The sequence below is a fragment of the Emys orbicularis genome, chromosome 3 (genome assembly GCF_028017835.1).
Source record: "Emys orbicularis isolate rEmyOrb1 chromosome 3, rEmyOrb1.hap1, whole genome shotgun sequence".
Lineage (NCBI taxonomy): Eukaryota > Metazoa > Chordata > Testudines > Emydidae > Emys > Emys orbicularis.
The window spans coordinates 135,371,676-135,515,854 of NC_088685.1; the positions used below are offsets into that span (position 1 = coordinate 135,371,676).

Here is a 144,179-nt window from a genome sequence, read left to right on the forward strand (position 1 = left end):
GGCACTGCAAAACTGAAGCATCAGTAAGTATTTCTTATTAAAAGTGTTTATGAGAACAAAGGACAGGAGTGTTGAATCTATTTTTCCCTTTCCGTTGTGACTGTAAATCTAATGGTACGTCTGTTTTTATCAGCAACTGCTGGTGTGGTGGCCCTGAGGGATGCCCCCCTCCACTCCTGCGGAACACCTGACCATGAGGAGGAAGATGAAGACGAGGGAATACATGTTCAATGATATCCTGCAAGCCAATGCTGCATCTGACCATGAACAAAGATTGGAGGGCCACTATGACTGACAGCATGGAGAACAACAGAGGACAGGAGAAAGGCCCAAGAGTCCCAGAAGGACAAAGAGAGGGAAATGCACCAAGATATAATGTGTTGTCTTCTTTGGCAGCAAACCCAAATGCTGCAGACCCTGGTTGATTTATAGGTCCAAAAATCCCAGACTCCCCACCCTTTGCAATCTTTGGAGATCTCCACAGTCAACCGTCCATACAACCCCCAACATACCACATGGCATCAACGCTCTCATCCTCACCCTTACTGCTGCATGCTGGGGAACAGCAAAGAAAACCACAGCTTCACATACACTGATATGTGAGAACCATGGCTGGTATATTTGTAGCCACAACGGACTACATTTGTGCACTAAAATGAATAGAAAGGTTTGCTGCCCTTCCAACTTTAAAGTTCAACACCATTAATTTATGTTAAAAATTTGTATTGCATTGCCTGTGGTTTTTTTCCAGTTTTTCTGCACTGTTTTTCCTTACTCAGAGTTCAAATTTGAGAGAATCAAATTATCTTCATTAGTTCACAATATATATTGCAGAATGCATAGCAGTAGTCAAAGTAAATAGTAATTGTAAATGTACAGCAAGCACCACATAATTCATAGCTTCTGAAAAACACCCAGTCATATTGAAAAATGCATAGCAAGCACTTCACAATTCTTCTGCTGGAGCTGCGGGGGGGATTGAAAGGGCTCGGGGCTCCCCGCAGCCACGGGAGCTCCGGGCCTTTTGAATCCCCTCCCCAGCCTGGCTGCCAGGCTGGGGCCGGGATTTAAAGGGCCCAGAGCTCCTGCCGCTGCGGGGAGCCCCGAGCCCTTTAAATCCCGGCCCCAGCCCAGACACCGGAGCTGCGGGCGGGATTCAAAGGGCTCTGGGCTGCATGCTGCGGCGGGGAGCTCTGAGCCCTTTAAATCCTGGCCCAAGCCCGGCCGCCGGAGCTGCGGGCGGGATTCAAAGGGCTCTGGGCTCCCCACAGCGGAAGCTGGTGCGGTCCGGCACGGTGTACTGGCTCTTGCCGGTATGCCGGACCGGCTTACTTTCACCTCTGCAGCTAACAGCCATTCCACCTGTGCCCTCCACTATGGCAGCAGCTTTCCTTCCTACCCCTCCACCCCCAATATCATGAAGGACACAATAGGCAGGTAGAACCATTGGAATATTTTTCTCACTGAAACCCAATCTAGTGAATGAATACTACACCAGCACCCCTTCAGTCATTTTGCATCTGCTGAGCTGGTAGTTAAATCTTTCCTTGGTATTGTCAAGATGGCCAGTGTAGAGCTTCATGAGCCAGGAGTTGGCTGGATCCTGCAGAATTACTACTGGCATTTCAATATCACCAATGGTAACCTACCTGTTGGGAAAAAAGGTCCCCGCATATTCCCAAAAGTCACAGTCCTGCGTAGCAGAATGCAATTAATGGCCCTACACACCTGCATGACAATGGCCCTGTGATGGGACATCCACCCCACATTGGGAGAGAAGGCGTTAATAGAGCCCAGGGGGGAGGCTGCATGGGGAGAAGCCAATAGGAGAGGGGCTGCAAGGAACAGCCAATCAAGGCCCAGCAGGTCCATATAAAAGGAAGTTGCAGGGCAGAGTAGTTCAGGAGGGCTGATAAAGCTATAAGCACCTTTGACTGAGCAGTGACTGGATCTTGGGACTGAGCAGCTGAATGCCCTGAGCTGAGGGCAAAGAAGGTGCTGGAGCCATGGGGAAATGGCCCAGGAAAATAGAGCAGCATTAACCGAGGTTACAGAGGAGCAGCAGGAGGCTGCTATTTACAGGGTCCCTGGGTTGGAGCCCAGAGTAGTGGGCGGGCCTGGGTCCCCCCCACTCGCCACTGGTGAAGTGGCAGGACTGTTGGTGACAGAGATCCTCCCCCCGGAACAGGGAAAAACAGATGACAATCTAGTTGGAGGGCTGAATCGAGAAGAGGACACTGCGGTTCTGGGAGCTGAGAGAGGAGCCGTAGGTGGGCGCAGAGAGAGTGCCAGTGTGAAGACCGTGGATGTAGGTGTCTGCCTCAAGCTAATCCCCACCATGACCAGAAGGAGGAGCCAGTCAGGCGATGAGGGCTGCACCCCGTGACTGGCCCTCATTGTGGATTTTCCAACTCCAAAACGATTTTCCACTGATGGTGTCAACCCAGTGTTGCAAGGTTACAGAGTGCAATCACCACTCATTTCTCCAATGTTAATGCAGCTCTCATTCTCCTGTCTCTGCACCAGAGGGCTGGGAGGAGCTTGGCACACGGATACAGGAATGAGGCCTTTTGCATCTGAAAGTTCTGCAGCTCATCATCCCAAACCTGCATTACAATGTGATCCCACCAGTAAGTACTCGTTTCCTGGTCCCAGAAGCAGCTGCTCTGCTAACACCAGCAACAACCTTGAATTCTTTTTATGTTCTGTCCCACAGCAAACTGTCCTCCGAGTAACTGTCATGTCCCCTGCTGTTGCTGTGCTTCCTGAAAATCTGCAAATACAGGAGACTTGTATGTCCTATATTTGCAATGTGTGCAAGAATAGTGCAGAGCCCTGTGGACTCCATGCTTCTGAAAGAGATGGCAGAGACAGAAAAGTGATATACAGGTTTGTGGGGTTTTGGTGTTTTGTTTTTTTAAAGGCACAAAAAGTATAGGACATGGATGGCATAATAAGGTGGAGAATGTTGGATGCTGGGAACTTGACCACTAGCTCCCAGAGATCCCCAGGCAAGACATTTCTACCCCACTCCACATTGTGAAAATTTCCCAAGAGACACTGCGCCGGATAGCGGCACGTGCACACTGGGATACTTGCCCAAGGTGCCCCGCACTTTGCATTGACACAAGCACTCCTGAGTGTGTGCAGTATCAATGCAAGCAGAAAAGCATGTATATGCACAAGCGACATACTTTGGCAGCTGTATGCCAAATTTAACTTGCACTGACCAAAGTTTGTAGCATAGACGTGGTCTCAATATTTGACAATGAACCTTCCTGGCCGCAGTGGATTGGAAGGCTGAGCTTAGTGAAAAACACCAACAGGGAACATTTTGGTCACAAACACTAGCAGGTAATGCTATTCCATTCCACATGAGTTCCAGGAAGAGCATTGACTGCTTCAGGTACAGTACTTAACAAATCGACACCATGCTTGACTAAAAGCCTCCCCCATTTTCTCCCAATGTTTGAGTGAGTGTTGGGAGAGGATATCTGTCTGATGGCCCCCCTCTCCTCCGTTTCCCTCCACACAAGTCCCAGAGGATAAACAATAGATCACTCCTTCTGGATGTGGGAATAGGGGATATAGATGAAGGAGGAGAACTCCCCAGAGCGTCCTCTGAGAAGTCTGCCTCTCACAGCTGGGGATGGAGTTATAATCAGACAGTTGTTTGTGGACTGCCAGTACAAAGAAAATAGAAAAAAGTCTGCAAAGAGAAAAGGAGAGATCTTAACAGTTTAGCAATGAAAACTTAATTGTACCAGATCAGAGAATTTTCCCATTCTACTTGTAGCTATAAAAGTAGAGGCACTATACTACTTATCTACATGCTTGCCCCTACCAGATTCACTGAGCACCTACACAACCCAATACAATGCAATAAAGACAAAGACCCTCAAAGGACATTCTTAAACAGTTAGGGTTGATAGGTTGCTATGGTTGATAAAAAGCTAACAAATGGCAACTGTACCCTAATAAAGGGCCTAAGATCCCCCACCCCTACCTCCCAAAGGTTTGTTCCTGTAGATAGTAGCAAAAACTGAAGGCAGATTATAGGTTGAACTGGCATGCTATGAAGAATTATTCAAGTTGCAGCCTTGCCCATCACCATATGTTATGGAGAAGATCACAAGAGTAAGAAAGCTTGTGGAGACCGAACATCCTTTATGGTATGCAGGTTTTACATATACATATAAATCTTTTGAGGTTTGAGATTATCTTTGTTGCTACATTTGAAATAGTTACCGTCGCAATTTCAGACCATATCTTTCCGATACTTGTGACCGATTTTGCTTTATATGTTGATTTCACATTTTGTGAAAGATTCAGTGAAACTGAACCTAAACAAGTTTTTTTTTTTTAAGTAAGAAGTTTAGCAATAAATACCTGAAATTAGCAAAATAATTGCCCAGAACTCAAAAAATTTGGAAAAAGTTTGTTTTGGAAATTACAAGTGAAACATTGACACAAATAACTGATTAGATACCAAATTACAACAGCTAGCAAAAGCTATAAAAAGGAGGGACAACAACAAAACAAGACAGTTGGGATCATCATAGCATTTGTGATATTACAAATTTGGGTTTGAATGTGACAGATTCATTCCAGGAAGATGACATCTCAACTGATGGCAGTCTGAGTGACCAAACAAACCCCTCGCAAATGAAAAAACGTCAAGACTTTATGGGTCACCCACAGAATTGTGCAAGTCACTGACAGATAGTGCCCATATGAAAGAACATTCAATAGAATCCTGAAATTAGATTGACTTCTTCAATTTCTTTCTCAATACTTGTATTATCCTGTGTAAAAGTGTGTAGGTCACCACTGGAAAGAATCAATTATTGATTCACTGCATTATGCAACAGTGATAAGAAGAATAAGACAATTTACCTATAAAAATTTAATATGATGCAGAAACTCATTAAAATAAATAGAGTTGATTTCCTCCAGGGCAGGAATGGCATTGATAATATATGATGACTGGCTAATGTTCTCCACTATTCAAAGTTAAACCTTATAGTATGCTTAAATGCAGAAGAGATTTTCAGCCAGGTTGAGTGGAAGTACTTCTGAAACACTACTTGGAATGGGCTTTAGCAAGATCTTGTACAGATGCCCTAAATGTTAGAAAACTAAACAGAGCCTGCAGATAATGTCTGAAAAGAAAGAAGTGTCAGGGTACCCATGCTTTGCCTTATTTAATATTTTAGTTGAACCCATTAGTATGCCTGATCCAGCCATTCCCTCCCTGAAATACATGGAGCATCTAGTGTAAGGTACAGAGCCTCTCATCTCTAGATACCCAAAATCACATTTAGTTTTTTCTTTTAGATGCCACAAAACCCATTCCAGATTCTACCACACAACACACACTTAGAGTACGTCTACACTACCCGCCGTATCGGCGTATCGGCGGGAGCGATTGATCCAGCAGGGATCGATTTATCACGTCTAGTCTAGACGCGATAAATCAACCCCCCAAGCGCTCCCCCGTCGACTCCTGTACTCCACCACCATGAGAGGCGCAGGCGGAGTCGACGGGGGAGCGGCAGCAGTCAACTCACCGCAGCGAAGACACCGCAGTAAGTAGGTCTAAGTATGCCGACTTCAGCTACATTATTCATGTAGCTGAAGTTGCGTAACTTAGATTGATCCCTCCCTAGTGTAGACCAGGCCTTACTGTAAAGCTGTAGAAGAATCTAACAGTCATGAGCATGACATCACACCCCAAAACTAAGACATTTTTGTAGTCTTAAGACATTGACATACACCTTATAATACCATCCAGAAATTGCCCAGAAACCCACTTAATGTTTGATTTCCCCCCTCAAATAAAAGCTAAATTGAAATCTTTCCTTGCCACTCACACCAAGCAATTTCTCTCCCCCTTCTACAGTCCCCAGACTCCACCAACTTCTCTCCCCTTCCCTCCCCATACTGCTAGCAGCATGATAGTGTTTTTCTTACTCCTGATCCATTCCACTGTCTAGTGCTCTGTTCATTCTGGCCAATACAGCATGATCATGTAGAGCAAGTAAAAGGCAGGAGTGACACATGCAAAGTGCAAGCAGAATTGGGAGGAGGTGGGGGGAAGGGACATTCTATTTACAGCCTTATCTAAACTAGCAGGGGTGGTACTCCCTCATCCCTCCCCCATCTAGATAGCTCAATCAAGCTAGCTTGTCTCAGTTGAAAACCCTACTTAACAGTTAAAATGTTCAGCTAGATTTTAGCAGCTTGAGTTAAGATGGTAGCTCAATTGATGGGGAAGGGGGAAGTGCCTTTTTTCTTAGAGACAAAGCTGGGGAGCTAGGGTTGCCAACTTTCTAATTGCACAAAACTGAACACCCTCGCCCCGCCCCCCCTCACCCACTTTCACTGGGCTGAGGCATGGGGTTGAGATGCGGGAGGGCTCCAGCTGGGGTTCCAGGGTGGGGCCAGAAATGAGAGGTTCAGAGTGTGGGAGGGAGCTTCGGGCTGGGGCAGGGGGTTGGGGTGCAGGCTCCGGGAGGGAGTTTGGGTGTGGGAGGGGATTCTGATCTGGAGCATGGGGTTTGGGCTCCGGCCGGGCAGGCCTAACCTCAGGCGGCTCCCGGTCGATGGCGCAGCTCCCTGCCTGCCATGGCTCCGTACTGCTCCTGGAAGCAGCTGCCATGTCCAGCCCCTAGGCAGAAGCACAGCAGGCGCCGTCTCCCGGTTCCTGGCCAATAGGAGCTGTGGGGGCAGCACACGGACCTTCCCTGATCACGCCTGTGCCTAGGGGCTGCAGGGACATGCTGGTCACTTCCAGGAGCTGCGTGGAGCCAGGGCAGATAGGGAGCCTGCCTTAGCCCCGCTGACCGGACTTTTAATGGCCCGGTCAATGCGTCTGACCGGAGCCACCAGAGTCCCTCTTTGACCAGGTGTTCCAGTCGAAAACCAGACACCTGGCAACCCTATGGGGAGCGAGGCCTGGAGGAATGAAGGCTTGAAACACATAACCCAACTAAAAATAATAAGCAGACCACCATATTTGTTCAATAATTACAGTCGGGGCAACAGTCTTGAGCAGGTGAGACTTAGAGTATATGTTGGTGTGACTGAGTTTTTGATAATTGAGAGAGGAGGACCCACCATAAAGGATATTAGAGACAGAGAACTTAGAAGAGTGAAATAATTTAAATACTGAGGATCACTGGTTGCAAACAATGATGCCCTCCTGAGCGATGCCCAGCATCATATCAAAGATGTTTGGTACAAATGGCAGGAGCTGACCCCAATTCACTGTGATAAAAAGATGCCAATAAAGTTAGAGTGTATAAAACTGTAATTATACCCATCCTAAAATACAGGACAGACTTTGCCAGCCACAAGAAAAGAAATTAGTATGATTTCCACTATGAAAATAAAGCTATTGAGATGGTCAAATTGTTGGATGCTCCATGATAGAAAATGAAATGAGGTTGTAAGGGGCCTAAAGCAGGTTGCCCCAAATGAAGAAAAGTTGAGGGAGACTAGGCTATGTTAGTGTGGACATGCCCAGCAGAGACGGCAAAAATTATATGGGTAGGATGGCCCTTGCAATGATCATGGATGGAAGACAAGTGGAGAGGTCAAAGATTCAGTACATGGACTGGATATTAGCGGATCTTAGAGAGGCCAATTTTCACAACAGCAAGGCGTACAATCATGATTTTTGTAAGGAGGCTATAAAAGTTGACAACCCTTAATAGGGTTTAAAGAAAGATTACGAAAAAAAAGAAGCTGGTTTATTATTTAGAAGAAAACAGACAATATTCTGTGAACCTTGTGTCCTTTTGATATCCGCTTTCTTCTCACATGTGCAACTATAGCTTTTTAGTAAGCATTTCCTCTGCAATCATGCTGTTTTTAAATTCACACATTGAGTAGTGTTTAATTTTCCCCCCAATTCAGAATTTGCTTTTTGAAATGAACAGTTTGAGTTGACTGACGTGTATTCGAGTGAAAATCCACTAAAAGTCATCATTGTGCCAATAATTTTATTTTTTGAAAAATATTTTTTCTTGTAATTGAGTTAGCACAGTAGAGACTTTCAGAAGTACTTCATCCATGGCTGTGCCATTTAACTTTCCATTATAAAAAAGTAAATTAGGAATCAAACATCTAGGTTTAGCAGCTTTTTTTAATAACATAAAAACAAAGTTAAGTGACAGAGTCAGATAAACTCCCAATTAAAGGCAAAGTAGTCTCCCTCTTCTCTAATCACCACGACAGATTCAAGGGGTGGGAGGAAGCAGCCTGCTATAATCCCTGGGCGTTTTGACTCACTTTGGATGTAATAGCCAAAATGCAGGAATGAAAGGTTGACTGTAACCTTAAGGATGAGAATGTAAATTTAGGAGTCAGGAATATTCAAAAGTGAAGTTTTCCAAAGAAACATTAACTCTTCCCTATAATCCTATTGCACATCCAGCAGAACCTCACCTCACTCACACCAATAACTGGGAACTGCATGTTACTGATGTGAAGCTTAAAACTAGAAGGCTTAAAAGGAAAGTAGGCTCTCTGCTTCCCCTGTAGGTGAAAAGGGAAACTAGGTTTGTCATCTTAATTTACATAAATTATAATTCTCCTGCAATGCATTTCAGTATAGTGTTTTGTTGTACTGTTAAGAGTTAAAATATCATTTCCAAAAATAAAACATAAGTAAATGTTTTTATGAAAAGAGGAGACACTGAAAGGTATAACCTGGGTAAAGCGGGTCACCTTGAGCTAACAGATAGACTTTGTTGGGTTGGGAATTCAAATTTGACAAGAAGTCTCACGAAGTTCTGTTGAATAAAGCAAGAGGTCTGTCCAAAGGTCCTGCTTTGCTGTTCACCACCAAGTAATTCTGAACCCCATATGGAGCTTACTCTGAGGAACTGGACAAATGGTGGTGGTGAGGAAAGGTGGACAGAAAGTGGTGGTGGACAGGTCACCAGCAATAAACAAAAATTCACGGAAGCCCGTGACCCTGTCCCTGACTTTCACTAAAAATATCCCTGACAAAATGGGTAGGGAGAAGGGTTCAGTACCCACTGCTCCTGGAGCTCTGAGGCCCCCCGCTGCCACAACTGTGAGTGGGAGCTCAGGGGTTCCCTTGCTGCCCCTGAGCAGCTGTGGGGGAGAGGGGTGCCGCCCACCGTAGCTGGGAGCTCCAGGGTCCCCTGCCTGCCTGTGGCAGCTGGGAGCTGCAGGGTTCCCCCACTGGGGCAGGGCTGGGAGCTGCAGGCAGCTGGGAGCTCCTGGGACCCCTGCTGCCCGGCAGCAACCAGCTTTGGGGTGGCCTGCCGCCAGCAGCGACTGAGAGCTGCAGGGCCCCGCTGGCTGACAGCTCCAGCCCTGGGCAGAAAATATCACGGAGGTCGCTCAAAGTAGGGTGACCAGATGTCCCGATTTTATAGGGACGGTCCCAATATTTGGGGCTTTGTCTTATATAGGTGCCTATTACCCCCCACTCCTGTCCCGATAGTTCACCCTTGCTGTCTGGTCACCCTAGCTGGAAGTCATGGATTCCGTGACCTCTGACACATAATCCTAGCCTGAATTATTAGTGGTTGCCTGAGCCTCACATTAAACATCTAGTATGTGCATGTTGGCTCATATAGCTTCCCTAAAACTTCAACAAGATACCATCACCCTTAAAAGGCCACTGGTTGGAGGTCTACAATGGATGAAAATAACCCGCTACACACAAGGCTGACAATGGTTCCAATAGGTGCAATAAGCAATGCACATTTCCCCACATGAAGATCTGCACACTTCCAGAAGAAAAGACACACCTGATGTTCCTGTTGACTTGCCATGACCGACTTTGTGACATCCTGTTGCAAAGGTTCTTCATGCATTCATGTCCAGTGCCAATCTCAGATGAACGACCTCACAGAGCGGCAGCTGCTATGGCCTCACAGAGTGGTGGGCTGATGAACTTCAGAAGTCCTAACTTACAGCCACCTTTTTGCAACCTGTGATGCAGATCCTGGACTAGGCTTAACAGGTTGCTAAACTGAGTGGCAAGAGAGGCTTTCACAATGCAAAAATTTGGCTTAGCCCAATCTTCACAGTGTGACTGCAGGACTGCGATGGAGATGATCAAACATATGGTGGAGGAGTACACAATTAGAAGAGTGGAAATTGGACTGCAACACTTGCTACTCTCAATGTTGCAGCAGTTAGATGACAGAACAATCTAGATATTACTCCTGGGGGGATTCTGTGGGACTGCGCACCCGCAGAAAACAGCCCCCGCCCCGCAGATTTCCTGCTTTTCCCGGCAGAAAATGGCAGACCCCCCCCCACACCAAGCCCCATCTCCCCACACCCAGATCCCCCCTGCTGAGCCCAACCACCATCATCTGGATCCCCTGCAGAGTCCCATTGCCCCTTCACCCGGAACCGCCCCCCCCCACACACACAAGCGCCCCTGTGCATCCAGATCTCCCACTGAGCTGCCTGCACCCAGATTGCCCCACACAGAAACCTCTCACCCCACACCTGGATCCCCCACACACACTAAGCCACTCCACACTTGGATCCTGCTGGGCTGGCACAGAGGGGCAGGGCTCCGGGGTGTTTCTGGGAAAGACCCTGCCCTTGCACTGTGTTAGGGTCAGGTGCAGCCTCACTGCCGAGTCCCTGTACCGGGGGGAAGAGGGGACTTCAGGGTGATCTCCCACCTCAATGCAGCCAGTGGCCTGTGCTCCCCACTGCCAGAACCACATTTATTTATTGACAAACAAACTTTGCAGAATTTTGCAGAATTTTAAAATATTGTGCACACAATTTTTAATTTTCTGGCGCAAAATTCCCTCAGGAGTAAGATATGGACTTGTGACACATATGAAAGAAGGGTACAGCCAAATCCATCCACAGAGAGAAATAGTTTTATAAAAGGATAAAATAAATTCAGATGAACACGTCTATAGTATTCAGTACAATAACAACCTCTAAACAGAAAGGAATTTGATTACCTTTACATGTCTACTTAACAATTACTTACTCCACCTTCAAAGCAAAACAAAAATGGGGGAGGGGGGAAAGAGAAGATAACCAGATCGCTCAGGAAACTCGTTCTCTGTCAGACAAAAGGTATTGTATAGTACAAGGCACCACAATGCTAGTCAAGGAGAGGTAGCAATTTTCACCTCTAGATTATCTGTTTGAATCCAGCCCTGGTCCATGACTGAAAGTTACACTTTTGGCTTGTATGCAGTATGTTTTATCATCATTTTCCCCAGAGGATAAGCATCCACATCACAACTAGTTTAAATAAAAAAAGATGCAATGAGTATATAGCACTAAATTCCATCTTAGGCAAGATGGAAAAGATGTCAACACTACATTGACAGACAAAAATATTCATTTCAAGTAAGGATACAAAGTAAAAACATACTACAGCTGGATATCAACTGAAATTCCTGTTTGATTCAATTATCAAATCCACAAATTGTAAGATTTGGTATAGCAACTGCCACAAGCAAGAGTAAATCTAATTTCATGAGATTTACACTTTCAGCAACACAAATGTAAAGCCTCAGGACTATCTATAAACACATAAAAATAATCAGTGTTTTCAAGCAAGATGGGACATTTTTAAATTAGTGTTTTAGGCAAAGCTACAATTTCTCCAGAATTTTATTTTGTTTGTTTATTTTTGGTGGGGGATAATATGGTTATGCACAAGGTGCAAAGATGTAAATTTTATAATCTATAATTGTTTCAACAAGAAAAATGTTGTTTTCATCAGATTATCAACCTGTAAAAGCCAAAAAAAAACTAACCCATCTTGAAACTTTAATGATGTGACAGGAAAGTCTTCTGGATACCTGCAATGTAGTTTTAGTGAAATTTGTTTGTGTGTTTTTTTAAATACACCACTTCAACTGAATTTAAAAAAATGTGACCATGACCATATATGCAAGTGCTACTTAAGGGCTTTCCTGGTGAGCAAGATATGACATAATATGAAGGACAGTATGAATTAGTCTACATGTTCTCAGATTCTGGTTGATAGCAATCAGTGAAGCACTTGGTGGTGGTCCATGGAGAAATGGCTGGTTACATGGATGTGGTTTCCCTGCCTTGTTTCCTGTTGCTAAATTGCATATAAAAGACAGCTAAAGTACGTTTAATTCTTTTCTGATATTTTTCCACATAAGCAATTGCTGTAATGGTCACCAGAATGTTATGGCAACTGCACAGTTGTTAGTGGGAGAGAAAGTGGTCGGTCCATGAGAACCTCTATTAAATTGAGGTTCACACAATAAAAAGTTTGACAACTTCTGACCTTCCCGCATACTTAATGTAGTGAAATTAGTAAGCTGGAATACTGACATTGTTGAGTACAGTCACAGAGGAAAGAAAAAAGGAAGAAGAGGTGAGAAGCATTATCATGGGTCTGGTTTTCAAAGATGAGTGGACACAACTATTTATGGAAATACTCTGTTTTCAACTTTTCACACACAGCCATGGTATTTTCACATGCACTTGGCAAATTAGTTGCCTCACTGGTCATTTGTGCATGCAAATATTTAATTTGCATAAACCCACCCTTGAAAGGATCTTTTGTGCTTGCTGATTTTGTAAATACTGTACTATACGAGAAAAAAGAAAAGAAGGTAGCAGCAAAATGCCAAATAAAAAGATACAAGAACATAGAAACTGCAGTACATATCTGCTACAAATCGCTAGGATGGAAGGAAAGCATGAATGAAAAAACTGCTGGACTATTAAGGAGTTTGAAATGATCGGATATTGATCTCATGGAGAATTTTAGCTACCTGAATGCCAGTTGGCTGGCAAATATAGTTAAACACAGATCAAAGTGATTCCTAAATGAAGATAGAGGACAACTTTATGATCCACCAAAATCAATAAAAGCATTGCTATCAAATCCTCTTTGTCTTCCTGTAAAATAAATACTATTTTACTCAAACTCATTCTATACCTTCTCACACAAATTTCTCACCCCCATAATCATACTCACAAATTCATATGAAATTAAAACAATCATCTTAACTGTACTTGTTTGGCACTGTACATATTATGACCACATACAGAGAACTACCTTTCTGGTAATTTTAGTTTCATGTAAGTAACTAACTGGTATAAACAGGCATTATGCATTTGGTATAGAACAGAATACAAATTCTTAAAAAACGTAAAGCATCTAATTTCCAACTGGCAACACTATCATTAGTGAATAGCTTATGATTGAACATTTACTGCATAATATATTTGTGTGGATGACATAACTAAATACATCGAGCAGGAATACCTAGTGTTTTCACTCTAGCTCTCCAATGTCAGATTAAGCAAATTGACACAATCCAGACCTTAAATCAATTCTTGCCTTCCCTTAACCCATCCCACAAATGCCACACTGTCAAACTTCAAACATTTTGCTTTGGGTTTCAGAATGGAAGAGATCAGAGTAATAATGACAATACCACTGAGAAAATAGGACTTGGATTTGTAAATACAATGGGTTGTTTTGCATTAGTCTAATGAACAAAATTATTCTCACACTGGGTGTGAATTCATCATCAATTAGAATTTTTACATGACAAACCCAGACCATCCTGCTCAATCCAAATCACAGCTGGCAATCCTCACAGCACCAATGTGGCAAAGCAGCCACTCACTCTTTTAAACAGTTCCCTCCATTGATATAGAAAAACAGTCAGGACAATAATAAGCTGTTGTCCTGACAACCTCACAAAGCAAAGACTAGGTTTACTTTACTCCAGCAGAACAGCAAGGATAACCTCTTCACCTTAAGCTGCTCCTAATTCTTCAAGAACAGCTAGCCATTACAATAAGCAAAAACAAGTATAACAAAATATGCATACGTATTTAATCTTCACTATGGAGTCATGCTAATATTTCAATGAGATTTTGAGCATAAAATTAAGAGCATTTAAAATAGTTGCTTCCAGTGTTAAGAATTGAGAAGATACCTGGGGGTGTGGGTATTGTTTGCTTCAGGTGACTTATAAAACGAACCAATAGTTCATGCTGAACTAGAAGCTACAAATAAATTCAACCGGGGGGAGGGAGGGAAGAAGAGACAGGAGCAGAAGGGAATAAATAGCTTTCAGAGCTCAGAAACAAAAAAAAAGTAATTGAAATCTTCTTTCACAGAGCTCTCTCTGCAGATTTAAAAAAAAAAAAAAAAAAAGACTGAATTTTTTAGTAATAGAATTTTGCCAGCTACTCTAAGCAGTGTGTTAATTGCAGCGTTCCCTTTTAATCCTTCTTCTGAGAGAAAAAAGATACCATAAATATTTAAACAAAGTGTACATTTAAACTATAAAAGCTGTATTCTGGCTTTGCTTCTCTTCTATTCTGCTACTCTGCTTTCATATCCTGTAACAATTGAGCTAGAGAGTTGACTATGCTGAACTTGAAATCCCATACGAACCAGATCCAGCATTAAGGAATTAGAGATGGGTCAGAGTTGGCCCCTCAACCTATTGCACGTAAAATCAAAGCTTGATCCCCCCCAAAAAATAAAAAGCTACCTATGAAACCATCTATAGAAGGGCTCAAGAACACCTATTAGGCTACACAAACATTTTTAATTTCATATAATATTGTTACTCCATCCCTCAAAGTGCATTCAAAGTAGATTTTGTTGCAATAATTATGCAATCTCAGCCATTACGTTTTATTAACAAAACAGATATCAATTCTGTAACTTTAAACACAGACCCTGTCTAGTTTAAAGTAAAGATCAATAAAGTGAACATAGATTGGAAAAATGAAATATGAATTAAAATTTACACTTCATATCTTCCTAAGTGAACTTTAAGTACTCTAATGCATTCGTAACTTCTTTTCATGTAATTCAGAGCCATTATGAAAGATGGAGAGCCATCGGAGTCCACAGGCATTGCCCTGGTGAGAAACCCAGAATTTGAATGGGAAGCTAGAGGAGGGGATACTAAGATCTGTTCTGGAATCTGCACAGAGACTCCATTTTTCATATCAGTTTCTGCATACTAGGGGTGAAAACTTAACCCTGTCAGAGACGATAACAAAACTCCTATTGACTTTAATTGGGCCAGGATTTCAACGTAAGCGTCTGAAATTTGAAGAGCCTTCCTCTGACTGCTAAACAGTGAGAAAGATATTCTCAACCCCTCACCCATCTTGAGCCTCCCTGGTTACTGCTGGGGAGTAGCCTACCTCTCCTCAGCCTCTTTTCCTCAGAAACAGCCACACTGTCTTCCTACACTACTGCTCAGCTTTCTCGAGCAGGGGTAGGGTGTAGTTGCAATAATTTGTCAGTTTCACTGTGCCCACAGGATCCTCAATAACAGTAGCGAAGCAAATGCCTTGTTTTGTTTCAGGCAGCAGCTACTGCTCCTAAAACCTATGAACAGCACCAGTTACTGGATCTGTCTGTCTGCAGATTCAGGAAGACAAGAGAGCATCTGTTCACATTTATTGCAAGTTTGGAAAATTGTCTTTATAGTCAAAGTTTAGAAACTTTATTTTGAAATGGAACCTCTAATTATGTAGAAAATGATTATTTCACACACACTAGGGAAACTCACTACTCACGATCTCCAAGTGGATTTTCTAAATGCTGCTGTAATTATACTTGTAAATAAGTTAATGATCTGAACAGTAAGTTCTACATAGCTTCTAATAAGAATTTTAAACACAAAACTATAACATTAACATGACATCTTTTCTGCTATCAACTCAAAAACTAAGAGTCCCACTAAATTTAAGCTTCCCACTCTTCTCAACTCATTCAATTGTTCCTAGATATGGCTGAAAATCTGGTCATTGCTCTACAGATAGAAGTATCACGGGATAAAGTCTCCAGTCTTCACCAATTTGCTTTTGTTGTATATGTCTGAACTTTAGCATCACTGTAATAAAGTGAACTGAACGTTAATAATCTTAAAAGAGAGAGAGAGAGAGAGAGAGAGAGAGAGAGAGAGAGAGAGAGAGAGAGAGAGAGACTTGTACTTCATTCAGGTTCAAAAGTTTCTTGAAAATCCAAATTACGTACTTCACTATCAAAATAACCATTATGCATCAGGGCTATCTGATTTTTTTTTTTTTTGCCAGATACACTCTTAATGCATCTTTTGTTAGAGAAAATAGCATTTTAATATAAAAAAATCCTTTCCAAGTAACAAACAATTATTGTATTAATCAGAGCTCAAAACTAAAAAGTATACTCATTCATTCATCATATAAACAGACTGAGTTAGCAAAGAGCCTTTCTCTGATGTCTCCCACAAAACACAGGTGAAATAAATGGACTGGAGAAAGAACAAGCATCACTAAACTCAACTGCCCAGCCTGCTCAGATTACAAGAAGAGATTCCCCTCAAAAATGGCCATTTTTAAAATTTATTTAGCTTTTACTTTTTTTAAGATTGCAAAAATGAATGGTTTTCAGAAGTGAAATACAAATTAAACTATATGACATACTAGAAGTACAATACTGCATCCTAAACAATAAAAATAGCAATCATCTACCTTTTAGTTCACTGATTCACAATCCAATTTGTCCAATCACCTGTCACGTCTGGTCATAAAACATAACATAAAAAGTATAGAATTTTAAACTGCAAAGCAAACCACACTGATACAGAGCAGCAGTCTTCAAAACAAGGTTTCATTTCTAGCTGACAATATTGCTACTGTTGGGAAGCTTGAATGACTAATGTGAGAAACTAGATAAGCAGAAGCCCCACCCTCTTTCCATAGTCACTATATCGATAGTGTGCATCTTGTATTTTTACATTGATTACACGGCAGCTCTCACTCATTGTTACAACACTCCATTCACTCATCTGTAAGAGACATGAAGCTACATCCTATTCTCCAACAACACAAGACAATCAAAATCCCAGTCTGAGCAAATGAAAATTATTTACTTACTGCCTGCAGGACAAACTGCTGATCTGCACTTAAAAATCCTGGGTGCAATGAGTGACTGATGTGTCCAATGTAAAGCTGAAAATGAAAACTGGCTTCCTGCCTCAGTTCACTTGTAAATGTCAAACAGCAAAAGAGATTTATGATTTTGCCTGTTTTGACCACATCTTTGCTTAATTCCTCTTCTAGCTCTCCTTATTCACAATTGTGAATCATACTGCACACTGATAGTAATTAATGGCTACCCAAAAAAATGAGTGTCATATTTGTGTCAGACAATCAACACTGAAATTCAGGTTCTCCTTGGACAGAAGCCTTTAAGAATGTCCTTGCTTGAGCAGATGTTAATGCCAGTAATGTAGGCTTCAGCTTTTGGTTTAGTCTAGATTTCATGTCAGAGTTTTAATATAAACGTTTTTTACTGATCAAAAATGTCATTAGTTAAGTGGTCCTGTACCCTGACACACAGGTATTCCTTGATGCTTTATGACCTGTCAAATCAACCTACTGGATGTGCAAAAACCAAGACAATGGATTCAGAGACCTCTCTGTGCTCATGCTTTATATGAACATTACATAAATTATAAATCAACTGTTGTGGAGTCTCAGTAATGTTAAATGTCCAAAATGCATTACAACCCTTAATGATTTAAACATTTTTTGCATAAATAAAAAAACATTTCAAAGTGGTTTTAAAATTCAAATCTTCCAGAGATACTATTATAATAAGCAATATGTGGCCCAATGCTGCATTCCACTGAACACTATAGGAGTTTTGGACATAAAATACAGGATTGGGGCCATGATTATTCCTAAACCCAGCAAACTCTGATGTACTGTGCTACTAAACTCAGGGTTGAAGTGTACCATGGCATCTCTAAAAGCATCTGCAGAATTTAGGAGAGGTTTGCTGTTTTCCCCACGAATGTTAGTACAACACAGTCCTAAAATAAGTAAATAAAGAAAGACTATCAAACTATCAGAGGAAATGATAACTTAGAATGGGTTGTTTGTAAATAAAAAACAACCTGCTTCATTATAATGAACCCCATACTTGGACTTCTCAAACTTCCAAATCAATCTAAATAGCTATCTGCTATAAAAATACCCTAAATATTTTTCTGAACATCTGATTTTGTCTTAGAACTAAAAGATTTACTTTAAATGTTAGTAATAATGTGCATGTAGAATGACTTCTGTCAACAGTCAGATACTGATCAAAACAATAAATTGTAAATGAGTAAACTTTAAATTCTGTTTAGGTCTAATCAGTGCATAACTGATTGTGAAGGCATCTTAGAATTTGTAGAAAAACAGAGATACATAAATTAGGCAGCAGACAGAACCGTTCCCTGTTTTCTGATATAAGAAAGCCACCTAGTGTTAGCATTTAGAAATGAAAATTGCACACAAAAGACTCAAGAAAAGAATTCACATGAGCAATTCTTATCAACTTTGCAAGGGTCTTCAGCATCATTAGCAACAAAAATAAAGTTTTAGCCACAAGAAGAAAGGCTGAGTTATAACATTCTAAGTACCAATGTTTTGAAGTTATCCTACAACAAATATTAATAGCTTACTGATCCACTTAGTATGTTAATACACACATCTGATAATAGTCAACTTTAGAGCCGTCTTTTGTCAAGATTAGGCTAAAGCTAGCTGCATACTAATATTGACTAATACCTCCGAAGCAAAAGGCTATGTTATCATACAGTAACTGCAACATTAAAATAAGTAAACACAAAGTAGCTCTCTCCTGTGTTTCAGGGAATGAACCAGACCGATACTTTAACATAAAAAAAAGTTTGAAAATGGATCACGGGGTACACATCAGAGAGTACTGTATAATAGAAATAAGAAAGAGAGTAAAAGATAGTTTTTGAAAAAAAATATAGGGTCCTCGATATAAAATAAACAAACATCAAATGGTCTGTGAAATCGGACCAGTTCAATCTGTGAAAGTGTGTGTATCCCTCTGCTAATCCTAAATCTACACTGGTGTCTCTTCCATGATCGCTCCCTAAAAATAACCCACAGATGCCCTATAACAATAAACTTTTTTAAAGCTGCTTTTCAAGACCAACACAGCTTGACAGACCTGTTTAAAAAAAAAAATCAGCGCCTCGAGGCGACCGACCCCCCATGGAAATGATTTACGCAGCTCTTTTTAAAAGCCTGGTGCAGCAGCGGCACGCCAGGTGTAGCGCCGAGAAGGGGGTGCCCCATTGCGCCGCGGGGGTGGGGGGCTCGGGGAGATTCCCCCCACCCCGCCTCCTCCGGGGAGTCTGTCCACGGACCCCCCGCGGCAGGCACCACGGCTGCTCTGGGGCTGGCGAGACGGCGACTCACATCCCCGCCCTCCCCAGACTGGGGTGTCCCCTGCAGACCCCCCCCCCCGAGCCTGGGCTCGCTCCCATCCCTCCAAACCCCCCCCCCCGAACCCGGGGCTCCCCCTTCACTCCACCCCGCAAAGTGACCCCCCCTTCCAAGCCCGCTTCGCTCGCCCGCCCCCCAGGAGACCCGCCGCACCCCCGGACACGGCTCCTTACCTGGTACGCGCCGCCAGCCGAGCGCTGCTGCGGGATCCCCGCCCCCGAGCCGTGTCCCCCGCCCGGCTCCCCGGGACGCTCCGGGCTGGGCAGGGGCGGCCGGGGCTGCGGAGCGACTCGCTCTCTCGCGCCCGCTGCCCGGCGTAGTTGCCGGCGCTGGGTCTCGAGTCCGTCTCTCAGCTGCCGCCGGACGGGGAAGGGAGGGGGAGCGAGACTCCCGCCCTCCCGCACGCACCCCGCCCCTGGCCACGCCTCCCTACCCTCCCATTGGCTCCACCGGCTCAAGCCCACCCCTTGGAAGAATCTTAACTCTCGATTGGGGACTCGCCCTGTCTCTCAAGGAGCAATGCCACGCCCACGCCGTCTGGAGGCCCCGCTCCCTGCGGGTGGGTGGGTGATAGTTTGCTGTTTACCCTCCGGCTCCTGGGCTCCGCGTTCTGGAACGTCCTGGGGGGAACGTGTGGGGCTCGCGCTGCGCGGGGAGCAGCGGCTGCAAGAGCAGGTGGTGCTGCACCGCGGGGGGGGGGGGGGGGGTGCATAGGGCCCGGACCGCTGTGTGATGGGCGCGGGCTGCACCTCCTGCTCCCAAAGAAAACTTCGGAAAAACTCCTTATCCGCATCAGACAATGAGGGATCGGGCCCTCCTCTCGCACTAACTAAGCTAGAAGCCAGGCTGCGCCCTTCGCAGCAAGGCTGTACACATTCACGTCAACAGTCAGTAATCATTGTCTTCGTTTTCAAGACCCTGGACAACTCCGCCCAGACCCACACATCTCTGATCTCATTCATTGCTGGGTTTTGTCCGTTTCGCCTCAGTGCCCACTCCATGTCCTCCCTCTCCTATTTCTGTGCCTTAAGCACAGCGCAACCTTCCAAACTCTGCGCTAGACCCCCACCCGCCCCTCGTTCAAATCCTTCCTAAAATCTCTTTTCTTCTTGGAGCCCCACAGGAACTGAATTAGTAGCCATTTTAAAGTATACAATCATTATTAATAAACATTCATAACACACATGCAAGTGAGAAGTACACGAGATCCCACTGAGCTAGGATGGTGTAGCACTTCAAGGCTCTCTTTTTGCATTGTCCAGCTTTGTTATTTTTCCACAGTTACTGTTATTCTTATATATAGTTTGATAGGATTGTTTTGAAATCAGTAAATATACTTATAATAAATAAATACACACTAAATTATTTCTTCTGAATTACCCTCTGTATTGTGCCTTCTGTATGCCACTCTTTTAAATAGTAAACTGGGGCAGAGAATGTCTTCATCCTGTCTATGACAGCAATGAACATACTGTCTTTACTTAACAAATAAGCCACAACTATTTATCCAAATTTCCCCTGCCTCCACAAACTTCAGGGTGTTGTAATAAGTGTTGCAAACATCTGGTTTTGGCTTTGAAAAAGTCATCAGTCTGTCTCCATTTGTATTAAGGCCAGTTCTGATAGGGGGCCCACCTCACCAAGGCGAGGTTGCAGAATAAATGTTAATTTTCATGCCCTCATCCTGACAGTTGAAATAGTGTTTCCTTGTCCACTACTCCAAATTATGAAGAGGACTGCAACATACTTTAAAATGAAAGCCCACTCCTATGTAAGCCTATAGAAATAAACCTATGGTACTGCTTTTTTCCTATTGTTATGTAACTTTCTGGTTGTACCAGTTTGCTCAGCTCTTGTGAATAGGCAGCATATTGACATTTACAAGAATTGTGCTGTCTTGTAAATTTCACTTTACTGCCTATTCTTTCTATAGAAACAGAGCAGAAAGACACAGTGGAGAGGAAATGCCATATGGATGCCCAGGATCCAAAACACACATGCTAGATAAAATGCTAGATCAAATTTTAGATGCTCACTTTAACTGTTCCTTTTATATACATTTTAAATCAGAAACATACACTACCCTCTATAGAATTCAGAGACTCCATATTTACCTACAGAAGAAACCATTATATATCATGATTTACTCCAAGGTGCAGATAAACATATCTATTATTTAATATTTGGATTAATTTTAAATGTTATTTTTAACCAAAATGACTCTTAGACGATAGCTGATTTGTGCATTAAGGCAAGGGGACAGGCACCGTTTTGGTGCCATGAAACTTCAGAGAGAAATACAGCCAGTAAAACAAGGTATTTCTCCATAATGAGCATTTGATAAATATTCTTGGTGGAAAGTTAATTCCTCTAAAACCCGGGCTAGTTCAGGAAAACTCACCTCAAGAGAAAGAGTCTGAACCCAGAGAATACAGTTAGGTTTAAGTGTACGATAAAGCATATATTATAAAGCCTGGCTTTTGCTATTATTTCTTATTCTTATTATTTCTTCTTATTGCCCGGTCTCTTTATTGTAGCGCTCTCGCTGCTTGTTCCTCTAAATCTTTCTCAGGAAACCAGGTGCCTCTCCTCTTAGAGTTCAAGCTTCTTGCTACAGCTATTCAGTTTTTTCACATTCTGACTCTTGCTGTCTCTCTACTTCTCTGCATCTGATGAGAAGTTCTCTCACCAAAAGGGTTGCTCCCCACTCCCCAGTCCTTCCTAGAATCCTTCAATAAGCAGATCCCCAATGCTCTTCTTAATTATTCCTCCCCTTTTTCTCTTTTCTCTTCTTCCCCTCCCCACCCCAAAAATCACAGGTTATGCCTGTTGGTCCTGCTGGCTGAGGGTTGAAAGCTTCTCTCTACATGATTGTCCCTGAGTTGACAAGTGTATGTTCGTATTAAGTGATGCAAAAAACTCTTGGTCAAATTCTATTCTCAGTTACATCCAGGCAACCCTGTAACTGACAGCAGAATTTGACCAAGAATTACCAGTCTGGGAACAAGAGAGTAAAAGTCTTGTGTATCTTTAACAATTATACGCCTTATTCAGGAATGTGCTTTTACTACTAATCACCACTAGGTGTCCTCTATCATTTACACAGTTACACAGCTGCGGCCTCAAAAGACACAATACTAACTTCTAGCAGGCTCTCTACAGGACTAATTCAGTCTTACTTGCATTCAGTCAAATGAGTAACAAGTTACTATTGTCGCATTTCTGCTGCCTATCACATCTCAATATGGCTAAACTGTTCTTTTACAAACTTGACTTTACATGTGAAATATTTTTGATCTGATATATTGATACACTGACATAGCGTAACAAATAGCACTATTGCATCTTGCACGCTGAAAACACTTGGCATCTGCTTGTTGATTGTTTAAGATTTATATAATAAAGTGCTCTTGATGCAGATCGAGTTTCTCCACCATATGTACTCTTTCACCTATCTTGACAAAGGAAAAAAATGCCAAGGAAAACTGACTGAAAGGTCTAGATGTACTGTACGTTTCGGGGCACCTTTGTATCATCCACAGACATGCTAATAAATCCCTGTAAGGATATTCTTTATGCCTCTACAGAGATCCCATTAACTCCTTCCTGCACTTAGGGTGAAATTCACCCCTCTGCAGAGAGCCAGTGCAAGGCCCACACACCACTTAACACTTACTTAATAAGGTTTAAATTGGACTTGTGAGGTACATAGACCTCGTGTTGGTGCTCCGCACTGGGGTGAATTTCACCTTTAACGAACAGCCCTGATAATGCAACGCACGTGGTTAAAAAATATATTTGTCATTTGAGTTAATGAAGTGAGTGTGCTACATTAGCAGGCATACAACACACAATATGCTTAGACTGAATTCCTAAAATTATATATTACCTATAACTTGACAAGACCCAATAAGCTGCTGTTGTCATACAGACATGTGTGATGCCAGAACAGTCTGAAGTCATGCTCTGATCATTATTTATTTATTTTTAGGCAGTGTAGTTCTCTTCCAGTGTCACTCCATTTGCTTGCAAGACTACCATCTGTGCACTCTCAGGGACATGACAGGAGAGAAACAAAGAAAAGGAGACGGAATACAGGTACAGAGAGGTAAACAGGAGCTTTTGCATTAAGCAAGGTTGGTTCAGGTATCTGGAATGCAGGAAGAATAGGAAGAGGATGAATCCCTTGTCCTAGCAAAACTAAAACAGAAATTGAAAATGTAATGAAAAAGGGATGGAAAGATGGGAGGATGTTGAATTTCCTTTGACATTCAAATACCTCCAGATTGTATCAATTTTTCTAGAATTTTCTGGTGGAGGGCACCCCTTCTCCTATATATTTGAGATTTAAAACCTACAGCAAATCAACTTTATCGCCACTGTATCTTTTCTTCAAATGTCCATTCCTTATTTAAATTCAAATCAGTTGCAATGCTGTCTAACCCAAACTACCCACATTTGGAGTTGGATTTCAGAAACTGCTAACACATAGGTTCAAAAATCTCATACAGGTCGGTTGTTTCCATTGACTTAATTGGTAAATGGACTTCTCAGTTCATGTATCTAGAAATAGATCTGTTGGCATGCCAGGCAAAAGGAGGAGTGGCTGGAGGCCGTGCAGTGAGGCATGTTTGGCTGACATGAGTGTGTGAACAGGGTAAATGAAGAAAGGATTTGTTTGTTTCCTTGATCCTGAGATCCTCCCTAGAATCCAGGTGAAGCAGGGGTAAGTAAATAAGTACTGACTGCAAGATCAGACAGTTTATACAGAGAGTCATATCATTCGCAAATATTTTCTCTGATATTGTTCAGTATTTTCTTAAATACTCACCCAGGATGAAATTCACACAGGTGCAGAGGTCTCACACAAGGCCTAGACCCTTCCAAGGGGTTGTGTAGGGGAAAGCTGTGGGCAGAGTGAGTTTGCAAAATGGCTTCCACACCTCCTTTGCACCATAGGGCTCCAGCATAGCATGATGCAAAGTCAACAGGAGGGTAGATCAGGAAAAGGAGCCAAAGAATCCATTATTCTATAGAACCAGTGACCCTAAGATCCCACAAAACAGTTTGCATCCACTATTCCAGCCCTTAAGAGTGGTAACTTACCTCACATTGGGACTGAGGAGTGGATTTTACTCACTCAAACCCCATGCATTTCAACAATATGAAGACCTTTTATTTGAGCCATGTGGGGGAAACCAATTTCCCATAATCCATAAAATGTCTATTTTACACATTGCTATTAAAATACAAAAACAATTTACCACAATGCTAATATTACATCCCAGTGGCTTTCCTAAACCACAACTTACTAAGTGTAACAAACTTTGCTCTACATCCCCTGAAACGGACTTGGAAAGCCCAGCTGTAGGAAAACAGTATTTGTTTTCATTAGTGATATCCTTCAAATGAACCTCATATTAACTGAAGGGACATACAATGTTTCATCTCATTTCCCTTAGTTTACTTACTATTGCCTCCCTTTTCTGTGGTTTACCAGCAGGAAACCACTAGAGGGGACATATCCAGATAAGACTAGACAACATACAATTATCATCTTTACTCTAACCAAGCTGACATTCTCCAGTCGTTCTGTGAAACTCTGAAATGAGAATCACAGCTGTTCCAGCTTCAATTCACGTGGGGAAGAAAGCAATCTTGTTTAATTCCACACCCAACCACCAGTTATGTTCCTTGTGACAACGTGCAACACAATAAAAATTGGGTTTCTTCACTGATGAGCAATTCAGACAATACGTTGGATTCACCCCAGTTTATGCTGATCAAAACCAGGGCCCAGAGCTCCTGGCAGTGGAAAGATCTTCAGGGGAGAAATTATGGACCTGCAAGGCAGCTGCAACCTCCCCTCTGCTTGAGGGCCCTGTGGATGCCAGCAGAGCATGAAACATGGACTGTGATAGCAAGGAAGGGGATGTGACTGGATCAGCAGGGATATGCCGTGATTCAGCACTTCTCCACTGCAGCCTATACCAGCAGGTTTCCTATGGGGCCCCCACTGCACACTAAAGCTATCCTCTCCTGGCATAAACCTTGAAGGAGGCAGCAGAAGCAGCACGAAACACCTTCTGTTCTCACCAGGGTGAATGCCTGAAGAGCACAGCTGATCTAACTGTAACGTGGATATACAGTGCTACCAAATCAGAATTCTCCACACACTTAACTCTGCTGCTAGTGTTGAAAACCCATTTTGCATTCACTTTGCACCACTCTGGATGACTATACAAGGTGCAAGTCCATGGAAAATCAGGCCCTCATGTATTTAAAATTTACAGTCATGTTAGATGACATGTCATTTTTCATGTGAATAGGGGTGTAGATGTCCATATCCTGGCCAAATTCGAACACAGGAAAATTACACCCAAACTTGCCCAAAATCCTCTATTGCATCAACTGGATTCAATGTTCTTCTGCTGTTCCTACTACGATCCATTGTGCAGTATTAGTGTGCAACACTGTGGCTGCATTTCAGTAGTTATTGAAATGATACCTCTAATCCCTTACCTACCTCACAGAGAGAGAGAGAGAGAGAGAGAGAAGCTTAATTGACAGGCCCAATTCTTTGCATGAGTTAGGCTGGCAGAAACTTGGCTATGGGCAGTGGCAGACATTTCAGCCTGAGAGGGAATCATAGCAGTGCAAGCCAACTACAACACCCTGGTCTGTTGGGGGACCTGGAGGGAGCTGGCATTGTCCAGAAAATGGATGAGGTCAGCCATGGAGAGGATAAGCCCAGGGCATCCAGGAGATGGACTGACTCAGCACATCTCCCTGACAACCGCTGCTGGCAGGGCTCTTACTGAATTCCAGACAGAACATAAAGTTGCTTCCACCCCAATCCCCACCTCTCCTAGCATAGAATTCCATGAGGCAGCTGCAGTTGTACTATCCTATCCCCTTCCTTTGGGGGAATCCCTTTTGGGTGCAGCTGTACCCATGTAAGGAGGGGAGTGCAAGTGGTACCCCAATGAATCTGTGGACTGAATTGAGCCCAGTGTTTTTTTAATGCTTTGACATTGTAGATTGAAAGATGCTATAGAAGAGTTAAATGTGTAGTTATTATTATTACTATTACCATAGCCCATAGGCACTCCAGTAAAGGACCAGAACCCCACTGTGCTAGGCACTGCACAAAGAACAAAAAGATGTTCTCTGTCCCCAAAGAGTTTATAATCTAAGTATATGGCAAGAGACAACAGGTGGATACAGACAGACAGGGAAGCACAAGGGAACAATGAAGCAATAATGGTCACATGACAGGCAGTGTTTCAGCACATCAGCAGCCTAACCATTCTCAAGTTTTTTGTAGGCATCATAGCAAATGAGAATTTTAAGGAGGCATTGGAGGGAGGATAATGTTTACAGGGAACTCCTCCCAAGCATGTGGGGCAGCATGGGAGAAAGCATGAAGGGGCATGTTTGAAAATTTAACAGGTGAGCGATGGAGGCTGACATGGGCTGATCAGAGGTGGGAGTCAACACTTTAGTAGTGAATGAGAGATGATTGGTAGGGCCTTCAAGGTTGTGAAGGGCTTTGAAAGTAAAAACAGGTATCTTGCATTTGATCCGATAGAGAAAGGGAAGGCAGTGAAAGGACGCAAAGAGAGGAGGTGACACGGCCAAAGTGATGGGCTAAGAAAATGATCTTTGCAGCAGCAATATTAATGGACATGAGTCGGGCATTTATCAAGGCCGGAGAGAAGGATGTTGCAGTAATCAAGACATGAGAAGATGAAAGCCTGGATGAGAGTTTAGCTGTGTAGATGGATAGGAAAGGCTGCATCTTAGAGATGTTATGCAAAGTGTGTAATGTAGTTAGTTCCTGTCATCATCATTATACTTGAGTTCCAACTTCCAACCTAATCCCTCCTCTTTATTTTTTCAGTTGCTAATAATTTTCACAAATTCCTTTTGAACTGACATTTTCCAGATTTAGTCTTAGCCTAAAATCATTTTGAAAGATGTAGCAAGATAAACTGAATTATTCAAGTGTGAAAAAATACTTTTGCCTTATGTTCCAATCACAACATTTGCACTTGGCTACCTCAAAAAAAATGGCTGAAATTAAAAACTTAAAACTTATTTATTTTGTAGCCCTCATTATCTCTTGAAAAAAAATCAAACCTAGTTGGAAGAAAATTGTTCAGAAATTTTAAAGATATGAAAGTTCAAAGTTGGCAATTTCACACATGTACATTAGAACTTTTTAATGTATTTTTAAAGCATTTTCAGGAGACATAACTGGGTGAATACATTTTGAAATAATTTTTTAAAATGTTTATATATATTCAAATCAAGTAGATGCTCCTACAACTACAGAAGCATGAAGAGCAGAAGACTGCATGAAATCCACTAGAGCCCTTGCTATGCCAATCCAATTTACCCAGGGGAGAATTTAGATAGTACAGTGAGGGGAACTATAGAAAATCCTAAAATAGATCATTGTTAAGGATACCGTAGTTAAAGACACATTTGTTAAGAACTTTTCAACTTCGAACAACAGAATTAAAGGGGATAATAACCGATATGCTATACATTTCCCCAAGTGACTTGTATTTGGAGTTAATCTGTTAATCCACCAGTGGATGTTCAAAAATCTCATACAGGTCACTCTCTCATATTCAGCCTATATCTGCTGAAACAAATTTGTTGTGGTTGAAATTCACCCCTGTGTAGGTGGTCCATACAAGGTTCAATGCACCAATTAAGCCCCTCTACAATCCTTATAGTTGGGATTAAGTGGGGCACATACGATGATCCTCGTATGGATCATCTACACAAGGAATGAATTTCATTCTGTTAGGGTTCAATTTGGCAGATTTAAATGTAACTTTGTTGAGTGATCTTGAATCTGTGCCTCAACCCAATCTGTGTACTTCTTCTCTAGTTGTCTGAGATGTTATCCTAGCTCAAACCCATTTCCGTCTGTTTTCTATACCTATCTGCCTCTCTGCAGCATTGGCTTCTGAGCTTTACAATCAGAAAACATTTGTTCCCTCTGGACTTCACACAACATAGGAATACTAAAGCCCAAATATTTATCTTTCAGAGTGATGCCAGAGACAACATGTACTCTGATGTATCCACTGAAACTCTAGTGAGGAAGCACCTGCTTCTGTGTGCTGAAAATCGTTAGAGAGGAGGGTAACCCGGAAATTGAATTCTTAAATGTTTTCAAGGGCTAGACACACCTTTTATCAATGTGTTATGTCTCCTGGTACTTTATAATTGCTGCATCTTGGCTGCCAGTTGTGGGTGTCATTTCACAACAAGTTCTCTCTTCTATCTAGTTCTCTAATCCACGACCCTGTTTTCCCTTTTGCACGCCATGCTAAAGTGATATGACTGTTGCTGGAAACAAAGGGTTTCTGACTCATCCATCACCTGAGACATTTAACAGTTTAATGGGTTTTATTTTTCTGCTGAGACTGTTCACCCAGTGCCCTGACTAGTATTACAACACTACCTTTACCTAACTTTTGACCCGCCAATAAAAATCAATGAATTTGTTCAGTGTTTCAGAAATTACCAGATCATAAATATCATTCCAGAAACTCTAGGCTTTTTTAACCGTTAGATGTAAATGATTTGCGCCAAACTCTGAAGTCCTTGGACATTAGTCTTTCTTATACTAAGGCTCTTTACAATGTTATTTGTAAACAAGACTCAGACACCTTGACTGCAATGGGAGTTTTGCTAGAGTAAAACTTGAGTAAAGACCTCAGGATCATTGCATCATTAGTAAGTTTCACTGTTACCTCATCATCTGCTCCTTCTCACCACTTCTGTTTGTCTCGTCCCTCTGTTGTGTCTTGACATAAGATTGTCAACTCTCCAGAGCAGGGTGAATACCCACTTCGTCAGACGCACCCACAATTCACCCACGAAAGTTTATGCTCCAATACATATGTTAGTCTTAAAGGTGCCACAGGACTCTGTTGCTTTTTATAGTAAAAGACTGGCCCTGCCCCCAACGTTTTTACAATTTTAGTTTAAGACAAGATGCAAATGAGCATGGGAAAGAGGTTAGTATAAGTGAATATTCAAAAATGTACACTGGAGATAGATATTGGGCTTGATTCACCTCATGGGTGATGGAGAATGCTCTCTCACTCGCACACACACACCCCAGAAGGGGAGAGCAGCTTTAAGGCCTTATGGAGAAAGTTAGAAATTTAGGAACTCAGCTGACAGAGGCTGTTTGGGAGATACACCAAATTATCATTCCCCCCAGCTACACACTGTTGACTATGCCCTCAGCAGAGTAAGGGTTATGAACCCTTTGCACTGCTGCATCCCCACTCCATATAGGCTTTCTGCTGCCAGTGGGATGATCAGATTTTCAATGAGTTAAAAATCAAGGCAGTAGCCATAGAAGGATATATTTCAGAAGGTGGTTTTATGTGCTTAACCAGCTGGTGTCAGTTTCAAAGCTCAGCTGACTAGTAGTCGGGCCCTCTCAGAAGTCCAGAGAGGCCCAGGCCACTTCCAGTTTTTGAGGTCCCTACCCATAATAAAAATAAAAAATGACAACACATGAAAACAAAAGAAGGCACCAAAAAAAGAGTGAGACATAATTTGAATATTTTTTTATTTAACAACTGCTTTTCTGGTCCAATAGGGATGCGCATAAAAACAAGTTTCAAAACTATCAAATGCCAAAAAATTAACAAGTGTCTAAATTTGAAGCCCCCTTTGAACTTGAGGCCCAGGCCAAATGGCCCTCCTGGCTCCCCTTCTGATTGGCCCTGCTAGTAGCTCCTTCAGGTGGCCAGAGTCTGCAAAGCAATGGGATAACTGAAAGAAAATGCTGTTTTGTGGAAAACTCAGTGATGGGCCCCGAAAATGGACATTTCTGGTTTTCAGGGGCATATGGTCACCATAGGTTGGGGGCACAGCCTGAGTTCCACTGGCACTCAGAGATTGAACTGGGCCCACTAATTTCAGTTATGGTTGTAGCCGGGGGTTCTTTTTAAACCTATAGAAAAGAAAACAAACAATCACTGTATTTATTTATTTAACCTTTTGTGTTGCTGGAAATCTTCAACCATCAGATCTTCAGTTATCTTTCCTCCTCTTCTTTGTTCTGTCTCTCTTTTTATATTCTCATTCCATTTCATTTTTTAAATGTTATTTACCTGTAATTGAAAAAAAAAAAACCACCTAAAGTGTTAACAGAAGATCTGGCACTGCCCCATAAACTCACACTATGGCCTGATCCAAAGCTCGCTGAAGACAATGGGAATATTTCCATTGACTTCAATGGGCTTTGGATCAGACCCTTACAGCAGAAATCCATTACCCAGAAAGGGAGAGGAAGCTAAGGTAAACAGCTTCCAGAATCTTTCAAAAACAACAGAACATTCATTTGATTCTTTTTTCTTTTTACTGTATTTAAACCAATACTGTTCTCAACTCTTTCTTTCTAATTTGTGTGTGTACATTTTCCTTTCTTTTCCATGCTTTACACCTCATATGCAGAAGAAAGGAAAATGAGAAATGCATCCATTAAACAAGCCAACAGACGAGAATGTTCATGATAGCTTTTATCCATATTGTTGAGTGGCTGAAAATAAAGAAGTCATCCTTTGACTTATAGGCCAACAAAGTACAGAGTTGTGTGGGACTGACTGCCAGAGAGTTTTCCACAAATTCAGTAAATAGGTTGGTCAACTTCAGATTAGTCTCTTAATTTCTGTTCCTTTTGAGAGGTTAATATTTCCATAGACCTCACGTCACAAATTTTTTGAACGAGAATGATAGTGCTGGGGGGGGGGGGGGGGGAATCTCTTTTTCTGGCTTACATTATTTCCAACACAAATGTTAAAATAAGATTTTGGCTACTCAAACATTTCTACCTCAGTACAGTGCAATATTCCGTCTCTTACCTGTCAAAACAATGTCACACGGCCATGTGTGTTGTAAAACTACAAATTAGCTGTTGTTTCTGCACAGGGCCTTTCACCTTTTCTCCACACATGAACTCCCACTCCCTCTTTGCACACAGCCCTGGTTGTGAATTGACCCAGGCCTAGCCTCTCACTGTCCAAATTATCAAGCTCTACGTGTTTTGAGTTACACTTGAAATATGACAACTGGGAGACCAATTGTGAATGAGTGAATTATGCTAATTGGCAAAGGAATAAAGGCTATTTAAAAAAAAAAGAGTAAAATGCATCTTCTATAGGTATTTATGTTGACTGCTGCAGGTTCATTTTAATTATTTCTAATACTTCATAAAGTACTGTAGCATAGGAAGACATGGTAACATGAGACTACACTGCTATTAAATCAGTGCCGAGTAGTAAAGAAAGTTCACCTTCTTTGTGCAGATTATACAATGGGGGCTCAATCCTGCAAGGTGCTGAGCACTCCAGCCCTGATCCAGCAAAGCACCCTGTCAAGGTTCCTTCCCCACTCTGAACTTTAGGGTACAGATGTGGGGACCTGCATGAGAACCTCTAAGCTTAACTACCAGCTTAGATCTGGTTTTGCTGCCACCACTCCCAAGTACTAACTCCCTTCCCTGGGTAGCCTTGAGAGACTTCTTCACCAATTTCCTGGTGAACACCAATCCAAACCCTTGGATCTTAACACAAGGAGAATTTAACCACCCCCCCTCCTTTCCCCCACCAATTCCTGGTGAGTCCAGATCCAATCCCCTTGGATCTTAACACAAGAAAAAATCAATCAGGTTCTTAAAAAGAAGGCTTTTAATTAAAGAAAGAAAGGTAAAAATCATCTCTGTAAAATCAGGATGGAAAATAACTTTACAGGGTAATCAGATTCAAAGAGCCCAGAGGAACCCCCTCTAGCCTTAGGTTCAAAGTTACAGCAAACAGAGGTAAACCCTCTAGCAAAAGGAACATTTACAAGTTGAGAAAACAAAGACAAAACTAACACGCCTTGCCTGGCTGTTACTTACAAGTTTGAAATATGAGAGACTTGTTCAGAAAGATTTGGAGAGCATGAATTGATGTCTGGTCCCTCTTAGTCCCAAGAGCGAACAACCCCCAAAACAAAGAGCACAAACAAAAGCCTTCCCCTCACCAAGATTTGAAAGTATCTTGTCCCCTTATTGTCCTTTGGGCCAGGTGTCAGCCAGGTTACCCAAGCTTCTTAACCCTTTACAGGTAAAAGAATTTTGGTGTCTCTGGCCAGGAGGGATTTTATAGTATTGGACACAGGAGGGCTGTTACCCTTCCCTTTATAGTTATGACGCACCCAAATACCTGTTTAAGAGCAAGCACACAATTAGTCTTATTGAAGTCAATGTGACCATTCATGTGCCTAAATGCTTTGCTGGATCAAGGCCAAGTGCTCAGCACTTTGCAGAATCAAGTCCTAGGTGCACAAGGAGGCAAAGTTACAAGGAGCTTTTCCTACTTGGACAACCCATGCAGGAACCAGACACCCTTGCAGTCCCTGCTAGTGCTCTCGAGGGCAAAAGCCATTCCAAAAGGGGCAGTATAGTGGTGGTGACGTACAGGGGTAAAAGTAACTTAAAGGTCTTACCGGTATGCCCGAGTCCTGAGCGGGGGTGTGGCCTCACCGGAAGAGGCGTGGTCTCAACCGGAAGAGGCGGGGCCTTTAAATCACCCCAGAACGACCAGCTGCAGAGGCGGCTGGGAGCCCCAGGGCTCAGGGGCGAATTAAAGGGCCCGGGGCTCCGGCTGCCGCGGAGCTCTGGGCCCTTTAAATCACCGCAGGAGCCCGGCTGCCAGAGCTCCGGCGGGGATTTAAAGGGCCCGGGGCTCCCCGCAGCGGCAGAAGCACCAGGCCCTTTAAATCCCCGCCTGAGCCCGGCTGCCAGAGCTCCAGCGGCGCTTTAAAGCAGTGGTCTCCAAACTTTTTTGATCAAGCACCCCATCAGTAAAAAATTTTTGAGCACGCACCCCCTGCTGCGCCGAAGCAAAAAAAAAAAAAAAGCGCTCCTCCTCCCGCGCACCCCCAAGGATTCTCTTGCGCACCCCACTTTGGAGACCACTGCTTTAAAGGGCCTGGGGCTCCCCGCAGCGACTGGAGCCCTGGGCCCTTTAAATCACCGCCGCGGAAGCTGGTCCAGTCCGGCACGGCGTACTGGCTCTTGCCAGTACACCTGACCGGACCGGCTTACTTTCACCTCTGGTGACGTGGCTCCATCTCACCCTACATTGACCAGTAGAGATGGAGAGAAAGTGGAGAGAGCACATTACACCCTTTTAAGGGGTGATACAGTGAGCTCTTTCCTCTATGTGCTGGGGAGCTCTTGGAGGCATTCTTCTTTCTGGTGCTCCCGCTGGGGAAGTGGGGCTTTAATGAACCCCTAATGCAGGATAGTACTTAATTGTCACAATCTGACCCTGGATATGTGGATTACTGAGATTCTACTCTATTCAAACAGAGAGCTACAAAATACACTCCTCCTCCCCGCCCCTTGCAATATAACAGCAATTTCATATCTGGCATTGCTGCTTTTGAATTGAGCTTGTAGGCTTATTTGGCCCAATCCTGCTTCCGATGAAAACAACAGCAAAGCTCCCAGCAATTTATGGGAGCAGGATCAAGCCCAGAATAGGGATAACTTTTTAAAATCTCAAATGACACCAAAATGCCACTTTTAATTTAAACAGCACAGTCTCCTCTTAAAAGGCTGCATGCACATTTTGCCTTAAGTCAAACCCCAAGAGATATTGTGACCAACAGACTTTACACATGAGCTGTCCAGACACTGTAGTTAGGTTAAAATGAGCTTGCAGTGGAGGAAAGCTGCCTATGTAAGGATATTTCTCAGTTCTTTAGCTTTGAAATCAGGAACGTTACTAAAAAAAAATAAAAAAAAGTATAAAGACCCAAAATAGGAGACACTCTCTGTGGAGACAGGAACTTTAAAAAGTACCTAAGAAGCTGTATCATTGATTATGAATATAAATATTCAGCTCTTTATTTCTATGGCCCTAAGCACCTAATATCTGAGTGCATTCATAGATGTGTTCTTACAACCTCCCTGGGAGGTGGGGGCGGGGAGGATTACATGATCTCTGTTTTACAGATGGAGGACTGAGGCCAAGGCAATTAAGTGACTTGCCCAGTCACCCAGGAAGTCTGTGGCTGGGCCAAGAATTGAACCCAGGTCTCCTGTCCCATGCCAGTCTATTTCCTCTTCTCAAAGTCCAGTGTAATATAGGAAGAGTGAATGCACAGGTGCTACTAATTACACAGCATAGTCTCTAAGCGGCTGGAAAAGATGAATCCTAACATAACAAAAAGCATGCTTCAGTGCACTATTTCCTAGTGGCTTTTAGTGGGAGAAATGTAGAAAATATTGGCCGATATTCAGGGACACACTGGGTACATCTACACCGGAATGGTGGGGCTGCTGTGGAGAAGGCTCTCTCTCCAAAAATGTCAAGGTTATAGGAAGAGTCCAAAAGGAGTGCTAGATGAATGAAAGTACCAGGGAAGGGAGAAAATAAAAAAAGGTACAAGAGTTAGCCTGGAACACGTTTATATAGGGCCCAGTTGTGATGATCTGATTCATGCTGAATAGTACTTTGCACCATGTGGAGTAAGTTACTACTAAGGCCTGGTCCACACTAACCCCCCACTTCGAACTAAGGTACGCAAATTCAGCTACGTTAATAACGTAGCTGAATTCGAAGTACCTTAGTTCGAACTTACTGCGGGTCCAGACGCGACAGGCAGGCTCCCCCGTCGATGCCGCGTACTCCTCTCGCCGAGCTGGAGTACCGGCGTCGACGGCAAGCACTTCCGGGATCGATCCCAGAAGATTGATTGCTTACGGCCGGACCAGGAAGTAAGTGTAGACCTGCCCTAAGTCTGAGTAAGAATACCAGACTCTGGCCCCCAGAGTTTTAAAAGCAAGGAAGGCAATTTCTGGAAGTGTCCACTGAAATGAATGAATCAATAAAGCTCTCTTAGGATGGGGCGATGGATCACTCTACTTAGTATATGTAAGGTGGGTGATACTTTGGGAATTTGCTGGTAATTTTCAGTGATGAATATCCGAGCAATTAACGAATATGCTTCAGAAGCAATGCTTGAATTGGGAAAGAAAAGAGATTGTGTGTTACCCATGCCCTCAAAATGGCACCCATGCCCCCCAATGATAGTAAGCCCCGGTTTAACTTACTGTACTCCCACACATGCAGTTCAAGTGCTGGACAGAAGAAAGAAAAGGTTGAGAAAACAACTGGGGACAGTCTTCAGCCTGAAAACCTTCTGAAGCAAAGGATGGGATGACACAGATGTCTGGACATCTGGTACCTTGTATCTGACAGTTCTTCTGGTTTAAACAATCTCTGTTCAATGAATTCTCAAAAGTTGAATCAAGCCCTTTAGCAACTCTATCACATGCTTTTGAATTTTGATTGAACAGTGATTCTTTTGCCCCAAGGTTGCAAAGGCTAGAGAAGGAGTATGCACTAAAACAAAGTATAGAGGACATTTGGGGGGGGGGAGGGGAGAGAGAGAGAGACTCATAAGGCATCAAGGATTGAACACTATGAAAACATTGTCATTTCAGCAGCTTTCATTAAGGAATGTATTTTCTTCAGTAGCACGCTCACAAGGAATTCTATTTTGTCCAGTTTTTATGGTACATGGTATAGTTTAGCAAACTAATTTCTACTCTTTTTTCTGAATAAATGTATGGCTGGTTGTGAGTGGATAGGTGTGTATGTATATATATTCATTACTGTTTCTTGTTTGTCTTGAAAATTCCGGTAGGAGGGACCACCCAGTTAACATATTACAAAGACAAGCCTCAAACCTGTGGACTGAGGTTCAAAAGGACTGCTTGAATGAGGGTACTTTGCTTCAGTGTGCTTTAGATTGGGGGAGTGGATGCAAAGATCTTCTTTGCCCAGTGTTCATATGCAGGAGGAACCATAATTTGACAGTCTATTCTCCCTCAGTGCACGGGGAGTGGGGTCAGTAATGCCGCTGGTAGCATTGAAAGGCCCAGAAGGCTGCTCAACTGATGCCACAGAAAAGATGTTGAGAACTTTTGTGGGCATGGGAAGAACCAAACCACCTCAGGATACCAGCTAGATTTACAAAGCCAGTGGAAAATGCAGCAAGTATTGCTAAAATAGTTGGGAATGCTGACTGAGACTGAGGGGAATGCCTTGAGAGAGGACACTGGAAAATTATTGACAGAGGCCTGCCCTGACTCTCCTATCATGCTTATTATGCACCAGTGTAGCTCTGTTGAATGCAATGGATATGCTTCTGATTCACACCAATGTAAGAGAACGATCAGGCCCTGAAGGTCTGAGTTTGGATTTGGTGTAGCTCCTCATTTATGTATGTGTACTGGGATCAGACTCAGAGGCCCCAGGAGTCTTGATTCTCCATCGCCTGCTTTGATGACTAACTGGACCCAATTCTCAGTTACTCGGGTCCTGAATTTGGGGCAGGAATGAGAGGGGCGGGCAAAGGTGGCTTTAAGCCACCTTTGTGATCCCTCTATGCTGGGCTCACTCAGGGGCCCGCCTGACCTCTGGTATAAGTTAGAGCAGCCTTAGGTCTGTTCTCATTTACACTTTGCTTCCAAGCCCCCTTCTGGGTCTTGCACAGAATAGCTGTAGCGCAGTGCATTCCTGCTACACCCCCGCAGCATCCTGGCACAAACCCGACTCCAGGGGCTAGCAGCAGGGCAGGTACAGAGCCCATGTACCAACTGGGAAGACTCCTTGCTCAGGGTAGGGTTGCCAATTCTGACTGAAGCTATTCCGGGAGATATTTTTTTTTTTTTTTTTTTTTTTACATGATGTAATGTCATTTTCTTAAAATATCCTATTAAATTTCCTGGATTGCTTTCAATAGTCACTGGGAGATCAAAGCCAATTCCGGGAGACTCCAGGCCAATCCTGGAGGGTTGGCAACCCTAGCTCAGGGAGAATTCTCTTGTGGCTGTCAGAGTGGTATAAAACGCAAATGAGGGTCAGGCCTTCCTTGTGACAAATTTAAAAAGTAGGCCACATTCCTAATAATCAGATAGTAGTATATAAAGTTCATTAATGAATCAAGAAAAATTACCTGTGGTACCAGTTAGTAACTGCAAAGGGCATACCTGTCTCTAGTAGTATGTTGGGGTTCTTTTGCATGTTGAAAATCCTTGAATGATGGGACAGACACCCCTGGGAAGAAGATGATGGACAAAGTTGGGAGGAAAAAGCCAGGCAGAGGATTCATTCCAGTGACTGAGGATCTATTCCTTTTTTACACCCAACACTGCACAGAATCAACTCATCATTATAGAAGGAGATTGGTTTTGTCTCCTGTTGAAAAGTATTTAGGCTGAAGTGTGCATTCTTTATTCTCCAAAATGCAGGCAACTTCACAAGAGGACTGAATAACACAAATTATTTTTATGATGGGGAGTCCATTTATAGAGCTCAGAACTAGTGAGATTGTTGATTCTTATTGATCAGCTTCTTGATGGTGTTAAAACAACTGTGTGTTAATTAGTGCCCTATATCTATTAACAAATGATTTTCCTCCATATATTCCCCACCTCCGATGCCCATCAGTAAGGAGATTTCTTCTGCTTCCCAATATGTGTCCTGTTATCTTCCATAGCTCAGTCTCCTCCCCCCACCCACCCACCCACATCATATTCTTCTGTCTTTGCAGTGGAATCCATGGGGATTCACAATACAGGGGAACAGTACAGGGCAGTTTCCCTGTGCCATTGTGCTTTGACTCTACTGCAAAATGAAACGTACTAACATTCAACATGTTTCATTTTGACCTCCGTTGTGCATATGGCACAGCAGACTGCAGCAAGCATGGGAAGAAGAGACAATGACACGTGAGGTAGAAGAGTCAATAGGGAAAATATGGGAGGGGAGAGAGAAGAGGCAATGCTTTGCTCAGCCAAGGTTTGATAATTGCATGCTTGGATCTATAGTCTCCTTGGGTCACATCTCCATATTAAAAATGACTGCCGCTCCATTTTAGATAACTTAGGTATTCCTGGCAGCTTACCAATGAAGCCTTTGGTTGGGCAATGTTTGGACAGCCCCTTCTTTCATGGTACTTGCTAGGAATATTCATTCCATATCCCATGAGTAACACTTTCTACCATCTCTGCCTGGCTAGGAAATGCCATCCCATCCTCATGGACAAAGACCTGCCATCAGTTACTTATGCCTTCATCTCCTCTTCGCTGGAAATAAGGCATCAGTTTTTCATGGTGAGAGTAATTAACCATTGGAACAATTTATCAAGGGTTGTAGTGAGTCTCCATCACTGACTATTTTAAAATCAAGACTGGGTGTTTTTCTAAAAGATATGGTCTAGGAATTATTTTGGGGAAGTCCTGTGGCCTGTACTATGCCTGGGGTCAGACTAGATGATTGTGATGTTCCCTTCTGACCTTGAAATCTATGAATCTATGATTACACCAAATGCAATATACCTGGGCATGAAGCCTTTGGCACTTAGGAAGCTCCAGCTAGTTATGATTGCTACAGCAACACAGGGTTACCACGGACATGTCACGCTTGTCCTCTACTCTCCATGACCTGTGCCCAGGGTATCTAAAAGATCATCTATTACTCTGGGATGAAGACCATGATTGACAAATATGCTTCTCTGGCCCAATGGAACTCTCAACAATAAGAGTAAAGCTTGTTTGTGCGGGAGACAGAACTTTCTCTGGGGTGGTTCAGAACTGTGGAATGAACTCCCCTAAGAACTAAGGGCCATTCACAATCCTTACCAGTTTCTCCTAGAAATGCCAGGTGCATTTCTTTGACCATGCCTTCTCTAACAAACACACAGCAACAGGTATATTTATATTAACATAAAATAACAAACCCTACCAAAACAAGACATTCCACTGCACATGCTTCACCCTCTGGGGAGAGGCTGAAAAAACAAACAACCCATAACAGATGTGTTGTCATGTTGCTTAATGCACTACCGGAAGATGCTGAGATGCTACGGTGATGAGGGTGGTATAAAAACCTGTGTAGAACAGAATAGAATCCTGAGCTGAAATCCCAGTGAACTCCATTAGAATCTTTAAACTTGTCTCTGCTGGTTTCAGTTGATGGACCATTAGTTCAAAGAGCCAGTAGACCAAAAGTGCTGTTGCCTAGTTTCAAACCTAGTGAGCCAATCTAAACCAGTTTAATATTTTAAAATGTAATTTCCTCAAGGAATATCATATGAGCTGCCTTAGCCCTCTGTCTCCCTGCCCACACTTCCACATTAAATAACACCTATACCTAACGCAGCTTTTAACACAAACCAGCACACATTGAATGTGTCTGCTACAGATAGCCAGGATTTTCTTTTCAAATGTAAGAGGCTGGAAAATCCCATGCATTCTTTATTTTTTGCATTGTAGGCACATCCTGAGGCAAACACCACAACAAAAGGACTTCCAAGAGCCAGCTGTTACCCTGGAGGACATGAAAAGGAAGTGTTAACAGCACCAATATAGAAGTGTCAATGTCATCATAATCATTGTGTTACCAGTCAGATTCTGACTCTTCCATTAAGATAAGCATCACAACTGTGAAATCCAAGACTTTGCAATTCACTTCTCTTGAGAAAACAGATTTGTTCAGATAGTCAGAAGATCATTTGAAATTTGCAAATACATTTCAGATGACATTTTTTTTGAAGAAAAAAAAAAATCTATGCATGGGAGTCATTTCAATACTAACCAGGATTCAATTATAGGGAATATCAAACATGATATTCTAAAGATGATCTGTTCCCATTGAAGCAAAGTTCTTTGCACATAGGTGTACAACAAGAGAATGCCTCATCTAATGCATGTGGCAGGTGTTTCCACTAGAGCTGTCCGGAGACCAGCAATTCCATTTCATGAAGACTTTGTTTTTGTTCCGATGTAGGATGAAAACCAAACCTTTCAAAAGTTTTTGCAAAATTGAATATTGTTTAAATGTCCATTTTTGGAACAAAAAGGTCAGCTTTTCAACTCTGGTCTCTCTCTGTCTCAATCAGTAGTGACTGTAGCAACTTGCATAGAACTTGATGAGAGGAGCACAGGTTGTAAGAGGGAAGAGTTGGGAGGATACACCAATAAGTCAGTCTGTTTGCTTTGTTTCTTGGTGGCGGTGTTTTGTTTTCCATTACTTACACTCTCTTCCTTACTGAGAGTTATTGGCTGCTATGTTTCATGTACCACATACTGGGTAATATGAAAGGACCCCATGTTTCTAAAACTAAGCTGTCTCTTTAGTAAGAGAACTGTTTATACAGATGCTGCAATTGCAGCTAATATTTGCATAACATTGCATGGGCAAACAGACTGACTTCCTGGTGCCTCCTCCAAACTCTTTCCTCCTGCAACCTGTGCTCCTCCCTCCAAGTTCCATGCATCTTGCTAGAAATCAGAGAGCCCTAGATTTCAGAATTTTTCCCATTGAAAAGTTTGTCAACTTTTGAAACATTTCAGCTTCAACAAAACAAATTTAGTTAAAACTACCCTTAACAGAACATTTTTCTACCAGCTCCAGATTCAACAGTTATTCACGTAGCTGAAGTTGCATAACTTAGATCGATCCCCCCCTTATAGTGTAGACCAGGCCTTAGTATCTGAGTGCCTCACAAGCATTCCTGAAGTTATTCTCACAACACCTCACTAAACTAGGGAAATATTACAGGAGGGGAACTGACACACAGAGAAACTAAATGACTTGTCCAAGGTCAGGTGGGAAGTTTGTGGCAGAGCCAAAAATTAACTCCTGAATCCCAGGCTAGAGTCTTAACCACAAGAGTTGTGATAAACAATGGGGGCAACAAATTAGACATCATTCAGCCAGTCAGATGCTGAATGATATCTGTCAGAGAAAATACAGAAGGAGTGGATGGCTCAGTGAATTATTAATGGGCTAATAATCCTTTCACCTCTAGATTCAAATCAGTAGAGATAGTTGTGACCCACAGAGTACCTCAATGCCAACTTACAAAGAGCACACCATACCATAACTCTCATCAGTCCTGACACATTCATTGCCCCAACACATTGTTGTCATATGCTGTATCTAAAAGGTGTCATGTGAAGTATCATATGCCAACTGGTAATGTGCTGATCATTAATATTATTGTGTGATGTTTGTATGGGCAGTGTATAAAGAATTATAGATGTGTGATGGAAATATATTCTTAAAAGGTGATTTGCAAGTAATAGATAAGCCCAGCCTGTCCTAGACAAAGGAATGTTGTTTTGCCTGTTTTTCCGTGTCTCCAATGTAAATTGAGTTAAGTATTATTACCTTAGAGGACAATGAAAAGTACATCTACATATATGGTAAACAAAGCCATCAAGCTAAACGAGCAGGGTTAAAGACCGCTTAATGAACAGGACAGGGATGGAGCCTGCACCTCCAGGAAGCCTTCCTTGCTCTTGAAACAGAGACAATAGACTTTGGGAAATATAAGCAAAGGCAGAAAGCCATTTTGGCATCCATCATCTAGGGGACAAAGAAGGAGCAGTGCCTTTTGAGCTCATGAAAAGGGAATCCTCTTGGCCTGAAAACCAAGAGTATCTGGAACTGACTACAGGTGAGATACCTGCTTAGACAAAGATTATAACTTGCTGAAGTTAAGTTTTAGTCACTAGAAAGCGTGTGTGGTCATGTTTTACTTGTAACCATAGCTTTGTTTTCTATTCTTACTTTTATCACTTAAATCTGTCCTTTGTTAATAAAATTATTCTTGTTTTATTACAAAACCATTTCAGTGCTGTGTATTAAACTGAAGAGTGAGGTCATCCATTAAACTAACAGGCTGATGTATGTTCTGTCTCTTTGAAAGCAGGAAACTTAACTTCTGTGAGCATCCAGTGAGAGGGACTGGACACTGCAGGGGAGACTGTATTGGGGAAATGGGGCTGGAAGAGCTGTTGGTGGCACCCTGCAGGTGGAAGCCAGAGTGAGGTCATTGTGCTGTGAGCAGGCTGCTGGTTTCAGGGCTCTGAGCCAAAGCTGCACAACACAGAAGTACCCAGGGTTACATGGCAGGTGGCGATAGAACACCTTATTGGTATGGGTGAACCCCCAAAGCATCACAGTACTGATTAAACCTTTTACCACCAGAGCTCTGCAAGAAATGAATTGATAGTCTCAGCCCAATACCTAGTGGATAAGTGTTCACAATGCAAAAGTGCAAAAGCTACCACCACAACTGGCATTAGTTGGCAGTCTCAAACGACAGGCCAATGATTGAACAGACATGGAGAATGAACTATTCTCATGCCCTAAGGTGGTCACCAGAAGAATTGAGGGACACTTGGTAGGACAGGGCATGAAAGTTTGCAGTACTGTTGCTTGGGCCATGCCTATTCTGTGGTTAAATGAAGGATTTCAATATCCTGGACTGCCAAGCGCAAGCACTACATTCATCATCAACAATTAAAAAAAAATGAACCTCTTTAAAATTGAGAGAGTAGAATAGATCAGCAACATCCGTTGTAAAATTTACAGACCTGGTAAGTTTCCCAAGAGGATTGCAAGTAATGGTAGTTTGGCATAAATACCATCAATTTCTTTAAAATCATTTGAACACAGTCAAAACCGCCCTGGCCCCAAGAATATTGCTGTCTGTATTTCTGTATGTAGACTATGCAAGTAAGGTGGACAGATTTGTGTCGTCTTCCTCATTTAAAAAATAGGCAACCAACTACTCACAATCTTCACTGGATTAGATTGTACCAAAACCTGAACCTAAATCTTGGCTCTTCCGTTGATTTTTGCTCCCACTTGCCACATCTTTCCCTTCCTAAACTCATGACTTGGCTTCCTATTCCCTTCTTGTCTCCCTTCTGTCTCCCTTGCCTCCTGAACTCTGATCTCATTAAAGATGCTTAGAATAGACAACAGCTGTAGTGGACAAAATAAGCTTTGACCAATCAATCCATTCCAAATGGCCATGTATTAAAAAGACAATAATGGTTGACTTCTATTCTACTGGGTAAGAGTGAAAAGTCTTTAGCTTTAAATCAGATAAAGGCCAAAACCTACTCCATTTGTTCAGATGAAACATTATTATTTGTATTTTGTTAGTATGTACAGTTTGCAACCAGAGATCAGAGTCACTTTGTGCTAGGTACTGTACACTACACACATAATGTAGTGACAATATCTGTATGAAAGAATTTACAATCTAAGTATAAGGGTACGTCTATACTTACCCGCTGGTTCGGCGGCAAGCAGTCGATCTTCTGGGATCGATTTATTGCGTCTTGTCTAGACGCGATAAATCGATCCCGGAAGTGCTCACCGTCGACGCCGGTAATCCTGCTCCGCGAGAGGAGTAGGCGGAGTCGATGGGGGAGTCTGCCTGCCGCGTGTGGACCCGCAGTAAGTACCTTTAAGTTCGAACTAAGATACTTCGACTTCAGCTACGTTATTCACGTAGCTGAAGTTGCGTATCTTAGTTCGAACTGGGGGCTTAGTGTGGACTAGCCCTAAGATGACAGACCACAGGTGGACACAATGAACAAGTAACAGTGAGTCAGTTATGACCAGGTGTAATAAGCATTGATTACAGCCTGGCTATTGACTTCAATGGCTATTTGAGTAAAGAGCAGGATTTGACTCAGAGGGCCAAATCCTCAGCTGGTGGACATGAGCCTTGCTTCACTGAAGTCAACAGAGCTATGCTGATTTACACCAGCTGAAGATTTGGCCTTATCTTTTGATATTGTCACAAATCCTGTTGCCACGTCCAGGTGCTATTTGATCTTTTCCACCTACGGTCAAATTTCTCACCTATTGCTCTCGTGCTTGCAGTATTGTAGAAGAACATCAAAAAAGATTATGAGGACTGTGTTGCAGTAGTGCCAAAAGGCCCCCATTGGAATCCGGATCCCATTGTGCTGGGGGCTGTACAAACATACAGGAACAGGGAACATGTTCTGAAAAGCTTACAATCTAATTTGACTATTGAGAAATCATGGGGCTCACTCTAATGAGGGAACTTGGAAATATTCCCATTATTTGTTTGAACTTTAAACCATCATTCTGCTTGACAAAATGGAGAGGAGAAAGGAACATTGCCAGCTCTTTAATAGCAATCACCTGGATTCTCCCAGAAAGCAGGTCCTTAGATCCCAACTCAAGATGCTGAGTAATGCAACCTGGAAAAAAAATTCCTCCTCCCTCCAGAATTGTCTCTTCAACTTCTTTTAAAATACACACTAATAAGATAATGATTATAATGGGTTCATTTATGAAAAATGTACTTTCCTCATTGAAGTAGCTGCAAATGGAAAGCCTAATTGCCCTTAAACACAAGGACATGAGCTCACATAAGAACGTTTAGCAACCTCCTTAAGACTCACTGGCCTCATCTCCACCTAGTTCTGAAAATTCAGCTTCATTAACGTGACTCTTGCTACTTAGAGTGGTGAAAGTATTAGCTCTGTTTTGGTACAATCATGACACTGGCTATGCATCTAGAAAGGTGAGTAAGAGGGCATAAGACGCCCCTTCATAGGCAACTAATATGACAGGTAGCAGTCTGGGGGGAGCATAGAGGGACTACTCTCTCCCCTCTCACCCACCAGCTGGGCAGGAACAGGGAGTGGTCAGAGTGTTGGTTGGCTCCATTCCTTCTTCTCCCTCCACCCTCCAACATGCCAGCCAGCACTGATGAGCCAGAACAAAGGGCGAAGCAAAGCAAGGTAGGAACCAGTGACCAGATTGTGATTCTCAAGTTCTTGGCAAAGCCACAACTGAGCCCTTTAGAATACAAAGAAATACCGTGTACAACCTGTTATTGTTTGGTTATATTATTATCATTATTTATTGTTTGCATTGCACTAGCTCCAAATAAAATCAAGACCCCATTATACTAGGCACTGTACAAACAGTCCCTGCCTTGAAGGGTTAATGATCTAAACAGGCAAAGGGAAGGTGGGGAAACAAAAAGCACAGAGAGGTGAAGTGATTTTGCCCAAGGTTACACAGCTGGTTTGTAGCAGAGCCAGGATTAGACCCCCAGTCTCCTGATTCACAGGCCAGTGCCCTATCCACTAGATCACACTGCCTGCTATGGCTACATGGTGCACACTAAAGTACATGAATGGCATAAACCATTTCTTGCCTAAAAAGATAATTCTTTAATGTGCTTTCCAGGTAATAGAATGCTATCAACTACTTCTGTTGCTCAGGCCATCAAGCAATTGAACGAGGAGCTGATTTTCCTGCATTTAATTTTACATGTCCATGAAGTATGATTTATATTGAGAGGGAACAATAAGTCCATTAAGGACAAGAATAATTGAACACAAGGGCAATGAAGAGGAATGATGTCAACTCTCCCATTGATAGAGTGATTGTTCTCTTCTTAAAATACTTATCACTAACATATGATTTATGGGCTGAGACAGAATAATAAAACTAAGGGGTCAATGAGACAGGAAAATCACAGCTATTAAAAAGAGGAAGACGACCTTCAGGGTCTTTATTTTAGCCTTAATGCCCCAAAGCATTGAATATTAATAAACAACAACAACAATACTTGCTTTCATTTCCAAAGGGATTTGCATGATTGATGAATTAATCTTCAATCACCCTCAGAGAAAACAACAATGACAATGTAACAGAGTTACAGAGGAGGCTTTGGAAGTTTGGCCCTAATGTCTCCCAATTTCAGTAGTTGGTGCTACAAAGAAGTTTTGTTTGGCGTTATTTAAAAAAAAAAAAAACAACCTCTGGTAAGAGTTTAAGGTTATTCTGTCTGTGCTACAATATTTGTATTTGTTTGACAACTTGACAGGGTTTGGGCTAAAGTGCTTTATTTCTCTGCTTGTTTAAACATTTGTACAATTTAAGTATAAATGAATTAAGCCCTGATTCATTAAAGTATTTAAGCACCTGCCTAACTTTAAGCATGTGAAATGTCCCGTTGCCTTCAATTTAGGCATGTGCTTCAATACCTCTCTCAGATGGAGCATTCTCGGTGCATGTCAAGGATGGAGGAAACACAGTAGAAATGCAGCAAGAGGATTAGACAAAGAATTTGAGGAGACTAACAGCCAATCAAAATCACCATTTGAGTACTACATCATTTGCATTCAGGGATTATGAAATATCTCTGGTTTCAGGCTGAGGGGTAAATCCTGGAATATTTTAAATTCAGACAGACTAAGACTGTAGGAGCTGTGAAGGAAACTGAAGAAACTCTTAAGATGCTAAGGGCTAGAACATTTAAATTTGGATTGTGCCCTGAAAAGGGCCTCAGGGAAATTAAAAACAGATCTGACATCTAGCTAATCTATCAATCCATCTATTCTTGGGTTTTTAAGGTGTCTGTCCTTGTGGCATCTAAACACGCAAAACTATGATGACAGAGTTGGAACTATATGTGTGACAAGCAGAAATCCTGCTATTTATTACACCTGCACAAGACCAGGTATATTCCAAATCAACTGGATTACAAATAATTTAATCAGGAATTCAGTAAATGCAAAGCATTAATCTTACTTTCAACTATTTTACAACTATTCAAGTTTATTAATAAAGTGCTGCATTTCCTTGCGTGGATATTTTGCTTTTAACTAACAAAAGAATAAAGTATGGACCAGCCAGACAATTTGAGGCCTATGCACCAAGTCCCATTCAAGCCCTCAAGTTGACATAAATCTTGTGCTGGCCTTATGCACAGGGATCTATTTTACCCATAATGCCTTTTATTCAAACAACTCAAAGTGCTTTACAAACATTAGTCAACCATCGTAACTTCCTTCAGAAGTACGGTCTTCATTTCCTAGATGAGGCACCTGAGGTACGTGCCCACAGAAAAATCAGTGGCTGGACAGGGATTAGAACCCAGGAGTTTGTTCTTTCCAGTGCTGTGCTTAGGGTATAGCTGTCATGTTGAGAAAAGTAAGACCCCACTCCTTCAAAGATGTATAGAGCTGCCACTGCTGCTTAATTTTATTTATTTATTTATTTATTTATTTTTACACACTCTGAGCCAGCCCATTGAAGACCATGGGCCTACTCCTAGTGCCTAACATTAAGCACATGCATAAATCTTTGCAGAATTGGGTCCTAAGAGCAGGGCCGGCTCCAGGCACCAGCTTAACAAGCAGGTGCTTGGGGCGGCCAAGGGAGAGGGGTGGCACCTGCGGCAATTCGGGGGCGGCAGGTCCCTCACTCCCTCTAGGAGCGAAGGACCTGCCACTGAACCGCCACCGCCGATCGCGGCTTTTTTTTTTTTTTTTGCTTGGGGCGGCAGAAATGCTGGAGCCGGCCCTGCCTAAGGGTTCAATCCTACCAGGTGCTGGGCACTCTGTCCCTAATCTATCAATCAATTGAACTACTAATGTTCTTAAAATTAAGCACATGCTTAAGTACTTTGGAGGTGCTCAGCATTACGCAAGGTCAAGTTCTGAAAGAGTGGTAATTTACCATTCTTATTAATGAACTCTTTTATGCTTGTTAATGAAGTAATATGCTTTTGTCTGATTTGTGACTTGCTACTTTGATTTTCTTTACCTGTCTGTTTCAATTTTGAAGCAAAAGGAAGGGAGACAAATTTTACTGGACTTGCTTTTATGTAAAACTGTTAGTGTTGGCTACTTTATAGCTGGTTCATGGTGGGGGTGGGATAAAGGTATTTTTACACATTTAACTATATACATTTAGTTTTATTGCATAGGAAATTTGGGTCATGTAGAAAAATGATGAATGTTTATACACTTATTTTGTTTTTTGCAAGAATGCTAGATGCCCTAAAGCCACATAAAAGCCAAATTATTTCTATTGTGTATTCGAAATATACAGTTTCATTCTGACTGGCAGAATGAAGAGAAGTTATGACAATGCTAAAATCAATTTTGGCCCAACATTCAGATATAGCAGAAGTAAAACCTTTTAAAAAACCTTCATCCAGTAGAAACGTTTGGGAGTATTTTTTATTATAAGCAAAATATTTTAAAGGAAGAAAGAAATTCTCCTACAATATTTGTGTCTCAAACAGTGCAGCAGCATCCTGATGCACAAGAACCTCAACATGAAATTGCCTACATATTGACTAGTTTATTTCCATGATCCAAACTGCATGCGAACTGCAAATATAAATAAGTAAAGAAGTTATAAATGGGTGAAAATAATTAACTATGCATTATGTTCTTTACCAATTTACTATACATGCACTCTGGATGCAGTTATTGAGATATGTGCCATCTTAGCTTGTAAAATCTAATGAGTTCAAAGGCTAAGTAGGTTTGGTTGAATTAGTGCTCTGTTGGGGTCTCCAGAAAAAAACATGGGGCTACATAAAAATGGGATGCTGACCTTGTAGCACTTTTGCCTGTACACCACTCTCTCCACTTGGTATATGGGAGCACAATGCTGTTGGAGATGCTGGATTTCAGAATGGATATAAACCCAAAATCCACCATTTGTCATTTAAAACCCCATGACAGTTCCAAGTTTTAGCTCTAGCTTCATTGCTAAATTCTACTGACCTAAGTTCTCCATTTGCTTTAGCTGGATAAGTTGCTGTTCTTTACTTTCTGTTCCTTCTCTGTTGCATACAGCTGGTCAGGAAATGTTTTATTTAGCTCATGGAAAATTTTGACAATTTTTAAAAAAAAATTCCTTTAATCAAATTGTCCATTGGAAAAATCCTATTATTTGTTCAAAAACCAAAAACTGATTTATTTATGCCAAAAAAGCTGGAAAAGTGTGTGTGTGTGTGTGTTTCTGACAAAAAAATGAAAATTCACTTTGTGAAAATTCTCATTTAATTGAAAACCCTATTTTTTAAATCAAAAAAAGTTTCAATGGAAACATTTTGACCAGCCCTCCTGTTGCATGGTATTGCTGGAACTCAGGCGTTGCTGTGTCCCACTCCAAATGGGGCTGCATTTTGGGTAGTTGATGAAGCCAACCCTCTGTGTGTGTGTGTGTATGTATGTATCACTTGTAATTCAGTAAAGTGCTTTGAGCGTTGATAAAGATATTAAAATCAATAAATAAATGCGATCATAATTAAACACTGATCCAATACAAATACTAAGAACACTGTGCTCTGAGTTACAGTAATTTGATTATTTTAATGTAATTAAAACAATGGAATACAGTCTGTCCTTTAGACAGTAACATTATCCTGCTCCAGAAGGAAAATCAAAACAGTAACAGTAAAATGAATATAATAATGGATTTAATAGTAAAATGGATCTTGAACAGCAATATTCTTTCCCATGGAAACTTACGTTGCAGAAGGATTACATCAAGAGTTTCGTATTTTCAAAAATTATGTTCCAATTCTTCACTAAAATTATTGCTTTACATATCATTATGAAGTGTGCTTCAAACAGGAGCTAAACCTTTCCATAAGCCTTTAAATGACACAAGTTTAGGTTAAAATGAATTCCTAAATCTTCCAGATGTCTAATTTTCCCGCAGTCTATTCAGGTATATCATCTTGCATCCTGCAGATATTCTACATAACTCAGATCCATGTTAATCCTAGGTACACCGTTATATGGAAGCAGATTTTGCAGGACTGTTAAAAGACAAAAGGTCAAATGTGGAATTTCCTGTAAGACTATATAAGGCACCAGCCATATGAAGTCTTATGTGATGATTTTATGCTGTATTGTATTCTACCAAGTGGGGAAAAACACGGAGAACTGGAAATGTCGTGTCCCTTTTGGGCTGATTGCAACATTACTGGGAGCTCCTTGAATTAATTCAGTTTTGTTGAATGTGTATAGCTTAAATGGGTATCTGTCCCACACTGACTCTGGGCTCAATACTGCCTGCAAGGGGCTGAGTACCTCCTACCAAGACTTAACAGACCTGGCTTCTATTCCTGGCTTAGCCACTGCCCTACTGGGTGACCTTGGGCAAAATCACTTCACCTCCCCTTACTTAGTTTCCTCATCTGTAAAATGAAATAATGATACTGACCTCTTTTGTAAAGCACGTTGAGATCTATGGATGAAAATGGCTACATAATAAATTATTTATTAAACTCCCATTGATCTCTCAGGATCCCTCACAAGCTGTCCCTATTACACCTAAAGTATTGGCCCTGTGGGGAGGAAAGATGGCTCAGTGGTTGGGGCACTGGCCTGGGATGTAGGAGACCCAGATTCAATTGTCTATTCAGATATGGTCTTCCTGTGTGACCCTGGGCAAGTCACTTGGCCTCTCTATGCCTCAGTTCTCTGTCAGGGGTCCTGGAGAAGTGACTGGCACCATAGGGATAAACTGCCCATTGAAACATCATTAATGATACCCCTATGATTATGCTGGTCACAGGATACAGATAGATAGATAGATAGATAGATAGATAGATAGATAGATAGATAGATAGATAGATAGATAGATAGATAGATAGATAGATAGATAGTCCCACCATGCACTGGTCCAAGTGCAAAACATGAGATGGATTCTTCTTGTTCTAAAGTCCTGGCTCAGGATCTGCAGGGGAACCTTTCTAGAAAATTACACTTTGCTCCTCTTACATCTTTGCCTTCTGGTAAACTCTACTAAGTGACATCTGAACTGTGCAACACCAAGGATTGTAATGTATATCCTAGTACAGCTTCCAATATATGTTGAGAGCAGCAGACAAGGCTTTATTTAGTCATATGGACTGTGAACAGACCAAAAGAGAATTTCAGAGAACACTTCTACTCTCATAGACTCATAGACTCATAGACTTTAAGGTCAGAAGGGACCAATATGGTCATCTAGTCTGACCTCCCGCATGATGCAGGCCACAAAAGCTGACCCACCCACAACAGAATATTCCAGCCTGCGAGCCCTGCCCTATGCTGCGGAGGAAGGCGAAAAACCTCCAGGGCCTCTGCCAATCTACCCTGGAGGAAAATTCCTTCCCGACCCCAAATATGGCGATCAGCAGTACCCCGAGCATACAGGCAAGATTCTACAGCCGGATCCTCATTTTACCCGCGATGGCACGTTAATGCCTAATTGACTAAAATCACGTTATCCCTTCAAACCATTCCCTCCATAAACTTATCAAGCCTAATCTTGAAGTCAGAAAGGTCTTTCGCCTCCACCGTTTCCCTCGGAAGGCTGTTCCAAAATTTCACCCCTCTGACGGTTAGAAACCTTCTTCTAATTTCAAGCCTAAACTTCCCCACGGCCAGTTTATATCCATTCGTTCTCGTGTCCACATTACTACTGAGCTGAAATAATTCCTCTCCCTCCTTGGTATTAATCCCTTTGATATATTTAAAGATAGCAATCATATCCCCCCTCAGCCTTCTTTTGGTTAGGCTAAACAAACCGAGCTCCTCGAGTCTCCTTTCATAGGAAAGGTTTTCCATTCCTCGGATCATCCTAGTGGCCCTTCTCTGTACCCGTTCCAGTTTGAGTTCATCCTTTTTAAACATAGGAGACCAGAACTGCACACAGTACTCCAAATGAGGTCTCACCAGCGCCTTGTATAACGGAAGCAGCACCTCCCTGTCCCTACTAGAAATACCTCGCCTGACGCATCCCAAAATCGCATTAGCTTTTTTCACAGCCACGTCACATTGCCGACTCATAGTCATCCTACGATCAACCAGGACTCCGAGGTCCTTCTCCTCCTCCGTCACTTCCAACCTATGCGTCCCTAACTTATAACTAAAATTCTTATTAGTCATCCCTAAATGCATCACCTTACACTTCTCACTATTAAATCTCATCCTATTAATTTTACTCCAATTTACAAGGTCATCCAAGTCTCCCTGCAGAATATCCCTATCCTTCTCCGAATTGGCAATACCTCCCAACTTTGTGTCATCCGCAAACTTTATCAGCCCACTCCTACATTCGGTTCCGAGGTCAGTAACGAATAGATTGAATAAAATCGGACCCAAAACCGAACCTTGAGGAACCCCACTGGTGACCTCCGTCCAACCCGACAGTTCACCTTTCAGTACTACCCGTTGCAGTCTCCCCTTTAACCAGTTTTTTATCCACCTCTGGAATTTAATATCGATCCCCATCTTTTCCAATTTAACCAATAATTCCTCGTGCGGGACAGTATCAAACGCTTTACTAAAATCGAGGTAAATTAGATCCACCGCATTTCCTTTATCTAGAAGGTCTGTTACTTTCTCAAAGAAGGAGATCAAGTTGGTTTGGCACGATCTGCCTTTCGTAAACCCATGTTGTAATTTGTCCCAATTGCCATTCACCTCAAGGTCCTTAACTACTTTTTCCTTCAAAATTTTTTCCAAGACCTTGCATACTACAGAAGTTAAACTAACAGGTCTGTAATTACCCGGGTCACTTTTTTTCCCCTTCTTAAAAATAGGAACCACATTAGCTATTTTCCAGTCCATCGGTACCACCCCCGAGTTTACAGATTTATTAAAAATTATCGCCAAGGGGCTTGCAATTTCTCGCGCCAGCTCCTTCAATATTCTAGGATGGAGATCATCCGGTCCGCCCGATTTAGTCCCATTTAGCTGGTCAAGTTTGGCTTCCACCTCTGATACTGTAATGTCAATCGCCCCTCCTTTATTCCCCTCTGTCCCGCTCCCTCTATTCCTAAACCCTTCATTAGCCTTATTAAATACTGACGCAAAATATTCATTTAGATATTGTGCCATGCCTAGATTATCCTTAATCTCCACTCCATTTACATGCTTCAGCGGTCCCACTTCCTCTTTCTTTGTTTTCTTCCTATTTATATGGCTATAAAACCTCTTACTATTGGATTTAATTCCCCTCGCGAGGTCCAACTCTACACGGCTTTTGGCCTTTCTCACCGCATCCCTACATGCTCTGACCTCAATAAGGTAGGTTTCCTTACCGATCTGCCCCCTCTTCCATTCTTTGTACGCTTTCTGTTTTTTCTTAATCGCCCCTTTGAGACGCCCGCTCATCCAGCTAGGTCTAATTCTCCTGCCTACTAACCGTTTCCCCTTTCTAGGGATACAGGCCTCGGACAGCTCGTGCAACTTCAGCTTGAAATAATCCCAGGCCTCATCTGCCTTTAGCTCTCTAAGTATGTTAGCCCAATCCATTTCCCTAAGTAGATGCCTTAATTTATAAAAGTTGCCCTTTTTGAAATCGTAAACCTTAGTCACAGTTTTATTTCTGTTAATCCTTACATTTAGTTTAAACCGAATTAGCTCATGGTCACTCGAGCCAAGGTTGTCCCCTACTATCATTTCCTCAACTAGGTCCTCACTACTCACCAGCACCAAATCTAAAATGGCATCCCCCCTCGTCGGTTCAGCTACTACTTGCTGAAGGAATTCATCTGCTAGCACGTCTAGGAACATCTGAGCCCTATTATTGTTACTAGCATTTGTTCCCCAATCTATGTCTGGGAAGTTAAAGTCCCCCATGATCACACAGCTCTTATTAGTTTTTACTTCCTTAAAAACATTAAATAGTTCTCTGTCCGCATCCAGGCTAGATCCCGGCGGTCTATAGCACACCCCAAGCAGTATCTCAGGGGAGGCTCTAGTAGTTCTTTTACCCAGTGTAATCATTGCCCAGACAGACTCTGTCTTATCCATTCCATCACTTATTATTTCTTTACATTTTAGTTCATTATTCACATACAGTGCCACACCCCCACCTTTACCTTTTTTCCGGTCATTCCTAAACAGCACATACCCTTCGATACCTGTACTCCAGTCATGACTACAGTTCCACCAGGTTTCGGTTATTCCTACGATATCAGGTTTCATTTCTTGGACCAGGAGCTCCAGTTCCTCCATTTTGTTACCTAGGCTTCTCGCATTGGTGTATAAACATCTTACCGTATGCTGTCTGTCCTTTCTCCCATTAGTTATGCACTTTGGTACGGACCCCCTAGTGTCCATCTGCCCCCTCCTTCTAATGTCCAATTCCCTACCCCTATCTATATCTGTGCTTATCTCTTCACCCTCATTTTCAGTGTTGGAATCTGGCGTGGAGATTAACTGGACATCTCCCAACCGTCTCCCCCAAGTTCCTAGTTTAAAGCCCTTTTGATGAGATGAGCCAGCCTTCCTCCCAGAAGTCTATTTCCTTCCCTACTCAGGTGAAGTCCATCCCGCGAGAACAGCTGTCTGTCCCCGAACGCCTCCCAGTGGCCATACATCCCAAAGCCCTCCTTGTAGCACCACTCCCTCAGCCAGCTATTTATCCTCACAATTCTGTCTGCCCTTTGCTGTCCTTCTCTAGGAACAGGCAGAATCCCACTGAAGATAATCTGAGCCTCAACTTCCTTAAGCGTCTTCCCCAGCCTGGCATAATCTCCCTTGATTCTCTCTAGCGAGAACCTAGCCGTGTCATTCGTTCCTACGTGAAGGACGATCAAGGGGTTCTTACCTGCTCCCTTTAGGATCCTTTTCAACCGCAGGTCCACATCCCGTATCTTAGCGCCCGGCAGACAGCACACCCTTCTGTTTTCTGGGTCCGCCCTGGTTACAGGCCTGTCTAACCTCCTCAGTAAGGAGTCCCCAATCACATACACCTGCCTTTGCCTAGGGGCAGCGCAATCTACCAGTCTATCCCCTGTTCCCTGCGGCCGTAAGTCCTGTCTGTCTCCATTTACCCTTATAGTCCCCCTATTGCCACCCTGTATCCTCCCGGGGCTGAGTATTGATGCTGTCTCCATCAACTCCTCCCCCCTGTCTATTGGACTAGCTGCCCTTCTTTTCTTCCTCTGCCTCCCACCATCAGTTACCACCTGCTGCGTCCCCTCCTCGTTAGTCAAACACCCAAACCTGTTCCTGAGTTCTATTTCCCCCTCACTAGCCCTCCTTTTCCTTGGCCTGTTTCTCACGGTCACATGCTTCCACTGCTCTTGTTCTCCCCCCGACATTCCCCCCTCACAGACCATAGCCCCCGCTTCCACCTGCACCCCCGAGCATTCCCCTTCAGTTACCCCTTGCCTTTGCTCCATTAGCTGTTCAAACCCCCTTCTAAACTCTACCAGGGTCTCTACCTGCATCTCCAACCCCCGAACCTTTTCCTCTAACAGAGCAAGTAGGCGGCATTTCATACAAACATACCTCTGATCCGTTGCACCTGCTAGGACTATATACATACCACAGCTGCTACATGCTTTCATCTGCGTTGTGTCCCCTGCTGCTTGGCTCATGGCTGCCATGGTCTCTGCCTGCAGCCTCTGAGGGAACAAAGCACACCGACCGCCGCGCCCTCCTGCCACCTCCCCCTGTAAACTCCCACTTAAACTCCCCTGTTTGCCGACCGCTGCTCGCTGCTAGCTGCTCGCTGCCTGGCTGGGAGGCCTCTTTTATAGGTCCCCTAATCAGCCAGGCTCCGCCCCCTAATCAGGGCTCGGGGCTCAGCACACTGCCCCTACAGGCCTCTACACATACAAGCACCACAAAGACAGACGCAAGTACAGATACCTTCTCCTCCAATGAGACTCACTCCCACTTAAACTCCCCTGTTAGCCGCCCTGTTTGCCGCTAGATCACATTTCCCTTCCCCTTTCCCCATTCTCATGAACCCTTCCTCAGCTTGATTTTCAGGCCCTCCACACTTCATCAGGGCCGGCTCCAGGCACCAGCTGAGCAAGCAGGTGCTTGGGGCGGCCAAAGGGAAGGGGCGGCACATCGGGCTCTTCGGCGGCAATTTGGCGGAGGGTCCCTCAGTCCCTCTTGGAGGGAAGGACCTGCCGCCAAATTGCCGCCGAAGAAGAAAGCGGCGCGGTGGAGCTGCCGCGGATCGTGATCGCGGCTTTTTTTTTTTTCCCCCCGCTGCTTGGGGCGGCAAAAACCCTGGAGCCGGCCCTGCACTTCATCACTCAGTGTCCACACCCCTGACAACATACAACCATCAAAACTGGTGAGGCCCCCTTCTATTTTGATCTGTTTTAAACCTGGATTAAAACCCTGCTCTTTTTGGCCAATATACAACACTCCTGCCCAGGGCCGGTTCCAGGGTTTTTGCCGCCCCAAGCGGTGAAAAAAAAAAAAAAGCTGCAATCGCGATCCGCGGCAGCTCCACCGTGCCGCTTTCTTCTTCAGCGGCAATTCGGCGGCAGGTCCTTCCCTCCGAGAGGGACCGAAGGACCCTCCACCGAATTGCCGCCGAAGAGCCCGACGTGCCACCCTTTCCCCTTGGCCGCCCCAAGCACCTGCTTGCTCAGCTGGTGCCTGGAGCCGGCCCTGCTCCTGCCCCTCTGAAATGTAAGGCAGATCAAAGTTTGTGTGTAGGTTTGGAGAAACGAACACCATAACTGAAATGAAAGTGCAGTATTAGTTTTCACTCCTATCCTTTATGCTCATTGTTGGTCATCAACGATAACTAATAGGCTTATTTAATCTTTCATTTAGCATATGTTGGATGATGAGTAGAAGGTGTGGGTGAACTCCTTAGGATAAAATAGTAACTGATAAAATAGTAACCTCCAAGCCAAACTCAAAGCAAATTTTTTCTTTTGAAATTTGGAGAGAGTTGGTTGACTTTTTTGGTTTTTCACATGACTCTGCACTTCCTTTTTTCCAGTTGAGACCAGTATCAGCATGGCTGAATTACTGTGGGAAAGGTTGTTCTTGTGGTTCTTCTGGCAGAACTAGATGCAGGAAGTATCTGAAATCTCATGAGACAGTCTGATATAATGGGATTTTCAACTACATTGTCTAGACACAGGAGCTTTGGGTAGTTTAACCAACCTTCCAAACTGTTAGCATTTTTGTCAGTCTCTAATAAATATACAAAATAAGATATATAGGTAATGGCAACATAGGAATCCTTAGGGCCAGATCCTGGCCCCCATTATGGCTGCTTTGCATTGATCTAGTGGATTAAAGCAACAGTAATGCTGGGTTTAATCACTCACTGGAGTATTTCTCCTGCATAGCTTCCTGACACGGTAGATGTGACAAGGAGAATGGGGGAAGTGGCTGGGGTCCCCTTTGCTCCACAGATACCCAGCTGCTGGAACTGTCCACCAGGGATATAGGTAATTGAGATTGCTCTAAATTTTGCTGGGGACTGTCTTAGTCCTGGTTAACCCCAATATCAAGGGGCATGAAGGTGACTAAAAGCCATCTTGACCCTGTCCTTTCCTGAGCTATGCTGAGCTCAGCTCAGACAGAGCCGCCCGGGACAGACCCTTATTGGCGAATTGCAGACTGGTTCCTGTCTAGATTTATTTTCATAGAATTAATTTCCTTTTAGTTCCCTAATATGAAGTAATCAGTAACACTAATCAATGGAGGTGCAGCAGTGCTTCCTATCACTGACATTTTACTCATTGTTATTGGCTAAATAATGTTTTAAAATTATATAATTGAACCAGTTACAAACTAACAGGTCTACTGTATTTCTGTCAACTGCTGTTTCACTTTTTAATATTTTCTCTCTCTGATATATCTATATCTATATCTTCCAAGAAACTCAGAAGTTTTAAGCACAAGGAGAACATTCTGGAAGCAATAACAAAGGCAATAAAAGCCTTATTCATGGGATTCCAATAGCTGATGTGGAACTAACAGAAGAACATTGGTTCTTTACACAAATACTGAACAAGACTATAGTCTGTCTAGGTCAATCCAGTTCAAGATCAGTGTCAAAAGATGATCAGGCTAAATGAATTATGATCACACTGCATAGAAAGAAAGAGAGAGAAGGGGTAAAACATGAACATGGTTCAAATAATAAACAGGCCAATGTCCATATTGTGAACACTGACCTCAAAAGCATACTTTGTTCTTAAAGGCAAGGGGAGATCTGGAAGGCAATGGCTCGCTTCATGGAGGCAGACAATTAAGCCATAGAAGAGTTGTTGTACATTTGATATTTCATTTAAAATATCATTTATCAAATACCTCCTTCACTTTTTAATGAAGAATCAGTGGAAGACCAGCTCCAAAGAACCAGCTGTTATGCATAATATTTCAGTTTCCTCTAGCTGAAAATATGGATGAATTTCCCAGTAGTATGTGCATTAATTTCCCTGGGTATCCAGAGATGAAAAATCATGCACGGCAACTATTTTTTCCAGTGTTATATTTCCTAAGGTCATTCTTTAAAAAGCATCTTTTTCCTCTGCATTTATCATTTTTCACCTTGGGGAATATGAAAGAGATAGAGGGGTATGTGTGTGTGTGTGCGGGGGGGGGGGGGGTGTGCATTGCAAGTGTGGTTAGAAGTGAATCACCCTTTTGATATAGTAAATTAAAATAAGAATAAAAATTAAAAAAAACCATGAAAAATATCCCAACCAACCAAGTCAGTAAAAACTTCTAAACAATAGCAGACAAAGGTGGTCAAAATTGTCCTTTCAATTACACTAATATAGATCCGGAATAATGCCACTGGACTTCAGTAGAATTAGTCTAGATTTACACCCCTGTAAAGGAGAGCAGGCTTTGATTCAAAACAAAGTTAAACGAAACTAAAGGCAGTAAAGGTATGACTAAAGTGATGAACATACAGGAATACACTTTAGAGGCAAGACAATCTAAGTACTAAAAGTTTATCAGTAGTAATCAGCCAGTGGTGGAGGTTATGTAACAATTTAAAGTTTTTAAGACCATGGACTCAATCCCCAGCTGATGTAAATTAGTAGAGTTCCATTCACTTCAATGAAACTACACTGACTTACCCAAGCTGAAAGTCTGGCCAGCATTGCTGTTCTCTAAGCAAAGTAGAAAAGTCAACCAAATTACTAATGGCAGGCAAACCTCATAATATTGTAAAGACGCATGCGTCTGCCGAAGTGGGTATTCACCCACGAAAGCTTATGCTCCAATACATCTGTTAGTCTATAAGGTGCCACAGGACTCTGTCACTTTTTACAGATCCAGACTAACATGGCTACCCCTCTGCTACTCATAATATTGGTATTCCTTTTGACCTAAACAGCTAGTCAAAGTTTGGGGCCTTGTGGGTTTTTTCCACATTGAGGAGAAACTGATGATAGACAGGTATTTTCTTTGATGCAATCTTATTTACAAATATTATACATAAAGTCCTGTTTGCCTGAACACAGTAAGAGTCACACAACAGGAGACAGCTGCTGTTCCCATACCTGCCTTTCCAACCATCATTCTGTGTCAAAGAAGTTTCCTCTCTTAGCTTTCTTAGCCACATTATTTACCAGTAACGTTCTGTTATGGTCTGCTTGGCTTTCTGGCCACTTGTGTCTCTCTCTGGCTTAACTCCTCCTCTCACGCATACATAGACAAAAACTGTTTCACCAATCAAAGCACTAATTTGCTATCAGTCCCCTGGGAAAACCCTTTGGTTTAGCTTCTGCTTGAGCTTTTCCAGTGCCTGTGCTACTGCTATTATTTCAGCCACTTGGTTATTTATCTTGGTTTAGCAGATAAAATAAAAAAAGAACAAGTTAAAAATCACTTAGAAAAGTTAGATGCCTGCAAGTCACCAGGGCCTGATGAAATGCATCCTAGAATACTCAAGGAGCTAATAGAGGAGGTATCTGAGCCTCTAGCTATTATCTTTGGAAAATCATGGGAGACGGGAGAGATTCCAGAAGACTGGAAAAGGGCAAATATAGTGCCCATCTATAAAAAGGGAAATAAAAACAACCCAGGAAACTACAGACCAGTTAGTTTAACTTCTGTGCCAGGGAAGATAATGGAGCAAGTAATTAAGGAAATCATCTGCAAACACTTGGAAGGTGGTAAGGTGATAGGGAACAGCCAGCATGGATTTGTAAAGAACAAATCATGTCAAACCAATCTGATAGCTTTCTTTGATAGGATAACGAGTCTTGTGGATAAGGGAGAAGCTGTGGATGTGGTATACCTAGACTTTAGTAAGGCATTTGATACGGTCTCGCATGATATTCTTATCGACAAACTAGGCAAATACAATTTAGATGGGGCTACTATAAGGTGGGTGCATAACTGGCTGGATAACCGTACTCAGAGAGTTGTTATTAATGGTTCCCAATCCTGCTGGAAAGGCATAACGAGTGGGGTTCCGCAGGGGTCTGTTTTGGGACCGGCTCTGTTCAATATCTTCATTAACGACTTAGATATTGGCATAGAAAGTACGCTTATTAAGTTGGCGGATGATACCAAACTGGGAGGGATTGCAACTGCTTTGGAGGACAGGGTCATAATTCAAAATGATCTGGACAAATTGGAGAAATGGTCTGAGTTAAACAGGATGAAGTTTAACAAAGACAAATGCAAAGTGCTCCACTTAGGAAGAAAAAATCAGTTTCACACATACAGAATGGGAAGAGACTGTCTAGGAAGGAGTACGGCAGAAAGGGATCTAGGGGTTATAGTGGACCACAAGCTAAATATGAGTCAACAGTGTGATGCTGTTGCAAAAAAAGCAAACATGATTCTGGGATGTATTAACAGGTGTGTTGTGAGCAAGACACGAGAAGTCATTCTTCCACTCTACTCTGCTCTGGTTAGGCCTCAGCTGGAGTATTGTGTCCAGTTCTGGGCACCGCATTTCAAGAAAGATGTGGAGAAATTGGAAAGGGTCCAGAGAAGAGCAACAAGAATGATTAAAGGTCTTGAGAACATGACCTATGAAGGAAGGCTGAAAGAATTGGGTTTGTTTAGTTTGGAAAAGAGAAGACTGAGAGGGGACATGATAGCAGTTTTCAGGTATCTAAAAGGGTGTCATAAGGAGGAGGGAGAAAACTTGTTCACCTTAACCTCTGAGGATAGAACACGAAGCAATGGGCTTAAACTGCAGCAAGGGAGGTCTAGGTTGGACATTAGGAAAAAGTTCCTAACTGTCAGGGTGGTTAAACACTGGAATAAATTGCCTAGGGAGGTTGTGGAATCTCCACCTCTGGAGATATTTAAGAGTAGGTTAGATAAATGTCTATCAGGGATGGTCTAGACAGTATTTGGCCCTGCCATGCGGGCAGGGGACTGGACTCGATGACCTCTCGAGGTCCCTTCCAGTCCTAGAATCTATGAATCTATGAATCTATAATAGCTTCTTTATATGTATCCTGAATGGGAGGCAATGGTTGCGCCTGACACATAACAACAAGGTTTAACCCAACCCACAATAGCACTCTAGATGTTTATCCAAGAAAAGCCTCTAATATTCAGTAGCTCATTCAAACCCTTCTGGTCTGTAAAATTGGACGGGTGATCTCACAAGAACAAGCTCGCTCATGGTGTTACAGTATTTCTGTTCCCAGTATCTGCCAAAACCTGGATGTCCAGGCACACAGATTAGCCCGTTGGTGATACCCCAAAATGAGACAAAAGCATATAGGTACCAGTAGTTAGTTTGCAGATTCATCATTTACTGCATTCCTTGGACACAACTATAATCTCCCTAGGTTCAGACACCACACACAAGTTAACTAAATTGAATCATACCCTTAGGGAGCTCTAATCACTTAGAGTCTAAGGTGCTCAGTTAATATAGTAATTAGCAGTATGAAATGAGGAAGGCAGACTTCACATGCGTGCACACACACGTCTGCTCATTCCGTCTGGCAGCCATCTCCAGACTCTTTCCCAAAGTACAAAGATATATGAAAATTAACACAATGGCCAAGATTCTGGGTTGTGCCCGAGCTATGCTCTGTGTAGTTCAGGAGCAGGTCTTGGCAGTGGCCATCATTCCTCATTGTACATTAGCGCACACTCAGGTGAATCCTTAGGGAGCGGATCCTTGAGCTTTATTTCCATAGGGAACCCATGGAAGCAGAATTATTCCATGTAAGTCAACAGGAATTTTGCCTTTAACTTCTGTTGGCCAATGAGGAATAAAACTGACAGACTGTGTGACATTCTGGTCACTTTTCTGGCAATGTGCAACCCTCAGAAAAAATCAGCAACAATAATTTTAGCCAATTACAAGATAATGGGGGTAAGCAAAGGCAGCCCAGCCACACAATAAGACCTACCTTGATTCAAGAATGACCTTGGGATTCTTGTTGCTGAGTCAAGGGTGAGAGAGCACATTGCTTTGGTAATGGGTTTCTTATCTGATGATGGGTATGAGCAACAATATTTTTGCAGCAGCCCCAGTGACTCATCCAGGGAGTAGCTGCAGTAGCATTTGCCTGGTAGTGAACACTCATATTTAGTCGGGGGAGGGGGAAGGGAGAAATGAGCCCATTCCAGAAGAATGAAGTAATGATATAACAACAAAAATAATTCACCTTTACACAGTGCCTTTCATCATGAAGGATCCCTTGACAGTCCAGTCTATATTCAGATTGAGAGAGAGAGCATGCGCGCGCGCGAGAGAGAGAGCAAGCAGAAGCCACCTCAGCAGGGCAATGTGACAGCCATTCCGCACCAGCAGTGCTACACAATGGTGTTTAAGAAGGGAAGTAAAGAACCGCTTCTCCAACTGAATACACAGAAACAGGATACCATGCAGTGAATAATGCTCAGGATATATTTGTGATTATGTACCTCTGCAATCAGGAGTCTCTCATTCTTCTTGCACTCCCCCAGAATTGGGAAACTAGAACAATGCTTTGTGCTAGCTAACTGGGTTTTCTTTAACAAACATAAAGTACTAAAAAATGGAAGTATGTTAGGGAGAAGAGAAATAAGGCAGACAATTTGTTGTGAAATTATATCTGCCGTGTATGGGCATGGTGGAGCCATTTTCTCCTTCTATCAAACCTGCATAGGCAGCCGCAAAGCTGCAGTCTGGACTCCCAAAGCACAAGGACATCAGCTAATTCTGCCACCGATGCTGCCTGCTCAGAAGGGCCAGGCTGGGACTGAACCAACTAGCATTGGCAGGGCAAAAACCTGCTACATTTGTAGTAGTGAGGTCTTCTGCTTAGTGTGCTCTCTCCAGCTGCCCAGAGGCATTATGTCTTACACAGCCATAATGAGCCAGCTCCTTAGCTGATGTCAATAGTCATCTAGTTCCACTGAAGCCAATGGACTTGTGCCAAATTACCCAGATGATGATGTGGCCCTATGTCATAAGAACAGCCATACTAGGTCAAACCAATGGTCCATCTAGTGCACTAGCCTGTCTTCCACCAGCAGACAACGCCAGATGCTTCAGAGGGCATGAACAGAACAAGACAGTTTATTAAGTGATTGATCCCCGTTGTGCACTCCCAGCATCTGGCTGTCAGAGGTTTCTGGACACCCAGAGCATGGGATTGCATACCTGACCAGCTTGGCTAATAGCCATTGATGGACCTATCCTCCATTAACTTAGGTAATTTTTTTTAACCCAGTTATACTTTTGGCCTTCACAACATCCCCTGGCAATGATTTCCACAGGTTGACTGTGCATTGTGTAAATAATTACTTTCTTTTGGTTTTTTTTAAGCCTGCTGCCTATTAATTTCATTGGGTGATCCCTGGTTCTTGTGTTATACGAGGGGTAAATAACACTTCCTTCTTCACTTTCTCCACACCATTCACGATTTTATAGACCTCTATCATATCCTCTCCCCACCCCCCGCACAGACTCAGTCATCTCTTTTCTAAGCCTAACAATCCCAGTCTTTTAAATCTCTCCTCATATGGAAGCTGCTCCATACCCCTAATCATTTTTGTTGCCCTTTTCTGTACCTTTTCCAATTCTAATATATCTTTGTTACCTTTTTAGATGGGGTGACCAGAACTGCATGCATTATTCAAAGTGTGGGGATACCATGGATTTATATAGTGCCAGTGTATTTTCTGTCTTGTTTTCTATCCCATTCCTAATGACTCCTAACATTCCATTAGATTTTCTGACTGCCACTGCACATTGAGTGGATGTTTTCAGAGAACTATCCACAATGACTCCAAGATCTCTTTCTTGAGTGGTAACAGCTAATTTAGACCCCATCATTTTGTATGTATAGTTGGTTATGTTTTTCAATGTGCATTGCTTTGCATTTATTAACATTGAATTTCATCTGCCATCTTGTTGCCCAGTCACCCAGTTTTGTGAGATCCCTTTTCAACTCTTCACGGCACTGCACTCCCGGTGACGGACAGCTGAGCTGGTTGGCAATTTTTCAATGAAACATTTTCTTCATCAGAAAATGCTGATTCATCTAAACTTTTGTGGAGGAGGGCAGGCAGCGAGTGAGCAAGAAACCCTCACTACAGAATAGCCAATAGCTTGGTGGCTAGGCTGCTCCCATGAAAAGTGGGAGACCTAGGTTCAAATCCTGATCTGCATAGGCACATTCCACATGCCTTCACCACCAGACTATATAGAGAAAATGACTAACCTATTTTCTGGGGATTTGAAGCTGGGTATCCCATAGCCCAGATGATGTCTTAACCACTAGGGTGCCTGTCTTCATCAAGAGGTTTCATCATAGGTGCCAACTCTGAAAAGAAATAGTGGGTGCTCAGCACTCACTGGCAGCCTCCCCAATCAGCTCTTCCTCCTCCCGCTACAGCCGCCCCGCCAATCAGGTCCTCCCCCTCCTTCCCAGCACCTCCTGCCGACCACAATCAGCTGTTCAGTGGCATGCAGGAGGCACTGGGGGGGGAGGAATGGGGACAAGAAGAGATAGGGCAGGGGGCGGGAAGGGGCAGGAAGAGCAGGGGCAGGGTTGGAGCATGGATGGGAAGATGAGGGGCAGGGGTGGGGTATTGGGGGAGCAGTGGAGTGGGGGCAGGGCCTGGGGTCAAGCACCCCCTGGGAACTGGGGAAGTCAGCGCCTCTGGGTCTCATGCAGAATGAAAAAATGTCAAAACTGCAAATTTTTTCATGAAACAAAATTCTTGTTTTCCAGCCAGTCCCCTATATGAACACACAGCAAAAAGATGGTCAGTGCCCAAAAGACTGTACAATGGAGGGTGATGACAAGACACCACAGGTGGATGAGACTAACAAACAAATAGAGGTGGGGGTGATAAGTTAATAATAATAATACTGATATCCCTTTTTGACCTGGGAAGTTAGTAAAAATTTGGGACCATGGTAATGTTTCCCAGTTGGAAGTAAAAATAGATGGAGTCGGATATTGTCTTTGATGAAATCTTGTTTATTTACAAGGAATGTACAAAGTCCTGCTTCTACAAATACAGGAGGAACCTAAGCTAAAGGAGCAGTTTTCTAGGCACCCAAGCTTCTTACACTTAAGCTTCAGTCTAAGAAGCTTAAACTCCTTAAGCTTACACGCCCAACGTTCTTTCAGCCAGCATCCCCTACCCAGAACCTTTCTGGATGCTTCTCCCAGGGTCACACCATGCTTATGGGCTGCTGCTTCGCTTTCTCGCTCTGCTCTCAGTCTTTTGCCTGCACCCCAGCGTGTCTTTTTCCACACATTCCCACTCACCCCGTCGTAATACCCACTTAATGCCCCGCCCACAAGGTGCTAGATCCTGGGCAGACTCTGTTAAGCCTTGTTTGGGGCACATCAACCACATCAAGCTTAAGTGAAGGGCACATTCACACAGTTTCAATGAGGTTTTAACTCAACCCATAATGAGGTTTAACCCAGCTCATAACAATACAAGCATGTTTGCATGTAGACTAACTATATGCACAAGGTAGCTTACCATGGGCCTAGCAGTTATTTTTCATGATATGTTACTTATTTAGAATGTGACAACAAAATGCATGTTTATGTATAAGAGTTAATTATGCCAATGATAAGGAACTCAAGATGTTAATGACCCAGTTTGCACTTAGGCTTGATTTTGTTTTAATTTGATTCATTGACTTGGCATTAATACGAGTTCCAGTGTGACTAAGGCAAACTCTGTTGTACATATGATGGATCTCTTCAGACTGAACCACCCAAAGGAACTCAATAGCCTTTGTAAGGAAGGTCATGTCTTAAAGCATTTGCTCGCTTGTAATCATGTCAGAGTCAATAAATATTTATATCTATGTCCGCTAGCTGTAACAGTACAGGTGGTTTTAATTAAGGAGGAAAGGATTCAGGATCAAGAAAGGAAGGGGAGATCGCAGCTTTGGCCTTCACTGGTGGAATACATTTTATTGACACAGGCTAGCATATATCGTTGCCTGTCATGCTGCATGGGAATGTCTTTTCTTAGTTCCTTTATAAAGAAAATTATTCTATTGTTACTTACATGGCACCATGAATTAATGATAAACCTAGGACTCAATTTCAGCCACCTTCAAAGACAAATTTGCGAAATTTGCAGAATTACATGTCAATTCATACTTTGGGATGCTTTTGACGCCACCAAGATGGCTCATAAGCTTCACTTCTTCTGCCAAAAACAAGACCAAGATAAGTGGCAGACTAAATTGGAAACTCAGCATAGACAGCTCGAGGCTCAGTATAAATGCTTCTGACATTCCCACACATATGCTGAATTACTTGCAGTTAGTCTCTGGCTTTCAGAATTGGCACAAGAACAGACAGAGCTCATGCTCCTTCTGGCCCAAAAGAAACTTTACAGAGTAGAAAATGAAGCATGTAAATTATTAATCCCTGGATCTGGGCAATTAGAGGGTTAGTGGATTCATACAAGCAATTTCAACAATCAACAGAATGCTGTAGTATGCTCACAGCTTTCTGTATCTCACTGGACCAATCAGCACTTAATGACAGAGAGACAAAATATGCTGACTGAAATCCAGCCCTCCCAAATCACATTAGAGGAGCCTTTGAACTGGATTTTATTATTCTTTTGCCAATGTTGTGTGGAGGTCATAGGGAATCTGACCTTTGTGGGAAATTAGTGGAATTGAGAGACTTGTGGCTGAATGAACATTCTTCAGGCAAAAATTTGGTTGAGTGTTTGATTTTCACCTGACTTCAAATCATTCAGAGTGATCACAAGATAAATGGTTTCACTGTTTTAACTGTGACAGTAAAATAATAGTGACTTTTAGGCAACTTTTTGCAATAAGTTTGGAAGTCCTTCTTGCACACATTTTCCTTAATTCGGGATAGCTTAAGATCTAGAAGTTTATGTTGGAAAACAAAAATCCAAAAACCAACCAGCAGAATTTGCATTAGTTAGATTTGAAATTCCTGCTAGTACATTTAACTAGAAAACACTAAGGCTAGGTCTACACTACCCGCCTGAATCGGCGGGTAGAAATCGATCTCTCGGGGATCGAATTATTGTGTCTTGTCGGGACGCGACAATCGATCCCCGAATCGACGCTCTTACTCCACCGGCGGAGGTAGGAGTAAGCGCCGTCGACTGGGAGCCGCAGAGGTCGATTTTGCCGCCGTCCTCACAGCGGGGTAAGTCGGCTCCGATACGTCGAATTCAGCTACGCTATTCGCGTAGCTGAATTTGCGTATCTTAAATTGACACCACCACCCCCCCGTAGTGAAGACCTGCCCCAAGTCAAGTGGCAGTGGATTAGCAGTGACAGGTGCACTACACATAGAGCAGTTCAAGTACTGAAAACATTGGGCCTGATTCTTTTTGGCCTGTACCTCAAGTAGACATTTACATCAATACAAAGTGAGTGTGTGAAAACAATACAAATGGGAGTAAAACACTAACATTCTGATAGGGTAGTTTCACGCCCAATTTGCACTGATATAAATAACTACATGAAGTGCAGGGCAATGGGAAAAAATCAGGCCCATTGTGTGAATGAACACTCATTTGAAACAGCTGTTTAGTTTGACCATATTTATATCCCTCATCATTTGCTATTCACAATCACTCAAATGAGATTTTGTTCATACTAATGTTAGGGGAACTGTTGTGGGTTCCACAAACACTCCAATTCTGACACAAAAAAGATTAGGCACAATATCTGAGGGCAGATCCTCAAGGTGGCTTGAACTCATAGCTCCATCAGTAAGGCAATTTAAGCCAGCTGAGAATCTGTCCTCTGCTACTGTTCATTCTTTTCTCATTCTCCTGTTTAAAAAGCATCAGCCATCAAATCAGGAAGCAGAAATAATACTATGCGCCATAGACAAGCAACCCCACACCATGCATAGTCAAAGTGAACAGTTTGGCCACCACAGATTGAAGTTTTCAGACATACATTAATCAGTAAATATATGTGAATAGCAGAAACATTAGCAAGAATCCTGGCTGAGTCATGAACAGGAAAAGAGAAAGAACATTCTCCAGATTATTTATTCACAGTTAACAATTTGTCCCGTTCTAGTTACAAATATTGGAATGCTCTCCTAGCAGAACTATTGGTTATATTTCTTTCCTGGCTGCTATATGTATGACTAGAAGATTAAATATATAACTAGTTGATCAGAGGCTATAGCAATGGAACTGTAGAACATTTTACTTAAATGCAATTATACCGTTAAAATAATACCTAGCACTTTTCATCAGTAGCTCTCAAAGCACTTTCCAAAGGAGGTCAGTATCATTATCCCCATTATAGATGGGGAAACAGATACAAAAGGATAGGTAAATGTCATCTCAGGGCGTGATGCAGAGATGCAGTTATCTATGGTGTCTAGAAATGGTTTCTTGGAGCAGCTGGTCCTAGAACCCACAAGGGAAGAGGCAATTCTTGATTTAATCCTAAATGGAGCACAAGATCTAGTGCAAGAAATTATAGCTGAACTGCTTGGTAATAGTGACCATAATGTAATTACATTTAACATCCTTCTAGGGAGGAAAATACCAAAAAACAACAAAATCCACCATGATAACTTTAAAAAGGGGAACAATACAAAATGAGGATGCTTGTTAAACAGAAATTAAAAAGACCTGTCATCAGGGTTAAATGCCTTTAAGCAGCATGGGGACTATTTAAAAACACCATAATAGAGGCTCTGCCTGCCCGCCTAGCCAGTGGGATGGCTTAAAGTTAACGGCTAAAACAACAAGAGTAAATGGGTCTTAGTTCCCTGCATGTCAAACCATTCTTCGGTGGTGGAGTGGAAATTGAGTGATGAGAAGTTGCTAAAAATGTCAGGTGCTAGGCCAACATGGAAAAGGACAACCCTCGCTGTGTGTACTTACAATTGTAGGTCGCTGGCGAGGGAGGAAATGTTAAACCATCTGATGGAGGAGAAGAAAAGGATAAGATGCGATATCCTTGGTATCTGTGAAACCCGACGAAAGAAGGAGTTGGAAGTCAACTGGAAGGATGGAAGCTCTGTGAGGCTCGGAAAAGGAGATGGCGCTAGAAACGTTGGAGGAGTTGGATTTATCGTTAGTGAGGATTGGGTTTCAAAAGTCATATCATGCCAGCTAATATCATCACGTATTGGTGTGCTGCATCTTCAGATGGAGTCAAAAAGCTATCCCCAAGGTCATCCAGGCCTACATTCCCACAAGTGCAAGTGAGGACGAAGAAGTGGAAGAATTCTACCAAGGGCTTGAAAGAGCCCTCGCGCAAAAGTCCACTTACACTGTCACGATGGGAGATTTCAACTCTAAGGTCGGGCGAGGGAAAGCTGGCGAAAAGTTCATAGGGAGATACGGCAGTGGCGAAAGAAATGAAAGAGGAGAAAGGCTGGTAACGATGGCAGAAACGAAAGAACTGTACGTGGCAAACACCTGGTACAAAAAGAAGATTGCAAAAAGATGGATGTGGATCACGCCAAATGCGAAGAGTAAGAATGAAATTTACTATATTTTAGTCAATAAAAGGCACATGGTTCAAGACGTCTCTGTGGTGCAGCCCTTCAACACCGGCAGTGACCATCACCTGCTTAGAGCGAAGTTGATTTTTGACGAAGTAGTGGAAAAGAAAGCTTTACAGATGGCAAACAGGAAACAGCGCCCAAAGATATTCGATGAAGCAAAGCTGAAGAAAGCGATTTCTGGGTTTGACTGGAGCCAGATGGAAAAGTGTGATGAGGACTATAGTATCTTTGATGACAAGCTGAGACGTTGCATAAAAGCAGATGAAATTGAAAAGATGAAGAAGGCAAAGGGAAGAATCTCGAACGAAACAAAAAGCTTAGAGAAGCGGAGAAATATGAAAAGGAGCTCGGATAACAACCTCGAGTACTCCATTCTGTGCAAAAACGGCAAAAACTGAAGGATGACTTTGAGAACTTCCGGAAAGAAAAGCTCCTTAAACCAGCTGAATCACGCAAGAGCCTCAGGACATACAAGCGGGAATTGGCGCAGTATAGATTGAGTGTAACAGCATTGAAGAACAAGGATGGAGAGACAGTAATTGACAGAGCAGGGATGGAGGAGGTCTGCAAGGACTTCTATACAGAACTGTTCAAATCAAGAATCAACATCCCTCTCCCAACGCTCCAAGAGTCAGAAGAATGTGTCCCCCGCAATAATCATCAGCGAAGTCCAAAGCGCACTACACCAGATGAAGAAGGGAAAAGCTCCAGGCAAAGATGGAACAACATCAGAAAGGATTTCCGCAGGAGGCGAAAAACTTTGGAAGGCCCTCGCTTTAAGATTCAGTCGATATCTCGAAGAAGAAAAAATACCATCAAGCTGGAAGGAGTCGAACACCATCTTGCTGTACGGGGGTGGGGGGAGGAGAAAGAAAAAAGAAACCAAGAAAAATCTTAAGAATTATCGCCCTATATGCCTGCTCTCTCATATCTATAAACTCTTTACAAAGGTGATAACGAACTGACTCTTGCAGAGTCTGGATGAACAACAGCCGAGAGAGCAGGCAGGATTTCGAAGAAATTTCAGCACGATTGGCCATATATTTACCCTTAGCCAGCTTCTAGAAAGAGTGAGGGAATACAAACTCCCACTGTGCGTTGCTTTCGTCAACTATGAAAAGGCCTTCAATAGCATCGAGTTCAACGCAATATTAAAGATGCTCGCAGAGCAGGGCATTAATACGCAGTACATCAGTTTGTTGAAGGAAGCGAATAGTGGATGTACAACAGACATTACTCTCCTTGAAACTCCCCTCCGCATCCCAATCGAGAAAGTTGTAAAGCAAGGAGATACGATTTCACCAAAACTATTTACTGCCTGCCTTGAAATGGTTATGAACAAGATCAATTGGAGGAGTGGTGTTAATATAAATGGAGAACGATTATCTCATCTCAGATTCGCGGACGACTTCGTACTAATTGCCGAAAGCACCAACCAACCGCAGAGCATGCTACAAAGACTCGACAAGAAAAGCAGTCAGGTAGGTCTGAAAATGAACCATTGCAAAACGAAATACATGCGATCAGACGTCTTAAGAAAAGCCTGAATAACGATAACAGGAGAAGAAATTGAAGAAGTGGAACAGTACATATATTTGGGCCAAGAAGTTAATATGCGCCAAGACATGAACGGAGAACTCTCGAAGGATTCGGGCAGGAGGTGTGCGTTTAATTCCATCAAGGACGCCCTCAAAGGAAAAATCGACAAGACCACACATACAAATATCTTCAATTCAACAGTGCTGCCAGCCATGCTGTATGGAAGTGAAACCTGGGCACTGACGAAGAGAGAAGAACAGCGGCTGTCGGTAGCTGAAAGGGCAATGGAACGAGCTATGTTGGGAATTTCCCTTCTGGATCATATCCCAAATGAAATGATTAGAGAACGCAGCGGTGTGAAAGATATTGTCATGGAAAGCAGATAATAAGATGTGATGGGCAGGCCACATAGCACGGTTCACGGACAATAGGTGGACCGCAATCATTACTGAGTGGTACCCGCGAGAACAGAAAAGACCACCTGGTCGGCCTCCAAGAAGATGGGAAGATGACATTGTTAAATGTTTCGGATAAACATGGAGAAGAAAGGCAAGAATGCAAGAAGAATGGTGGATGTGTTGTGATCGGCGCAGTCTTAACGACAGCTGAAGACCGATCGATCCAGGTGATCCAGGTGAATAAAGGCTCAGACTAAACATATACTCCAAAGACAATAAGAGGACCAAAATAATTCCACAATAGCTAAACAGCAGAGTAATGGAGGCCATAAGAGGAAAAAAAGGCACCCTTTAAAAATTTGGAAGTCAAACCCTAATGAGGAAAATAGCCTGCCAGAGTTTGTGCTTCTTCCTAAGTGTCAAAGTATAGTAAGGAAGGCCAAGAAAGAACTTGGGAAGCAACTTGCTAAAGATGCAAAAAACTAACAGAGAATTTTAGTTAAATACATTAGAAAGAGAAAACCTGCCAAACAGTGGGCCCACTAGGTGACCAAGGTGCTAAATGAGCACTCAAGGAAGACAAGGCTAAATGAATTCTTTGCATCTGTCTTTACTGCAGAGGATGTGGGGAAGCTACCCACATCAGAACTATTCTTTTAAAGTAACAGAACTGAGGAAATGTCCCACACTGATGTGTTAATAGAAGAGGTTTTAGAACAAATTGATATATTAAACAATAATAAGTCACCAGGACCAGATCATAGAATCATAGAATCATAGAATATCAGGGTTGGAAGGGACCTCAGGAGGTCATCTAGTCCAACCCCCTGCTCAAAGCAGGACCAATTCCCAACTAAATCATCCCAGACAGGGCTTTGTCAAGCCGGGCCTTAAAAACCTCCAAGGAAGGAGACTCCACCACCTCCCTAGGTAACGCATTCCAGTGCTTCACCACCCTCCTAGTGAAATAGTGTTTCCTAATATCCAACCTAGACCTCCCCCACTGCAACTTGAGACCATTGCTCCTTGTTCTGTCATCTGCCACCACTGAAAACAGCCGAGCTCCATCCTCTTTGGAACCCCCCCTCAGGTAGTTGAAATCAGCTATCAAATCCCCGCTCATTCTTCTCTTCTGGAGACTAAACAATCCCAGTTCCCTCAGCCTCTCCTCATAAGTCATGTGCTCCAGACCCATAATCATTTTTGTTGCCCTCCGCTGGACTCTTTCCAATTTTTCCACATCCTTCTTGTAGTGTGGGGCCCAAAACTGGATACAGTACTCCAGATGAGGCCTCACCAATGTCGAATAAAGGGGAACGATCACGTTCCTCGATCTGCTGGCAATGCCCCTACTTATACAGCCCAAAATGCCGTTAGCCTTCTTGGCAACAAGAGCACACTGTTGACTCATATCCAGCTTCTCGTCCACTGTGACCCCTAGGTCCTTTTCTGCAGAACTGCTACCTAGCCATTCGGTCCCTAGTCTGTAGCAGTGCATGGGATTCTTCCGTCCTAAGTGCAGGACTCTGCACTTGTCCTTGTTGAACCTCATCAGGTTTTTTTTGGCCCAATCCTCTAATTTGTCTAGGTCCCTCTGTATCTGATCCCTACCCTCTAGTGTATCTACCACGCCTCCCAGTTTATTGTCATCTGCAAACTTGCTGAGAGTGCAGTCCACACCATCCTCCAGATCATTAATAAAGATATTAAACAAAACCGGCCTCAGGACCGACCCTTGGGGCACTCCGCTTGAAACCAGCTGCCAACTACCACCCAAGTGTTCTGAAGGAATGAAAATATAAAAGTTGCAGAACTACTAACTGTAGTACACCTCTACCCCAATATAACGCTGTCCTCAGGAGCCAAAAAATCTTACCACGTTATAGGTGAAACTGCGTTATATCGAACTTGCTTTGATCCGCCGGAGTGCGCAGCCCCGCCCCCCCAGAGCGCTGCTTTACCACGTTATATCCGAATTTGGATTATATCGGGTCGCGTTATATCGGGGTAGAGGTGTATGTAAGTGATATCTGAAATCAGCCTCTGTACCAAATGACTGGAGGACAGCTAATATAATGGCGATTTTTAAAAAGAGCTCCAGAGGCAATCTTGGCAATTACAGTCTAGTAAGCCTAACTTCAATACCAGATGATTTGGTAGAATAAAGAACAGAATTATCAGACACAGAGGAACACAATATGTTGGGAGAAGGGTCAACACAGCTTTTGTAAATGGAAGTCATGCCTGACTTCTTTCTTGAATTCTTTGGGGGTGTCAACAAGCATGTGGATAAGGGTGATCCAATAGACACAGTGGATTTTCAGAAAGCCTTTGCAAGGTCCCTCAAAGGCTCTTAAGGAAACTAAGTAGTCATGGGATAACAGGGAAGGTCCTCTCATGGATCAGGACCTGGTTAAAAGATTGGAAACAAAGGGTAGGAGTAAATGGTCAGTATTCACAATGGAAAGAGGTAAACAGTGGGGTCCCTGAAGGATCTGCACTGGGGCCTGAGCTGTTCAACATATTCATTAATGATCTGGAGAAGAGAGTGAACAGTGAAGTAGCAAAGTTTGCAGATGTTACAAAATTGTTCAAGATAGTTAAGTCCAAAGCTGACTGTGAAGAGTTACAAAGAGACCTCACAAAAACAGGTGACTAAGCAATAAAGTGGCAAAGGAAATTCAACACTCATGACTGCAAAATAATTCACATCAGAAAAAATAATCCCAACTACACATATAAAATGATGAATTCTACATTAGCTGTTAACACTCAAAGAGATCTTGAAATCTCGGTAGATAGTTCTCTGAAAAACAGCTCAGTGTGCAGAAGCAGTCAGAAAGTCTAACAGAATGTTAGAAACTATTAGGAAAGGAATGGAAAATAAGACAGAAAATATCATAATTACTGTGAAAGTCCAGTGACAGGGGCTAGACATGACAGAGAGATGCTCCCAAGTGTTTGGGGGCTAACGTACACCAGTTGTTACCTGCAAACCAGAGTAAAGGCTGGCAGAGTTTCTGAGGCGACTGTTTGGTAGCTAACAGACTACAGCAACAGAGAGCTGACACCCAGTTTAGCACCAGCAAGTCTCTCTCGCTGAGGCAGAGGGGTAATAAGGTGACTCACAGTCATGGGTCCCCTGAGAAAGTGTCATGAATGTGAGTATTACATGTTGCTATTTAAAGCCACAGAAACTAACAGCATTTGTTTTTAAGAGTGCTGTTAATTGTAATGGATAAAGGAGAGCAGAACACTGTAAATCAAAGCACCGAAGTGCTATTGTACAATCTGTGCTGGTGTGTCACCATAATTTCTACACTAGAGACCAAGATAGGTCAGACTTATTTACCTCTAGACAGTGGTTTTAGGCTAAATCCACAAACACGCCTCCCTTAGGTGAGGGTGCTCAACTGGAAAGTGGAAGACCTGGGTTCAAGTCCCTGCTCCAAATCCAGCAGTGGTAGGATTTGAACTCATGTCTCTTGCATCCCAACTGAGTAGCCTACCCATTAAGCTTGATGCTCTTTCTGTCCTGACCTTCTTGCCCCTAGCTAGGAGCATCCAGTAGACATGCTTTGAGAACACATACAGGAACAGGCTCTGCAGGTTAGCAAAGCAGGGAATGCCTAGTTTGACATCGCACTTCAGGGCTGCTAGGCCTTTGGTTTCAGTGAGGGCTCTGAGCAGCTCATTAGCTGTGGGGTGGCATCAGTACTTGGGTGGTTTTGTGCATGCCCAAGGAAACATAGCTGTCTTAGGGACTTAGGTGCCCATAGCCTTTGTCGGTGGTTTTGGGACTACCCATGGTGCCTAAATGTTGGATTTAGATAGCTAAAGAGACAGTTAGGTGCCTCAGTACCTTTGTGAATCTAGCCCATCGTGTATGCTGCAAAACCCACAAGTTTGTAAAGATGAATCTGTTGCAGTGCTGACTTGCTGCTGGAGAGGCACTTATGTCTGAATAACAAATGGCATAACACTCACCTAATTCCTGACTTGTTGAGTGTGTGGGTCAATGTTGCCAATTCCAAAGCAGTTAAAACTTCTCAATAGCCAAAATGCAATGGGGAAGTGAAAAAGCCAAACACCACCCCTCCCCCCTCCTGACACAGCAGAGGCTCAGTGAAACAGACAATGCAGAAAGATATACAGCATTTCTTCTATATGCCACAGAGATCAGAGAGAGGCTTGAATGGTTAACCCTATGCAATATAGTCCAGGAAAAGTATTAACAGAAGCCACAGTTCACTTCTTAGAAGTGGCTGCAACAAACATGATGACAGAAGTTAACACCACTTTGCAATTAAGTAGCATATTTTATCTGGAAATCTTGAAGTACCTAACACAAAAAGTTGTTACTCACCATTTTACAGATGGGGAAGCTGAAGTACAGAAAGTTTAGATACTTCACCCACTGTTACACAGTGAATCTATGGCAAAACCAGCTGTTTGTCAGAGGGTGAAGATGGATGGCAGGATTACCTGTTAGGTTCACTCCTTCTGGAGCACCTGGCATTGGTCACTGTCAGCAGACAGGATACTGGGCTAGATGGACCTTTGGTCTGACCCAGTATGGTCGTTCTTATGTTCTACTTGCTCATCTCAGTCTTGCATGGTGGGTTTTTCCCCAAAGGTTCCTCTCATCTTGGCCCCCAATCTCTGGCCCGGGGAAATTTATAGGTGACAACTGACTACCTCCTGCTTTCACCAGCCTGATTTGGCTCAACCAGGGAACTCTCACTACTCCCTCCTTCAGGGGCATCCCCTCCCTGCAGCTCTCAGTCTAGCTCGGCTCTTTCTCTGAGCTCTCAGGACTCTCTTTCCCTCTAAGACTTATGAACAGTTCTTTACAGCTCCCAGGGCAGCCCCACCCTCCTCATTATACCACATTAGGGCACACCTGACCTGGAAAAGGAGTGCTGAGTCCAATTTCACTTAAGAAGCTAGCTACGCTGTTACAGGGGGGAAAGCTGAGATGAACTCTTTCAACTTTCTCATTTCAGTAATGCCAAATGGTTCATTCTGATAAGGTAAAACTATTTCACTCTTACTTTAGCATTTTGATCAATTCCATCTAGACTTATATTTAATATTTTACATGACATTGTATTTAATATTATACTGTTTCTGCATTATCCAAGAAAACGTTCTGATGTTTTCACATTGAATTTTTAGAATTTCCATTCCTTGAGAAATTTTGACTTTTCATTCCAATTTGGAACACAAACAAATTTCACAAATAGAAATTCCATGTTCAGACCAGGTCTCTGTATTAATGCGGGCATTGTGGCTTTATATTTCAGTCTGATTGTGACCCTTTTTTCTGCCTAGTAAATAAATAATGTCTCTTCCGACTGCTCAGTTAGAGCATGTTGCAGGAAGTGTGCTCCTGTGGGGAGTTCTCTTTTATGGCCATGACATATTTCCTCCTAAAATTTAGCTTATTGAATTTCTCTTTGATTTCCTTTGCTGACTGGGCTTGTCAGAAAGAAACATGTAGCTTAATATCTCTAAGGCAATAAGAACCTTCACAAAGTTGAGGAAGCAGTACTAACTAAGGTCATTCTGGAGAGAAAGGGTGGAGGAATCCCCTTCTGACTTTTCCCTCTTTAACTGGAAACTTTTGAATGTGAAGGATTGTATTTTTCTTTTAATGCTTCCATATTCTCCTCCCGCGCACCCCTGCAAAAAAAAAAAAAAAAAAAGTATTCTGCAGAATAGTGTAGTATTTCTTCATTTTTAAGGGTTGATCCACACAATAGGTTACCCAGATTGGTTGGAGTTTGGGCTCTCTTATAAATCTCAACACAAGACAAAGGGTTTGATCTCACTTACACCAGTTTTAGTCCTCATTTACACCAGTGTATATGGAAGAAGATCCATAAGACACAAACTCTGATAGAACTGGAGGTTGTTCCATTACTTTGACCCACTTCCTGGATTTATAATGTATTGGTGTTCCCTCCCCAACATATCCAAATATCTTCAAAGGTTCTTTAAACTGGCAACAGTGGGGAAAGGATCTGATTAGCATCACTTACAACAGTAAAGGGGAAAATCGCAAAGAATCCCAACCAGCTGAAGAAGATGGCTATCATTAAGGTTTATCATATGAAGGTTTTGTTGAAGAACCACAATAGGTATGTTTGCGCCATCTGAAATAGAAACACCATAAGAAGGGCGATTGATCTATGTGATATTCATGATTATGTTAAATCTTCCCTTCCTTCCCCCCAGCAAAAACAAAAGAAAAAGAAAAAATGTTCAATGGAAATCCCTAGTAAAGAGGGATCGTAGGGCTGCCCCATTTTCCTGGAGCATTAACTTCATGACCAAATTAATGGACCATTGGGCCATAGAGATTTTATTAAGCCGCAAATGTCTCTCAGTGAAATGTCTATTGTTTAAGTCTATGCCGCTATATTCAAAAATAACCAGGGCTGGCTTTTGGTTAACAATGCTAAACGGTGAGGCTCATAAGGGTAGGCTGGGAATTTGGGCACCTAATTCTCTTTGGCTCTTTTGAAAACCCCAGCTGTAGCATATACACATATTGATAGGTATTGATTGATCTGTGTTGTGTGCTCTAGAAATATTTATCACTATAGCCAAATGTTAGGGATAAGTTTACCTCAGAATGTTAGTTTTAGCTTCCAGTTTTAGCTTAGATAGACATCCAGAATACACTTGTCATATCTGCAGCTTATCCAAACTTTCAGTGGGCACCATGGCTCCCTTTCCAATACAGCCTTCTCCTTCCCCACTTAACAAATATTTCCTCTTATCTAATGCGCCCTTCTGAGGAGGAGGGAGAAGGCCCACCTGCAGTCAGCTACAGGGACCTTCCTGATGTGCTTACTAATTCTCTCAGTTCTTCACAGGGATGACTGAAGCTCCCCACCTCTAGACCCACTCCCCCATGTCCAGTTTGGGGGCATACAGCAGGCTTTCTCTCCCCTTTTCAAGGGGAAACTACTCATAGACTCATAGACTCATAGACTTTAAGGTCAGAAGGGACCAATATGGTCATCTAGTCTGACCTCCCGCATGATGCAGGCCACAAAAGCTGACTCACCCACAACAGAATCTTCCAGCCTGCGACCCCTGCCCTATGCTGCGGAGGAAGGCGAAAAACCTCCAGGGCCTCTGCCAATTTACCCTGGAGGAAAATTCCTTCCCGACCCCAAATATGGCGATCAGCAGAACCCCGAGCATACAGGCAAGATTCTACAGCCGGACTCTCATTTTACCCGCGATGGCCCGTTAATGCCTATTTGACTAAAATCACATTATCCCATCAAACCATTCCCTCCATAAACTTATCAAGCCTAATCTTGAAGCCAGAGAGGTCCTTTGCCCCCACCGTTTCCCTCGGAAGGCTGTTCCAAAATTTTACCCCTCTGACGGTTAGAAACCTTCGTCTAATTTCAAGCCTAAACTTCCCCAAGCTTACTTCCTAAGCCATTGGGGTCATGTAATCACTATAGTAAAATGGTGATCTCACCTCCTTCACTCAGGTAGTCCCCTCATGTGAATACATTCAAGTATTTAAGACCCCTCCTCAATCCCTTCCTCTACACAGAAATGTATTTCCATGTTCTGGTCCCCTTCACCTCCCAGGTTCATGAAGTATGGTGGATAGGTTTCCCCCACCACCCCATGCCTTTCAAGTTGATATACTCACATGCCTGAAATCCAGTGATGATGGCAACCATGAAGACTGGAGAGATGCTGCAGTAGGTTATCCAGAAGAACACATTCTGGAGGGGAAAATTAAGTGAGAGCAAACAGAGTCTGTTAATAACACATTTGCTGCTTTCCACTGCAGAGCTGTCAAGGTGCAAAACTTAAGATGTGCATGACTTGACAAGCCTATAAAGCACTTGCAATTAGGATGGGTAGGTTTCGCACCAGGAAGAGGATCAAAAAGACCAGAGGAACAGCCATCTGAAAAGGGAAGTAGGAGGCTCTTGTCACAGAAAGCAATTGGAGGGGTTTGGCTGGCTAAAAGGGGGCCAGGGCACTTGTAGCAAGGGCAGCAAGAGGTGTTGGGTAAGAGAGGGAGCGGTGAAGAGTGTTTTCCCCTTCATCATGTGCACATTTTGGTTTGTTATTTTAGAATTGCTGGAATTGAATTTTGTTCCGTATTTTTAGCTATTTAGGGACAGATTCTGATACCCTCCTGGTAACTTTTCTGGCTGATCGAGGGATGGCAGGGATGAGCTTTGAAAGGAATCCTGGGCCTGATTCTTATCTCACTAACAAGTATAAAGCAGGAGTGACTCCATCAAAGTCAACAGAGTTACACCAGTTTTGAACCAGTGTAAGTGAGGTGAGACTCAAGCCTCCTTGTCTCCACTGCTTCCCATTCTGTGGGTGTGAGATAGATAAGATTGCCATTCTCCGGGGCTTCTGTACTGCACTGTAGAGTGCTAGGCATCACTACGCTGCTCATAATAAAAGGCCACCGTTATCTCCAAGTGTTTGGTTACCAATGGACACCTGACATAAAGTGGTTGGTTTGTTTGTTTTTTAAATCTCCTTTCTGACCACCCCTTCTTGAATATCATTGGAGCAGATAATTCAACTTTTTATATTTGCACTTTAGTTTTTATTTTAATTTATACTGCACAGGCTGGTGAAAATATATCCTGCTTTGTGGAAAACAAACCACAAAAGACTATCTGTTGGTTTTATCTGTGTAATAATGGAAGCATATTGTCAGGAAAATGAGAATGGTAGATGTATAGACAGGAGGACTTCCTACGGAAATGGTGAGTTATTTTACTATAGGAGGAAAGGAAGTGAATGTAGTAAATTACAATGATGCAGTAAGTCTGATAGACACTGAACAAAACTGACTTGACTCTGTTTTCACTTACGCTGGTGTAATCTCATCGACTGCAATGGAGTTACTCCGGATCTACACTGGTATAGATGAGCTCTGAACTGGACCTTTTACATTAGTGTGATTAAAATTCTAGTCACCTAGTCTACTCTAGCTCAAGACTTGCATATAAGGGTTAATGAAACAGACTGGAGTTGTACAGAAGAGGTTTATCATAATAAAACGGTTACTGTACATGGATTCATAAAAAAATATGAAATCACAGTTTTTGATGAGATTAGGATTTTAACTGAAATATTCTTTAATTTGCAAGGAATTTGGGGATAGTTTTAAAAAATTTATGAAGAAAGTACAGTTATGAGCCTGATTCTCCACTCCCTTGTGCCTTTATGCAGTCATCTACACCTGCACATAGTAGGTGTAGAAGTGTTACCAAATCCTATTTCTCTATTAGTTTATGCACAGGTTAGTTCTCCACATCCGCTTGACACTTGTTTTGCACAGGTATAAATGACAACACAAGGTGAATCAGGCCCTGTGTCTGTTTATTCTACATACTCCTCAATAATGATGCCATAAAATACTTTTATAAATGAAAGAAAACTTCCCCTGTCTTCACACAGAGTGTATTTCCTCTGTAACAGGAAGAGTTCTGACCACGCAGTTGGGAATACACCAACTCAATCCCACAATAAGGTGTAGAATAGGAGGTGGGAGTAAACTTCTGTTCAAAGGATTATTAAATCAAAAGAGAAATGTTTATTTAAAAAGCATAACAGCATGTATCTAAAACTCTATAAATTGGAACTACTGAGTGCAGACTGATGAGCAAAACCAGAGCAATCATGTACACTGTCTAAGCTTTCAGAAGACAGGTAGACATTTTACCTTTGAAAAGGCATAAGTGATGCAGCGGTTTAATCCATTTGCCCTTCTGTTCTCAGAAGCAGAGTCTGCTTCTGGCATAGTATCACAGGTAGCATCTGTTTTGCGTTCATATCAATCTTGAGTGGTCATCTGTCAGCATTTAAGCCACCACAAATTCAGCAGCATTGGAAATCACTCTTGGGAAAATCCCAGGACTGGAACAGCAGCAATGCTGCTGGCCTGGATTAAGAGAAACTGACATCTCTTTGTAAGGAAGCTCACATGGAGCCATATGTATTGCATGCTTGTCTTAAGTCAGTGCAACCAAATCTTTACGCAGACTGCAAAAGTTACCAAACAGAACCAAGAAACCAAACTAAGAGCCAATTCCTGGCCTCGTGTACAAGGCAGCAAGAGGCAGAGTAGGCCGGAAATAAACCATCGATTCACAGGTCAACCATTCCTGAGTCAGCCTGGTGCACACAGGAAGTGAGGACACAGTGTCTGTTCTGCAATAGCTTAATGTGGACAGTTTCCCGTCCTGCCCAACCAATTCTCTGCAGCACCTGTAGGGTGACCAGATGTCCCAATTTTATAGGGACAGTCCTGATATTTGGGGCTTTTTCTTATATAGGCTCCTATTATCCCCCACCACCATCCCGATTTTTCACACTTGCTGTCTGGTCACCCTAAGCACCTGAGTAGCAGATTTGGAGATTACTGACGTTGCTGTACGTCTGCATAAGGTTGCCCTCTAATTTTGTCAGTATTAACAATATTTTCACACATGGGAAGTATGAAAGCGGCAAATGAGCCAGAGTTTCAGTGTCTGCTGTGCGCGCTGTGTTTAGTAAGCTCTCGGGTGAAAGGATGGTTGGAGAAAAGGCCCAGCACGTATTAACTGCAGGAATGCCAAACTCAACCTGACCTGCTCAGTCTTCTGGCAACAATTCGGCCAAAGATAGGCAGCTAACTAGGTGCCTAAATATGAATTTAAGTGCCTAAATTCAGGTATCCAGGTTTGAACATTTTGGCCCTTATTCACAGTGGCCATACTCATAGATTTAACACATGGATGGGCACAGTTACTCCCGTATTAATAGTGAGATGCCTTTCTTTACAGTATTCATTCCTGTGAATGCTTCATTTGTATCACCCTTTATTTGCATATAACGAGTGATGATGGAAATATGTTTAGTTTTTCTTCTCATGAAAATAGCTAAGTAAGCTACATTCCTATAATCTGTGCAATATATAGAGAACACATGTTGGATCACTCTGATTCAGAACTGTGCAGACTAACAATTGGGATTAACCAATCACATATCAGCTTCCTCTGCTCCAAATCTCATCACTTAGGAAACAGTAAAGCACCTTTGTTTTAAATGCCCTTTTCCTCACTCTGATTGCACTGAGGATGTTGCACAGCAGCTTTGTGCTGGGTTGGGTTCCTGTTAGGAGTTTCTCCAGGTAATGTACCCAAGCGGTAATTCTTGGAGACAGTCCCTAACTTTCACCTACTCTCTTCAAAATTCACCTCCATCTGAAACATAATATCCAACTAGAACTAATTATAGGGCTAGGTCATGAGAGGGTTTATCCTTGTTTCAGTGGCATTTCTGTCCCCCTGGAAATAACTATTCACTTTCCATACATTTCTTATTCTTGAGCAAATGGATTGCACATATGGTACATGCAAAATACTTGATGATAAATAAGGGAGAAGACAATTGCATGATTCAGAATCAATCTTAACATGAATCCACTCAAATTCTAAATATTTGGATTCACTGATTCTTGATATAAAAAGAAAAGGAAATACTAGATAACCTTGTTTAATATGTCAAACATTCAGAACTTGCATTGTAAATACAATATATTGTTGCCCCTTGGGCCCAAGTAGTTAGCCAAACTTCAGGGCCTTAGAGGACTGTTTCTGTTAGGATGAGACACAGTTCTATGAATCAGATATATTCTGGGTTCAATCTTGTTTATTTACAAAAATGTATACAGTCTTGTTTCCTTGAACACAGAAGAAACAAACAGCAAGCAGTTTGTTGCTTAGAAATCCCAAAGTCTGCCACACCAGCAAGCACTGTGCCCAAGAAACCTTGCCCCTCTGCTTCCTCTGAAGATCACACTCAACTCCTTCTCTTGGCCTCCTTTCTCCAACACGCATAGGCCAATGGGAGCTGCGGGGGCGGCACCTGCAGATGGGGCAGCGCACAGAGCCACCTGGCCACGCCTCCACGAAGGAGCCGGAGGGAGCACATGCTGCTGCTGCTTCTGGGAGCTGCTTGAGGTAAGCGCTGCACGGAACCTGAACACACACACACACACACACACACGCACACACACCCTGTGCCCCACTCCCCAGCCCCGGCCCTGATCCCCCTCCCACCCTCCAAAACCCTTGGTCCCAGCCCGGAGCACCCTCCTACACCCCAAACCCTTCATCCCCAACCCCACCCCAGAGCCTGCACACCCATCTGGAGCCCAACCCACTCTCCAGCCTGGAGCCCCCTCCTGCACCCTAAGCCCCTCATTTCTGGTCCCACCACAGAACCCGCACCACCAGCCCAGAGCCCATACCCCTTCCCACACCCCAACCCTCTGCCTCAGCCTGGAACCCCCTCCCGCTCCCCGCTAATATCAGTTACTAAGTCTGGTAATCTTGTCAAGTGTCCATCACTTAACATGGTGGTGCTGACCACTGCAATGGTAGTTTAATGTCTCCATTCTCTGATATGGGCCAGGCTACCTGCATTGACTACAGCTCCCATGATTCACCATGGTCTCCTCTCTGGTTGAACTGTTGCACTGCATTATGGTAGTTTAATGGCTGCAGTGCATCATGGAAGATGTAGTCCAGCTAGGGACCTCAACCAAGAGAGGAAAGTAGGGGCATGAGACACTGAGGAGACTCAGGTGAATACAAATTAAGTGTCAAACCAAATAAAAACTAAACCTTTCAAATCAGTTAGACAAATCAATGCACCATGTCAAAATAAAATATTCTGGCATTTCCAAATTGAAATTTTTCTAAACTTTCCTTACAGAGAAAAATTCAGTATTTTGACTTTTTGTCCCTAGTCAGGATGAAAAATTTAGAAATACCAGAATTTCCTGTGGCATAAAAATTCTGATTTCTGACCTCTGCCAGTAGAAGTCTAGTAGGTTTCCTCAGTTCTACTGCTTTTATGCCTTTTGTACATATGGGGGAGGCAAGTTGGGTTGTTTGCGACAAAATTTGTTCCTCAGAGCTATCATTTCTATCTGTCTGCAGACTCAAGACCTGGATCACAGTACTTCACTGCTTCTCATTCAGAAGCACCTCTCCACAATCTGGAGGGAATGTAAGTTACATTTAGCAGAAAATACTGACATCCACAGAAAGACTATGTAAATCCGTGGTGAAGGACAGAATTTTTCTGCGATCTGTATTTCTAGTAGGTAAAATCATAGCTCACTTCTCCGCGTCAAATTAAATCCAGGGTGAATAATAATCTTGCTCACAGCAGGAGTGAAATTTGCATTATAATATTCCCAAAACCACTTTTTTTTTGCTTATTACATTTCTAAAAAACAGGATTTCTCCTCATGTAAGCAATTCCCCAAAGAACAGATGTTTATAATAGAAGTGACTGTGAGTGGTTGATGATTTTTGTGTTATTTCAATAAATAATGTGAATCACCTACCAATGTCTCAGTTTTGTTTAATTATTAAACAGTACAGCCTTTCTTCTGATTTCTGAAACTGTGTGAATAGAATTGTTTCTTTACATTGGTTTTTCAGGAGACCTTGGCATATTACCAGAACACCACAATGTAATATACACAGGTGGTACATGAGTTTACAGTGTGTGCTGCATATGCTATTAAAGGTATCAAATATTTATGCAGATGTATGGCAGTGTTGGATTTGCTGTAAGTGCATTGTAGAAGAAGTAAAATATGAGTCTAGAATAAAACACTTTTCACTATAAAAAGACTGATCATACTTTCACAGGTGGTAGTTGCTGGGAACTTTGCTCAAGTTTGAGTAATACTAGACATTGTCCTTTTCTTGATGTCATAAGTAAAATGGTATCAAAAAAGAAAATAAAGTGAGCAGATTCCAGATTTTTTTTCACTCAACTCTTTCCTTACTAGATATATTGTAAATAATTATTTTTTAAATTACGTTGGCCAATTTTTTCTTCCACTTTCTCTTTGTTGTAATTTGCTACAGCAATTACATCAATTGAGAATATTGCCCCAGCTTCTTACAGGTCCATCTGTCTGGCAGGAAAGCAATACTTTTTTCCATAGGAAGCACAGCCAGCCTTAAATGTTTTTTTGCATGACCTGCAAAACTTTTTACACTATCAGCACCTCCAGCATAAAGTGTAAAGAGGTGGGGGAATGCCAATTTGCTAGCAGCATTTTGTGGCAAGTAGCCCTGGCAAAAGAGTTATATAAAGGGTCAGATTTATACAAGTTCATGGCCTCCATCCAAACCAGCGGTGGTTGGGAAACAGAATTCAGAACTCACCATGAAGTCCTGGTGATTATCACAGCTTAGCTGAGTGGGGACTCAAACACACCTTGTGAGCGTTGAGCTGCTTATTCATTGGAATGAATAGATGTCTGGCTGGGTGGCCTCTGTGGCGTATACTCCAGGGAAGTCCATCTAATGTGGGAGAGGGGAGTAGGGCAAGTCATCCCCCCCAGATGTAACTTGCAAAGACTAACTGACTTCAAACAGCAATTAGTGCAATAAATGTGTGGGCTAACCTAGAATTTCTCTTTCAAAGTACATTGTGTGCTTTTTCCTTCTACTATGCCTAGAAATGTGGATTTGTTATTGTCATTTGAGATTAGGGTGACCAAATGTCCCGATTTTATAGGGACAGTCCCGATTTTGGGGTCTTTTTCTTATATAGGCTTCTATTACCCCCCACCCCCATCCCGATTTTTCACACTTGCTGTCTGGTCACCCTATTTGAGATGTATCTTTACAAATTCTATTTATTCCCATTAAAGGCAATGGCAGTTTTGTATAGAATCCAGTGGGTGCAGGGTCAGCCTATAGCCTAGGAAAGGGTCCTACACTTGTCTGACTTTGTCTAGTTTAATGTGTTGTCAGATTTCTCCATGCATGGGATGTTTCCTATAGATTTGAATCATTTTTCATGTCCATTCTGCTCTTGTCTTTGCTGTGTTTGAGAATTAAGTATTAAGCTATGATTTTCAATTTTTTTTTTTTGTGAAGACTTCTATTTTTTTGGGTGCTCTGCATGTTTAATTGACCCTTCCATTCTCCTCCTCCTCACTTTTCACTCAGCAAATCTCTAGGCCTTATATCAAGGCCCGTTCAGCTTTCCCTGATGGAAAAAGGGGGAAATCTCCTCTATTCCCCCTTTCTGTGAAGGAGAGCTGGATGGGACTCTCTTCATAGTTCATTAGACCTGCTGATTAATTGGCCAGAGGGAACACTGTTGAGCAACACACTCCTAGGGCCAGCTCTGGCATAACTCCACTGGAATTACACCTCTGACCTCCTTATACATGGATTGAATTTGGCCTTCTCACTGTTTTTATTGGGCCAGGGACTGAGAGGAAGAACTAGAAATGCTATATATATTGTTTGAAAGATACAACACTCCACAAGGTATTTAGAAAGTGTTTAGAGTCAAAGAGTTTAAGGCCAGAAGGGGAAAATCAGATCTAGTCCAACCTCCTGTATGTCACAGGCCACTAACACACCAGCCATCCACATATTAAATCCAACAACAGGAATGAGACCAAGGCATTACAGCCCTCAGGAGACTAACCTATTTCTCTTCAGGAAGCTGCTCAGTATCAGTCTGAACCCAGCTCCCACTCTTGTTGCTGCAGCTGCCACCAGCTCTTAACTATTTCTTACTACTTACTACTAGGAAAATAAAAACACATGCAACCTTCGTAACATCCTAATGCATATTTTAATATTGCTCCTCGGGTGGCTTTAAATTATACAGTAATCTTGCTGGCATTTTTCTACACGCTTTCCCCACAGGAGTATACATTTTACAGGGCTGAAACAGGACACAGGCTGCAGGAATCACAAATCTGAATAATTTTTGCAATTGCATGTGTGTGTCTTATACAATGTATTACATCGCTAGCTGTAAAAATTAAGTGACATTTGCATTCATTAACTATACATGAAATCTAATTCTCTTAAGTCCAGCAGCATTAGGTCTGTCTGTTGCTGCTGATGTTGCAGCGTAAGGACATTATATCTTCTGTGCACATTCTGTTTCATGACCTAATAAAGCCAGGAATTAGATCCTGGCTTGATGCCTTTGGAAATCCAGCTCAGTGAGCATACAACATGAACGCTGTGGATGTAAATTATTTATATTCATCATTGTCCAAAATATTAATTTACCAAAAATGGTTTAAAAGATTAAGCAAACTGTGGGCATGGTGCCCACAGTCGAACTGATTTAAGAGACCTTTCCAAATCACATTTATTATCTTCCAGCTGTGTTACAGATACCATACAGAAGGATTGTTAACATTTCATCAAGTCTATTTGCAGAATCAAAGACTTACTATTACATTTCATGGTATGTACTGAAAACTTATGATCTCCTATACCATGACCCCAGAAAATAATGGGCTTAACTTAATTTTTGTAAAGATGTATTTTTATGGCTTTTAGCCGATGTGTTAGAGAACAAATAATTATACATTTAAGACAAAAAATACTGCCCACTTATATAGCTTGTTTCACAGAAGAGCAGCTCAATGCATTCTACAAACATAGGCCCTGCCCCTACAAATAGATCTATGCAGGCAGTCCCCTTGTGTCTACATGGAGCCTCACTGAAGTCAATATGGCCATGCATTATGATTTCATTAAATACATCTAGTCTCTCAGTGGCGTAAAAGGCTATTTTTCAAGGACTGAAACTTCACCACTGTACCTATTCCATTGCTTTGGCGGATCACATCTACTCTGAAACATCTATCTAATGTATTTCAATGGCAGGTGTCTCCTTCACAGCTAAAAGCCAACTATTGCATGAACTATGCTTTCCCTTTTGTATTCTAGAATGTGGTGAATAGAACTCATTAATGAAATTCATTGTAGCGTCATCTTTCTCGCCAAGCTACATCATCACTCCCCAGAAACCTACAGGATCAACCTTCATTATTTCCCCCCTTGGTCTCTTTTGGAAGATAATTGTGCTGACAAGTCATTACTCTGCTAGCAACACAGACAGTAAACCCTCAGCTATATTTATTTCTTATGAATCTGTGTTACTTTGCAGGCGGTAACTTTACATCTCTCTATTTTATTTATGAGTAAACACAGACCACTTAGGTCTCTGGAACAAAAATGTGCCCCAGAGATGTGTGGGCCGCAAATTATTCAGGCTGCTGAGAATCTGAATTTTAAAAAGATGCATAAAGTCAAACTCAGGTCATATTTGGAAGAAGTTAGAGATTCACATTTAATGAGGTTTGAAAAAGTTATATTTCATTTTGTTTGTTTAATAGGTTCCCCCCCCCCCCAGTTTCTGACGGGAACCAGAAACACCAAACACTGTGAGAAAAGCTTTTCTTAAGGCATTTCCCACCAGAAAGTGAGTGAAATCTCACAAGTGTCTGTTCTGGAGACATTTACAATCCAAGGTGTGGTTCCTGAACCCTGGTTTCGGCTGCTTTGCACTGAGGTAGCACAAAGCAGCCAGAAAGCCACCCTAAAGGGGAAGCTGAGAATTGCTGCCATCACAGCTAGTCCTTGCATGCTGTGCCATCTGTCAACACCCTCCTTAGTAAAGCTGGCTGAGAATTTTCTATGAGAATTGCCCTTTTTGCAAAAATTGACGTTTTCTGCAGGAAAATTTCAATTTTGAAAAAAAAAATATCCAATTTTCTATTGGGAAACATTGCCATGATGGATTCCTGGCTACCCCTCCCCCCAAAGGCTTTTGTCAATCTCACTTTCTGCCTGCAGGGAGAAAGTGAAATTGATAAGAGCTTTCCAGGTAGGCCAGAAGGTTCTATTTTGGTTCTCCCAAAACTGATTTTTTTTTCTGGAAATTCCTTCCTGTGAAACATCTTTGTGTTTTTGAATTTTCAGCCAGACTTGGATGGGAAAAATATTCAAAAATGGGAATTTTGGGCAGGAATGGATTTTCATTTTCCAGTCAGCTCTATTCCTCAGCACAGATGGCATTGTCAGGAGTAAGGACGAGAGCATGCCAAGGAAGAATAGGGCGTGTGGTGGAGCACACAGCACTCAGCCAGAAATTTAGCTGCCGTACACAGCGTAATTTCCAGTGGCATTGGAACTGCTGTAAATGACAACACAGGCCATTTTAGCTCCCTGGCAGCCCAGAAGGAGCAGAAAGGTGATGCCTATTCTACCTACCTCCTGCTGTACCAAGTGTGAATTAAGTGCAACTGAAGAATGAACTCCAACCATTAGATCTTGTACGTCCTTCATATGTGTAGCTCCCATTAAAATCAAGGCTCACACTGCAGGATTGTGCTGCGGTTTTGCACATTTAACAGGCATCATAAGTCAGGAGTGAAGCCATTGACTGCAATGGAATTACACTAGAGTAGTATGGTGTAATTGAAAGGAGAATCATGCCCAAGAGGTTTGCATAAGCCTCAGGTGCCCATCCAAACTTTCAGGTTCTTCTCTTAATGGAACCTTTCACAGTTCTCCTGTGTCTAATAATTTATTATTGTTAGAATTATTATGGCACCTCTAGGTCCGCCTGAGATCACGGCCCCATTGTATTAAGCATTCTACAAACACAAAGGGTATGTCTACACTACGGGATTAATCCGAATTTATATAATTCGAATTTAGGAAACCGATTTTATAAATTCGAATGTATTCGGCCACACTAGGCACCATTAATTCGGTGGTGTGCGTCCAAGCTACCGTAGTAGCATCGATTTCCAGAGCGTTGCATTGTGGGTAGCCAATAACATTGAATTGCCAATAACATCGAATTGCGGCCACACTAACCTTAATTCGGATTAACAATACCGATTTTGACGCTACTCCTCTCGTCGAGGAGGAGTACAGAAATCGAATTAAAGGGCTCTTTAATTCGAATTAAATGGCTTCGTTGTGTGGACGGGTCAAGCGTTAATTCGAATTAAAGCAGCTAAATCCGAATTAAAGTCGTAGTGTAGACCAGGCCATAGTGAGAAACAGTCCCCACCCTGAAGAGTTTACAGTTTACATAGACATGATTGATAAAGGGTGGTAGGAAAAGTATTATCATCCCCACTTTGCAAATGGGACACTGAGGCACAGAGAGATTATTAATAAAGACTTTTCCCTCTTGACATTATTCTTAGAAACAAGAAAAAATAGTATTGAAAATGCTCAAATTATCTAAATGCCTAATACAGTAGTATATATTGCTTCTCGGTGGCGGTCTAACATGCAATAGATAACAGGCAACATTTAACGAACAGAGCTATTTTCACTTTGGAAACTCACAATCCATTTGGATAGTTCGCAATACTGAAGTCCAACAGGAAGTCCACATTGCTGCAGAACTCTAGTAATGCTACAGTGTGATAATGGGCAGTAGTGGGTTATAGATTACTGATTTGCTGCCCCACATTGTTATTTATTGTATAGGACGGGTATAAAGGTTATAACATAATGGATGTACTTCACTAGGTTGCCTGATCAACATTGTTGCCTTAGAGCATTTTTAGCTTGTGAGAATCCCTGATTCTTCTATAAGTAGAAGGTCATAACCATCACTGAAGTACATTTATCTCTGTGTCCCTAGTGCTGCTGCTGCAGATGCTCACAAACTCCAGAATTCAAACAAAGCAAAGTGTAACTCTTCTATCTGGTACTTGGGAGAGTGACAAGGATCCCATTAAACTGACACAGTAACATGCCCTTCTTTGTACTTTAAGAGTATTTCCTAACTAATTAAACACACTGACTTTAGCCTGCTGCTTGTAAGCATTGTGTAACAGGACAATAAAATACAGGCGGCCATGTAAGCAGTGCCATACCCAAGGCTGTTTCAGGTCCTGACCTCAGGGCATAATTCTATTGGTTAAACAAAAAACTCATGAGTAACATCAAAACAAAGCAATTTCCCTGCCTAGTCCACAGAGACTTTTCCCTGGCCTCTGTCACAGGTGGAAGGAGGACACACTCCTCCCTTAAATCCCTGCCTAGGTCATGTGATGGGTGGGTAGCCCTTCTGTAACATACAGCGTGGCAGAGACTGTAGGGTTATGGCTAAATATATGCTTTACTGTGCCCCTGGCTTAGTCTGTGTTTACTGTCCCTTATTATTGGGGGGGATAGTCAGTGGTTTGAGCATTGGCCTGCTAAACCCAGCCTTGTGAGCTCAATCCTGGAGGGGACCATTTAGGGATCTGGGGATTGGTCCTGCTTTGAGCAGGGGGTTGGACTAGATGACCTCCTGAGGTCCCTTCCAACCCTGATATTCTATGATTCTATTGTAATTCTATCTAGATTCTTGTATGGCATCCATTGCCATGATATCTGAAATAATGGTCACCAGAGCAGTCCCCTGGGTAGGGCAAATCAGGGTGACCGCCCCAGGCCCCACGCTTTGGGGGCCCCACACATCAATAAAATTGGGACTGCCCCGATATTTAGCCCTTTGTCCTGCATCCCGACCGATGTACGATTGGGACACCATTTGTCCCAATATTCAGGTGAGGAGGCGGGCGGGGAGGTGAGGTGGGAGGCAGGCAGGTGAGTGGGGTGAGGAGGCAAACGGGGCGGCAAGCAGCAAGGAGGCGAGCTGCAGGTGGGCAGGCCGGAGGGCGGTGAGAAGGCAGGTGGGCGGGCTGGCGGACGGCAAGAAGGAGAGCAGAGGGCGTGGGGGTGAGGAGGTGAGTGGTGGCCGTGCCGGGAAAACAGCTAGGAGACTAGCGGGGAGGTTGATTTGTCCCAGGCCCCGCACCTCCATAGGGACGGCCCTGATGGTCACGACCAATAATCATCCTGCTTTTCTTTTTCGCTTGTTAAATTCCCTTACAGAAGCATGGCCCTCTTGTTTTGTTATAACCTCGCTTGACTCTATGTCCATATGCTGAGGGAGGGAGCACAAATTAGTCATGCCAGGCTGTGACAGCCAAGAAAGGGTTAAAGAATGTTCTCTGACACTATAAGAAATGTCACGACAGCAGATGGTACTGTTAGTGCACGAGACAAGACTGTCTTGGGTAAAACCATTTTGCCTGGAACTGTTGGAATTATTTGTATTCTCAGTCTGACAAACAACTGGGAGAAAAGATTTGTTAAAAATTCAGTACAACTTCCCTTTCAATTAACTGAAAAAGCTCCCACTCCAGCTCTCTGGTTCTCTGAGCAGCTCTCCTGTGAAATGAGGGGAGACAAGACTAGATACTCCTCATGTAAAAAGCAACCTTTCTTTTAAAAAAGAAATAAAGGAAGAAAGGGGAAGAAGTACACTCTCTGGCCTTATTCACTATGAAGAAGCTGAACCAACCCTTTTATTTTGCAGGTGACTGGGGAAATTCCATAGCCTGTGTTATGTAGGAGATCAGACTAGATATCATAATGGACCCTTCCAACCTTAAAAATCTGTGAACTTTTAATCAGCAGATACAGCAATACCGCCAAGCTTCTCCTTGTTCCTCGACCAGCCACAAGCCATTCTCCCCATCAGTAATCTTAATTTTTCAAAAGGCAATGCACACCATGGCCCAAATTCTCCTTAGGGTAACTCCATTGTTTGAAATGAAACTGCAGGGGTTAATTTGATACAATTTCTTTTGTTTGTCATGCTGGAATAAGCAAGTGCAATTTAGTTGGCTTCTGTGGAGTTGCAACCACTTACAACGGATATGGATTTGGCCCAATTTAACAAGGAAATCAGTGCCACCGCAAAGACACATAACAGGCTGCATCTCAGTATCTAAACATGTGGCTAGCATGATTATGTTTCCATATACATAGCCACTCAAGCGTGTGATGTATAATGCTTACATCAGCATGACAAGAATCCACAGTCCATCCTGTGTTATGACTTTACAGTGCATATGAGGCAATATATATTGGGAGTTTTCTAGCAGACTGCCTGTTCTAAGTTTGGGGACTTTGATTTAAAAACTACCTGATCCTCTTTACACTTGCCTATAAAGGACTGAGTCTTCTGTGATGTCAAAAATTGAATTTTCAAATGACTTCGGGGGGGATGAGGGGGAGGGGATAGCTGTAAGGTACACACACCAAAGTATTGGGATAATTTTGATAAGTTTAAAGGTTGAAAATTTTGGGAACTTCTCCTAATCAAACCAGAAACATTTTCCCCCAACTAGCAGTAATTTTAAAGGAATTAATCCCACACCAAATTTTATTCACCATAGTTATTGAGCTATACATTAGCTGTAGTATTTCAGTGAGCTGCCCATGTGGGAAATTTATATTTATTTCTATCTGGTATTAATATTATAAATGTGCCCAGAGACCAAGGTTATGGGCAACAAAAACAGGTCTTTGAAATTAGTTAATTTATTTCATCCTCCCCTTTTGTGTATGTTTATTGCATACATTACGAACATTTCAAATGTTACTTATTCAGGTCTCACTGAGATGACAGGACTATGCTTACAGCTTTCCTCTGCAGTGTTATTAAAGTGTACCAGAGAGTACCAGCACACGAGTACCAGAATATACACCTGATTGTGACCAGTTTTCCAGAGGTGCAACTCCAATGACTTCAGTGGATTTCTTTTGATTGGAGATGGTCAAAAAATGAGGGGGGGGGTTGCATTCCCCCCACACACAAACACACATTCATTTCAGTAGAAATTTTCTGATCAGTTCTTTTATCCTGTCCCTGTTTTCACTTTATCATGGGTTAACTGGGGCCGTCATGCAGCCAGCTATTATTTCATGTAACCAATAATAAAACGTGCCATCTGGATCACTGCACACATATATACCAACAACTGGGCACAATTGAGAAGTCTTTGGTTCTGCTAGTTCAGATATGCAACAGCAATAAAGCCCAACCACCATGTCAAGATAACTCCCAGGGCTGGAGAGGGGGAGGAGGACACAGGAGATTCCAGTTTTGCAAACAAGAAACAGTTTTGTTTCCGCTCTGTGTCACTACAAATGCATCACACATACATCGGAGTGAATCCAGGCATAGCAACTACACACAGGCTAGAAGCGTCTAGTCTGCGTGCCCCCAAATGACAGCAGGAGCGGCTTAAAGGTGGGTGAGGGGAGAGCACTTGGCACCTGTGGGCGCTTAAGGTATTTTTAAAGCAGCGTGTGGTCAAGTCCCCAGAGTGCCTTTATGTTTTGTGCAGTCCCTGAGGGCAGGGCTGGGGCATGGTTTGGTACTCAGCAGCTTGGTGTCCTTGTCCAAAACACACAGAGCCCCTCCTACAGGCTTGGCCAGGGGCCTCTGAGACAATGGTATTTTAGGCCTGACTAAGGGCTAGTCTACACTGGCAACGCTAAAGCGCTGCCGCGGCAGCACTTTAACGTGGCTTGTGTGGTCGCGGCAGAGCATTGGGAGAGAGCTCTCCCAGCACTCTAAAAAAACCACCTCCACGAGGGGCGTAGCTACCAGCGCTGGTGCACTGTCTACACTGGCGCTTTACAGCGCTGAAACTTGCTGTGCTCAGGGGGGTGTTTTTTCACCCCCCTGAGTGAGAAAGTTGCAGTGCTGTAAATTGCCAGTGTAGACAAGCCCTAAGTCAGGAGGTGAAAGCTGACACTGCTTTAGCAGTCACCCACAGTCTTCCTGTTCAGGGCAGGCCTGACAGCACACTAGGCTGGACACAGGTGGCCACTGCTCAGCCCTTTCCCCCTCACTCTCCCACACCCACTTCCTCAAGCAATGACACCAGGGTAACAGACGGAAACAACGTTATTTAAAAATACCAATATTAACATGGGAAATGGGCCCCTGTGGCTCAATCTGTAAAACAAGTAGTTTTAAAAAATTGCTGCCATTCCCACTTCAGAGACAAACACATGTGCACATATTTATAGGGGTGTCCTCCCCCCACAAACAAAACACTTCCCTCAGTCTGGGGTGCCCCAGGTTTTCAGGGCCCACTGGAGAATCTCTAGCATGCTGGAATAGATAAGACAGAGCAGGGAGATGAGTAAACAAATATGAATCTCTGCCACCAGTCCCCATCTAAATAAGTCCCCAAAAAGAACTCATACCACCCCGTACTCCTCTGATACCCTCTGGTCACTCCTTCCTTGAAAATCTGAGATGGTTCATGGTTGTGTCCCAGAATCTGAAAGATCTGTTTGAAAAGCTTCCCACACACACACACCTGTCCCCCTGGTGCCCCAAGAACACCACTTTAGGACCAGTTATTCTTTTAAAAAGAAACACCAGTTTTCTTCGAAAAGCTTAGCACAAATGTGCATGCGCGAGCTCTGGAAGTTTTGCAGGAATTCACAGGGATACAGATGGTACAGTGTTCATTTCAGGTGGATCAGATGAGAGCGGATATATGTTGACAGTAAAAATGAAAAAATGTAACCACGTTTATCTGCACCTACTGTTTAGCTTGTGGCCATAGTCACATTAAATAAAGCTCTTGTGTCGCATCTGAACAGACAGGTAAACAAATTTAGCCTAAAACAAGAATATCAAGGATTTATAGTTTTTCCTTGTGACAGACTGTGCGTGGGTGTGGGTGTGGAGAAAGAGAGACTGCGTTGCAATATCTTTAACACTAAAATGCTGCCACCAGAGGTTGGTAAATTAAATAATTATTCATTAGCTACCATAGTGATGCAGATGCAATCACACTGAACAAAAGACAAAACACAAAGTGTTGGCAAGAGTAAAAGGGTCTGCACTAGTTTTTTAAAAACATATTTTTATTCATTAAAATCCCCTGGCTACAGATCTTATTCAATATTCATCAGTGTTTCACTTGCCTTCGACTGGAAACAACAAATACTTTGATATGGACTGAAAGAGCCAAGTCCTGTGCTGGGGTAAATCAGTGTAGCTCCATTGACTTCAGTAGAGCTAAGCCAATTTACAGCAACTGAGGATCTGGAGCAAAGAGCTTTTAATTCCCTGTAGCTTTGGGAAGTTACGAGCACTAGCATATCCTTTGCTGAAATGTGGGTTTGTAACAGCAACACTCCCCAGTAAACAAACAGATGGAGGCTGAGATTTTCAAAGCCAGCTGGGAGAATTTGGCCACACAACTCCCACTGAAATGAGTTGGAGTTACAGGGCTAAGAGTAAGCTTTGAGAATCTCATACACAATCCTGCTGCCTCCAATAAGAAAAGCACAGTGGGGTTCAAATTTTTATATTTCGATGCAGTTCTAACCTCTGGGCAGCCAGCTGTTGTCATGCTATGTTTACACAGAGAAAAGTGCAGCGATTAGTTCAGGTGCAGGGGTCCACTTGCCTTGTTGTCAAGGCATGTTGGACCGAGCTGAGTCACCTCAGCCCGGCACAGCACCACAGCACTGAGGCATGAAAGCAGCAGTGTTGTCTAATGAAGGTAAAACAAAGAATGGAGAAAGAATGCTGCCCTCCCTCTGATTGCTTCTCAACCCCCCTCCCCTCCCCTCCCATATGGTCCACTGTCTGACAACACTAAGCGAGCGGCCTGCTGGAGATCCATTCAAACCTCTTCCTCATTTATTTCTGTACAGCTATTTATTAGAAAAAGAAATAGCTAATCAATGCAACCCGGTGTCCCTGTTACTGCCACACTTGCTGTCCTCAACAACCCCCACCCCCACCCCTGGTGTTCCACACCCGCCCTGGGGTCTTGTCCTTATTTAGACTCTACGTTCTTTTAAATCAGCTGGCACAACACCCAGAAGCCTGGTGTCTCACTGCAATACAAACAAACAACTGGAGAGCATAAAGGGGAGCGGACAGATGGAAACAAACAGTGACAAGAGACAAAGACAAGGGTCTGAATTCATTCTTGCACCAGTGCTGAGGCCAGTGCGAGGGCTGAGGGACTGGTTCTTCTCCAAACCTGGGACTGCTGGGGATTGCTAGAGGACTGATTCTTCCCCCAAACTGGCACTGCTAAGGTTTAACTTCTGGTGCAGGTAGGCGTGCCCTGAAGGCTGCCCTAACATGCATCCCAGCCACAAGTGGATAGGAAGTTTGTTTAACATTTTGTTTTTGTCAAGCTCTTTAGACTAATTTAACTGAAACCAAATCTCAGCCACAAACTGAATCTATTATTCACTTGGCCTGACACTGACAGCTTATCCAGGGCAAGTGTAAATCTGTGTCACGAGCCATGCAGAAGGCTGGGAGAAAAGTCTGTTTTTAATTAACTGTTTTTGATAAGATCTCTTTGGAATGTGTGACATACTGTATGACTCTCTTCTGTGAGACTCGATCTATCTGATGCTCTTAGCTAACTTATTAACTACAGATATGTAGAGGGGTCAAGATGGAAAAAAATGGCAGTATTCTTCCCAAAGATCTGCCTGCAGTCCATCCTCATTGCTGGATGATGTTTCTGCTAAAATGACTAACAATTAACAGTGTAGACATGATGATTGTTGTCATAAGACTTCAGCGTTAACATGCAAATTAAGTGGATTGGGAGGAACTGACACCTTTTGGAGGAATGAATTCGGAGGAACATCTGCAGACACAGTAAGGCAGTCTATTCGCATTTGGAGAATTCTCCCCAACTACAGGGGCTAGAAAGTTAGGGTGAAAGCCTCATCCCAGCTCTAGCCTCTTTCCGGTGAGCAAAGGGTTGGAATAGTGTAAAGGAGCACTAAAAGCCCCATCTCCAGCATGAGTATAAATAGCAGTATAGCCTAGGGTTACCATACGTCCGGTTTTTCCCGGACATGTCCGGCTTTTTGGTAATCAAACCCCCGTCCGGGGGGAATTGCCAAAAAGCCGAACATGTCCGGGAAAATACCGGCCGGGCACTTCCCCTCCCGCGGCTGCTCTGCTCCTCCCCTGACTCTTCGGCTCTGTTTAAGAGCCGAGCTGCCCGAGCGCTCTGGCTTCAGGCAGCCCCCTTGCCTCCGGACCCCAGCCGCCGGCCGGGCACTTCCCCTCCCGGGCTCCAGCTGCTCTGCTCCGGCGGCGCAGGGTCCGGAGGCATGGGGGCTGCCCGAAGCCGGTAGCGCTCGGGCAGCTCAGCTCTTAAACAGAGCCGAAGAGTCAGGGGAGGAGCACAGCAGCCGCCGGAGCCCGGGAGGGGAAGTGCCCGGCCGGGGGCGCAGGGTCCGGAGGCATGGGGGCTGCCCAAAGCCCGAGCGCTACCGGCTTCACAGTTTGCCGGGCAGCCCCCAGACCCTGCGCCCCCGGCTGGGCGCTTCCCCTCCCAGGCTCCAGCTGCGCTGGGGAAGCGCCAGCCAGGGGCGCAGGGTCTGGGGGCTGCCCGGCAAACCGTGAAGCCGGTAGCGCTTGGGCAGCCCTTTTCGCGTGGCTGGGAGGGAGGAGGGGGAGTTAGGGCGGGGACTTTGGGGAAGGGGCGGGGAATGGGCGGAGTTGGGGCAGGGAAGGGGCGGAGTTGGGGCGGGGCCAGGGGTGGGAAAGGGGCGGGGCCAGGGCCCCGTGGAGTGTCCTCTTTTTTTATTTTTTAAATATGGTAACCCTAGTATAGCCACAGTAGCTTGGTAGTGGCAGTGGAGGCATGGCTGAGCCATACCAAGTACATACCCACTGAGTTAGTGCAAGTGTGTGTAGATGAGCAGAGGAAATCCTAGCCCTAGCTCGTTGTGTAGACAACAGCATCCCCTGGGCAATCTGTATTATGACAGGGCCTTTCCAGGGTCAGGAAGGTGCCCTCCTCCCCCAGGGCTCTTACAGATGGAGCACAGAATCTCACCATTAATCTTTCATTTAAAAAAATGGTTATACATTTTGTACAAACTGACAGAGTTACTAATAAAGAGCTGGTACGTCATAATGCCACTGGCCCGCTCAGCCTGGCTAATAAGTGTGCATTAGTGATGGGACAATATCTAAACTCAAATGGCTGACAGCTCATTTGGGATCAACAAGAATAAAAGATGCACCAATACTCATTTGGAACACCCCCTCCTGTAACAGTGAGCTGGAAATCTCAACAGAACAGCCTCTCGTGAAGCAGCTGGGAGTCATAGTTCCCAGCTCAGATCGACAGCTGAGTGTGAGCTCTGCTCGAGTGAGCACACTCAAAATAGCAGTTTGGCTGTGGTGGCACAGGTGGCATCTTGGGCTAGTTGCCTGAGTACAATCCCATCCGAGCTCGTAGGTGTCTACTTGAGCTGGGAATTACCCCTCCAAACTGCGGATGCAGATGTACCCTCGGCTTGTTCCCAGCCAGAACCAGGAAGAGCGGAGGGAACCCAAACATTTAAATAAGTTATTAAAAAGTTAAGCAAATATGTTCATCTTTCAAAAAAGTTCAAATTTAATTTTAGGCAAAAAATCGGGTGTCCTATTTTATCAGGACTGTTTTGGTAACGTAGGATCCTGTCTGTTAAATGCATGCATGCAAGTCTCATTGAGTGCAGTCTAAGAGCCTAAATAGATACCGACTTCAGTGAGAGCTGTCATGTGCAACTGAGGAGATGATCGTATTTTATACAGCTTGGTTTTGCTATGGTAGCAAGCAGCCTTGCTGCACTTTGGATAAAAATGTTGTTCCTCTTTCTAAGATTATTAGCTAATGACATATGTGCTCAATAAAGTATTAAATCCCTGAACACAAAGTAGAATTTTCCATTTAAAGGGCCAATATCCCCAATCTAATATGAAATCCATTTATAAATATAATTACAGTAAATGGTAGCCATTTTTTACACAGAAACTTTTCTGACCATAACCCTATTGAAAGTGACTGTTTTATTTGGAGCTGGAACACGATTGCTTTTAAGCCTTTAGTACTTTGGTGAAAAAACCATACCACCATTAACCCATGTGAAAAAATCCTATGTTTTCACAGCACTTTGGTGTGTTACATTTAAACTCACTTTAATGAGCCTATATGCTGTCAGAGTGGTGTAACAGGAACTGTATGTAAATGAGAATCAGGATCAGTGTGTTTGCTTCATCTCTACTTGTGTTGTGTATTTTCGTGGCTGACAGGATTAAGCACTATCCATGACCACCAAGCAATTTCACATTCATGGAATTTTGAAAAGCAAGGAGACTAAGTAGAATCCTGGAGGCTGGTTTCCCTGTCAGTTACATTGGTGCAAATCAGGAATAACTCCACTGAAATCATTGGTGTAAATGAGTGGGGAATCAACTCCCTGCTGATACCATGGATTCTGTGCATGTGCCACTGCAAATGGATCTATGTTTTCACCATGCCAGAATTCACAAGAATTGGACAGTGACAGATTAGTAAATATTTGTAAGTGGTTCCGTTTCTTTTAACAACGTAGCAGTCACCTCTGAGCTTCTCAGGAACCAATAAAGCATGAACAGTGAGCACTTTCCTCCACATGAAACATGCTCCTCACTCTTACTCTGTGCAGTCATATAATTGAACTGCATCCTGGGAGCATGTTGACACTGTTAAGGTTAATGATCTAACAACAACAGAAAGCACATTTGCAGACAAGTGGATTATAATAATTGCTTGAGCAAACAAATACAAACAACATCTTGCAAATTGGCCTTCAGTCTGCTTTAGCAGCATCATCATCCCACTTCCAGGATGGGTAACTCCCCATCCCCCACTCTGGAAAGAAGTGGTGCTTTCCCTGAAGTCCAATTGGCAACGATTGGTAACCTCATGTATGCATGCAGGTAACATGCATCTGTACCCTACAGTGCACCATACTATATAAGCATATAAATCCTCGTGGATGTACGGTGTTCAAGGATTTCTAGTGTTGCCAATTTTCACGATTTCCTGGCAAGTAACACAATTTTAGCCTCACCATTACGGGAGAAGCTCCAGCTCTCGTGCAATTGTCAGCCCTGTCCAGGCGAAAATATCTTTCTTATTGGCTGCCTTCCCCACCTCTTGGGAAAGATCAGCCAATTAGAGCTGCTGCGGAGGCAGGCAGAGCTCTCCTCCTTCCTCTCGGGAGCCAAGACGAGAGTGGGGAGAGGACCGAGGAGAGCATCAGACATCACTCTCACAAGCAGGGAAGGCGCGAGAGGGGGTAGAAAGAGCCCAGCAGTTCAGGGCAGCTCGGCTCCCTCCTCCACCCTGCCGAAAATAGGTCATTCTGCTTTCTTTTCCCCCTCCCATCTCCATCTCTGCAACACCCAGCTTGGAAAGGGGGAGAAGTGGTGAAAAACCCTGGAGCTTGCTCTCCTCCTCCAGACCTGGGAATGGGGTTCACTGCAGCTGCACCCCCAGTCCTGGCTGTAAAAGGGGCGGAGAGCTGCTGGAGCTGCAGGAGGAGCAGAGGTGCACTGAGGGGCAAGGGGCAGATGTGGGGCTGAGGGGGGCAGAATTGATGTGAGGATTGGTGGGGGGGAGAATTGCTGGATGGGGCAGAGAATTATTTTGTTAGAATTTGGTGGGTTGTGAAGAAGCGGGAAGCTCCACACAATCAGGGAGCATTTTATACAAATCCTTGTGATCTGATCTCAGTCAGGTCCTCCAGCAAAAGCTCCTGCAGCAGGGGCCCAAGTCACCTCACTGTATAAATATGGGAGAATTGGCAACACTGTTTTTATCACTCACACTGGGAGTAGGCAGGGGGGTGGGAGTGTAAAAAATCAAAGAGACCAAAAAAAGCCACCCAACCCCCTCATTTAAAAAAACCCAACTCGTCTGATTTATGGGCCAGTCTCATTATTTTTTAACGTTTGGGGTTGGGATGGGGAGTACTGGATTTAGCCTATTGGTATGTCTTCACTATCCGCCGGAACAGGTAGTAGCGATCGATCCAGCGGGGATCGATTTATCATGTCTAGTTTAGACGCGATAAATCGACCCCCGAGAAGTCTCCTGTCAACTCCTGAACTCCAGCACCGTGAGAGGTGCAAGCAGAGTCGACGAGGGAGCGGCAGCAGTCGACTCACCACGGTGAAGACACCACAGTAAGTCGATCTAAGTCGACTTATTCATGTAGCTGAAGTTGCATAACTTAGATCGATCCTCCCCCCCCCAGTGTAGACCAGGGTATCTAGAGCAATTAAAATATTTTGAAAACTGGATGATGGCATGTGACACAGGGAGCACTGCCTTGCCTTTGCAGCATTATAGGACCTGGGTGACCCAACAGCAAGATAGTTAAATGGCAGTGAACTGGAAGACTCCAATACCACACATGGAAGACAGAGAGAGGCATGGGAGTGAAAACAGAAAATGCAGACTGCAGCACACAGTAAAAGCCAGTCTCACAAACATGCTAGCGCATGTTTGATATTCAGATGCCTCCATAAGCGAGTTTGATCACATTCTTTTGGTATAGTTATAGCATACTCAGAAAACTCCCACCTTTCCCCTATATACAAGCCCTCAGCCACAGTTTAATACTGAATTGCAAATTCAGGGCAATTATGAATGTGCTACAGCACAACTTGTTACAGCTGTAGAGAGAGGACAGGATTCTCAGTCCGCAAAATTCACTTAGTGCTGCATAAACACCACAGTGAACTAACTTAAGTTGAGGTTCCCTCTAGAGAAGTCCATCTGTATGGGAAAAATATCTGGCTGGTGTAAAGCAGACTTTTAATGAGAGTTGAAAACCCCACTGTAAAGACCTAGGGCCTCAGTTTTCCCATCTATAAAAATGAGTACCCCACTATGGTGCTTGCCCACTTTGGGGATCTATGAAGAAAGTTGCTGTGTAAATACAAAACTTTTATTTTTTTAATATAATATTTCCTGTAGACACTTAAAAAGCAGCATCTATTATAACATTGAATCTTGAGATGAACAGAACAATATCAAATCAAACATTTATAAGATTCACTTAGAACCATTGATCAGATTTCTATTTCTAGGCTTCAATTAGAGTAACATATTTTGTTAAATGCTGAACAAGTAATCAAATTGCAATCAGCAAATCTTTTTTAAAGAGAGAGAGAGAGATTTAAACACACGTTGCCAGATTTGAAACTAAAAGAAAATTCTCCTCTGTAGTGTCCTGGGAAGATCGTGGCATAGTTAATCCAGGATAGAATTAGTTTAAAAGAGGAGAGTATTGGGTCTGGACACAAAATTCAGGAATATAGGAATTCTTTCAGATATATAGGAATTCTTTGAGAAATTCTCCTTTGAGAGCACAGTAAGATCATTATTATTCTGTTCACACAACTGAGTCATTTTTGTAGACAAATATATTTTTGCACCATTGCAGTCTTAAGAAAGAAAAATAGACATAATCCCCAAAATATAGCTCACAATTTAGCAGGATAAAAGCTATAACTATTATAATGTATGTCATGAAACTGTTAGCTTATGATAGAATGTGATGGGCCAGACTTCCACTGGTGTCAACTGGCATAGCTTCATTGACCCCATCTGAAGAACCAGCACTATGTATCAGATCATTAAGATACAGTAGAATAGACAACAACATATAAATAGCTGAACAGTAATAATATGCAAATAGAAATGAAAGGAGTGTGGGAGGTGGGCTGGATACCCGCAGGGGACTAGTAATGGCAGCCTTTACTCCTAGGTCGCAAATTCAAATGAAAGTAAATTAATTAAGTCAGCCTTGTTGTGAATGAGATTGCTCACCGCAGGCTCCAACCAGTGGTCAGGCAGGCATGGCAAATCCTCTTCTTTTCTGAAGCTCCATATGACAGCCACGCCGGTCTATGGTGGACTGTCTTCTTCCGTGACCCAGCCCTCCGGACAGGTTACATGTTTTATGTCCACCCCTTTTGGGGTATATAAAGAGCAGTGCTTAATTTGTAATGAAAGAGGTGCTGGGGCTCAAGCAATTTTTTTACATTCGTAAGTGATGTAGCAAATCTAGAGGTGCCAGAGCTATGAACTGCCGAGCCCAGAGGTCCTGGGGCTCAGTGTTGGCAGAAATTAAGCTCTGATTAAGAGTCCAGCAATGGGGTAGCCCTCTGGGTTTGGCGAGGGTCTCCCTTTGGGTTGAGGTCTTGGGGTCTTGACCATTCAGTTGTTAGGGCCTTCTCTCTCCTAGACTCCCTATATCAGGGGCCAGCTTCTGCCTTCAGCATTCCCTGGAGGTTGGTAGAGGAACTTGGGCCCCCCTCTCCACCAGATTTCCAATCCAGGGCCCATTATAAGCAGCTAAATCCTGCACTACCAGGGTGCTACATTGCTGCCTCCCTAGATCACTTCCCACCAGTCACCTATTCCAACGGGTAAAGTGAAGACATTAAATAACTGGAAATCGACGATAAAGATACTTTTTCTTCTATCTTTGCTGCTTCCAGTCTCCATAAGGTTGTAAATATGCACAAGGTTGTAAGTATGTCAACATTGGGGAATTGTTTTATCTGGTATCAGCCTAAGGTTGTACGAATGCACAGTCTACTGTGTGTTTTGTTATATGTATCTGGTTTTGTATAATTATACTTTTGCTTGTATTTATTTGGATTTTAAGTTAAGTCCTCATGTTTCTATCTGTGTGTGCCTCCAATTTCAACTCAGTACAATTTCTTACATTGCTGCTTGAATACAGAACCTGTTACCTGTGACTGGTGAACTTTACACCATAGATTAATCGAGACTACAATTACCATCTATGGCTCTTCAGTAGTGTATATAAAAATAGCTGATGGTCTCAGTCAAATTCATAGCACATTAGTATGATGAGCCAAAAAAATAAAAATAACTTGTCACCACCAGTAGCATCACCAGCAACTCTGCTGGCAACAGGCCCACCGACAGGGACACCATCAACCAGATTTCCAGGTAATCTAAACAAAACAAAACAGAGTTAAAAGTAGCTTCAGCTACTCCATCCACACTCTATTCATTCTGCTTTTTTCTGTAGTTTTACACTCCCATTTTAAAGTTTTTTTTTAAAGTGTATTTCTTTCCCCTATTGCGATGTAAAAGAACATAGGGGAAAGTGGCTGACAATATATAGTGGCAACAATGAGACTGGTTATAAACAAAGTGCTGTCGAATACACAAGGTAACAGTGGAAAAAAAGAAAGAAAAACTTTTTTGTCCTTTTACACTTTCAGTTACCAGTAAATCGCATGTCATTCTCTACTAGTAGGTAAAACTTTTCAGGCAGAATTGAGATTTTGCTTTAAATTGACAGCATCCCTTTAAATTAAAATACATACCATTACATTTACACACAAAAATAAAAAGGGGCACCTAGCCAAGCTCTAGGGTGCCCAAGCCATCAATTACAAAAACAAATGGCGATCACTCACAGAACATAACACAATCATAAGCACATGTAAAACCCAGTTTTGAAGAACTGACACCTAATATAACCTGAGGTTGGAGTTGGGGTGATGTCTGTTAAGCTTTTTAGCCTGTATGCAGATTCTTTTATTCCTTTTAATATATATTCTCTTATAATGGTTTAACCTTAAGAATAAATGTGCTTGCTTATAATAGATGAGTGGCAACTTATAACTGCAGGCAATTACATTGTTTATAGCCTTCAGAGAGAAAGCAAAGTGCAGACGCTGGTGTGGTTAGGCAGTCTGGCTTGCTGGGAATATCCAGTATAGGCAGGGTGCTGTACATCCTGGAAAAACCCTGATCAGAAGGGAGAGAAACGTGGGTCTCTACCCAACAGAGGTGACAGCTGAGGAACCAGGAGCAGATGCCCTTGAGGGACCAAGAAGGCAGAATATAGGTGCAGTTGCCCTGAACTGTGACGAAATACATTTACATTTAGCCATATTAATATGCATATTGTTTGACTGTGCGCAGCTTACCACGTGATACAGATCTGACTTATCCTCTTCATTATTCACCACTCCCCCAATTTTTGTGTCATCTGCAGTGATGATTTTATCTTTTACTACAAGAAGGATGTGAAAAAATTGGAAAGACTCCAGCGGAGAGCAACAAAAATGATTAGGGGGCTGGAGCACATGACTTATGAGGAGAGGCTGAGGGAACTGGGATTATTTAGTCTGCAGAAGAGAAGAATGAAGGGGAGATTTGATAGCTGCTTTCAACTACCTGAAAGGGGGTTTGAAAGAGGATGGATCTAGACTGTTCTCAGTGGTACCAGATGACAGAACAAGGAGTAATGGTCTCAAGTTGCAGCGGGGGAGGTTTAGGTTGGATATTAGGAAAAACTTTTTCACTAGGAGGGTGGTGAAGCACTGGAATGGGTTACTTAGGGACGGGGTGGAATCTCCTTCCTTAGAGGTTTTTAAGGTCAGGCTTGACAAAGCCCTGGCTGGGATGATTTAGTTGGGGATTGGTCCTGCTTTGAGCAGGGGGTTGGACTAGATGATCTCCTGAGGTCCCTTCCAACCCTGATATTCTATGATTTTTCTTCCAGGTCATTAATAAAAATATTAAATAGCATAGGGCTGAGAACCAGTCCCTGCAAGACCCCACTAAAACAGACCCATTCAATGATGATTCCCCATATACAATTACATTTTGAGACCTATCACTTAGCCAGTTTTTAATCCATTTAATGTGTGCCATGTTAATTTTATATCTTTCTAATTTTTTAATCAAAATGTCATGTGGTACCAAATCAAAGGCTTAACAGATGCCTTAGTATATTACATCAGTACTATCACCTTTACCTACCAAGCTTGTAATCTCATCAAATAAAGATACCAAGTTAGTTTGACGGGATCTATTTTCCATCAACCCTTATAGATTGGTATTAATTATATTATCCTCCTTTTAATTCTTTATTAATCCAGTTTAGTATCAGCTGCTCCATTATCTTGCCCCAAAACAGAGATAGAGAAAGCAGGCTGTGCTCTAAGGCAGAGAGGCACAACTTACCCCACCATTTTCTAATCTTACCCCACCATTTACTATCTGCAGCACTGACTCTGCTAGGTCCAGATCACACACTGGCCATTGTGCCAGGTGAGCTCATACTGAGAGCAGCTAGGTAGCAGAAAGTTAGGTTGCAGCTCACTTTGCTTTGTCGTGACCCATTTTCCCCAGGCCCCACGTGCAATGTTCTTTCAAAGGATAAACACTCTGGTAGTGTCAGGCTGACAACACTCAAAGTGATTGTGATAATAGGTGGACTGGATGTGATGCTGCTACCAAATGCTGAAATAAAATTTGCCAAAACCAAACTGTGTCTAAAAAGTTCACTGCCCAAAGGGAACCTTGAAGAAAATGTTTGTCAATCTCTTTTTAACCTAAAAGTCCCCTCCACAGATTTTCTTCACTTTAAAGACTGCATGAAATTACACACCTACCGTGTTGTAAAGGAAACTGTCTATCTGCAAAATCTCTTCTGTTTTTCACTCTGTCACTTCTCCTGGGGTCTCCTCAGGAGTGCAGCTAGTAATTTCAAATGTGTATACAACTGGCCAGCGTGTTGCCCCACAGTAGCATACTCAAAATTGCCTAAGGCAGGCACGATGTTATATACATTATCGCTAACAGAAGGAGTGCGATGAGAGAGATCCAGCTGTGCTAATGAAAGGCCTGATGAAGGAACTGAAGAATCTGCCAGTCACCACAAGAAAGGCAACCCCTAAAGCGCTATATAATTGGACACAGTGGCATATGTGATGCAACCCTGCCTATACCCATGTTTCTCTTCCCCGCCCCCCATCAAGGCTTCAACTCTCCAAGGCATGGAAGCGGTCCTTCTGACCCCAGGGACAGACTTACAGAAGCAATACCAGTAGTCAGGACAGGACCCACCTAGCAGAGCTCTTGCAAATCTTTCCCATGAGCTTTGAAACTGATACCATAAGGGGCTCAGCATTAAAATGTTTTGGTGCAAGAGAGTGTGGTCCTCCAAAGAGCTGCACTAGTGGGTGAACCCAGTCCCTAGCATCACTGCATTTTTCTTTAAATTTCTGTAAGCCAGGAAGAAGAATTGAAAGTAAGTCTGATCTCCCCTACAGAGCAATAGATCCAGAACCAACATGATAGGGGGTTGAATTGTCCAATGGTGCAGTTGATTGCTGGATCCAAAGAATGGGGAAGGACATTTTGGAGTTTTGAGAGAGAAGCCAAATTCGGCAGTCCTTGGAGTTTTACCTGAGTAAAGTTGGCAAGATATGGCCCATAGCATTTACCAAAAAAACTCTTAGGGTATGTGTGACACAGGGCCAGAGAGGGTTACACAACTAGCAGACTAATTGACCCAAATTCAACCTTTAGAGACATGTTTAAAAAGTATGTAAATGGTAATTAGGGCCATTTCATGTTGGATAGACTAGAGCTTTGAAATGCAAACCTGTATTGTTAGAAAATTAGAGGTAATAGTAATTCTATGTGTTTACTTATATCTTGTTAGATGTTAACCATGTAAACAGATGGCTCCTGTCTATTTCTATATCTATTAATTCAAAGATCAAAAGGGAATATTAACATTTAGATGAAACTTGGGTGTAATAATTTCATTGTCTATACGTTTCTTTGAAGTTTATAATAAACTGCTTAATGGATAATTACCTTATGCTGATGAATGCAACTAGTTACCTATGTATACATAGAAAATAGGAAGTCTACTTCAAAGCTAGGATGATTGCCTATTTTTCACCCAAGGACTGCATGCTGTCAAGAGGCTATCATAGCCTGCCAGTAATCTCTATAAAAAACTCTTGGGACCTGACCCTTTCATCTCAAATCTATTTATGCCTCATCTGGGGAAGCTTGAGCCACAAAATTGAGGTCTCCAATTCCATTCTGGATCAACCTGATATTGAACATTGGACTGAACCTATGGACTAATTCTGAAAGAACGCTTTGCAACTCTAAAGCTCACTATCTCTGCTATGAAACTGACTCAAGAACTCTATTCATGTCTGTATGTATAATGATCTTTTAACCAGTACTCTCTCTCTTTTTTTCTTTTTTAATAAATTTTAGTTTAGTTAATAAGAATTGGCTGTAAGCGTGTATTTGGGAAAGATCTGAAACATTCATTGACCTGGGAAGTAATGTGTCTGACCCTTTGGGATTGATAGAACTTTTTATATGATGAACAAGATTTTCAGTAATCCTCGTCATATTTGACTTGGCTGTCTGGGTGGGAGCTCAAGGCTGAATCCCTTTAAGGGAACTGTATTTCAGGCTTCTAGGTAACCAATAATATATTGTAGAAGCTGTTTTGTTGCTGGCTTAGTGAATCTAAGTATTGCAATAACCACCAGTTTTGGGGATTGTCTGCCCCATTCTTTGCAATTTGCCCGAATTGAGCAATCTCAGCATGGCCTCCATGGGACCCCAGTCACAGTAATTGGAAGGCATGATTGCAGCACTCGTAGGCTTACTCGAGTGAGCTTTGATCGAGCTAGCTCACTCAAAATAGCAGTAGAGCTGTGGCACAGGTGGCGGTGGCATGGGCTAGCCACTTCAGTACAGTCCCACCCGGGACTCTATGTACATACTCTGGCGACTAGCCTGTGCCACTGTCCATGCTGCCATGGCTACATGGCTGCTGCTTTGAGTGAGCTAGGTCAATCAAAGCTAGCACAGCCTTGCGTGTCTGAGTTAATGACAACTCCAGATTGTTGAACAACAGGCGCAACTGGAATTATTTAATCAAGGATTATCAATCGGAGATTAGTACAGCGCTATACAGAATGCTGAACGAATAGATGCATTACCACCCTTTGATGGGATGATAATGATAAAGAGCTGGCTCTCTGGCTCTCCTTCACTGTATCGGGAGGTGCGTGGCAGATTCATTCCCCAACAAAGTTATCATACCAGTGTCATTATATAGGGTTTCCAAACACAGAAAATATCTTTGCCAAAAGAAACATATGTTCTGATGTTATTTCGATACATTCTCAGTTTACCTGATTTATGTGTGAAGGCATAATTACTTACAACAGAGAGGACTAATAGTTCTTCAAGATAATATATTTCAGTGGGTCTTTTTTCCCCCATAATTATTCTTTCCTGTTGATTCCCTGACAGAAGACACCTGATGTAAGAATCATCTCTTATCAGTTTCCCAGGTTTATATATGCCTATGTAATCATATATATAAGGGAATGGTTTCCCAGACTATCTGGAGTTCTATAGACACAGAGACACCCAGGATTATTATATACAGTCTAACACCTAGAATGCCTGAATAGGGTTATTTATTGATCAAGGACCAGTGTTCTGGGCCTTAAAATTCAACATACTCTTTGTTAATATCCTAAGGAGTCTAAAGAATAGTTAATATATAAATGTCCTTGTCCTCGCTGTTCACACCAGGGGTTTGTGCCTCAGGCTCGTCAGAGACATCCACAGTGGTTTGCAGGGTGGTGATGGGGTCTCCGCCAAGTATGGCATGCAGCTCATTGTAAAAGTGGCAGGTCTGCAGCTCGGCATTGGCCTCCCTGGCCTTCTGGTGTGCTTGCCACATTTCCTTCACTTTCACACGGCACTGCTGCTGGTGCCTGTCATACTCCTTCTCCTGCATCCCAGTGCAATCTGCTCCTAGATGTCCACATTTCTATGGTTGGTTCGTAGCTGTGCTTGCACAGCCTCTTCTCCCCACAGGCCCAGGAGATGCAATATCTCCTGTCTGCTCCAGACCAGAGTGCGTCTGGAGTGTGTAACCATGGAGAAGCATGTATTCATTGTGCTGTTAAGAAGACATTTATTTATTGATTTAAAGCTAATGTTGTCCCACTTTTGCCTATGCAACGCCAGAGTAGTTTGTAATGCATTTGACCACGTCTATGCAAGTTGTTTGCCACACATTAACTCGGCGATGTTGCTGAGCAGATAAGATCACAGCACATTGTTTAATGAGCTGCCCTTCACACAGAATAAATAAGCTGGCAAGTGGTAGTTTATAGAAAAATAGAGCTTTTGTTTATAAAAGAAAAATTCCTGTAGGCCTGGTTCTCATTTACACTAAGGGCTTGTCTACACAAGTAGTTATACTGATAGAATTATATAGTTAAACAACTATGGTTACACCAGTATAACTCCTTGTATGGACATTCTTATAAGAATGGCTTTTTCCGGTTTAGCTTAAATTGCTTCCAAAGTGCCATCAACTAAACTGGAAAAAGACTTTCAGACTGAAATAAGATTATCTACATAGGGATTTATAACAGCATCACTATAGTGCTTTAAATTCATGACTTATCTTATACTGGAACAACTTCCCACATAGAAAAGCCCTTGGGCCCCCTTAAACTGCTCTGGCAGTGTAAAGGAAACTTAAAATGGTGTAAAAGTGAACCAGACCCATTAATTCAATCTTCATCAAAGACAGTTTACCAAAGACAGCTTTATAGAATTAGCCTGTAAACACAAAGATCGGGTAGAAGTATTATTGGTATTCATAATCCAGCTGAATACAAGATAAAATAGAAACTGCTCCAAAGCTAAGGAGGCTCTGAAAGGCAGTATCCTTACCTTTACTTAGTGAATGAAAATAGATTTAAGATTTAGGAGTTGAATTCTGATCTTCAGGTGCTTGGGGTGAAATGTAACTCCCAGTAGTTACACCAAACATAGCCCGTTTCCACATCTCCCATTCACTATTTGAAGAACAGATCCTCTCTGAAGTTATCAGAGTACCTCCCTACTGTTTTAAGTTACAGCACTACTTTTTTAATGCATACAGCAGAAATAATTTATTCAGCTTAAGATCAGCCTAAGAAGTATAGTAAGAAGTCTTCAGAAGAAGTGTTCTTCTCTCCCCACCCCCTCAGAATGATGGGGATAGCTTCCTAGACATCCATGATGAAGGGGTGTGGGATCTACCTCTGAGAATTGTCAGTGTTAATAATGGCATCTTTCAAGGAGACTTTAAGAAATGAATGAATGCATTTGGCAGCCCCTGGGTTGTTTCAGAGTGGTTTCTATTTTTACCTTTTGTTATTCCTTAAAGGCACAGAAAACGTATGCATTATGTGATCCCTGGCAGGGGATATTCATGTTCCCAAAAAGCTTCTATTCTCTCCAGGGCAGAAATTTTAGTCACCTGTTAGGGGTGTTTCAGTGGTTTGTGTCTTGAAAACAAAAATCTACAATTGTGTTTGCAGAACCATGTGCTTGGAGGTTAGAATCAGGCTCTTTCAATCATGCCTATTTACCAGGCACCTAAAACTTAAGTTAAATTAAATATATTATTGGTACATATCTAAAATAAAATAATTTGATTTCATAGTTCTGGGATACTATTATAGGTTATGATGTAATGTAAGTTCTGAATCCGTATCTACTCAAACAAGACTATTTTGAGAAAATGTGAATGATTGAAAAGGAAGTTTTTAGAGTGGAATAATCTCAACCTTAACTATAATGCAGCTATTCTGCTGCTGTAATAGCTGTTAACATGTAGTCTCTGGTGTGCAGTGGAGTAGCTATCTATTTGAAGCAGAAATGCCTATGTATAGTTCTGAAAGTGCTAATTCATTTGCCTAGCAATTGTACATTTAAACTTATTATGAATGTTTTCAAATGCAATAAGGTCTCCTGCAAAACACTCCCCCACCCCTCTTCATTACAAGGCTGCTTCTGGGCAGGGCTGGATGAGACTTGCTTTAGTGTCTGTTGGAAGTGCACTTAATCAAGCATATGGGTCACTATTGAGCATATACCACCACCCTTCCAGATCCTGGGACTGCTGTCTGTGCAACACTTCTAGACTCTGTTGTCCTGGCAGGCAAGAGATCAAGTCCAGAAACTAAGACTGGGTGTCTCGCATCACAGGAGATGGCATAGCAGGCCAGAGAGCATTGTCACTAGGCCATATAACTGCCCTTCCTCTAAGAAGCAGGGGTTACATATATATTTTCTTGAATTAAAATTTGAATTAGAATTATATTTCACTCTTCAAGTTAGGGTCTAAAAACAAAGACAGACAAGCCACAAGAGCACCATCCAGCACTTACAAAGTTCTGAATAAGAAGAGCTGCTGCAACCTCAGAGTGCCTTCTCACAGTAACAGGGCAGATTTGCGTTTTCCAGAACTTTTCTCTCTTGATTATTTTCCTTGAAAAATTAAAATGAGCAATTTAAAGCCAAGTTTGAATTAGCATATTGAGGACAGTTTATTATTTATGAGATGGAAATCAGGATCCTGGATGACTGAACTCATTAAAGACCTTTTGGAATAGTTCCCATCTACTTCCTCCACAGCACTCCCCACAACAAATGATTCACACAGTAATTATTGCAACATCTTCCCAAACAATACATGCCTCCAACAGGAATAATTCAAATGTGAAATGCACAAAATGTCACTGAGATAGTAATAAGCTTAAAATACTTATCTGCAAACAGGGAAATTCTGTGTGAAGGCAACCACCTATAATTCAGCTCACTGAGACAAATATATTCCTGACGCAGCTCAGCTAAATTCTATGGCATTAGACCAGGATGTGTTTGGCCCAATGTTCCTAAGCATTGCAGCAGATGCTGTAGGGTCTTCTGTGAGAGAGTCCTACAGCACAGTGGGATACTGGCCAGACAAGTATTCTCTGTGGTCCTGCACATAGAGATTGTCATACAGCAGCGCAAGTGGTGTAAAAACATTTTCTAATTAGCCATGTACCATGGTATTATTTGGCTTCCTCTATATTGGTGAAATAAATATTCTCCATCTGCATATTGGTGAACTAAATATTTACCCAGAGTTGCTGGACCCTTTGAACAGTCTCTCTGTGCTACAATGCCTAGGCCTGAAGTGGGGGTAGGGAGTGGCTGATTCTTTGATTGACTATGTAATGCCTCACTTCCAGTTTTTATAAAGCTATGGTGTAGTGTTGCTGATGTCATCATAATAACGGTTACATTGCACCACCTTTCGGTGCTGGGTGAGGGATCTCTATATGTGTATATTGTGGTTTACCATGGTACAAAGGACTGTGAGGCTGGCAAGAGGTGCTGTATAATCTATCCATCCAAGGTAATTACAGTTTTAATGTATTTATCCATACAACCCCCGAGGTATTAGCCTCATTTTTAGGGATGGGGGACTGAGGCACAGAGAGATTAAATGACTTGCCCGAGGTCACCCAGGAAATCTGCTCTGCTATAGGAGTTCGGCTCAGATCTCGAGAGCCCCAGATTAGTGCTCTAACCACTAAACCATCCTTCCTCTCTAATCAGTAAGACAATATATTGAGCCAAATCCTGGCCCACCTACCTAGTTAAGTTTTCTGATGAACTCAAGCAGTAAAGATGCTGCTCTCCCGTGAATAATCTTTAATGAAAGTTAATATCTATCCATTGTCCTGCTAGAAAATGACAGAGCAGAAGAATTGCTCATCTCCATGTTATGCAGCAGCCTGGATGTTGGGGGAAGGTGTCGGGGAGGCAGGACCATGTCGGCAGCATGTTCCTCCCCAGCTGAGCTGCAGCAAGGGCAAAAGCCTGAATGGGCTAAATGACCCACAAGCACATCACAGTTGAAGTCTCTGAAACAGAGCGGTCAGTCAGGGTGAGAACAATACCAGCAGGGTGAAGATCCCATCTCCAGGCAATTGAGGAGCAAGATGAGGAGACATCCCCACCTTGCCATGCTCACAAGACACCCCCAACCCCATCCACCTCAAAGGTTAATGTTGCTGCTCCATTGGTGTCACTGCTGCCTTAGGGTTGCAGTAACTTCCATAGTTCCTAACTGGGGAAAGAGAAGGACAGCGATCTGTGGAGGGCAGATGGGGGGCAACAAATGTTTTTATATTAGGTCTCCACTCCCACAGCTTTTACCTCAATCTCACTGAGCGGGGACGGAATACCTCTGCCCCCTTCTGCACAGGGCCTGAACATCCTCAGTATCATTCAGCCTGATGTGGATATAGTTGAGAGTAAGAGGTTCATGCAGCCCTTACTCCCACATAACTGGGCTGAGGATTTGGACCAATGACAGCAAAAGTTCTTGGCCCATTACTTTCCACCAGACTTTTTGCAATCTCTCAGAGCAGCAACATTGATTTTAAACTCATTTTGAGGCAAAAGGGAAAAAAAGTCTTTCAGGTTGGAAACTTGCAGTGAACAAAATAGCCATATTATAAGCCCCTTAAGAAACATGGCTTGCAATGGCAATTATGACTTGGACTTAACGAGTGTCGAGCATGTGATGCTACAATGCACACACTACAAACAGTTTCTTAACCAAACAAATATTTGCAGACATCTCCAGTTTTTTGTTAATGAAAGCTCATCTAACTGTTGAATTCAGTTTAAAAACCATCCTGAGGCTCGTAAGAGCTTTCACTGTAGAAAGCACTGTCGGCTTTCTTAACTGCAATTTGCCCCCTGGTGGTTTCAGCTTGACCTATAAGAACGCTATAAATGTAGCTTTTTAGGTGGTGTTGAGTGAGCCAGACAAATCCTTGCCTACAGAGAAAGAACCAAATCCTGAGAGGTGCTGAGCGCCTGCAGCTTTCATCAATTTCAATGGGAGTTGCACGGGGTCTCAGCACTTCACAATATTTAGCCCAAAGACTCTCTGCTTCACATAAAAAGTGTGCAACCCTGATTAAGCCGTCCTTTATGGATGACTAAATAAATGGAATCCTAACATCAGTCAATGTACACAACCACAGCGAGTATAGGGTTGCAGCCATAAGGCCAAAGAAAATAAACTGACCTTTTTGAATCCCTTGCAAGAGTTTCCCGTGTACCGGATGTGTAGGTATCAGTATTTAAACAATGGTACATTAATTAATGCTCAATTACAGCACAAATGCTCACGGGGTTTCCATTAATATCAAATGAGTTCATGATGTTGTACAATAAATAATGGAAAAGAATGAGGGTGAGACCTTTAATTTAAAGTGATAATGACATACAGGTCTTAAATAAAAGAAGTTGTGCTGCTGGATTGTAAAAACAATGCCAAGAAGGATATTCACATAGGATTGGATTCCAAGGTCCATACTTCACTTCTTTTTGTAAGCACGACTGCTATAAACTTCAGTAAGAGAGTTTTGCTTGAATAAGGTATGAGCAAAGACCTCAGGCATGGCTCCACATGGACCACCTTTCTCTGCCGCTTTTCATACAGCTGCCTACCCCTTCTCCTTAACATCCTGTTTGCCACTGGCTCTCACTGCATCATTCTTTCTTGATTCTTCTCCTTCCCTGCCTATTTCAGCTGAGCTTCCTCAAGTCAGGGAAAGGGGGTGAAAGAACAATGTTCCCTCTGCTTTCAGCGGAAAAGTGACAGCTGTGTTTCTCAGCACTCCCCATTCCACTAGCCCTTGAAAAAAGCCAAAGTCCAAAAAGGGTTGAGTTTGTGTAGATTGTGTTTTGGAGCAGGCTGGGAGAACCACCTACCCAGGGCCGGCTCCAGGCACCAGGCAACCAAGCTGGTGCTTGGGGCGGCACCTGGAGGGGGGCGGCGCGGCGCTCGGGCCGCCGGGGAGAGCGGGGCCACAGCCGGGCTCGCCGCCCTCCCCCCGGCGCTCTGGCCGCCCTCCCCCCCCCCGCGCCCTCCCCCCGGCTGCCGGGGGGAGAGCCGAGCCTGGCCGCCGGGCAGGGGGGGGGGGGGGCGCGGAGAGCCGTGGAGTAGCTATCTATTTGAAGCAGAAATGCCTATGTATAGTTCTGAAAGCCCCGCCGGGGCTCGCCGCCCTCCTCCCAGGGCTCCGGCTGCCCTCCCCCCGGCCCTGGGGCGGCAAAAAAGCCAGAGCCGGCCCTGCACCTACCCTCACAAGTTTGTTCATATGACACTTTATAATAATATATGGAGATATACCTATCTCATAGAACTGGATGGGACCCTGAAAAGTCATCAAGTCCAGCCCCCTACCTTCACTAACAGGACCAAGTACTGATTTTGCCCCAGATCCCTAAGTGGCCCCCTCAAGGATTGAACTTACAACCCTGGGTTTAGCAGGCCAATGCTCAAACCACTGAGCTATCCCTCCTCCTTTAAAAGCCAACCATTATTTTTTGCTAAGGCAATGAGAAAACAATCTTATGTGCCCCCCCCCCCACTAACTCTGCAGGACTAATTAACCCACAAAGCTTATCTCTCAGCACTCAAGGAAAGTAAAATACTAAGGACAGCATTAGTTCATTTTAATCTCCCTAAAAAGACAGGAAATACGTCACTATTTGCCAAATGGGAAAGGACCGCACTGTTAGGAAAATAATGATTATTTTTAAACTTCCAAGAGGTGTTAAAGATAACAGAGAATAAAAATAAACTCAAAACCTGTTGTATTAAAATAAAGTCATTAATAGCATCATTTTTTAAAAAAGCATGAATTGAGTGCTTTGGAGCCAGAGCTCCAAATGTACAGTAAAAAATCATGGTGGGAACCTCTAAAGGTTCTGAGGTTCAGTTCAAATAACAATCCAAATATTTTTGGCCTAGAATTGAGGCTGGAACTCTGGCAGGATCAGTCTCTTGCAAGTGATTTTCAGTGCACTCTGGTTTTGGCTGAGTCAGAAATTGGACAAGAAACAGCCTTTTCATGATATTTCAGAAATTCTATTACCAGAGGAACTAGGTCATGCAGGGGGTGCACTGACAAATACACAATACCCTTCCAACATATTCCATGAAGTTCCAGTTGAAGACAGCTTGACAACGTTTTTGTTACACCTACTGGGATCCTTTTCTTTTACTGCTTAAAAGTTCTCCTAACTAGGTTAAATATGCAAGTAAAATGTGTAATTAAGAACTACTCATAGTTCTGTATACTTATGTGACATATTACAAACATATAGGGCCTGATCCAGAAAATTGATACTCAAGCAACCAGCCCCAATGAAGATAATGGGCTTACCCAGTATGCTTATGGGCTACTCCTCTGAGCAAATGTTTGCACAATCAGGCTGCTCATAGATAAATTGGCTAGAGACAGCCGTAGAAAGGACAAATAATTCAGGAAAGGAAGGGTGTATGTGTTGTTTGTATAAATATACATATAATTACACACAGAGTCAGATTCTCCATTGCACTCCAGCTTTTTGCACTACTCAGGCAACATAAACGTCTCATACAAATGACCAGTGAGAATTCCCCTGGCAGAGGAACACACTGTTGGTATAAAGCCAGCACAGTCAGCTCCTGTACCAGCTGGCCCCATCCTTTCCAGCACAGAGGGCAAGCCAGGGACAGAAGGAGACATGGTGGGAGTGGGGCAGAGTTCCACAATGCTGGTCCTCCACTAGCATAAGTACCAGCCCCAGATGCCCCGAGTCCTGGGCCGCCAGCTGGCCCACCCTAGCCCCAGCCCGCTTCGGGGAAGAGAAGCAGCCTGGGCTGGGGCCATGGAGGAAAAGCGGGAGGCAGGAGGGGGCCTTGGGGCAGAGCTTGGGCTCCTGGCTGTTTGGGGAGGCTTAGCCTCCCTCGGCCTGAGATACCCACCGCCCATGCATACACACACAGAGAGTAATTCTTAAAGCTATTTCACACTCCCACCTGAATTAGCTACTGTTGTAAACCCTTCCTGGACTCTCCAAGAGGGAAATCTGAGGATTGTTGCTCCGACCAGGGCCGGCGGTTCCATTTAGGCGACCTAGGCGGTCGCCTAGGGCACCAGGATTTGGGGGGGCGGCATTTTGCCGCCCTCGGCGGCAATTTGGCAGCGGGGGGTCCTTCCACGCTCCGGGTCTTCGGCGGCAATTCTGCGGCGGGTCCTTCACTCACTCCAGGACCTGCCGCCGAAGTGCCCCGAAGACCGGGAGCACGGAAGGACCCCCGCGCCGCAGAATTGCCACCGACGACCAGGAGCGCAGAAGGACCCCCGCCTAGGGCGCCAAAAACCCTGGCGCCGCTCCTGGCTCCGACCCTCTGCTTTACCCTTGTAATTTACAACTCTTTATTCTCTTGAACTGAAGAAGATGAATGCTGATAGGATCTGAGAGAGGGTTATTGAAGGCTGCCACATGAATTTCTGAATTTCTTTTTGTACTTCACTAACTTGATAAGTGGATGTTCCAACACAGTTGCTGAGAAAGGACTAAATAAGACGTCTTTGAACTTATTGTAAGCTACAGTATTTCAAGAATTGCTCTTATTGTTACAATTGTATATTCCAACAGATTGACTGACCTCGTTCTGAGTATGAATGCTGTCAAGCTAAATATTTGTACAAATTCCAAATGCCATCATCTAGGCCCAGGACTGGGAAGATTATTTATATTTAATAAAACAAGAGATTGTTGGAAGATGAATAAATTGCCACAGCCTCTCATGTTCAGAACATTTTGTAATTGCCTTAGTCACCAAAATAAGCATCTTCTATTTGTAGGACCATGTAATTAAAATTTTCCAGGATCTCTTTCCAAATGTTAGACCTCTTCATTCATAAAGTGGTGTCTGACCAAAGAGTCAATCACTTGCAGGGTGGTCAATAAATCTAAAGACTTAAAAACATTGCTCTCTCTGAAGGGGACCTTTAACACTTTTCTTGTATCCTTTAAACCAAAAGCTGATGAGTTTCTAGAGCCAGTTCTCTATGGTGTGATTCCTGGGAAAGAAGGGTTAATAACTCACACTGCAACAAAAGTTAAGTGAAAGTTTCCAACGATAATTTCCCCAACCACTTCTCAGAAAGAATTAAAGACCCACTAAGAAATGCGGACCAGCTACAAAAAGGGAGAACTGATAGACTACTCCAGTCAGAAGATATGAAGCTGCCTAATGGATGAGACAAGACACTGATCTTCCACTTAGCCAGCACTGCAGGCTGAAGCTAGAATTACCACCCTAACATGACATATTATTTGGTTGCCTTTCTCCTTCCAGAACATGGATTTGGCATTGCTAAGGGAGCAGCTCTTAACTGGAATCCACAACTGTCTTTCTTCAGGATTTGAAAGAACCTACATCCAAATACTAAATGTAAGTCTAACTAGCAAGTCTGGATTTTTTTCACTACTCTCCCAAAATTCATCTATTTGAAGTCAAATCTAGCAATCTGAGATGCCTAAGAAAGAAACTGATGAATGAAAGTGCTAATTTTAGAGGGGGAAAAAATAATTCAGACTGAAAAAAAAGTGTGGTTTTGTTTCTTATGTAGTTCTGTTTGTCATCTGATTTGGCCATATCTTACTTGAACTATTTGCATCCACTTGAATGGGAAAAAAATGTAAAACACTGCCTGTTACCCATGTAGTTTCATTTACAGCTACTGCTGGATTCTAGAATCCAGCCTCCCTGCTGTATGATTTTTTCTTAAATAGCTCTTTGCAGAATGCTTCTGTCTTAGTACCTGAAACAAATAGCATCATAAGTCTTCCTGTGATGTTGCTCATTAGAAATCATGATGCATGGGACAGAAGTTTATCATTTCCCCCCCAAATTGTTGTAACTACTACAGCAATCTTTTTCATATGGATTTCAAGGGAGGCAGCATGTTCCTGTCAACTGATTGTGGGACTGGGAGCCATTAAAAAATCCTTTGCTGTTCTAATCCTTGTTTTACTACTGCTTCAGAGTCTGATCTTGGCCAAGTCACATTTTCAGAAGTATCCACTAATTTTGTGTGCTTCCATATTTGGGTTCCATCCTGAGACACATTGGGACTGATTTTCAGAGGTGTTGGACACCTGCAACTCTCAGTGAAATCAGTGGAAGCTGTGGGTGCTCAGCATCTGAAAATCAGGCAACAGATGGAAAATTCATCCATGGTTTAACTACTAACTTTGATGGAGTTACACCAAGGATTAATTTGGCCCTAGATTCTCAGGTTGGGCATTTTCAGAAGTCTCCACTAACCTTGAAATTTAGGACTAGAACCTCAGTGTCAGTTTGCCCATGTGTAAAATGCAGATCCCTACCCATGTACCCCCCTGGGGTATTCTGAGGGTTGTTTGTAAATTGCTAAGTATTTTTATTTCCTCCAACTCATTTAAAGAGGGGGACAGATTGCCACTTTGTTTTGTCTCAAAGATAATGCCTATTCAATGGCATTAACTGAGTACTAGCAGAGTTGAACTGCAGATTTCTTGTTGCCCATTAAGTGTTTCCCTTTCAATCCCGGTCACAAATAAAGGATCATATCCATAACTCTTTACTCAGGCAAAATACCTAATGAAGACAAAATGTATTTGGCTGAAAATTAAGAGTTGGATTCTGAAAGCATGGTGATTCTAGCCTTCAGTGCTGGCTAAGTGGATGGTCAGTATCCTGCCTCACATTTTCCTTTTTTTTTTTTTAAAAAAGAGGGATGATTGTGATTGTTGGCAAAGGAAGGAGAAAGGAAGGAATAGAACAGAACAAAGGAAGGGAGGAATTAGTTTTCTCTTCCGTTAGCTAGCTCCCTGCTGGTAAATGCTAAGAGTATTCTGTAACTTTAATTGAATGCCATCAATCTAGGTCATATTATTTTACAGTGATTTTAATTGAACAAAATAGTCTTCAAAAAGTAAGCGCCTCACTGATAGCATTTTTTTCTATCAGTGGCAATGAAACTGATTTAAAATGGAAGAGGGAGATAAGAAAGGTTCAAAGGCACATAATGCTCTGGCTATAAGATGCTGAGCTTGATTCTTATCTCACATCAGTTTTTATGTTGGTACAGCTCAAGTAATTTACAGTTTCTCCTAATTTAAATGAGCATGAGAATTGAATTAGGTCTGGTATTTTTCAATGGGTGTGCATGGCGCTCTGACACTACAGGGAGGAACGTATTAAAAATGAACAGATGGCATTTACAGCTGATACAATAACTTTTATTCCTCAGGAATGCCAAACACAGTTTTGCGAATCCCGTATCTGAATGGCGGGCATCCCACCAAGTCACTCGGTCAGGTTCCTCCCGCACTGTTAGGCCCAGGCAGCACACAGGGAGGCAGGGATGAGGGAGCCCCTGGAGCACGTGCAGTGACAGTGGATGGACACATGTCACTCCTGGGCTAGTGCTACCCCCTGGAGGTCTGGGGCCTAAGCCCCATAAGCCCCAGCCCCGCCCCGTATTGCTTGCCCGTCCCTGCAGCCCTAGTTCCGGGGTCAGCAGCAGCCAGGCGAACAGCCGCAGGTGACGGGCAGGAGGGTGCTGCAGCGTCACCACTAGGAGGTTTCCCCGGCTCCAGCACTAGGGCCGAGACTACAACTCCCAAGGGGCTTTGCGAGATCTTCCGGTTGCTGACAGATTTTGTCGCGTTAACTTCCTGTGCAGCTCCCATACGCAATCCGTGAGCCGCCACGCTCCTCTCGCGAGAACTTAATTTATCCCCTCGAGACTTCACCAACCCCATCCCACTTCGCCCCCACCAACAATTCTCGCGAGATCCTGACCTGACCGCGGCGGCGCGGAGACCCCCGCGCGCTGCTGTTGCCCTCCCTGACGCTGGGTGATGGAGGAGGAGGGCGGCGCGCGCGAGGGCCTCTTCTCGCTGGAGCTGCTGGTGGAGTGGGTGCGGGTGGAGCCGCGGCTGCTGCCCCCACGAGGGCCCCTGCGCCCGGCCGTGGCGCTGCGGCTGCTGGACTTCCCCACCCTGCTGGTGCACCCGCCCGAGCCGGGCTGCCCGCCGGGGCGGCTCGTCCCCTTCGGCCGGGGCAAGTCCTGCCTCTTCCGCCTGGGCCCGGGCCCCCTGCGGGGCCTGCTCCGCCGCGCCCCGCTCTACGCGCTGCTGCTGGCGCTGCCCCCGGGGCCCGGCCCGGCCCGCCTGCTCGGCAGCTGCTGTGTCTCCCTGGCCCCGGCGGCCGAGGAGCTGCTGCGGCCGCCGCAGGGCGGGGCGACGCCCGACTCCCGGGGCCGCAGGGGCCGTTACCCCCTGCGGGACCTCATGGGGGAGCGGGTTGGGGAGCTGGCCCTGGGCTACCGCCTCAGCAGCCTGGGGCCGGCCTTGCTGGGGCACCTGCCTGCGGGCCTGGGGCAGGAGGTGGCTGGGGGAGCGCCGCCGCCCAGCCCCCCGGATATCCAGCGCAAGAGCGGGCCCAGGCCGCAGGGGGCCCCGGGGGAGCAGGCGTCTGGTTGTAGTAGGCGCTGCACGTCCATGGGCAGCCAGACGGAGCCGCAGGACAGGGAAGAGGTTGGGGAGCTGGAGCCTGAGCACAGCGGCCAAGCTTCATCCCCCGCTGGCCAGACCCGTCAGCCAAGTGGGGAGGAGGTGAGGGAGCTGGAGATAGAAGCAAACGTCTTCTGCCCTCCCCCCTTGTACTACAGCCACCTGCCCACAGAGCCCCCACCACCCAGGCCCCCTGAGAGGGTGGCAGTTGCTCAGCCTCAGGCACTGCAGGAGCAGATCCCAAGTGTACCCCTTGTGCCATTGCAGGAAGCTTGTCCAGACCGAGGTCAGGCTTCTGGTTCCCTGGCCCAGTCGCTGGGTAGTGCCCAGCTGCTCAGAGATGCTCTCAGAGAGCTGCCTCTGATCAATGCTTTGCTGGTAGAACTGTCCCTGCTGAACAACCAGCCCTTGCAACTGGGACCTTCTACTGTTCACCCCCAGCTGGCCTGGCTATATCGAGAAGTAGAAGACGACGTCAAGCCCTCAAGACCTCTTGCTAAAAGCAGATGGCCAACGGGGAAGGATAAGGAAACACTTCTTAACCCCAGTGAAAGATTCAAAAGAAGTCAGCAGGAGTTTTCTAAATTGGGTGGGTCTTCTTTACGAGAGACTGGGGCTGCGAAAGGAACCAAGACTGGGGCAGCATCAAGAAACAACGGTTTTGAAAAGAAGAGTGGAACCAAAGAGAAATCACCCCCAAGAAAGAAACTGTTTTATGGACTCACAAATACACTAAGGTTACGATTACAGCAGACCAATCCAGATATGTTAATACTTCATGAAAGGAGAGAACAATATAGAAAAAGGCAAGTAGAGATGCTGAGGGAAAAGAAAGGCAAAGGCTCTTTGTCCAGAGGAAAACTATTCAGAAACACTGCTGAACAGCATCTGATGTCTTACAGGCCTCCTGCCAGGGGAGGAATTTTAGAACAAAATGTTCAGCTTCATGAAAATATTGAGACTTTAATACAAAGTAGTGTTGAAAAAGATTACTCTACCACTATAACGGAAGATATTTCTAATCTACAAAAACGTGCTGCTCACAATAGGCCGAACAATCATGAAGAAAGCACAAAGGAAGAGAATCCGTATGAAGTGAATACAAACTGTTCACTGGAAGGAACTACAATTAAAACCCCTTACAGAGTAAAGGATGTGAAAGTCCACCTGCCAAGAGCTTTCACCCAGGATACTGTTGCAAAGAGAAATAAAGTAGATGAGGAAACAGTACAATTTATTCATGACAAAGACATAGATCACTATAATGCTTCCACATTAGGTGATTATCAATTAGGCCCCAAAAACAGTTTTGAAAGTAACCCTGAACTCAAGTATTCAGATGACTTTGTTGACAGCCCTGGGAACACAGGCTATTCGGAAGATTTCACCAGTGCTGACGATACGGGCAGAGGCTCAGAAACTCTTGATAGCAGCCCAGAGCCTGCACTGGTAAGTCCAAAGCAAGCTTGCTCAGACATGGATTCAGAATCCAAGAAGTCCAGACTTTCTGAAAAAAGTCTGAGAACTGAAAGTATTTCATCTCCTCTACCAGTTCCTTCAACTGCATCTCCAGTCCAGTCTCTTAAAAGAACCTATGATTTAAAAGCAAAAAAACAGAGTACAGGTGCGGCTGTCAGTATATCCATTAGTGACTCCTCTCCTCCTGCAGGTTCATTAGATAAGCAGGAGTTAGCTCCACACATCAAGGAAGAAGATAGCAAAATTGACCAAAATATTTTCCAGGCCCCTGAGGTGAAGACTAAGCAAACTAATTCTGATATGAATAGTGTAGTAAAGGGCCAAACCTCTTTGGAAAAGAGCCAGTCACTGAGGACATCTCAAGTTAGCTCCTACTTGCCATCCAACATGTCTGATCTTGAACTTAGTGGTGTGGAAAACAATACATCAGACAAGGAAGAGGATGACGACTTTGGGACACTGAGTATTCCTAATCAATATAAGCACATCAGTGAACTAGTAGTAAACAAGCTTCCTGGATACACAATGTAATCAATATACACTCTTCGTCAAAACAAAAAATGTTTACTTTTTTATTTTTATAAACAATATTAAGATATTTGTAATTGGATATATATAACAGATACGATTGGCTTTATGAATTTAATAAATTGCTGTTTTTGTTTTTATAAAAACAATGATTGTAACTTTGGTGTATACAACATAACTTCAATTGTCTGAGCCTAGCTTTAAAAGAAAAAGACAAGCAAAAAAGTGTTTAAAATACCCCATCTTTTCAATTGTAGAAATGAAAATGGAAGCAGTAAGCCTTCCTAGAATATCCAAAGACTTGTCAGAAGAAAATGGTAGTGCTAAAGAAACAACCATGCAGTTAAGTTATGAGTACAAATTATGTCTAACCATTTTTATAAACTGATATTTTAAATCATGTAACCTTGTTGACAAAAGCAATCTTTACACTTTAAGGAAATAAATGCAATACAACTGCTACTTAATGCACACAGCCTGTCATAGGCAATAGCAGTATAGATTGTAAAGCCAGAAGGAATCATGATGATGATCTAGTCTGACTTGCATATCTAGACTATCATAATGACTAACACAGGCCATAGCATTTCACCCAGTGTTTAACACTGATCCCATTAACTTGTGGTTTAACTAAAGTACTCACCTTTTCAAGTTGGGGGACCCCTTATACATTTTCATGACCTCTTACATCTATTATAAAGGAGTAAACAAAAAATGTTGATACGCCAATTTGTATGTATTTCAGGAGGTTGACCTCCTATATTTGACCTTGAAAGATAAGTTTGGGCGGGGAGTGGAAGAGAAATTTTTATTACTTTAGATTGTAATAAATTCAGAGTTCTCACAACCCTCCTGATTGCCTTTCATGATTCGTTGGTTGACAAACACTGAATTAAGATACATATTTTAGAAAGACATTACATCTTGATTTAAAGATGCCAAGTGATGGAGAATTTACATCCCTCAGTAATCTCCAGTGGTTAGTTACCCCTTGATACATTTATATTTCATTTCCAGTTTGTTTTTCTTGACTTCCACTTCCCAAGTATTGAATGGTTATGCCTTTTTTCTGTTTTTTGACTTAATTCTGATTTTAAGCATCTGCCCAAATCCATTCTCTAAATGTCAGAGGCATCTTCCAATTACTGCTTATTTTATTTATTTTTTTTGCCTGTAGGCCAATACCTCCCTATTCTACCTAAATCACTTTATGATGAATATGATCTAATGAAAGTATTGAATTCCTATTATTGAGAATAAATTACAACACCCCAGTTTCAAAGACAAGAAAACATGGTTCCTGTACCCAAAGTAAACTACAGTAGAGCTGTGTAAAATTTTTAGACATAGTTATTTGACGAAAAATGCAGTTTTGGTTGACCAGAAACTATATGCTAGTTTGACATGAATAGTCAAAATGGCTAGAAGAGGAGGATGAGGTGGTGCTAGTGCTGTCACCACCCTCATCCTTCAATTTTTAGTCCAGTGGTTAGGGCAATCACCTAGGTTGTGGGAGACTCACATTCCAAAAAGTTTCAGATTTGGTTAAACCTGAACCATTCCCCCCCTCCCCCCCCCCCGCCCCCAGAACTGCCTCCAAACTGGAAAACCAGTTATTCATCCAGCTTTAATCTTCAGTCAGATGTGGCTGGGGATAACTTTTAAAAATTGTTCTACTTCATCAGCTCAATTCCAGAAATGGAGAGGCTGGTTTTCTGCTCTCATTGGTGTTGCTCTGACAGTGTGTATTAAACACGAATGGTATTTGAATATAGCATTAACTCAATTGTTTTACTGATAGACAAAATTGTGTGTCATCCTTATGGACAAAACAACCATTGAAGTACATGGCTGGAGTTCTTGGCCACACTATTTTTAGTATATGGATGTATCAGTAATTAGTAATATTTATTAAAAAAAACAAAAATAGTGACATTCAAATCTCAGACTCTTTTGGACACTTATACATTTCAAGTTTTATAAAGTAGCATGTAAAGGAAGGTTGAAACTCAAAACCAAGATATTTTCCCTGTAATTTCCATCTGTAAACATTGTGGTAGGAGCATTCATCTCAGCTAATTTCTGTAACACTTATGGATCAATCACAAATAAGTATTAGGGAGACAGAGTATAGCGTGAGAGACTAGTGGATAGAAAAATTCATAATAAATGGGCTATTACTGAGGAGGAGACATATATACCAACATGAATATTGAATATCAGATTTAAGGAGATGTTTTATACACACACCCTTCACATAAAATCCAGCTAGGAAAAATTAGTCTTGTGCTATTGCAGAGAGAGAAGTCTAAACAGATTCAGCCTAATTTTTACACTTCAGAATGACAGTATGTTAGTAGTCTGAGCAAGATAAACTGATTCGATATTAGCAATACTGTTATGAGAATCAATTCACAACCTTGTCTAATCTTCAAATAATTCTCCATTAAGAGAAATAGGGGAGAATTTGTTTCATTAGTCTATTACTGAAGATTTATAAACCAACACAAATATGTAGGAAGTGTGTTTTAGTGATGGGATGATTTTCTGCATTTCTACCCAGCAGAACAAACCAGGGCTAGTAGTTATTGGTATAAGAAACAGGAGAGTATCAGGGAGAGGTGCCTTTTTGCATGAATCTTAGTCTATGTACACACTACATCTTAAATTGGTATAAGTTATGTTGTTCAGGGGTTTGAATAAGGCAGCCCCCTGAGCGACATAAGTTACACCAACCTAAGCGCTGATGTGACAGCACTATGTCAGTGGGAGAGCTCTCTCTCTCACATCGGCTTAGAGCAGGGGTTCTCAAACTGGGGGTTGGGACCCCTCAGGGGGTCACAAGGTTATTACGTGGGGGGTCGTGAGCTGTTAGCCTCCACCCCAAACCCCGCTTCACCTCCAGCATTTATAATGGTGTTAAACATAAAAAAAGTGTGTTTAATTTATAAGAGGGTTTATATTTACTCATAGGCTTGCTGTGTAAAAGGGGTGACCAGTACAAATGTTTGAGAACCACTGGCTTAGAGCATCTGCACTAGAAGCAGATGCACTACAGTAAGCTCTGTAGTGTAGCCATACCCTTACACTTACAGATTCAACTGTGGCTTACTAGTTAGTCAGCTTCTCTGTTATATGTACAACTTGAATCAAGTGTTCTCATGACCAAATTGCTAACGTCAGAAGCTATAATAAGGGATCTCTTTAGCTGTATTTAGCTGAACTGAACAAATTTTCTTTAGTAAAAGATGTTTTAAAAATTAAGGGCAAGATCCTATCCTGGCTTATGCAAGATAGGGTAGGATTTGAGGGAGGAAGAATCAGGCACTTCCTGCTATCCTTGTGTGGCCTGCATAAAGGCTGGCTAGATTTACAGTCTTGGAACTCAGGAGCGCAAGGAGTGCTGCCACCACAAAAGGCTCCATTTCCATTCCATAACTCCATTTCCCACTTCTGTGCTGACCAGCACAGCAGGCTTTCTGAGAGGGGGTAGCAGGAGAAAGAGATGTAGCAGTCTCACTCACAAGCAGGCATTTTCTGGTGTGGTTCTGTACTATCTTCATGCCTTGAAAGGCCTAATCTAACCTCAAGTGAATTTAGTGCACATGAAAGTGCCTGGTTAACACCCCTGAAGACTGATATACACACCAGATATTGAATTTCCCACACTGCCGCACAAATGCACATCCACCCTCACGCCCACCTGTGTGGATGAGAAAGCAGTTCATTTCTCGTATCCATTCTATCCTTGTTCTCTATCAAGATCACCATAATGGTTGTCATTTTATGCCCGCCCACTCAGATGTAGACTCTTGTCCATTGGGACTAATTTCACATAGGCCCAAACAGCTGCCAAATTATAACAGCTTTCAATCACTATCACCCCGAGATGGATTGAGATTAACATTAGGGTTGTACAATTCCCCTGAACATGCTATCCTTATTACAAAGTTAAGTGCTTTTTAAGTGTTAGAGGTCAACACAACAACTAGATTAAAATGTAATGTAGAAGCACTACTTATGTTAAGAATTACTGATCTAGCCTGTAGTATCCTTCAAAGTTTTAAAATAAATTGATAAACTATTATGTAATTTCTTAAAATCTAATTAGCCCCATGAACTCTAAAAATTTATCTTGTGATCACTCCTCTATTGAGCCATGAACCAACTACCTTATGGTTACTTAGAATGCATAAACTATATATTTAGTATGCCATATGCTGCCAAACTCTTGCATACTTCAAATGTCAAAATGAAACTCCTAATGCTTGAAAATAAACCAATGAAAAAGTGAAAAATAACTAAAGGTTACTAAACTGTTCAGCTGATGCTTTCCTTGTGACTTGCAAATATGCTGCTTTAAGGCCCTAATTCTACAAACACATGTTTGTGTTTAACTTTACTACTGCAAGTAGTCCCATCGAAAAATCAGTGGGGCTGCTTGTAGTAGTAAAGTTAAATACACGCGTGAGCATTTGCAGATCCAGACCCTAGATAAGATTGGCCATGTGGGTGTTTATGAACAACAGTTTTCAGTTACCTAAGCTAGAGATGATTGAACCAGTTATAAAAAAATAAAACCTTAACCTTCACCCAAAACTTTAGCTAACCCACTTAAAAAAAAAAAAAAGATAAACATACTGTTTAAAAAAAAAAAACCCAAACCAAACAGGCTGATATCCTGCAACAGTTATGACTAGTACAATAATTTGTTATTGCAAAGCATGTAAAGTTTTACAAATATTTCATCATTGTTTATTCAGGTAAATACGTATCCCATATTATAAAACTGGGGGGAAAAGACCAATACATCACATATTGACAAATCATTGACCACTGATTCTTATCCTTTTCTCCTACTTCCTCACTGTCTCCCTGACTTGCTCCCAATAGCTGACTCCTCTGCTGCTCCCATGATACTAAACACGTCTGGAGGCAGTAACATGAACACAGTGATTTCCTCCATTACATATTTGTTCAACTCTAACATGTTCTTGATCAAGCTGTACCATTTCTTTACTCTCCTTGGCTCCTGTGCCCACGTTCTCATTGGAGGGATTTATATGCAGCAAGGTAGGCATAGTTTAGGAAGTTGTTTTCCTAGATATCCTGAAGCAATACTCAATATAGGGATCATCTATGTCCAATTCCAGCAATTATGCAATTAGATTTACCATTGAAATTATTGCATTGAAGTTTTCACTATTTGTAGTTTATATTGGCCTGGGGCCTAGTATTTTTATGACAACTGATTTTGTATTAGTTCTACTTATCTTTGTTAGTTTTAATGGTTATTCTTATATTATATATAAATTGCCACTCTATTTCTAATTTCATGGGACTTCATTTTCTTTTCTATTTTCTCAGCATTTGTCACTGGCAGCTACTTTATTACTTGCTCAAAGATTCCAGGTTTGAGTCTCTAGACATAAAATTTATGTTCATAATCTCAAAGGTTTTGTTAAATTTTGCATTACAGCACTTTCATTAGCTTCTGAAAAGAGTAATGCTGCATATTCCCATCTGAGGGACAAACCTCTAAAGATGATGGCTGGCAGTGACCTGTGTTCCTGGGACACATGGTCTAAATGTTTTCTCTCCCTTCCCCACTCCCCTTCACCAAATTGTCCAGCTTCCAGAATAGCCTTATGTTAGATGGCTGAAGCTCATCACTATGAAGGGGTGGATTGATATTATCTCTAGAGGTTTGTTAAAATAAAGCCAATCACACCTGCTATTGCTAGTGTTAGCTGCCTCCCAGCTGTGGGCATTTTTATTTATTTAATTCCCTCTTTTCCTTACACACCCTTATTGTGATTTCAGCTTTGTTCCTGAGATTTCCCAACCCCCCTTTCACATACTTGACTGGTTTTATATTTCCTGTACACATTTTCCTGTGCAATTTTAACACCCATACAAGTTACATCTTCATAGCTGGCATTTCCTTAGGTAGGATGATTTCTCCTATTTTAGTTTGGGGTTGTTGTTTTTTTGACTCTGGCCTTCAGATACATAGATTTTGTTTTTAATTTTTCCTTTGATTTAATAATATTCCTTAGAGAGTCTTATGTGGATTTCATACACGTGTATGAATCCACATGACTAGAAGCCAGGTCTGTGGAACATGGGGCAATTAACATTCTCATAGTGACACCAGGAGGCTGTGCAGAGCAATATCCAAAGAGCACTGTTGAGATTAGGTGCTGCATGAAGTACTGCCCAAAGGGGCCTGAACAACAGCACCCTGCAGCCCACCGATTGGCCCACATTTACTATTTAACCCTGAATGCTGCCCCAGGAAGTTGTCTGGGCAACTATTCAGGCTTCTAGCTGCTGTGACTCCAGTCCTCACCTTACTCCCCAATCTTCAGTCTCCAACCCTAGCCTGACTTTGATCCTCACCCTTGCCTCCTGACTCCAATCTGGTAACTACACCTGAAATTCTGCCTCTGGCTCTGGCCTGACTCCGACCCTTATTCTTGTCTACTGATTTTGGCTCTCACAACTACTCTGCTCCCTGCTTAGTGACCACTTCCTTGTGGCCATCCTTTGTCTCCACACCACCAACCCAGCAGTAACCACTAGGCCAGACTGCCTACGCCCCAGTCCCTCACAGTTTGCTCAGACCCCTTTTGACTCCCTCCATGGAAGGTACTTAGCAGAGGCAAAGGTCCCTTATGGATGGATCTATGCAATGCCTGAGCTGAAACTGGTCGCCCTTTGTTCATACACCCAAGACAACTGGCCAAGAGTTTCATCCAATGCTCCATCTCCCTGGCAGGGGCTTCAGTCCTTTTTGTTAAGAAAAAGGAAGGAACACTACACCTCTTAGTTCAGAGCCTGATAGTCTACAAAGTGATGGTTCAGAAAATTAGTGTCTCCTGCCCCTAATCTCGAAATTGCGAGATTGTGTTTGTTTTGCTAGTATTTTCACCAGACTGGATCTCTGAGAGACTTACAACCTAGTGCACATTAGGTCAGGAGATAAATGGGAGACGGTCTTCCGAACCTGTTATGGACACTATGAATACTTAGTGATACCTGTCCATCTGACTAATGCTCCCACAACCTTTCAACACTTTGTGAATGATGTGTTTAGAGGCAACCTGAATCAGTTCCTCAGTCTGTTTCTTAGCAAATCAACTCCGTCACCTTCAAATGCAGCTCCCCTGTCCCTCAAGTTACACCCTATTTTCCATATGTGCCTCCTGAAGCCTTACATTGAGGAACCCTTTCCTGATCGGTCTGAACAGCCACCTCAACCAGTCCAGATCCAAGGGCATGAGGAATACATAGTCTGCCCTGTTAACTTTAGACTGTAGTGGGAGGGAGGGACTGTACTGGCTCACAGATTGCGAGGACTATGGTCCTGAAGACTGATCCTGGGAACCTGCTGACCATGTCCATGCCCCCAACTTGGTAAAAAGGCTTCATCAAGACCATCTGGGCCTGGTATTAACCCAGAGAAAGGGCACCCTGAAGCGAGGGTAATATAAGGATCCATAGGACTAGAACACAGGTCTGTAGAGCCTGGGGCAACTCATCTTCCTACATTACCACAGGCAGGCTACATAATGCTGTATCCAAGAAGCAGTGTAGAGATTGGGCCATAATTCCTATGGTGCCTAAAGGGCCAGAGTGACAGCAGACTGCTGCCCTTTGATTGGCCCACATTACTATTAAACTCTCGAGGATGACCCAGGAAGTTATCTGGGCAATCATGCAAACTGACTTGCTGTGGCTCCAGACATTGCTTCATTTTGCCACACTCCCTGATCTTCGGTTGAAGACTCTGTCCTGACTCTTGCCTACTGATTTTGGCTCTTGCATTTACTCTGATCCCTGCTCACTGACCACTGCCTTGTGACCACCCCTTGACTTTTCAATACAAGCCCAGCAATAACCATTAGGCCATACTGCCTACACCCCACTCCCTTACAACATATTGATGGTGATTTGAACCCCTCTCCTGATTTTTGCAGACTCATTTGTAGCTTCCCAGAAGATTTATTAGGCATATTCTCCAGCAAGTTATGGAAGATGTATATGAAAGTCTCATTGCTGATTTCAGAGTAGCAGCCGTGTTAGTCTGTATCCGCAAAAATAACAGGAGTACTTGTGGCACCTTAGAGACTAACAAATTTATTAGAGCATAAGCTTTCGTGGGCTACAACCCACTTCTGGGTTGTAGCCCACGAAAGCTTATGCTCTAATAAATTTGTTAGTCTCTAAGGTGCCACAAGTACTCCTCTCATTGCTGAGTCATTGCCTGAGAACTCTTAATTATTGTGTTTCAATCTTCAATTTTGCAGAGAAGGCCTTTACAATTGATTCATTTATAAATCACACAGCGTGGTGGAGGAAATTTCTAACAAACATGACATTAACATTGCTCTTGGCAAAATGTATTCAGTTATAGGGTACGTCCAGTCTACCCGCCGTATCGGCGGGTAGCGATCGATTTATCGATTTATCTCGTTAAGACGCGATATATCGATCCCCGAACGCGCTCCCCGTCGACTCCGGAACTCCACCGGAGCGAGCGGCAGTAGCGGAGTCAACGGGGGAGCCGCGGCCGTCGATCCCGCGCCATGTAGACTCCAGGTAAATCGATCTAAGATACTTCGACTTCAGCTATGCTATTCACGTAGCTGAAGTTGCGTATCTTAGATCCATTTCCCTCCCCCCCCCAGTGTAGACCAGCCCATAGGTACCTAATGGGAAAGAGGGGATACAAAAGTGAGAGTGAAAGAAAGGACTTCAAATTTATATCAGACTGTATCAGATAATTTAGCATAATTACTCTAATTACAGACATATGATAAGGTGGTTATTTCAAAACCCCAAATCTTTTGGGTGGAAACCCTCATGCTATTTGCTTTATGCATTGGTAAAACTACATTATCAGCTTTGGGGCTAAATTAGACAAGAATGGATTGAGCCTGCAAACCCTCTCTTTTATATTTAATGGCCCTTATGTGAGTAGTCCCATTGTCTTCAATGAGACTAATGCTGGGGTTTGCATAGGAGCTTTAGGGATTTAAATGCCCAGATCCCATTGAAATTCAGTAGAAGTTAAGCACCTAACCTCAGGCTCTTGAATATTCCAGCCAACGACTATAATGCTTCCACTGGGATTGCTGAGGTGAAATCCTGGCCCTATTGTGGTCAATTGCAAAATTCCCATTGACTTCAATGGAGCCAGGATTGCACCCTGGTGCAAGTAGGGATTGCAAAGTGAAGACTAATACTAGCAAGGGGCTTATCAGGCAGCAGCTCCAAGATGAGTTCAGTATATAAAGAATCTTCATTATATTCTAGTTTCAGGTCTCGAGACAGCATCTAAAACATACTTTTCTTTATCATAAAGAACATTTTCATTTACTAAAGATACACACAATCTTGCACAAGGATGGAGCTAATTTTTGCCCACAGATGGATTAAAGTTTGCACCCCCTCTTCTTATTTTTCACAACCCAAACCCATGAGGATTGAAGCTCTAGTGTCTTTCAGCAACATTTTTACATTCCAAAGGCAAAAAATTGTACTTCACAAGTTTTTATTTATTTATTTATTTTTATTAAATGATCCAAGGATAAAATTTCCTGCTGACCTGGAAGGTTTAGCAGTTTTATGAGTCAGGGATGAACTCCCCCAGAGATAGGGAAATCCTGACTATATTCCCCAATAATCAGAACTCTCCTCTTTTTCTTCTTTATTGCGGGCAACTCCATCATCTTCCTGTCCCTCAGTCTTGTAAACTCAGGCTCATCTTTGATTTATCTTCTTCTTAAACATTCACACCATCACTTAGTGCGGCCAGTTTTCCTTCCACAGTGTCTCAAAAATTCATCCATTCCTGACACCAAAACCCTTATCCGTGCCTTGATCTTCCCGTGCTTTGATTATGGCCATGCCCTTCTCAGTGGTTTCCCTATAGACAGCTCTACCCCCAACTCAGAGTCATCACACACCCCATTCCTCCAGTCCTTCTAGAATATAGCATCAAAACTCATCTAGCACATCCATGACTGAAGAAATCTCCAGACACTACTCAGATTCCTTCATTGGTTTCCCCTCATCTTCCACATCAAACTGAAGCTCTGTCTTATTGCCCTGCACAATTTAGCCTCTTCCTATTTTTATGTATTTTTCACTCCTACCTTGCACTCCTTGTCTCTGCCCAAACCATAAAACTAACCTCTACTTCTTCTCACTCTTGTTTTTGTACTTATTTCCATGCAACTCCTTAGGCCTGGAACCCACTGCCTGATGCTGACTGCCACGTATCCACTTTCCCCTTCATCTCAGTTCTTCTGGGATGCATATTTTTGCCTGAAGTGACTCTGGGTGTGCCTCAGAGGGGTTGACTACACTAGCAAAATTACTAATTGCTGGAAATGGGTGTCAGTATTGGCTGCAGTTAACCAGTGCTGAACACAATTTAACTGCAAGCATAACAGAGGACAAACTATCTTCAGCACCACTGCACAAACAGTGGATAAACTCTGCTATAAGTAGCATGGTATATACGATGATCTAGAATCACAGAAACGTAGGGCTGGAAGGGACCTCCAGAGGTCATCTAGTCCAGTCCCCTGTGTTGAGGCAGTACCAAGTACATCTAGATTCTCTCTGACAGGTTTTTGTCTAACTTGTTCTTAAAAACCTCCAGTGACTTGAATTCATTGTCTCTAAGTAACTTATTCCATTGCTTAACTAGATAGTTAGAAAGCTTTTATTAATATCTAAACTAAATTTCCTTTGCTGCAAACTAAGATGATTACTTCTTGGAATGGGTGCCTGGCTATTCTCTTGATCTTGCATGGTATAAGAAATGAAGCTCTGGCATACCACATCTTAGAAGTAATTTTAAATTTCTGTCATAGTTCTAGAAAAGTATGAAAAAATACATAGCTAATCATTTTGGGTGAGGGAGGAAAACCTCGGATTCACAGTCACCTCTTCTGAGATACAGTTGCAATCATAGGGGGCCTCTCTATTGATTGTTGCAAGCCTATTTCCTTCAGCAGGGCTCCTAAGATTCTTAATTACAGTCCTGTATGTTTACATAAATTTACACAATTTTTATCTCCAATTCCAGATATAACTCTGAGACTTCTTTAAAATAAATTTCTAACAAATTGTAACATTACTTTTTAAAATGGAAACATTGAGGCAGATTCTCCATTAGTACATGCTTATACCATTAGTAAGTTCAGTCCATTCTCTTTAGAGTAGCAAATTTTCCAGTCAGTGGATTCCACACTGTGAATGAGCACTAAATTATGAAGTCTTCTTTAGCTGTTTCCTTTTTCTAACCATCTGGTTATTTCTTAAACTCCATCAAAGCACTGGTTTACTTCATCAAGTAAAAACATGGAGTTTAGGCTAACAATCATATGCATTCTTCTGAGGACTGAATTATTCTGAATTTTGCCCTCCCTCCCCTTTCCTTCAAGATTTACTTTCCTCTTCTATAGCATCTGATTGCCATATATAATCATCAGCCATGAAGTGACACCCTCTGATATTGGTATGGAGAAAGTAAATGGGGAGTGGGGGGAATAACACTTCCTTAACACAAGAACTAGGAGTCACCAAATGACATTAATAGGCAGCAGGTTTAAAACAAACAAAAGGAAGTATTTCTTCATACAATGCACAGTCAACCTGTGGAACTCTTTGCCAGAGGATGTTGTGAAGGCCAAGACTATAATAGGGTTCAAAAAAGTATTAGCCGGGATGGGCAGGGATGGTGTCCCTAGCCTCTGTTTGACAGAAGCTGGGAATGAGTGATGGGGATGGATCACTCCATGATTATCTGTTCTGTGCATTCCCTCTGGGGCACCTGGCATTGGCCACTGTCAGAAGCCAGGATACTGGGCTAGATGAGCCTTTGGTCTGACCCCGTATGGCCGTTCTTATGAACCTGCTGCCCTCATATTTGGATGTCCATAACCATGAGTGATGGGCAGACTCCAAAAAGTTTCAAGGTAAAGTTTTGGGGTAAAGTTCAGATGCTCCTCTGAACCTTTGAGTCTCTTTAGATTGCAAAATAGAGTTTGAAGTTTCTCCAGGCAGAGGCCCACAAACCAACAGAAGGAGAAAACTAATTCACCTTCTAGAAAGTCCTCATTGTTTTATAATCCATGTACAGTGCCTAGATACTATATTGAAAGGCATTGTGGGAATGCATAGGAGGAAAGACATCTGATCTTTCTGAAAAGTTTTTTTTAATACTTCACAGTTCCATTCGTGCTTTAAATGTCAGAGCAGCCTCACTCATCACGGTGTTTGTTACTTTCACTGCTGATCCTAGTGGAACTAGGAAATTGGGAAAAAGAACAGGAGTACTTGTGGCACCTTAGAGACTAACAAATTTATTAGAGCATAAGCTTTTGTGGGCTACAGCCCACTTCTTCGGATGCATATAGAGTGAAACATATATTGAGGAGATATATATACACACATACAGAGAGCATGAACAGGTGGGAGCTGTCTTACCAACTCTGAGAGGCCAATTAAGTAAGAGAAAAAAACTTTTGAAGTGATAATCAAGATAGCTCAGTACAGACAGTTTGATAAGAAGTGTGAGAATACTTACAAGGGGAGATAGATTCAATGTTTGTAATGGCTCAGCCATTCCCAGTCCTTATTCAATCCTGAGTTGATTGTATCTAGTTTGCATATCAATTCCAGCTCAGCAGTCTCTCGTTGGAGTCTGTTTTTGAAGTTTTTCTGTTGTAAGATAGTCACCCACAGGTCTGTCATTGAATGGCCAGACAGGTTAAAGTGTTCTCCCACTGGTTTTTGAGTATTATGATTCCTGATGTCAGATTTGTGTCCATTAATTCTTTTGCGTAGAGACTGTCCGGTTTGGCCAATGTACATGGCAGAGGGGCATTGCTGGCACATGATGGCATATATCACATTGGTAGATGTGCAGGTGAACGAGCCCTTGATGGTATGGCTGATGTGATTAGGCCCTATGATGATGTCACTTGAATAGATATGTGGACAGAGTTGGCATCGGGCTTTGTTACAAGAATAGGTTCCTGGGTCAGCGTTTTTGTTCAGTGATGTGTGGTTGCTGGTGAGTATTTGCTTTAGGTTGGGGGGTTGTCTGTAAGCGAGGACAGGTCTGTCTCCCAAGATCTGTGAGAGTTACTGCGGGTGGCTATCTTACAACAGAAAAACTTCAAAAACAGACTCTAACGAGAGACTGCTGAGCTGGAAATGATATGCAAACTAGATACAATCAACTCAGGATTGAATAAGGACTGGGAATGGCTGAGCCATTACAAACATTGAATCTATCTCCCCTTGTAAGTATTCTCACACTTCTTATCAAACTGTACTGAGCTATCTTGATTATCACTTCAAAAGTTTTTTTCTCTTACTTAATTGGCCTCTCAGAGTTGGTAAGACAACTCCCACCTGTTCATGCTCTCTGTATGTGTGTATATATATCTCCTCAATATATGTTTCACTCTATATGCATCCGAAGAAGTGGGCTGTAGCCCACGAAAGCTTATGCTCTAATAAATTTGTTAGTCTCTAAGGTGCCACAAGTACTCCTGTTCTTTTTGCGGATACAGACTAACACGGCTGCTACTAGGAAATTGGGAGACGCACAATTTTTTTTTTTTGAGTTTTCAACAATTGTTCAGGTTACAACAGTTCTGTTTTTCTCAACCAACTCAGCTGTGCATAACAACTCAGCAACTGGAGTAAAATGCCAATGTTTATGGCTAAGATAGTTCATTTTATAATAAAAACAGATCAGAGAAACACCACTCAGCACATGTACACTGTTAAAATAAACTACTCTGGGAAAAAAAAAAAAACCCTACAAACATAAATAAAATGTTGACAACACACTTATGCTCCATCCCCCAGGATCAGAGGAGGAACCTTACCCCTTCCAGATAGGCCCTGCATCATGCCCTGTATGTCAACAAACTCCAACTATGCAGGGACAGGGAGGGGAGTGGCCTTCTAGAGAAGAGGACTCTCCTTGCTGAGCATACCCTTCCTCCAGCTCCCTCTCTAGGTGATAGCTCAACCACTTCAGCAGATCCCAACTGCTATCATCATGTGGTGTGGCTTGTAAGGTAGATTGGACCCAAACCATTTATCAGTCAAAACCAACAGCTTGATTTGCAATCAGAAAATGAATACGAGCCCAGGTTTCATTCACTCCCTGTAACAAGCACTATTGCTTGTTGATAGGCCTTGTTACCTTTCATTTTTGGAGTCAGTCATTCTATTATTCTCTCACCAATAGTTAGAAGCAAAAGCTAACACCCTTTCCCCCCTCCCCTTCCAGAAAATGTAGAAAGGCAGAATAAATTTAAAACACTAGAAGGAGCAGGGAAACTGTTTAACTTCCACTCAGTTAAACAGTTTTAGAGATAGTGGTAAATCAGCCAGTAAGATGACCTGCTCTACCCCATCCCCCAAACAGTTGTTTGAGAACATCAGCAATACTTTTGGCCCTTACTCTCCACATGTGCATGCAACTCCCTTTGATGCAAATGAGTTACTTCCACATATCATGGGGAAAATAGACCCCGTAAGTGGTCTGGGAATCCCTAAAGCACCAGATCTTCGGTTACTTCACTCTATTTCCAAAAGCTGTCTGCATGTTTATGTGTCACCTCAACTCATTTGTTCCAGCAGGCAGCTGGTTCTGTCATATAGTACCATGCTTGCTGCTCCATAACTATCCTGGAATAGCTAATGTCCATTTCTGCTTGAAAGCTTCCTTGTCACATCCACTCTTATAATGTGCCAGTTTGCTGCTTTTGTGAGAATCCTCTGCAACAACACTATTTTATCATCCGGCGCTATAAACCTACAGATGTAACTCTGTACACTGACTCACCATGGGGGCTACAAGCTAATGGGCAAGTCATCACCTCCACTTTTATGGACTAAGGGGGAAAATTCCTAGGCCTGGACATGGAAGGGCAGAGGAATGGTGTCTCATCCACTGCTGTAGATTTGGTCACTTAAATCAATCTTTCACCTGAAGGGCTAGAATACATTCACATATGGATGTACAAGGGAGGGAGAGGGTACATGGAGCCAGCTGGCCACAAGCGATAAGGTGCCTATTGCCCTCTTTAAGGATGGTACAGTGGCTGCATTTCCCAGGAGTCATTGCACCTCCCTAAGGTACTTTGCATCCTGGAAGTCCCACTGGGACAGCACAGTTTTGTACCACCCCCAATGCAGGGCTGTGGGTTAATATCACCGGTTAAGAGATGATTTGATCACAGTCTATAAGTACCTAGATGGGGAACAAATATTTAAGAATAGGCTCTTCAATCTAGCAGGAAAGGGTATAACACAATCCAATGGCTGGAAGTTGAAGCTAGATAAATGCAGAGTAGAAATAAGGCATCCGTTTTTAATGGTGAGAATAATTAACCGTGGGAACAATTCACCAAGGGTCATGATGGATTCACCATCACTGACCATTTTTAAAATCAAGATGGGATGTTTTTCTAAAAGCTCTGCTCTAGGAATGATTGTGGGGAAGTTCTATGGCCTGTGCTATACAGGAGGTCAGATGAGAGGATTATTACATTGGTCCCTTGTGGCCTTAGAATCTATCAATCTATGAATGAATCCTCAATTCAATGACTAGAACCACAATTTGATAATGGGATCCTAAAGTAAGTTGAATTTTGCTGATGATAAAAAACAAAAAAATACCACTTTTTCAGAATTCCCTGTGCTATTTTCATTGCTTTGTGGTATTAACTAAATGCTTAAACAATTGCTTTTGCAATATTTAAACAATAGGGTTTTGGTTTAAAAATTTCCAAGGATGTCTAGCATTCAGATTGGTAACAGCTGTATGGAATAAAATATGTGGACATAATTACAGACCAACTGTTAATTTGGCACTTGCTTGTACAGGAATGAAATTTCAATTAAATTTGGTCAGCAGCAAGTGTAAATGACAGATCCCATATGAAACTTCATAGCCAGTAAACTGCCTAAATAAAGAGTGGGATGTCATCCAGTTAATTAATTAGATCACATGCACTGATTACATACTTTGTAAATAATGTGCTCCTTTCCCCTGTACTTGAAAACAAATTGTTTATCCAGTTGTTGTTTTCTTAAAGAATGGCCCATATGGGAGGTAAATTGGAACAGTCACTCTGGGCTGACCCTAGACCAAATGGTGCCCCAGGCGAGGAGCTTCTTCAGCACTCCCTCCCCTCAATTTGTTAAATTTTTGGATACCTTTTTATTGCATTTGTAGCCCATTTCATGACTTTGAGGCATGATTTGCATGCATGATTTATCCATCATACAAGACAAATATTGCAGCTGGGCTCTCACTTCACTTCAGTTCGTTCTTATATCTCACTTATTGACTGGCAATGCCCCTCCCCTTATATACCCATGAGGGCATGGCTGACAACATCCTAGGAGGTTTGAGGCAAATGTAGCTCTCACAGTCTGGAAGGTTCCACAAGATTATACAAAGGTCCAGAACATTCTAGGTTAGTGAAAAATGAATCCACATACGGAATACCTAAAACATGTTACTTCAAACATTCTATTTTTCCTTTTGTTGCTAACAACAAAAACAGCACCCCAAGCCTGGGACCCTCCAAGCTCAGTACCCCCAGCAGTCACCTGGGTTGCTTGCCCTAAATCTGGCTCTGGTCACATTGTGTTTAGAGCAGGGTGATACAACTGAGTGAATTACCCCGATGGGGCAGAATTAAATCACATGCAAGATTTTTGAATATATATAAAATCAAATGACTGCACAAGGTCACAAAGCAGTTGTATTCACATTCATTTGGAACCATGCAACAAAGTACACATCCCCTCCCAGAGAATTCATGTTGCTACCAGACAGTGATTCAGCTGCTGTTCTCAGTGGTCCCAGGAGAAAACCAGATTATCTCAGCACCATCAGCAAGTTTTAGGAAAGAGAGACAGATTATTAATGGGGTAGCATGGAGAGGCTCACTAGCCTTTCAACTATGAAATATGTTCTTGTACTGGATGAACAAGCGCTACATTTCCTGTTCTGTCTCAGCCATAATATCTACCAGTGGCTATGAATGCCTCCCTTATTTTAAAAAAGTATAATACTAAAGAACTCTCAAAAAATTAATTCTAGTCACCTAACCCGAAACTATTTTATTGTCTTTCACCACACTATAGTTAGAGCTCTGATTTCATTAACAAAAATACACTCTGCAGCAACTGATCCATGATAGTTACTGCAGATCTTCTTAGTTTTGAAGCAGTGAAGGCAATGCCAGATTCAGCACACAAATCTTGTACTGTCAGCACATGTAGAAGGCAACTCTAGGCCTATTCTGCCTTCACTCAACCCCTGGAATTGATATTTTAATCTGCATGCACCCTAAATTCCAAAATTGACAACTGCAGATTCATGAATGATATCACAGTTCCAATCTCATTCACACTGGTGTGAATCAGGAGTAATTCCATTTACTTCAAAGGAGTTACTCCAGCTTTACACTGGTGTAACAGAGATCAGAGTCTGGTCCAAGCATTGGAGAACTTCTTGAATGTGCTTAGTGCACATATTCAAACATGCAAATGAGGAGGTACTCTACTTTGGTCAACATTTAGATTATCATTCAGCTGGAAAAGGAGATGTAGTGGGGTTGGGTTTTTTTGTATATTTGCTTATATTAAAGTTTTTGGTACTTTCATCCTTTAGCAGGATTGACCATGCAAGTGAAAGCTACCACCAGCACCATCCAGTCGTGATGACCAGTCATTTTAAAAAAATGAAACGGGTGTCAAGCCAGCTCCTTAGTTTAAGTTTGTATAAGCAAGCTACTACAGTTTTAAGACTGTACGTTTCACAGCACCACTATGATATTGGCTATCGTGGGACACTGGAGAAGAGTTGATCTCTATTTATACTTTCCAGTAGCTTCACCTCAAGAAAAGCATTTTCCACCCTTTTAAAATGGGCTTTGATAGGCCAGCCAATTTCTTGATGAACCAGGCTGTTTAATGAATGCAGAAATCAAGCACTCATACATGCCGCTACTCATTGCAATCAGGCACACAGCAGTCAGCCAAAACATCAGTAGCACAATCAAGGCATGGATTGCTCCCTAGGTTATGAGTGTTGGGAAACTATTTGGTCATTCAGTTTCTTCAGAAGATTAGGGTAGTGAGTGCTAATTTGGAAAAAAAATGGAATCATCTTCGGAACCTCCTGAAAAGTTTTTGAATTCCCATTTAACCAGTCTACTATATTGTTTCTGGTGCGTTAGTGGCAGCTATAAATAAAGCTGCCTATGTGGTTCCATTCCAAGTTCTTGTTTTGAGTCAGTCAGACCGTCCCAAAACTCACTCATCAGGCGACATTTTACAGCTCTTAAAATGAAAATCTTCAAGAATAATTGTTGAGCAAAGTTAGTGCACACCGTTGAGTCATTTTTGAGTGTGAAAAGTCCAGGAATGTATTATAAATGGAGGGAGATTAACAGGATAGGGAGAAGTTTTAGAGGGCGGGGGATTGGGGGGAGAAGAACAGCCCACCTGCCACCTCCTGGCCTCCATCATCCCCTCCATTTAAAACTTCTCCCTATCCTGTTAATCACCCTGAATGTAAGTAAGGGCTTGCTTACATGGGAAATAGTCCGGAAGAGCTATTGTAGAATAGCTATTCCACCCTGGCGCCCTGTTGGGCACTCTTATTCTGCACTAAGAGTGCCTTTGTGCCATTTAGCATAATTACTATTGTGAACTAGCTATTGCACTTTAAATTCACACAATAGCTTCCCCTGTAGACAAGCCAGCTCCAGGCCCACGCCCTAGATATATTT

General features: G+C 42.8%; 2 protein-coding genes across 2 annotated transcripts; both read left to right on the forward strand.

The window, feature by feature from the left end:
• Nucleotides 1–2,014: 2,014 nt before the first annotated feature.
• LOC135876262 (uncharacterized) lies at nt 2,015–71,267 on the forward strand. The gene is given in 5 exon segments (XM_065401457.1): nt 2,015–2,308; nt 2,717–2,889; nt 69,359–70,004; nt 70,121–70,255; nt 70,350–71,267. Coding segments are annotated over 5 exon segments (2,166 nt in total).
• A 51,394-nt stretch (nt 71,268–122,661) lies between these two features.
• On the forward strand, nt 122,662–125,593 carry MAP10 (microtubule associated protein 10). The gene has a single exon (XM_065401627.1). It carries the CDS (start codon nt 122,662–122,664, stop codon nt 125,323–125,325), a length of 2,664 nt encoding a protein of 887 aa, XP_065257699.1. The 3' UTR covers nt 125,326–125,593.
• Nucleotides 125,594–144,179: the final 18,586 nt, after the last annotated feature.

What these genes read in the sequence shown, in the direction of transcription:
- MAP10 (XM_065401627.1), top strand. Translation starts at nt 122,662, where the DNA reads ATGGAGGAGGAGGGCGGCGCGCGCGAGGGCCTCTTCTCGCTGGAGCTG.